We start from the raw sequence: 143,622 nt of genomic DNA, 5'->3' as shown, positions 1-143,622 counted from the left end.
AAGTGACAGTAAATTTGGCTGTCACCACAACAGGTAATTGGTATGCTGTACACCCTGGGGAATAGGAAAGTGGTGGGTGACAAAATTGCACTACTGTGCATAATTGTGGACTGGAGCGGAGCACATTGCTGGAGAGCTGCAGTGGGTCTGAAAACAGCCCGCTCCTTCCCCTCTCCTCCAGCCTTCTTCTAGTCCTCCTGTTATTTTGGAGGTGCTTCAGGATTCTCCTAACCCCTCATCAAAGCTCTGCCTAAGAAGTGCCTTTCACATCATATCCTTCACAGTATAAAAATGAAAAGGCTCCTAAACCATGTGCTAACAGGGGCAATTATTTCCTTGGTGCATAGTGGTAATTATTAATGACTTAAACCCACTCAGCACTTTGGATAAGCTGAGCACGGGGTATGAATTTCTGTTCCTTTCTGCAGCAGGTATGAACTCTTTCCCACTGCATCCGCTAGTTTTATTCAGCAGAGTTATTCACATGCTGTGGCAGAGTGAAAAATCAATGAGGGCTTTCTTTTCCCTTGCTTCTGGAGATTTGTTTTTCAGTGCAGGTTAAAGTTATCTTCCCCCAAAAGCACCACACACTGCTATTGGCTGGCTCAGCCATTACTGAAAGCAGCAGATGTCAGAAAGTTTGCCTCGGTTTTAATCCTTTAGATTTTAAAGTTTTGTCAAAGGCATTCAGTGTAATAAATTACTGCAATTTAGTATAATAAATAGGAGCCTGTTTTGTATATTTCTTGAACGTGCAATGCCACATCTCATCTCCCTCTCCTTTTAGTGTACAAAAATTGTTTTATTGAGTGGGAGGTAGCAAAAGATTATCTAAAATCTAACTTTACCTGCCAGTCTCTTCCTTTATGAAGGTCAAGTTTATTCTTGCGAGGTGTTGTGCTGACTCCAGTAATGTTTATTTGCCTGGGCAAAAAGCACCCAGTTCAGTAAGGGTGATCAGGACTGCATCCCTGGCTTGCTGCCTCTTTGGCTACTTGTTTTTCCACTGAGGATGAAGCTTCTGGGTGTTTGAAGGACGTGTTGCAGGTTCAGGAGCTAGACATTTAATCATTACCCTTTCTTAATTTTTCCATCGTCCTGTGCAAAGCAATAGCACTTATTTTCACTTGGCGTATGGAAAAAAATGAAGGACCACCCAAGGCTTGCCATTACAGACCTTTTTGCATCTGCTGCACTAAGAGGAATGGATTTCAACTTTAGGCAGTACTTTTTTTTCACACTCTTTACAAAATGATAATGAGTAATTAAGTGCAATGGCTCTAAAGGCAAAAAGCATGCAGCTACTGTATACTCGATGCTGTTTACACTCAGTAGGGTAATGCGGGCTGTTTCACTGAATGGGCGAAAGTTGGCTGAAAAGCAGCATCCTCTTGTACAAAATCAAGAATTATTGGCCTTCATGATCACTTTTGTTGCTTCCCACTGTGGGCTTCTTTCCCCAGTGCTGCTGAGCTCACATACTTGGGACTACCTGCTCCCTGGCAGTGCTGTGTGCCCGCAGGAGAGAGCCTAAGCAAGACCCCCAGCCCCACTCTCCTTTCACACTAGCAGCCTGCTTTCCAGAGCCAAAGAAAAAAGTGAGGCTTTTTCTGTTTCTTACCCAAAATCCTGCTACAATGAAGGAGCTGCACTGCCTTCTTTATAACGTGTAGGCAGGGCTGGACTGCTCTCTGGGCTTAGACCTGGACCTGGAGATGAAGACAGTGCATTCTCCACCCCATGGACGGTCTCTGGCCCCAGGTGCATCCCCCAGAGCTCTGCCCTGATCTGCAGGCTACCAGATGAGCCAGCACCCAGTGCTGCTCAGTTGGCACAACTGCCCAGGACAAGAGCACATTTAAGCAACGGCCTGTTCCTTTTTGTTTCCATCATGCTGAGTACATTCTCCTCCTGCCCTTGGTGGAGGTACTGCCTGGTCCTCATCAGTGCCAAGACTTCCTCCGTCCTGTAAATCCTCTGTTGCTGAAGATGCCTTGACAAGTTTTCTTGTCGTCTGAAAACAGCTATTCCTGTACCCATGATGCCAGATGTTACCGCAGCTTTGGGAGCCCCTCTCACTTAGCTAGCTCCTACCTGCACCAAAGCCTGCCTCTGGCTGGGCATCTCTGTAAGTTCCCATTCTGTGACACTTTTGGTCACAACCATCGCTGCCCTGAAACTTTCAGCACAGAGTGCTGTCAAGCAGGAAGAGGACACATAAATTTTTCTTGGGTCCAGAAACATCTTGGGCAGATTCAGTAATGCCAGCTTGCAATGCCAGTAATGCCAGTAAAACCAGCATTTCTCTCCCTGAGACAGCTGCAGTATGTCATGTCAGTGCCACCTCCACTGCCCTGCTCTGCAGAGGAGCATCCCTACTAAATTCTAGAGTGGTTCAAAAGCCTATAAAGACATTAATTTCAGTGAAATCCTATAGGACTTCCCTATACATATAATTTCTGGTGTGTTTGAAATGTCTCAGTATGGCCCCCAAACTTGAGGATAGATAACAGTGAAATGTGTGGTAGCTTTATTTTTTGGTGGCTTTAATCACTACTTTAAATATATTGAGCAGAATATAAGGATGATTCATGTAAGCAAGTACAGTCCTCTGAATCTGAGAATACATTTGCCTCACTACACATCGTAGTTGGGTTTCCTTTAATGACAGTGAAGCTTTGGTGGAAAAGGTCAGCGAATAACTGCACAGCTCAGAAAATTCACACATCGTAATCCCAGTCCTTCAGCTTCCCTCTTCCTCATGCTGTGCACTGTTCATCCCCAGGCAGGAGCACGTTACAGCTCTCCACCTCCTGTTCTCTTCCTGGTGTTCTCAAATAAGAGCACAATAGCCTCCCTCTTGCTCAATTGATCTTGGCTCCTATGATGCTGAGCATGTCATGTTTTGTCAGAGTGTTTATAGTTATTGACATTCATTTTATTAGAAAGAAACCTTTGAAACAAAATCAAAGCATTGGTTGTGCAAGAAGCAGTAAAGTAATTTTGGACAGCATGGTGGTTTTGTCTGCAGCCGCCACCTCTTTCCAGCTGTGAAAGCCCAGATGGATGCTGCAGACTCTCAAAGGAGCAGTCAGTGAGGAGGTGGGAGAGATGAAGGAATAAACCTCTGCATCATAAAACACGAGATGGGGAATGTTTCTCTTCCATTATGTGGATTGACTGTCATCTCAGTTCATGAGGCCACAGTGCAGGTGCTTGGCTTTTTACTTGGAAAGGTGAGGAACTATAAGAAGAGTGAGAGCACAGGTGACAGTGCTCTGCTGCAAGGGTGGCCTGCAGGCATGACAAGTGAGAAGGGCATTTCCTACCCCTCTCAGAATTCGATCCTGAGTCTCACCTTATTCAAGATGAGGCAGGGGTTTAAATAATGACAGTGTAGTTTTCTTTTTTTTTTTTTTACGAGAAAATAAGAGTATATTTCTACTTGTCACAGATGTGAAGAAAAGCTAGAAAATACAACTTGAATGTTGCCCTAAAGGTCAAAAAATGAGACAGCAACTAAAAAGACCCCAAGCTTTATTTTAATCTCCTGATAATTTTTCTAGCTAATTATATTATTCTGCTAGGTCCTGCAATTTTTAAACATCTGGGATCAGCAGTGCTCATTTGCACCATCCCCCTCCTTTGAGCTTTGCTCAGGGGTCAGCTCCTGCAAAGATGCTCACATCAGAGTGGAAAGCAAGGCAACTTGGTTCACATGCAGCCTCTGGCTCTGCTCGCACCTCTGGGGGCACCAGGTGAGGAGAGATGTGGCAAGAAGGATGGTACAGAAGGGGTCTTGGCTCCCTGGCTTCCTCTCTTCAGCTGCCACAGGAATAGCACCTTGAAGCAGTTCCGATGCTGTGTCTTTTCACAGTGCGAAGGTGCTGTGGTTCCTGCCAGCATCCTCAGAGGCATTTCTGCCTGGTTTTCTTCTGAGTTCCTATGGTTGATCGCTGACAGACAAGTATTTCAGGGGCTGCTGGGCTGCACTTCACACCAGGGTCTCACCACACACCTTGGACTATACTGTCAGATGTGGTGGACTGTAGAAATGGATAAACGATGACATAGTTGAGAGCACCCTTAATTCAGGGCCATTTGTTCTTTCTCCTGCCTGCAAAAGTAAGAGAAAGGGCTGAACAATGGCAAAAAATGGTTGGAAACACCCTGAAAATGAGGGAAATAATATTCAATAGAGGTGAGACCACCTGCTGTATCTATTAAAAGTGTTCTGTCCCAGAAGTGTCCCACAGAAGGCCATACCCCAGAACTTGAAACTGCTTACCTGGAGAGGAGTGCCAGAATGGTCTGGTCTCAAATGAACTCTTGTCGACCACCTCCAGGTGAACCTGGTGCTCTTCTCAGAAATGAACAATCTCTTCTCTGCAACACAGTAAACATTAATAGGAGTTTCTTGGTCATACCATTCATTAAGTATTATTGTTTTAAAAGCAGAGCTTGCCAGCTTCTGCCACTGAGCACTACACACCCAGGAGCAGACTTGGTCCCAGCACAGGCTTTCAAAGTGGATCTTCGCAACAGGTCATTTTTTGACTCTAAGTCATACAGTGGCTAAGCCAAGCAAATTCCCTGGGGTAACTATTAATTGGTTTTGTTTAATTTCACATTTTGGTGCAACAGGAGCTGGTTGCTGGACTGAGTACTGACCAAGGAAGTCCTGGCTGTGCAGTGTGGACCTCTGTTTTATTCTTCTGTAATAAAGTAGAACCTAGCCCAGATCCCCCTCCCAGAGGGGGGAGGGGGGACTTGTACACATTTCCCCCTCCCAGAATAATGGGATTCACTTTAAAGTCATTAAAGTTGCAAAGGTGAATTCTATCTCCTTGTAAATTCCCATGCCTCAGTAGATGCTCAGGTTTCCCTCACACTAGGGAGGTCTAGCAATTAATTGCCTTAGCTTGCAAGCGGAGAGTCAGACTGCTACCTTGTCACCAGGCATGGCTTGTCTGTAAGGCTGCAGCCTTCCTAGGGGTCTGCATGATTCCTCAGTCTGGATGGACTGTGCACAGCATGCACCGCTCCAGATCCAGTGCTAGGGGGCACTGACCCTCCTCCCACTGAAGCCAGTGCCATTTTTGTGCCTATATAGATACCACGTTTATATCCAGATCCGTTTAGCCTTGTCTTCTGCTCCCTGCTTGAGAGGAGTGTATGCGTATATGTGCATATATACATAGGTGTATGTATGCGTTTAAACTTGCCGGGTCTGTCCAGACCCCAAGGCTGGACAGCTCTAGCCCTGTTGACTTCTCACCCAATAGGTGACACCATGAAAAGCCATGATGTACTTGGGCAACCTGGACTCTCAGTAGACTATAATCTCTCCCCTGGCCCTGAAAATCTATCTATGGCAAATTTGAACTGTGTAGGCCAAACTCAGGCACGCCACAGAGCTCATGAGTGTGTGTATGCAGTCCTACATGTACAGCAACTGCATGCTGTGGGGCAATACCAAGCCACAACACTTTAAAACAAGGAATACACCTTTCTCTTACACTGATTATCATTAAGATTTTACATTTGCTCTTGTTTCCTTTTTTCCCTAAGTCTAAAAATAAGCCATGGAGACTAACACACAGCTTCTGGGCCCCATTTTGGCCCTTTCCACTATGCCTAAGGGTTTGTCTGCACTTGGTTATTCATTGAAATAGCAACTCTGGATAATGATACTGGCTTTCCACATATATATATATATATATATATATATATATATAAAGCAACAGAACAAAAAGCATTACACAGGCTTTGCTTGGCTACACAAAACAGATCAAGAGGAGCCAGTTATCCATACCATTTGCCTAAAAGTTTCTTCCCATTTTCACTCATAACATGAGCGCCCTGCTGCAATGGAAAGCTCCAGACAGAAACATTTTTCCTATCACTTCAGCAGCTCTCATTTCTGGGTGGCAGCAGGTAAACTGTAGTGCAACACAAGGGGATATTTTCCTTTTGTGGTTCTTTTCAGATTACAGGATAGTATTTCAGTATTTTCACTCCAGTACACCTCCTTTTTTGCCTAACCACCTAATTACAATTTCCTTCTTATTACTGGCAGGCATGAACTAGCAACCTGCAAGAAAATATGGCCAGTCTCAAGTCGTTTGCAACTTGAGAGATGATCCAGGTTTTTGGAGACAAATAATGGGTCTGTGATTAATCCCTGTGATTTAAATAAACCAAAATTACACCTGCAGATGAGAACCTTGTTAAGAACTAGGGTGCTTGAGACAAGGATCTATATTTTGCAGTGTGGGTTCCATTTTGACATTTTAAATATTCTTACACTGGCTTATCTGAGTGAGAAAATAAGTCCCTTGGACAAGTAAAACAATACAGATAATTTGGTTTAGCTTTTTACAAGATGAGTTGCCCATGTGTGTTCTCTGTTTCCTTGGATACTAGAGATTTCATGCCACAGTTCAGCCACACATACATTTTCTATTCCATTACAGCACCTGGAATATGAATGAAAAATCCTCAGAAATTGCTAAGACATGAACAAGACTGCAGGTGTAACCTCAGGCAGGAACCTCCTAGACAGGGTCAGACAGAAGTGGACAGGGAAAGCAGAAAGTTCATCATCTGCATAGGCTTCTCAGTGGTGCTCTCTCTTGCTTTTCCAAGCAAGTAAGACTTGCATGGGAATATTCTCTTTCCTTCACCATTCTGAAGCTCCAGTTGGTTTTGCTTTTGGCATTTTGCTTTTGACTGACAGCTCAAAATATATTGAATTAACCATGTGCATAGTTTGGACTAAAGGCCAGTCCAGTGCATTTTCAAACCAGTTTTCATAAGCCCTTGCACAATCATAATTGTGTGATAAAAATCAGAAGCTCCATCCTCAAAGCTACACTTAGGTGTGCAGATTGATTTACTAATCTTACGAACCAGTTTACAGACAAATTCACTCTTTCCATTCACTTGTGTGATTATTCAGTCTCTGAATATTTGCCTAGTATTTTCTAAGTCTTTTGCAAGTCACAAACATTTTCGGAAAAATGGACAGATTACTGACTAATTCCAAGTTAGTTGATAATAATAACAAAGCTAGTTTAAACAGTCTTATGAAATTTCACCAGATAACCTTTAATGAGACTTGTTTAGTCTGGATGCAAGGGCAGGGAAGACCTAGAAAAACCTGGTGAGTACTTTCCAAAAAGTTCTTCCATCTTTAAGTGGTGGTTTCTTTGTGTTCAGTAAACCTAGATGGTCTTTTCCCACAAATTTGTTGAGTTATTTTGAAAACCCAAACAACTTTTATAATTTACAATGTCTTGCAGCAAGGAGTGATACAAGTTAATTGTGTGTTCTGTGAAGAGCCACCTCCTTGTGCTCATCTGGAACCTACCTATGTTTATTTCAGTCAATGTCCCTGAGGTTTTGTGTTGGAATAGCCCATTAAAAATTATCAACTCCTTCAAGACACTCAAGATTTTACAGACCCTTGAGTTCTGCTCCTTTCCAGATTGAAGTGTCTTAAATTGTTTGAATTTTTATCATAGGAAAGCTGTTCTCTAGCTTCACAAATCTTGCCATTCTTCTCTGTAACTTCTCGATTCTTTGACTTTTTCTCAGCTGTTTCAAACCAAATGCAGTATCCAAGATGCAGGTATAGCATAGATATACATAGAGTGGCATAATGGCATTCCCTGTTTAGTCCTTTACCCTTTTCTGAACAACTCGGATCTTCCTTCACTTTTCTGACCACTGCTGAGAACTGAGGTGATGTTTTCGTTGGATGCACCTCACCTTCTACAAGCCCTTTCCTTTTTCTGTTGACAAAAAAGAGGAGACAGTTCCTAATTTGAGTGGTCCCTTCAGTCTCTAAATTAATGTGATGAATTAGGTATTTAAACCTTGTCTGAGAGAAACTGTGAAGAGAATTTTAGGCAGAATATAGCAGAATGACATTATTTTCTTTCAAATCCTGGCAAGGCACAGAGTATTTTGTGCTTAATGCTTTTATTTTCTTTTCCAACTGCTAGTTCAGATGCACAAAGCTTTCTCTCACCTCTTTGCATTTCCATCTTCCTTCAGAGGGAGGGGACACGTGTGAGCTGTGGTGTCCCAAGGCTCTGCACTGGTCACTGAATGGGGAAAGCAAAAAGTCATTACAGGTGACACAGGATTTCACTAAAGTGCCAAGGTATATCTTACCTCCTTTTTCACATCAGTGATGGTTGACGCTTGGTGTCAACGTTTTCACTGAGAGTCCACCACTGACACCTGCATGTCCCTTAAGCCATGTGAGGATTTCACTGACACTGGAGGATACTCCCTGGGATGAAATCTGACAGATTTGGAGCCACTTTGCAATGGCAACATCTGCCTAATGGGGGCAAAGGTGAGCATGAATCAAGCTATCGTAGCAAAAGGCCCTGGTAAAGCTTCCTAGCTGGATTCCCAGATGTGTTCTTGACCACAATGTAGGAAGGTCAGGTTGGATGGGGCTCTGAGCAACCTGATCTAGTTAGAGATGTCCCTGCTCTTGCAGGGGGTTGGACTAGATGACCTGTAAAGGTCCCTTCCAATCCAAAGCATTCTATGATTCTATGACTCTATGATTCTATAAGGTGGGCTGGGAGGGACCTACCACCCACTAGGGCAGATCTCTTGTTTCCAAAAGGCATCAAGCCTTGGAACAGCTCGCGGGGTAGTAATATCCTAGAAAATGCATTAGAAATCACTTTGTAGCTAGGGTTGCAAACTTTATTTTTATCGGTTACACCACAGAAGTCCTAACAAGGATGATGGCCCCTGCTGCATTAGAAGAATGCAGGCTTGCGGTTGGAGAGGGTTCCTGCATTGGGAAGCCTGTTTAAAGGCAGGATCATTAAGTGCAATTCCCTCCCAGGAGAGTGGCTTGCTTCATGACTAACGCTCAGCACAGTTAAGTGGCACAGCCAGAGTTCTTGGCAAAGCAACATATGGTGTTTTCAAGCATTGTAGATGTTTCATTGCATATGTTTCCCACTCTGTTACCTCGTGACACTTCAGGGCACCTCTTTGCTCTATTTATCATTGCTGCGCTAGTCCTTTTTAGCTTTGTTTTCAAATGTTGAATATTTACAGTATTGATACTAGAAGTTCATAATACAAAGATAGATATACCTGTGTATGCACCATTTTGGGGGTTTCTTGTAATTGAGACTCGAAACTACGCAAAGGCTTTTCGATGCCAGACTCTGCCACTACTTTCCATCATATTGTGCGTGCTACTCATGAGTCAGGGACTCTTTGTGCAAAGAACTGAGGCCTTGGTTTTATGCCAGCTAGAAACTCAATACACTTTTTGACTGCTTGGCATGTCCTTTGGAACAACAGTGTTTTCATTTGCACAAGTAGCCTTTACATAAATAAGCTTGGTTCAGAGGCAGGCAGAAAGATACATACACACACAGAGCAATAAAGCCCAGCCACACCAGAGGGGCTTACCAGTCAGTACAGTGCATTAATCCAGGGAATCACATTTGCCCTCTCTGGAAAAGCCATTGTGGTACTTTCTCCAGAGTCTAATGAGCCTGTCCCAGAACAATCCTTGTGACTCATCAGTTTCCATTTGCACGAACCTGGTGTTAAAAGAAATGAGAGGCAGATAACCCGTTTACGTTCACAGGACTGATGCTAGAGTGAAATGCAATGCTTCAGAGAGGGTCTACAGGGGGGCAAACTGCACTAACCTGGACTGCTGAGAATGGAGGTGGACTCACCAAAGAAGCCAGGTGGCTGTAACCGTTCTCTTACCAAATCTGTGTCCATTTACTTCTTGAGTATACACTGAGGAACAAGGAAGGAGGGTTTTTTGCTGGGGTTGTCTTGAATCTACTAAACTTTCCATCCTCTGAACAGTTAAGAGAACAGCTTGTCATATAAACCAAACAGAAGTCTATCATAGCGGTACTAATGTTAATAGGCATGCTGCCCTGGGGAAAATGAGGACCTTTGTTTTTTCAAAGTATGTGGCCAAATCATTGAAAAATGATTCATGCACAGTAAGAAATCTGGCATGAAAAATGTAAATACATGTAGGGGTCCACTCTCTGCTGTAAGCCGGCTGCTCCACCCTGGTTCAGCAGTGTCACCCGGCTCACAGCAGCAGCGTGGCATCTCATGTGCAGAGAGCCCTGGCACCACCTTTGCCTTGCCATTCTTGCTCCCTGCAGAGACCATTTCACAGGGAAGGGCCAGAACTGAGGCACCCTTTCGCCCCAGAAATCTTCAAGCTGCTGAAATTGTCCCAGGATGGCCCTGCTACCAGCCATAATGCACAGATACCCTGAGTCTGATCTACATTTCAGTGTGGTGAGACCTATCCCATAGTGAGCAGAAAACAAAATTGGCTCAGCATAACTTTGATCCCTGAGTTTTGCAGTGTGTATCCTGGACATCAAACCTTAAGGCTTTCTTGGGAGAACACAGAAAACCCAGGAGCCTCATGACCTTGGGAAATTCAGGACAGTGACTATCTAAGTCCCAACTGCCATGGCATGTGAGGAGCTGGGGTTCCTCTGTAACCTCTGTAGGTGTCTGGCTGGCCATCACCCCAACCCCGGACAAGTGCAGGTGGTTTTCAGCCCCTCTTCTGATGACTTTTAAATCCCTCAGGACAAAATAAAGCAAGCAAACACTCACATTCAAGCTAAACTAAAAAAACCCCAAAAAACTACATGTTGTAATGGGTCACCCAAGTCGTATATTGACTTCTACAAATGGATCCACTTCCAAGGGAGAAGAGCTGAAGAGTAAATCATAGCCAACTAAATCAAATGAAATCAAATGCAGTAAGATAGTGCTATCGCTGGCTCAAAGTCAAACTGACCTGTAACTTTTGACTGTTCAAAAAAAACCATGCAGGCCTGTTTCATTCACACTGCTGCCCTCTTTCCAACAACCACTTTTGTTGAATTTTCAAATATAGAAAAGGCATAATCTAGATTGCTTAGTCACTGCAGTATGTGTTTTTGAAGTTTATGGTTTTTTCCTTGATTTATGTCCAAGTTTGCAATGATTTGTGGGTTTAAAAAAAATCTCTATGTCTTAATTTGAGTTTGATGTGGACTGTATCAGGTCCCCGCAGAAGACATAAAAGCTAGATAATTTATTTTACTTTAAGCTGATATGAACAAGTCCAGTAACTTGCTTGTGTTCCCTGATACTTGACCAAAGTTCATTTTCTGCTCGGGCAACACTTTATGTCAACCACTTGCTTCACTCACCAGATAAGCTTGGCAAACGATGTGATATGATCAAAGCAAGGTAAATTGGGCAATGGTGCTTGTTGATGCACATTCTGTCTGATAGACATGTGTTTGTACTTGTGCAAAGCTCATTTTCTGCAAAGCTGAACTTCGTAGCCTAATGGTACTTCATTTTCCCACCTCAGAGGCACAAGACTTTCTTCTTTCCTGCCTTTTATATGTGTAAATAAGGAATGCATATGTGATGGAAACAAAACCAGGAATCAGGTCAAGAGCATCTTCACTTGGACAAAATGGTGACCCCTGTTTTGGCTTCAGAGTAGGAAACTTAGAGTAGCAGGTCTGCAGGGAGCACACCAGCAGTCCAGCTTACTCTGGAGCCTATTTCTGGGAAGGATTAGCTGCATGTGTGCCCGTCTTAAACCATAAATGCGTCTATGGTTTACTAAATACCAGATGTTGGAATAACACCCTGTAATAATAATAATAATAATAATAATAATAATAATAATAATAACAACAATAACAACAACAACAACAATTCCACATAATGATAGTAATGCCACATAAATAACAGATGTTGGAAAAAATCAGTACAAAACTGGCTCCCCATGAAAAAGGAACTGACACTGACAGAATGTGTAATATATATTTGCACACGCATACTCACCCCATGCTGGCTTTGCCTGGCAGATCTGCTTAAACACACTCAACACAAGTTTTTTTACTGTCAAAGTCAACAGCTCTGTGGTGCACAGTTTACTGCAAGACCCTTCTTGTGAGTCTCCTAAATCACTTTATTTTTTTGCCAGGTAAGACCATCAGCCTTCCAATGTGGCCCAAGCCATGCTCAGCAACTTCTACACTGTTTTAGAAAAAGTCTTCTTCTGGATGGAAACGTAGGAGAACACATACTTAAAACTAAATACTAAATACACGCTCAAGATTTTCTCCTGTAGCAAGTCTTCATGGTTTCCCCATTAGATGAGGAAGTTTCTTTTGTTGGAAAATCAGTTTTTCATTCCTTCCTTTTTCTATACAAAATAAATAAATCTAGTGATGACTAAATATGTAGCCACCTGGGTAGGCCCCTGAAATGTTCTTTATGGAGCTGTAAGCCTCTTCAGAACATGTACAGGCTGGACTGCAGGGCAGTACCTACCAACTTGCTCTCACGGGAACCATCTGTGGGTCTCTCGGAGGTAAGCTGTACGCTGCCAGACCTCTGCCGGCCACGTAGTCGAAACCTCTGGGCACAGCGAACAGGCAGCAAGCATTTACAGCTTTACTGCCAGGAAATTTCAGAACTGATAACTTCTTTCTACCTCTGTGACTTTTTCCCCCAGTGGACAGTAATTTCCCAGTATTTACACTGGAAAGGGTATTAAAGGTATATGGGAAACACAACCTGTACATCTTCTTTTTTAAGTTGTAAGTTGGTCACCCTTCATTATCAAAGAGACATTTCACCACAGTCTGGAGCTGCACAGGCAGCTGTAACAGGTGAGAATGGGTCTGTAGCACTGTAGGCTTGGCTGGGTGTCATTTCAAAGGTACACCATGAAAATGCCTTTCTAAAGAGATCTCAACATTCAGCCCTTAGAAATGTCCCAAGACTAAAGTCCCAATGCATTTATACTCTTAGCAATTGCAAATTAATTGGCAAGTATTTTCAGATTCATTTTAACGTGTCTTCCCATTAAGAACATGACAGAACAGTAAGTTGCTTTGCATTTAGGTCCAGGTATCCGAAGGAAAACTTCATTTATTTTTATGTTGTCTTCTCTTATTCTAAGAAATGGGATATCTACAGACTTTTTGTGAAGAAGAAAGTGAAATTTTCTAATGAGAAAAAGTAATTCGCAAAATCAGGAAAGAAATTACCATAACAATATACATTTGCATTTGCAAATATCTTTTCTTTCAAATTGCTTTACAAGTCCTGGCTTTTGCTCAGCCTTATTCTTTGTATGAGCATGTCTAAAGCTCATGCACATATTTCCAATAAGGTCCCATGAATTTATTTGCACAGGTGATGCAAAATCACAGGCATCTTTACTCGGCACTGAAATCACACCTGTATAGAGGGAAGCCTGCTATGAAAAGAAGGGGAACAATAATAATAATAATAAAGTCAAAGTAATGTTTCTCAAACATTTTCCATCTATTACTTGTGTCTAAGTATCTGTTGCAGTAAAGCCATGAAATGACCATCACTAAGTCCACAGGGTGTTGGATCAGGCCCTGCTGATATGTTCTCCTGCACCACAAAGTCTGAGGCAGCACTTGAATAGCCCTGGCTCTTTTATTTTGTCTTATTGACACTGCATCTGCCTACATAATCATCAGCTCTCTTTATGGCTGCAGTCTATCCATTCCCCAGCTAACATTAAACTAGCTCTAAACTAACCAGAGAGCAATTAATTAGTGTAACACCTCAGGCTTCAGCAGCTTAGTCTTTAAATAGGATTTCTGGCAGATCTGTGCTTGCCTGAGACACATCGTGCTGCAGCTGCACTGCTGTAGGTAGCAGAGCCCTTAATTGTATGGTTGCTAGCTGGTTGCTACCCGACCAACTGTGCAGAAGTCGACAGGAGCACACCAGCCAAAAAAGGTGTTGATTAAATCAGAGTTAGCCCACTGCATGCAGGAAAAGCTGGGAGACCAGAGAAGTGCAATATAGACCAAAAGTTAAAACTCTGACTTTGGCTGGTCAAGCTGGAGGAAGATACTCAGCACATTTGCAGCTTCCTAGGTCAGTAGAAAAATTGAGCTGAAGTAAATCATTATATGTCTGCCATGAACTGCACTCAACCCAAGGAAACAAAAGTAATCCATATTAAACTAATGCCCTCTTTTATTTGCCATAAATAATTTATATTTTACTTAGGAAAGTTAGGTTTGGCCTCTAACTTTTTGCCCTGCTGGCACTCAGGCTCTGAGCTTAAAGAGGCAGCCTGGGCTGTTTTATGTAGCAGTGGACAGACCCTCTGTGTAGAAGTTCCCTTGGTACAGAAAATCACCTCTTCTTCCCAAGTCTTTTCAGAAATTGAATTGTTTCTTGATTTAACTTCTTTTCTTGTTCTTTCTGAGAAACAAGGCAGGAAACCTGCCCTGTCTTTTTCTTTTCTTCCAGATGTTTGAAAAAGCTTAGTAGTTTTTACAAATTCACATTTTCGTAGTTCCTTTGGAAATGCTGAAAGTTGCACAGGAACAAGAGAAACAAGAATTCTTGTTGCTTCCATTACGACTGTTTGAAATGCATCAGACCTTTTGTTACTGTGGTGGTGCAACAAGTCACTTGTTAGACGGTTAGCCAAGCCCTCGCAGAAAGTACAAGTGAAAAAGTCTTTGCTGTTTGGAATGAAGTCCAAAAGAGAAATTACTTTTTTTCAAAATCTTCTCCCACAGAAGCACTGGTGAAAGAAACATTCTTCAAAGTGCAAAGGGTTTCTTCTGAGAAGATTTGCTCTTTTTAAAATTTCAGAGCTCCAGCTTCCCTTGGGAAAATTGTCATTTTTGCAGATTAACTAACTCTTTGGTAAAGGACCTGCATACTTCATCTACAGACTCAATCCAACCCTTGTTGAAATTGTGGGGTTTACTACTAACATTAGAAGACATGAAGGATCCAGGCACCTGGGCTGGAGTCGGGTGAGAACAGCCTGAATGTCTCCCTAGGTTTCCCATGGGCAGGCCTCGGACAGGCCCTTGTGCCCTTTTCAGCCCTAACTTTTAGGTTATTTCATGTTTCATCTAAGTTATGAAGGCTGAAAATGGGTATTCACTTGGCCAATATCTGTGTCTTGTCTCCCTTGAGAAATTTTACCATACAGATGTTTGCTGGTCTACAAGCCCAAGCCAGAAAAAGTATCCTCTTCCTAGCAAGACTTGCAGTGTAGACCAGCTCTAACAAATAGGCACCCCATCTTTGCTAGCGTCTCTGCTCACTGCTGCAGGGCAGACAAAAGCAAGAAGAAGTGCATGGAGCTAAAACTACTGGCATTTGTCTTTGTCCTTGTTTGCCCAGCCAAAGAGATCTGACAACACCTCATCAGCAAAAATCCTCTGAACAATCACAGATAATTTGAATGGGGCCTAATTTAAAGAATTCCTATTATAACTACACATTTGACTATTTTTATTATTTTGTGCCCACAAAATGAAGTATTGGAAGTATATGAGGGCATTGACAAGTTTATGCATTTGGAGGACAGTATTTCCCAGAAGACTAACAAAGCTTAAAAGGCACCAGATGGTAAAATAAAAGCTAAATCTTTTTCTGTTAAAGAGATCAATAAGCTAAATTTAAAAGATGCCATTCATAGCAGAAGTTACATGATGCAGAGGACAACAATGGAGTTCTTTTCTGCAAACATCTGTTAGACGCATTGGCTTGTAAGGGGATACCTGGCAAGCATGTGCACTTAGTATGTCTGCAGTCCGTTCATCAGCTTTGGCAGCTATTTTGGGCCTTGCAGGGGGGCAGCCATGTGTCTCCAGGTGGTCACCATCCCCAGAACAGGTTCCCACCACAACCCCAACACTGCAGCCCTTCAGCAGCCTCCAGGGGCAACTTCTAGACTTGTCCCGGTGTGAGCTTCCAGGCAACGGTGGGCACTCTGCTGCATGGTGGTCATTCCCCCGTGAGCTTTGGCTGTGTTTTACCAACAGCCTCTCCCTTTCTTATTTCCCTCTCAGCTAGCCCCTCAGAAGCTCATTCATTACCACTAAGGGATTTGCCACATGCAAGAGCAGAGGGCAAGTCTTGTCTTCTCCTGTGAACTGCCTCATGTGACCCTAATATCATTGTCCTGCTGGGACATCTTCTGCTGTTGACTCATTAAATGCCTTTAACGTTTTAGTGTATATTTAAATTTATTTCAGTGTGGTTTTAAACTGCAACAGTAAAAAAAAATAAAAACTAGAAAACAGAGGGCTATATATTTATATAGGTAATTTGACCTGCTGCTCAAGCATTGTGATATTTGATGTAGTTTAGAGCAGACATTATAGTGCCACATCAATTTTGTCTAGATACCATGCAAGAACAATTAAGTTTGCTAATATTCTTCTTTAAGAGAAGTTTCTGGAAGACATTTAATATATTGACAAAAGCCAAGAAAATGATAATGTCCTCAAGACTAATGAAACAGACACCTTGGACAGCAGAATTTAAAGTTGCTCTTCCTGATTCACATCGTATTAGTCCAGGTGTTATATTCTTTTATACAGGCAGAACTTTAAAATGTATTTAGAAATCAAACTTTCGACAATATCAGCAAGAGTTAGAGGCCTGTACATCTCTGGATTGTGCATAAAACTTTCATAACGTGAAAATGCAATCTATTGGTCCAACTCAACATTAGATTATTTGATTAATTTCTGTATCAATATTAGATTACTTCTTATTTTTATTTTCCAAAAGAGAGCTAAGATTTTTTTCAGCTTTAATTTTTTATGTTAATCTTCATGTTGGATTGTATTTTATTAAAAAACATAAATACCATTATGCTCTGGTCTGCTATATACAGATAACAGCAGTTAAGCCCGCTAATTCCATATGCACCAAAAGTGTTTACTGTCTGGTTTATGGCTATGTCATTAATATTTTTGGAGTGCAGTGTTCTGGAGCAGTTCTGCAAGCAATGCATAAAATCTGTAATACTGATTCATCTCTGGCTTTTAGACAACTGGCTTTTGCTCAGTCATTTCAAATGAAAATGTAACATTAACTGCTTTAAACCAGCTTTTCAATTATATCCACTACAAGTACTGGTGCAAATGTAGGGAAATTTATCAGTATTGCTATTACTAGTCTTTATAATCAGGGGAACATCTACTTTAGTTTAAATGGGGAGCACTTGGCTTTGGAACAAAAGAGCCTAAGTTGGTTGTACCCTCTGCAGTGCAGGTTTGGGCAGAAATGACATCTATCATTTAGCCCCAGATTAACATAGCCTTTCAAAACATTTGTGCATGACAATATGCCCAAACTCACTTAAAAACTCTATTTCTGTACTTGATAAGGATATTATTTTTTTAAGAAAAAGAATTTTGATCCTCATACACTCTTAGCATGGCATGGCATATTTGAGACTCAGTGAGTGTTGTCTCTATTTTGCAAGTAAACAGTGAATACTTCTTTTTCAAGTAAAGTCCAAAATTTTACTTCCCAATAGCTCTTAGTCACTATAATAAAAGGTATTTGAATTTAATTATGTCTTACTTTCAGTAGCAGGCCAGTTCTGTAAAATAATGTAACACACTGAAATGTATATGAGTATAACGCATACATAGGTTTGTAAAGACAGACGTTACTTCTGTTGTGTAGGTGCATGCACAGATACTGTGGGGAAGGGCACATTCTAAAACTCTAGATAAATACTGAGAGTTTGGTGCAAACACTTGACAAAACGGGCAGTTTAACAGTCTGTCCGTTTTTTGAGTGCTTTGTGCCTACTTTTACAATCCGGTAGAGGAAATATGTCTGAATATTCAGGACATCCATCTCTGGGCACCCAGCTGTCACGTTGCCGCACCAGCTGCGTGCAGGGTTGCCCCAAGCCAGGACAGCATGGGGGAACTGCATAGACAGTGTTCATGCCTCCTAGTCAATACTCAGCGGATGGCATACACGTGTGCAGATGGTCAGAATGAAAATGTCCTCAGGACAGGACTATGAGAGAAAATGGTATTTACTGAGAGAAAACAGGTAGGTTTGATACTTTTTTGTGAGCTCTGACAGCAGCTTCCATCTCAGGTGCTTCCCACAGAAAGCTTTCCACACATGAGGAGGAATGCTTGAACCACTCTGTGCTGCGAGTGTCATGTAAGGCAGCTACAACATAGGTCTGGGGTTTGGCCATTCAGTACAATTTTGTATCATCACATTTACTTGCGGACACTGTCTTTTATGCAACATCTTTTTGGTCAGCTGGAGGCTAACTCAGAAGAAGTGCGTATTGAGAAGTATGGCCTGATTCATTTAACAAGCACACTAAAGCACACTGTGACTGAAACCTTCAAAATTTTGGTGTTATGAATAAAAAGCATTTGGAAGAACTTGATGTTTGTGTTTTGGATTAATATTAATTCCTGTGCATTAAGTCTCAGGAATTGCACTGGGGTTACACAAGCATTTGTAGATTCCCGTGCCGCTGTTCTTTCCTCTAATTGCTGATCGTGACCCAAGCAGTTATCTTTCTTTTTCTCCCCTTGCCCCTCTGGGATCCTTATAGAGAGGATTTCAATCTTTCTGGCACACCAGACATAGCAATATAAGGAAAGCACCTTCATATGGTACAATAAAGAGAGATAAGATAAAGCTGTTAGATAAGGAATGATAGCCAAGCTTATTTTCAAGAGTGTTTAAAACCAGAACATATATATGTATCAGTGGGTTCCCACAAGAATGTGCCTTGAGGCTAGCAATCAGTGCTGGGATGGGGATTGTGTAACATATTCCTCAGTACCTTGGAATCTGAGCCCACAAATATTTGTTTTATGGGGGACCTACTCAACCATGTCAAGTTATCTATGCATGTACCCGGTTATGGGATTTGGCACTTGGACTAGGATTTAATTCTGATGGAGACGGCATGTGACATGACACAGCAGACAGGCACAGGCTCAGTCTGAATGGATGTCTCCATGGCCATCAAGCAGCTCTTATTTCCCGCAGGTGGTCCAGCAGCAGTGGCAGGGCACTGTCAGCATCTGCTGCTTCATCCTCCCAAGTAAAATCTCATCTGATAAAAGCAAAGCTATGTAAAAGCTCTATGAAATGAAAGGGTTAAAATACATTTTGGCCACTTCTTATTTGGATATTTCTGAGACTAAGTTGTGACATGACACTTAGAGCCAGATTTGAAAGGCCCAGCATTTCCTTTTGACTTCATGGCTGTGGACACACCACTGCGCCTGCCCCTTTACCCTTGAAGGAACTGCATTAGTGCAAACATGATAGGAGCAATTGTGACGTGAAAAATAACCTGGCAGTCAGATGCTCACATCACACTGATTGCACCCAAAAAGAGACTAAGGGCAGGATGGAAAGGAGAACCGCAGATGCTGGTCTGTAGGTAAACCATGCTCCCCACAGGGGTGACTCATCAAGCCAGATCCCCATCAAACTCAGCTGTTTCCAGGTATGTGGGCTCCTACGCTTCCAAACAAGCTTCTCCCCGAGCTGTGTGCCCTGAGCCCGCAGCTGGGGAATGGAAGAGACACGATGTCAGCTCTTTGCCACCTGGGACATTTGCCCGAGGCAGGAGTAACCCAGACTGTCTTCCCCAGCAAATTTTTATGTGCACTACAGGGACTTTATCCCCTCCTACAGTACATAAGAGTTTTGACTGGGCAGGGCCAGCTCGATTGGCAGATCCCCTACTGCTGACTAACCAGGTGGCCTTTGCTAAATGTGCATCCCAATGTTTGAATGTCCCACCACCCATTGCTCTCTGTAGTCTTTAACAGCCCGTTGTATTGTTCAGTTTTCCCAGAGGCTGGTGCATGATAGGGGATGTGATATACCCACTCAGTGCCATGCTCTTTGGCCCAGGTGTCTATAAGCTTGTTTTGGGAATGAGTTCCATTGTCTGACTCAATTCTCTCTGGGGTGCCATGTTGCCATAAGACTTGCTTTTCAAGGCCCAGGACAGTGTTCCAGGCAGTGGCATGGGGCACAGGATATGTTTCCAGCCATCCGGTGGTTGCTTCCACCATTGTAAGCACATGGCGCTTGCCTTGGCGGGTTTGTGGGAGTGTGATATAATCGATCTGCCAGGCCTCCCCATATTTATATTTCAGCCATCACCCTCCATACCACAGAGGCTTTAACCGCTTGGCTTGTTTGACTGCAGCGCATATTTCACACTAATGGATAACCTGTGCAATAGTGTCCACGGTCAAGTCCACTCCTCGATTACGAGCCCATCTATATGTTGCCTCTCTTCCTTGATGGCCTGAGGTGTCATGGGCCCACCGAACTATAAATAATTCACCCTTATGTTGCCAGTCCAGATCCACCTGAGCCACTTCAATTTTAGCAGCCTGATCCACGTGCTGGTTGTTTGATGTTCTTCTGTGGCCCAGCTCTTGGGTATGTGAGCATCTATGTGACGTACTTTTACAACCAGGTTCTCTACCTGGGCAGCAATATCTTGCCATATAGGTCATGTGCACCTGACTTCATCTGGATCTTTGGATAACTGCTCATTGTTCAGGTCATCATAAATCACCTCCAACCCGACTAGCTCAGTCGGTAGAGCATGAGACTCTTAATCTCAGGGTCGTGGGTCTCACGTTAGACGCCAAAAAGAACTGTTGTGGTTTAACCCTAGCCAGCAACTCAGCACCACACAGCCGCTTGCTCACTCTCCCTCGCCGGCGGGGAGAGAATCGGAAGAGTAAAAGTGAGAAAAATCATGGGTTGAGATAAAGACAGTTTAATAATTGAAATAAAATCATGTTAATAATAATAATAATAATAATAATATACAAAGCAAGTGATGTGTGATGCAGTTGCTCACCACCCACCAACTGACACCCAGCCCGTCCCCGAGCAGCGATCGCTGTCCCCTGGCCAACTCCCCCCAGTTTCTATACTGAGCATGACACCATATGGTATGGAACAGCCCTTTGGCCAGTTTGGGTCAGCTGTCCTGGCTGTGCCCCCTCCCAGCTTCTTCTGCACCTGGCAGAGCATGGGAAGCTGGAAAGTCCTTGACTAGGGTAAGCACTACTTAGCAACAACTAAAACATCAGTGTGTTATCAACATTATTCTCTAACTAAATATCAACTAAATCCAAAACACAGCACTATACCAGCACTATACCACTTTAGGAAGAAAATTAACTTTATCCCAGCCAAAACCAGGACAATTGGGAAAATCCTTCTGGGTTATTTTAGCTGGCTTCAGGAGAAGACACAAAGTGACCTTAATGCATGGCAAGATCTAATGCCACAGGCACAAAAGTGGGGTGTTAGAAGGATTGCTTTTGTTTTGAAGAGGTACTGAAATGCTAGTATGTATATGCTGATGTGTTAATAGATGCCTCCAACACAAAGATCATGTTAAAGCCATGCATCTCTCTGCAACAGAGTTCTCCAAGTGGGGAACTTTTCAAATCACCTTACATCAGCATTGTCAGAGAGTCAGTGTGCCTAATCACATGCTCATTTGCCACATGAGTTATCCCTGGGTCCTAGCAAACGGTGCACTCATTTGAGTGCTCAGTGTATTGCTGTGACAGAAAAACACCAGCAGACAAACAAACAAAACCCCAAAAAGGTCAGCAGAGGTCTAGTCGAAAAAAAGGACAATCCCTCTTATGCATAGCAGGGATCAGGCAACTCATAGTACCCTGTCATAAACATTAATTATCCTCAGCGCTACATGATACAATTGGGATACTAAAGGTTCTCAATACGGTGGCACACCCTGATAGTGTAATCTGACTTGCAGGAATGGTCAGGATCCAGATTTGCTCTCCCTAAAAGAAAACGTAATTCATGGGAATAGCTCTTGACAGATGTCAGAAGGGGAAGGATGGAAGAGAGAGAGCATATCAGCCCTACTGGAGTTCTCCAATAAAACAAAAAAATTACACTGGGCCGGGGGAGGGGGGAGAAGGTGAACGTAGCTTGGAAATGGAGAAAATTGTCTGAGAATTTCTGTCAAAGCATATAACAGTTTGCTTAATGGTGTGGATTTGCGGTTAAATTGTTTCCAAGGAGAATGTTGAGCTTGAGAGATGTTTTCCAGCTTCATCATGTACCAATCTAGAATATACTACCAAATGGACTATTGTATACTCAGGGGTTTAATACCTCTCTTAAAATAGATTCAGCTAATTATCTGTAAAGGGTGACAATCTGTATTTTGTTTTTCTTGGGTAGTAACTACCATTTGTTTATTTATAGGGCACTGACAGTGTGTGTTCATGGCTTTACAGACATGTGCCTTTTGACAAGAGAAAAGCCCTGGAGTCCTACAGCTCATTGTGGGTTCCCTGTCCTGTGGGTGTTGAAGTGACCACTCAGCCAGAAGGCAAGGAGGAGAGTGGTAGGGGCAAAAGTGGCTTTAAGCAATCTTTTATGCTGTCTCAGCTCTGGGGATTACCCACCTGAGTGGAGTTCGGAAGTGTCCTGTGAATATTTATGTGGTAAGTGGATGGTGCCTGTGACTAGTACCCATAGGAAACACAGGAAAAAGTGGAAAGCTGTGCATGTTATCAGCAGTACTACAGAACAGCCGACATCATCACACACCTGCTTGGCAGCTGGCTTTGTGAGCATACTCACCAGCATTTAAACCACTTGTAATGTCACTTTGACCTTTAGATTTGGTCCATGCTCATACACAGCTAAAACCATCTGATTATCCTGGGCTGTCTGCAGATGAATTATCCTGCAAATTCCCCTACTAACAGTCCTACCTGTTCGTATTATTCTGGAACTATGCAATATACTGCGCATATATTTTGCTGTTCTGCCAACAGGCAGGGACTAATCAAAAGTGCTCTGCTTTCATTTTCTACTTCGAAAGGGACAAAAATCTGATATCCTAAGAAATGCAATAAACATATTTTTCCCCAACCTGACAGAGAGCTCTGTAACATATAGCCAGGCCTCTCACCTTCCTCACACCTCTCATCTTTCAAAAGTATGTATGGCAGGCTGTTTCTTCTCACAGGTGTAATCAGCAGCATTACCCTTAATTACACACTTCACTAAGGGAAAAAGCACATTTTATGGCTTCCTGCATTTCCTTATCAATTGCCTGAAGCATGGCTCACTCTGGTACAAGAGCTTGTTTGTGAGGGGAAAGCAAGAATACCTCATTTCCTCTGTTGTGCCCCACAATGTTGTTTTTTTCAGCCAAACATATTTCTGTGGACTATCTAACTAAGGATTGCTGTGACCTGCAGGTTTGCAGTCCATGTTACCTGCCAAGAATAGGATACTATACACACACGGTGCATATGTTTGCACGTTTTTTTCCTAAATCGTATATTTTACAGGTGTGGCTAACAGCAGGACAAGTACAAATGCAGATGTGACTATTTATTTGATCTTGTGTGCTGCAAAGTGAACAATTAACCAAATGCTGACATGCAATTCTCAACACTGTCATTCCTATGGTGCGTGGCAATGCTACAGCGCTATCCACACAAGCTCCCCAAGCACTACACACTGGAGTGCATACTCCAGTGTGGGAACGGGTGGTGCCTTTGTGACTTGCTTCAGGTCCCCCGAGCAGCTGTGCTGGAAGCAGGAGCGACATCCTCTGAATCCCTGTCACCGTTCCAGACCCACTGCATCGCCATGCCTCCACTGTGAGCTAGTCCGCTCCAGCCATCTCCAGCCCCTTGCATATTTGATATCACATTATGCATGTAAAAAAATTCTGCACCTACATGCAAGTGACTGTGTTTCATACATCTTGATAGCCCATTCATTTCCACTGAAAATGACAGCTTGATATTTTGCTGTTCTGCCAACAAGCAGGGACTAATCAAAAGTGCTCTGCTTTCATTTTCTACTTTGAAAGGGACAAAAATCTGATATCCTAAGAAAAGCAAAAAATGCAAATAGGAAAGAATAAAAAATACAAGAACATAATCTAATTACTGATCCCAGTTTGACCCTGGGATACTTACTGATTATAGCATTTTCAACCCCTGTTAGCACAACACTTGCCTGACATTGAAGGTTTCCGACAGAAGAGTACTACTAATGTTCCTCAGACTCATTTTCACTTTTGGCTCATTTCAAACCTTTTCTAATTTCTATCTACTGTGTACAGAAATCAATAATGGCCATGCTGATCCTTCTAAGGGAGTTATGCAGTAATAGCAATCCGATAAAAAAGAATATTTTTATTCAGGTATTTTTCAGGTTCCCATCACAGCCTCAGCTTCCTGGAGCTATGCTGGGAACCACAAGACTGGTGTCATGGAGGGCCAAAAGGTATAGCTACAGGCAGTTTTGTAGGAATGGTATGCAGGCTACCAGATCAGTCCCTGCGTATGTAATTGGTAGTCTCTCCTTGCCCTGTTGTCTCATCTGTTTCTGCTTCTGAAGTTTTTCCACTGGGGCTCTTCTGTCTCTAAGTATTGTTTTAAAATCCAGGAAAAGGAAAAATTAAGACAATAGTGTAAAAGAAGGGCTTTACAGCCTCCTGAGCTCTGCTTTCTCTCACTCTGCTTGTGAATGGTGCTTCTGTAGTATTTGTGGTTGAGACCTGACTGCAAGAAGTCCTAAAACCTGAAGGCAGTGTTGCAAGCCTGAAAAACCTGTCCAAAACCTTAGCAAAAAGCATCAAGTTAAACACAACTGGTGTTTGTGTCAACTTGTTCACACAGCAACATTTCTACTGACTTCACCGGGGCCTGTTCGGTCAGGACAGAACCACGAGTACTTATCCCAGCATCACACAACTTGAGACTGTATACTGCACATGAGAGATACCATGGAAGATCAAGGGAACAGGACAATGTATCAAGGGTCTTCACCATATCCTTTCCTCTAAAATAGTACCAAGATCCTACCTTACACCGACAAAAATTTACTGCATCTTTTGCAGTACCCAAACACTTATTTGACCTACTATTGGCACAGACAGGTATATTCTTGCACAGATATGGTCATGTTTTACAGTAAACTGTTCTGAGGCCAGGTGTGAAATTAGAGGCGATGTTTAATATGGTCTGGAAGGTGTTTCTCTTTGATAAATGGGTATTGGTCAAAGAATACTCAGTGAATGTGAAGAAAACCTGCTAGCCAACTGCTAGTTTTTTCATTGCAAGAGTAGATCTGTGAAACCCACAATGTTTAACTCAGTGCTACTGAAATCTGGAATAATCTGTGAAACTGGGGTAGGTGTATGGTGGCCATGAAAATAGTAATTGTCACCATTTCAAGTTTATTTTTGAATCTGAATTTGGACAATATGACTTTTTTGCTGTAAATGGACTTTTTTGTTTATGTTTTCTCTTTTTAAACTACAAAGACTTGCTTCCATGTTAACTAGCAGTGAGTGTATCTTGCATCTTTCAGCCATATATCCAGAATAATGGAGGCAAAAATTGTGACTGTGATTGACATACGTGTGTTGCTGTACTGGTTTGTGCAGTTACAGTCCCAAGTCACACACATGGTCAGTTAGATGCTTAAACATAAGGACTTACAGGAACTACAAATAAAAAATGTAGAAGTACAACATTTGAAAATGTAGCTTTTTAATTCTGATTAAAAATTTAATTATATTTACTAATTTAATCACTTAACTCTCACAGCTACCATAGCGAGCTGTAGGGACTAGAACTGAGAAAAATAAAAGTAATCACAAAAATTTAGAGCTTTAATGTGCCCATTATGAAATCAGTGGCAAAACTCTTAAACACTTCCAGTTGTAGCAATGCCAGACCATGCACTTGAGACAGACCAAATGATTCTCTTTACTTGTGTATGGCAGTTTTGCTTTTGTGCACGAATATCCTTGCACTTCCTCCTAGTACAGGTCAGCTTTGCGAGCCACCCATTTTCCTCATGAACCCCTCTCTTTTCTGCAGGGTACACTTCCCTAGAGAACCTTCTCACCTATATTGGTAATGCATTCTCATTTATCTGCCTCTGACTTATCTGAGGTTTCTGGAGTGCTGCTGAGAGCGGCTTGAGTTAGTAGACTCTTGGCCTTTATGTGACAGGAGGAAGAAAACCTCCTGACAGCCTGAAGTAGGCAGCCAGTTTTTTGCAGAAGCCACAAAAAAGGCCAATGAAAGGGAAGGCATAAGAAAGTTCATCAAACTAGACTGCATGAATAATCAGTCACAGAAAAGTACCATCGGAGCTGATAAATTAAAAACTCACGATGAAAAAGAAGTGGCAGAGACAGCTGCTGAGTAAGGTCTTGAAGCCCCAGCCTAACTGACGCTGTCAGCAGTGTGACCTATGCAGTGTGCTAGTTTCGAACACAAGCAGCTGCTAAGGTTGTTGATTGAATATACAAATGTGTACCAGGGAGAGCATCCAACTTTTTGCTGTGTTGAGGTTTGGCCAAGCCTAAAATTTTCTGTAATTTTGCCAGAGCACATTTCTGTCCTCTGCTTGCCAGATCTAAGAAGGATGGTATTTTGGAAGACTGGGACTTGAACTTAGGACTATCACCTTCATCACATTCAGAATGATTTTAAGAAAACCTTTGAGGCTTAAGTAACAGAGTAGGACGCATTTCTGTTTTACTGGCACACCTACGATCTTCTCTTATTTTTTTATTTCAAGTACAGTTGTGGGAAACATTTCCTTTTTCCTTTTATAACAGGAAAGGGAAATGAACAAGGAGAGAATTACAGAAGAGCCAAGAATGGGAGATGATGTGAAAATACATGAGGAAATTCTAGAGAATGGAAAAAAAAGAAGCAAAGAACTGGAGGAAAAAAGGAAGGAATAGGACGAATTATTAATAGATCAGATTCAGTTGTCGATTACACAGTTATAGATCAGAAGAGAGTGAAGAACACTAAAATGATGTGCTCCTGTTCATTTGGGACTCTTGGATTTGTCACGTGGACTTGTTCAGGTTTTTTCATTTCCCTTTTGGTCTTCAACTTCACTTTTAGTGTGAAATCTAGACTTCAGTCAGGGTTCAAATAAATGTTTACTTTCTGGAAGGATATAAGCTGTGTTTTACAGAAAGAAAAGGAAAGGGTAGTTTAGATGAGCAGATATTTCTGTGGACATTATGAATACAGCTTTTTTTATTCCTACCATCTACATTCTCCTACAAACATTTACTAAAACTAAGCTACTGACTGCAGGCCTCCTACTATATCTTGTGCTTTTAGTTTCTTTAGAGATGCCTTCTACACAGAACAAAATGTGAAAGCTGAGCTACCGTTCCTTGCCATCATGCTACCATGCAAAGTCCCTTCTACCTAAAGCACAGCTTTATGCAAAAATAAGTTAGGGTGAGTGGAATAGGCACTAACCTGGGGAACAGAAAAGAGATCTTTTGCACTGCCACTGTCTAGTCTGGAGCTCCTTGACTTCTGGGGCAAGTTAGGCACCAGCAGGACAAGGTAGCAGGGGACACTGACAGTGAGCTGAGGCTGCAGAGCAACAAACATTCATGTGTCCAGGCTGTCAGGTCTGCTAGCACTCCCGGACAGGTCTCACAGGGAGAAGTGACGACCACTCTCTGTCCTCATCAAATGAAGGGGAGCTGATGGTGCCAGTGTGGGGCGGATTAGATCATCCTGTAAAGAGGGACAGAGACAGCCAAAGGGCTGAGTGCAGGCTATGTTACCTATAGACAGTAAAAGCTTGCTGTTGGTTTCTAGAAAGAAAAAATACAAAAGCTATGCCCTTAGTAGCTATCCGGTGCTTCTCAGATGACACCTGGTGGCCAAAAACTACAGAGATGAAAGCAGCCTGCCTTCACAGTGCAGAACTGTACCACCCCTGCTCACATCTGCACTACTGCGCTTACTGCTGGTGTACCTATCAGGTGCCCTCCCTACTCTGCTTATCCCCCCAGAGAGTGCATTATTACAGCACCCCAGAATAAGCACGTATCATCCATGTACCTCTAATAGCTTTTTTTTTGCACCTGCTTAAATTTTTTTTCATATTCTGGCTGATGCCGAGTTGGTTTAATTCTGACCTGTGAGTCTGAGGCTAGACTAGAGTGGAGACATTGTTTTCAGAAATAAAAATACAAGGAAAGCCCATGTTGTTTAGCAGCAACTGGGTGCTTTTATAGTCTAGGATACCTTGACAATTTTATGAATGCCTTCACAAGTGCATAGTTGTACCCATAGGGTTAAAGGCTTTGATTTTTTCTGATCATTAATTTACTCTTTTAAACTACTAACAGTTTGCTTCTCTAACACTGGCTGTCTTTTCTGCTTGATACTTTACAACTGCCCTAATGTATTGTTGAGGACCCAGAGATAAGGAACCAATTAAAAAAAACCACTCTGAGTTCCCTGGAGAGAAAGACCTACTTAGAGAAGTCTCTTCCGGGGATCCGCATCCAGTGAGTGGATGCTTATGCCTCCTGGTAAGATTCCTCAGGGATCTCAGTTTCCTGAGATCCTGAAAGGCAGTTTCCTCAGGGATCTCATGGATGGGAATACAACGTTACTGTGCAGTCCTTTTTCTCTGTTTGGCTTGAAGGATTTCAGTAAAATGGGAGACACTGCTGAGCCAATACTGTGACAGATAATGCCTCTTCCATAAAGATAAGTGGCTGTGATCAACTCTTTGATTGCTGGCATTGCATCTTCCTGGTTAGCAGGTTTTTTTCTGTTATTTGGGCTTTACTGTTCTATGTATACCCAGTTCCTTTGAATTTTAACAGCTTTATCTTTTCTTGGTGTACTTCTGTGCTTTATTTTTGTGCAAAATCTTGAAAGCTTTTATGAAGCAAAACACACAGAGAAGTCAGGGATTTGCTAACTTCAAACACCAAACTAAGCTGAGAGAGTGTGGGGGAAATAAAGATGTAATTACGCTATGTAATTATCTAGATCATTTCTTCTGGATCTAGATCACCTGTTTCCAAAAAGTACACACAGGCCACCCAAGAGTTGTGGCATTGTATTTGGTCTGGCAGGGATGGAGTTAACATTCCCCCACTGTGGTCCACATAGAGCTGTGCTTGGTGTTTGTAGCTAGAAGGTGTTCATACCACTCCAGCGTTTGGGCTACTGCTGATCAGTGCTCACACAGCACAAGGGCTGTCTCTCCAACACCCACCCCAAAGGCCAGTGGGCTGGGGGTGGGCAAGAGGTTGGGAGGGGACACAGCTGGGACAGCTGACCCCAGCTGACCAAAGGGATATTACATACCATATGACGTCATGCTCAGCAATAAAAGCTAAGAGAATGGGGGGGGGGGGGGGGGAGGGCAGCATTCGTTATTAAGATGTTTGTCGTCTAAAGCAAGCGCTACGTGTACTGGGGCCCTGCTTCCCAGGAAGTGGCTGGACATCGCCTGTTGATGAGAAGTAGATAATAAACCCTTTTGCTTTCCTTTGCTTCCGAGAGTAGCCTTTGCTTTTATTCATTAAACTGCCTTTATCTTGACCCATGAGTTTTTCATCTTGTTCTCTCCCCTGTCCAGCTGAGGAGGGGAGTGATAGAGCAGCTTGGTGGGCACCTGGTGGCCAGCCAAGGCCAACCCACCACAGGGCTCATCTAGCCTGGCTTAGATGAGTCCTGCTCCACAGACAGAATGAAGTAATGTCCTGCCCTAGCTGAAAGCCAGGGTTCATCTTTATACCATAATCAATCACAACTTGATGCCTGACCCTCACGGTACTTAGAGCCAGAACTAGCCAAGCCTAGCTCTGCTCCAATACCTGAAATACCTCTGCACATGGTTTCCAGGGCATCTTTGTAAAGTCCTCAGGATTCTGAGTAACTCATGAGTAAAGTGTGTGGCAAACAATAATATAGATTGACCATCCAGAAATTGGTGAACTACTGAACAGTATCTGAATTACATTACAACCAGAGCCACGTTGTTAAAATGCTTGCTGAAAGCAGGTGCTTGCTGTGGAGCAATCCCTGACCAGTTACCAGTTTGCTGATCCTAATAACAGAAACCTTGGAAGGGCTGACAGTTACCAAAGGAAAGCAAATACAAACCTTCTAGAAGACACACTTTTTTCTCTTTCATCCAATAGTGAAGGACAAGACAAAGAAGACTTTGAAAGACTGCTGTGGAGAGGACACTTTTACAAGCCATTTCAGGTAGCAATCTGTGAGAACAATCCTCCTTAATTTATGCTGATGACTATTTTCAGGTTTTGAAATGTTCTCCTTTACTTGTTAATTCCTATTCAGCAAATACAAAGAAATCAAATGTAAGCGCAGTCATAAAATATGAAGAGGAAAAATATATCAGGAAAGTGCTCCTAAAAACATCAATTAGGCAATAAAATGTCTTCAGCTTAGGCCATTTGGTTAGCATCTGTGAACGCTTTTGTGTTCTGCAGCTGGGAAAACACCAGTTTGTACAATCTCTTTAGCTAGCAAAGCCACTGCATGAATAGATTATTTCTGTTCTGCAGAAATGTTAATTGGCAACTCATTAAAAGTTTGGTTGGTATATGTGAGTAAAAACCAAGATCTCGAGAGTCCCAAAAATGTATTGAATAATGTGAAACTTTATTTTCTGTCAGGATAATGAGGATATGTTCTGGTCTTCCTGAAGGAAGCAATCGAAGCAAAACCTTAAATCCTGACATAAATGGAACCGGAGCCAGTGACAAGCATGCTCCATGCGTTGAGAAAGGGAAAAAAAGTGTTAAATCATATATGCAAGACAGTTAATCACAGTCAAATTACAACCATACATGGCTCTTCCCAATTAACACCAGCCACCGAGAGAAGAGCGGGACGCAGTGCTACCCTACAGCAAGCACCACCTGCCATGCATCTGACGGATCGCCATACACACACAGGATTCCTGAACAGCCCACGGGCCAGGCCACCGCTGTCCACCGGCTCTTCAGCACGTCGCTCCGCCGGGACAGCTGCTTGTGACACCCAGACTACGGCCCCAGCTCTGCAAGCCACCTCAGGGGACCTGAACAGCACCGCAGAACAGCTTGGGGCCTACGTGAGGCCGTGGTCTTCTCCAAACGCTCGCCACCTCGAGCGCACGCCCGCAGGCTTTCCGCGGCTGCAGGCACTGCGGACGGCACCGTCCCTCTCCAAGAGGGCGGCCCGCCGCACACACGCACCGTTTGGCTCGGACAACAGGGGGCAGCCCCCCTGCGCATAAACCCCGCCTTGTTGCTGTCGAAATCCCGGGATTTCGGGAGGCTCAAACCGCCGACAGGCCGGGCGCGGCGCGGGCCGCCCCTCAGGGCCGCCGGCGGGGCGGGGCGGCCGCCGGGGCCGGCGCCAGCATGGCTGCTCTGGCGACGGCCGTGGCTGCGGCGGCCGCCGCGCAGCAACAGGTAAAGGCCGCGCCGCGGCGCGGGGCCGCTGCCTCCCCCGCCGGCCTTCCCGCCGGCTGCGGGCCGCCCCTCTGTGCGGGCCGCCCCTCTGTGCGGGCCCGCCGGCAGGCGGCCTCTGAGGAGTTCCAGCTTGGTACGAGGTGTAGGCATAAACGCTAAAAAGAGACGTGTAGGAAGCAGCGCGGGTTTGCTGGGCTGGCCTCAAAATGGTAGCTTCATAACCTGAACAGGCGGTTTCATAATCTGCATTCCTAGCAGTGGTTATGTTAAGGATGTTCAGGGTTGCTATGAATAAGAGTTGGCAATTTGCAAGGGATATTAAGCGGATTTCAGAAGTTAAGCTAGTGCTTTTCTTGAACGGGATGAAATGGGGGTAATCTGCCTGGCATAGGTTACGTGCTTATAGTCAGGTAGGTAGTTACTGGCTGCCGTGAGAGGCAAGGCAGTTGCCTTGATTTCGTATTGCAGTGTGGTGAGCAGCCTCTGTTAAAGTAATTTGATGTTGCAGTCTTTCCATTTTTCTGTTAAAGAATGCATTTTTGTATACAGTCGTCAGCTTGCCATCACTCATCACTCCAGTTTTATATACCTGTGTGATTTAAAATTAGTTGAATTGCGCCAGCATAAAACTGAAGTAATGCTGTTACTCTGCACTGTGGTGTTGTCTACTTAAAGATAACCAATGAGCATTTAAAAAATAAATACTCTTTTTGAATAATACTTGATTTTGTTATGTACAGAATGACAGCTGTTCCAGTACTGCAGGTGCTGGTCGACAATTTCAGAACTGGAAGATGAAAGCTGACCAAGCTAAGAAAGTTGACTTCATAAGAACTGCAGAAAAGCTAAAAACTCAGTAAGTTAAACACTTCATCATAAGTATATTTTCACGCTGTTCTGGAGGTAACGTAACTCAAGGTTCAAGGTAAGAATTTATGGTAATGAAACCTTTAGGCTAAGATTTCCTTTTCAGGAGCTCAGGCAGATTATTGTCGTTGTTACAGTAGTTCAGGATAGGCTCATGAGCTCCAAAAAGCCCTGTTCTAGTTACCATTTGGACTCTGGTCAGTCGCTGCACTAGATCCCCAAAAAAGAAAGTGCGTGTGGCATAATTGACTTAATTTTCCTACTCAGCTGTGCTTACCCTTCTAAGGACCTAAAGCCCTTATGACATACTAGCAAAAGGGGAATTGCAGCAGCATTACAACAGCTTCCTCAGACAAGATTGAAAGCACTTCATCTAGAATATCTAGACCACTGCTTTGGAAAATGGGGGTTCCCATTTGGAACAGGGCGTTCTGTGCTCAGGCACAGAAGTGATTTAAATCTGTCTCCCCACATCTTGAGCAAGTGCTGAAACAAGTACCCTGGCAGGCTGAAAGACCAGGGAGGTTTCTTCTTGCATGGATGAGCTTTATGAAGAAGAGCTGACATAGCCACCCGGCTGAAGGATAGATTTGTAGTTGTGAATCCTGAATGAACAGTGACACTTAAGTCTCACAGCGGTGTTTTACGCTGTCTGACTGAATCAGCTCCTCCTTGGTTATTCTGGATCCTGGGTTATGGCTCAGAAATTGACTGCTGGGCAATGTAGACGTTCCCAAGCAGCTTCAAACAAGACATGCTGTTTAACTATGGCACATTGTCCTTCTGTAGTTGTTGTGCTCTGAAGGCTTCTAGTGCACTATGTGGGGAGATTTGGTACTTGGGTCTGGTCTGTGAATTCCAGTGGACAGCAAAGCATTTAAACTGTGAACCATAAACTGCACCGAATAGGGATTTGAACCATATAGCAGCAATAGGGTTCAGGAAGGCCAAGGCGCAGCTGGAGCTGAACTTGGCAAGGGATGCAAAGAATAACAAGAAAGGCTTCTACACAGGTATATCAACCAGAAAAGGAAAGTTAAAGAAAGCGTACCTCCACTGATGAACAAGAATGGTGACCTAGTATCAACAGACAAGGAGAAGGCTGTGGTACTCAACAACTTTTTTGCTTCAGTCTTCTCTGGCAGCTGGTCTCCTCACCCCTCCCAAGTCAATGGACAACATGTTGGGGACCAGGTCGGTAAAGCCTTTCCCACTGTAAGGGAAGATCAGGTTCGTGACCATGTATAAGTCTATGGGACCTGAGAAGATGCATCCCAGAGTCCTGAGGGAATTGGTTGATGTAGCTGCCAAGCCACTCTCCATGATATTTGAAAAGTCGTGGCAGTCAGGTGAAGTCCCGAGTGACTGGAAGAAGGGAAACATTGTGCCCCTCTTTAAAAAGCGTAGAAAGGATGACCCTGGGAACTACCAACCTGTCAGCCTCCCCCCTGTGCCTGGGAAAATAATGGAACAGATCCTCCTAGAAGCTATGCTAGAGCACATGAAGGACAGGGAGGTAATTGGAGACAGCCAGCATGGCTTCACCAAGGACAAGTCCTGCCTGACCAACCTAGTGGCTTTCTGCGATGGAGTTACCACATCAGTGGACAAAGGAAAAGCAATGGATGTCGTCTATCTGGACTTCTGTAAAGCCTTTAACACGGTCCCCCACAACATCCTTCTCTCTAAATTGGAGAAATATGGATTTGATGGGTGGGCTGTTCAGTAGATAAGGAATTGGTTGGATGGTCACAGCCAGAAGGTGGCGGTCAATGACTCAATGTCCAGATGGAGATCAGTGATGAGTGGTGTCCCTCAGGGGTCTGTACTGGGACCGGTGCTGTTCAATATTTTCATCAATGACATTGACAGTGAGATCGAGTGCTCCCTCAGCAAGTTTGCAGATGACACCAAGCTGAGTGGTGCAGTTGACATGCCAGAAGGACAGGATGTCATCCAGAGGGACCTGGACAAGCTGGAGAAGTGGGCCTGTGTGAACCTCATGAGGTTCAACAAGGCCAAGTGCAGGGTCCTGCACCTGGGTCGGGGCAATCCTCGGGTTTCAATAAAGGCTGGGGGGTGATGTGATCGAGAGCAGCCCTGCGGAAAAGGACTTGGGGGTACTGATGGATGAAAAGCTGGACGTGAGCTGACAATGTGCGCTGGCAGCCCAGAAGGCCAACTGTATCCTGGGCTGCATCAAAACAAGCGTGGCCAGCAGGTCAAGGGAGGTGATTCTGCCCCTCTACTCTGCTCTGGTGAGACCCCACCTGGAGTACTGCGTCCAGCTCTGGAGTCCTCAGTACAAGAAAGACATGGACCTGTTGGAGCGGGTCCAGAGGAGGGCCACGAAAATGATCCAAGGGCTGGAGCACGTCTCCTACAAGGACAGGCTGAGAGAGTTGGGGTTGTTCAGCCTGGAGAAGAGAAGACTGCAGAGAGACCTTCTAGCAGCCTTCCAGTACTTAAAGGGGGTCTATAGGAAAGATGGGGACAGACTTATTAGCAAAGCCTGTTGTGACAGGATGAGGAGTAATGGTTTTAGACTAAGGGAGGGCAGATTTAGACTGGATTTAAGAAGGAAATTTTTTACAATGAGGGTGGTGAGGCACTGGAGCAGGTTTCCCAGAGAGGTAGCAGAGGCCCCATCCTGGAAACATTCAAGGTCAGGTTGGATGGGGCTCTGAGCAACCTGATCTAGTTAGAGATGTCCCTGCTCTTGCAGGGGGGTTGGACTAGATGACCTGTAAAGGTCCCTTCCAATCCAAAGCATTCTATGATTCTATGAATAGTCTGCTGAAGAACCAGGCTGCCACTGAGAGAGCTGCTTGGGCTGTCGGTAGTGTTGCTTAATGTTGGGAATCCTACCAGATGTCTCTGTACTATGTGGCACCACTGTCCTGCTGTTCTGATCTCTAATGTGGTGGCACCAAACTTCACAGATGTGCTCAGGACTGCAGTATCTGCAGTCCTTTTGCATGTGCTGTTCTGTAGGTCAAACCCTAGTATACTGCCTGGTTGTAGTAAGGCAAAGCACATCCCGCTCTGAGTTGTACTCTAAAGCTTCTGACCTTAGTAAGAAAGCAAAAGTTACCTGTAACTCTCTGTACTATACATAAAGCGTAGTCAGTAAGTAAGGTAGCAGCTTTAATATCTTAAGTTATTTAGATGCTAATGAACTTGAATTTGCATCTTCAGTTGCAGTAGTACTATTACTAGTGTTAAGGTCGAGGGAATGTACTTATTTTGTCTGTGCTGGGGCTCCATCTATGTGTGCAACTGCAATAATACAGCCTGTCTCTGTCCCTGCACTTTCCAGTGAAAATTCTTGTAAGGCTCCCCAATAGTGAGCACAGATAAAAATTCAGGCCATTTCAATGTGTGAACCACTGCCTGTCAGTGAGGTAATTTCCTTGTTAACTTCTTTCTCCTGTTCAAGTTCTTGGGTTACTTTGGTGTGTAGTCTCATAACTGCAGGAAGATTTTCCTTGAAAACAGATGTAGGAACAAACCAATTATTTGTATAAAATCTAAGACAGTCCTGTTGACACTCTCAGCTGGATACTAACCTTGGAAAGTCTTGGGGCTTTGCTAAGTATTTGTGTCTTAGTGTGGCAACCTTTTTTTCCAGGCTTGCAAATCTAGAAAAAGACAAAAATGGACATCTTTACAATAGGAAGAGTGATTTCAAGGTAGAATACAGCCTACTAGAGGAACTGGAACATAGCATGACTGTCAGCAGGAAAACTGAAAGTAAGTGGGCTTTTATTTGGGTTTTTTGTTTGCCCTTTTTTTCTTTTTTTACTCTACTGTTGTTTGTTTAAATGGCTTAATAATCAGTAGTAGAGAGAGATTAGTTCAGGTGGAAGGTAGATGCTGATAAAAGTGTGGTATTTCACAATGTATACTGCTTATAAAGAAGACTTCCATAATTCACTTGCAAAATTTGGAAGCATAAACATTTTGTGCCTTCTGTGTTATTAACTTGGTTTTTTTCATATTGAATGTAGCAGATACCACCCACAACTTCAGTGGAAAGTTACTGTTTTAGAAACTTGGAATCAATTTTGTGTGTGTGTATGCAAAATCTAATGTAGTCTAGCTAAGGTAGAATAAATACATATTTACCACAACCTAAGTTTTCACACACTGATTGCTGCCTTTAAATATACTTTTAAACAGTTCTGTGTTTGCATTTTTTTCAAATTCATGGATAATGAATTTTAATAGTCTAAATAGTGCTGTGAGATGGTGCACAGTATCTGTCCTACAATATCTGTTCTACTTATGGACTAACTAAATACTTCAGGAAAAAAAGTAACTCCCTGGTCACAGTACCTAGATTCTTTAAAAGTAATCAAATAAATCATGCTATGTCTTCTGATATAGAAGATCAAAACAAAATAAGTTGAAGAAGGGAAAGGACACGTAGAGACAACTGAAAATACACTTACCTTACAAATTTGTATGTGTTTTAATGTGCATCTTTTAATTAAGGAAACTAATCATATCCTTTACATTTTGCAGTCCTTAAGAAATGTAATCAATATTTCTGAGGAGTGACTAAGCTAAAAGTTCAGAAAATTTTCCAGGGGTAAGAAGGGAGCATGGAAGTATGGATGGAGATACTGTTGTGAGAGAATAAAGAGGACAAAGATGAGAGGTGTAAGGCACTACATGTGAGATGTGAAGGCATGTTAGAGTGTGATTCTTTTAGGGTGTGTACTAGAACCCCCAAACTTCCCATTTACTATGTTCAGGTCTTTCAGTATGAACTATGTGCTTTCACACTTTCTGTGGTCTCAGCAGGAACTAGTAGGGTCATGTCTTAGCTACACTTTGTTACATTTAGGTCTTGGACTCTGTTACCCTTCCTTAAACCAAATCTTTTAGGATAGAAAATACAGCTCCTTAGTACCTGAGTTGTATCCAGAACTTTATCCTCATCAGTATTTTATTTATGGACTCACGAGGAGCCAAGTGGTAACAAAGCAAATAAGTGCATGCATGCTTGGAGTACACGAAAACATTGATTCTACTTTAGTTAACACAGCAAATAAATAAATCTCGTTGAAGTAGTACATTCACATATGCTTTCCAAGTTTATTTTCTCTTCATTGCTGAGTGTTCTGAGGCCTAGGTCAGAGTCTCCCACAAAATTCTAGAGCAGGTGTCATCTGCATAGGCAATATTCTCCAAACTCCACTTACCTGATAAAAGGTTTGCGGGGGAAAAAAAACAAACCTGATTTAATTTAGATATGACTACCCTGTTGACCCCTTTAGAAATAGGAGCTACTAGTTTTAAAATCTGTTGATGCTGTGTTGGCAGATGCATGGCCTGTGCAGTCAGCTACATGCAGTTACAGTCATGTTAAAATGCTTAGTATTATGGCAGTTTCTTATGATCAAACAGAATTTATGTCCCTGCTTAGATGAAATCCCCAGTTTATTTGGGACACTTAATTGCTCGTTTCTTATTGAATTTAATGCACAATGGAACTGTTAGAACTATCAGCACCTTATTTTGTTTAACAGAAGCTAAAATCCTGCAGCATCTATCAAAAATACAAAATAATGTGAAGAGACTTCAGCAACAATTGAAAGATGTGAAGCCTACACCAGAATGTAAGTTGTGATGACAGATTTAAAAACATTCTCCTCTAAAGACAGGTTTCTTGCATAGTCGGGCTTGTGATTCTCCCGCAGACTTGGGATACTCCTCCTCCAGTCTATCTGCTTTTCCAGGAATCTGGGAAGGGAAGAATGCAGAAGTGTAAGAAATAGTGAAAGATTGTGCAGTTCTGTGTAGAAACAGAGAAACTTACTCTGTCTTAGAAGTGGTGTGGGTTTGTTTCTTCAGGCTGTTGAAAGCCAGGTATTTTCTCTATGTAACTCTTTGCCTTATGTAAAATAAAGTTAGTATTCTAGTGCTGCTCACATATAGCTCCCTTTCATCTGGTAAGAGGTCACAGAGTAGGGTCTACAGGGAACCCATTTCAAGCCATCCACATGGCTTGAAGTGTAGGTTGGAATATTCTGTGGAAAATGCTGAAGCAACTTGTTCAGTTTGGATGTTTTGAAACTTTTGGGAAATAGGCACTGAAAGAACCATTCTCCTGTGGTAACATTACTGCCTTGTGTGGAGCTCAGGCTGAAGCCCTCGTACTAGCTGAGGGCTTTCTGATGCTAGATAAGATGCATCTCATTTCATTTATTCAATGTCTAATCTATAAAAAATGCATTATCTTCTTAAGCTGTCAGCAAAGATACCAAGAACTAACAAGGCGTGAAAGCTGAACTAAGAGTTCTAGATTATATAACTGTACCAATTTAGTTTACTGTTTTTTAAAGCCAGGTTAGTTAAACTATGTGTTCATAGAGATGTTGTGCTCATTTAAAACAGATTATAAAACTTTTTCCTACCATTGCAAAATAGATCTTCTCTAGACAGCTGTCTTACTGTCTTTCTCCATATCAGGAGTACAGCATGCTGACAGTACAGGATAAAGTCTTACTTTGATGTTTCTTTGTCAGCTTTGTTAAAGTAGTGACCTGTAGGTTAAATAGGATTGCTATGGACTGGTATAAACCAAAGATTTGAGTGTGCTTCTTAAGTTGCTAACTGCATTGTTATAAAAAAACAGAAGTGGAAACTCTTTAGGATAAGGCTGTCATTCGGTGAATCAGTTGAAGGTTACTTAGAATGAGACTTGTTTAATCGAAATAAACACTTATACTGGGATTTGCATCCAGTTAGCTAAATCACTGTAAATCACACCTTTTGAGTAAATGAGAAGCTGTTTGAGGTGGAAATGCATGCTTTTTTGTACACTGAAATAAAAATGTCCTGGAAGTCTCTGCAAGTGCCTACATTTCTGGATAGTGCTGAATTAACTGGTAAATACTGTAGACTTCTTAAGTGATATGCTCTTTTCTTCTTTTCCTTTTTTAGTTGTTGACAAGCTCAAGGAAATGATGGAAGAAGTTGAAAATGCAGTCAATGCTTTTAAAGAGGAACAGAGGCAAATGTGTGTTTATAAATGCTTCAGCTACAAGAAAAAGTGCTTTCATAAGACACAATGGAAACTTTGCATTAATCAAGTACACTATTCTTTTGATTTACTCTTTTGCTAGTGATTCCTGTGGTATGTAAATCAAAAGTCAAGCTATCAACGTTAGAATCTTGATAAACAGCCTTTTAGATTTGCAGTGATTTAGATTTGCAGTGATCCAATTTAACAATGATTTGCCTATGAAAAGGCTTTTCAGACAAAGGCTGCAGAAGAGGTTAGATTGTGGGGTTTTTGTTGTTGCTGTTGTTTTGTTTTTTAAGTGGGTGGGGTTTTTTTTCCCCTTTCTCTCTATTGGTGTCAGGAGGGGATTGAGTTAGTTGTCTGAGTGCCATGAATGTGTGCTTTCACTAAAAGGGTAACTTAATTCTCATTGTGTAGTGCTTTATTATGGGATCATTACAACCATGCTGTCATCTGTGTTACCATTTCAGTTCTTAATCTTTGAAGAATAGCTTTTGTGTGGCATTGAACAATTCCAAAATTCATTTTCGGTGAATGAACAATGAATACTGGATTTTTTTTCTTACATTGCAGTTTTGTTCTCTTTTCAGATATGAACAGCTTTTGAAGGAGGAAAAAACTACCATTAATGAGCTCAGTGTCTTTGAGAGAAAAGTGGAACTGTGGGCGTTAGGCAGCTCAACATCAGAAAAAGTTTTGAAATTACCATCAGCCAGGGTCTCAGTTGATAAAACACTGGAAAATCATCTACCTGAAGAAGTACTAGAGTTTGAAAGATTTCTTCAGCGAACAGGAGGGCGGCAAGGCGGCTGGGATGATTACGATCATCAAAATTTTCTGAAAGTGTGGACAAAACACAAAGGAAGGCTGTCTTACATAGATGAAGCCCTTGAGTATCTCTGTGGAAGAACAAAAGAAGATATTGAAAAGCATGACAAATGGTATCAAGAATTTCTAATTTTACATGAAAGAAAGAAAGAGGTAAAATAACCCTTCTAGGGCTTTTGTAGCTTTAAGAAAAAGTGCTTATTTTTAAAATGTATGCATTTCTTATTTTTATATTTGCCTCTGGTGGTAGTGCTAGGTGGATTTCTGTTACAGTTGATGGTATATAACCAAAGTCTTTAGCATCCTCAACTTGCCAAAAATATTTGTCTTAAAGAATTACCAATAAGCATAGACCTAACAACACACTGAAGTGGGCTGTGTATTGCCAAACTATATTATAAATGCTTTGGATGGCAGTGGTCCAGCAAGTTAGATGCCAATTCCGGAGCAGTAAGTGATCCTATCTGAAATTGCAGTTCTTATTACATCTGTCCCTAAGAGTATCTGTCCCACTGTGTAAGCACTATACCTCTGCTATACCAACATAGAGAATTATAATTCCTTCAGGAACTATTCGAGTAATAAAAGATACACTGACATAAAAATTGAATTATAAAACAGTAGTTGGAATGGTTAATTTGAAGAAAAAAAAAAAAAAGACCTGAAATACATTTGTATCAAAAAAAAGCATATTACACCAACATTCATAACTACTCCAAGGTAATATGAATGCCATAACTTAAATAATTTTAGCAGGCACGTATTAAACCTGCCTGTGTGACCCATAAAATAGAAAAAAAAATTGTGACAAAGCAGACATAGGTGCTTTTTTGCCTTAAGTTTTGCCTTTAGTAGACTTTTAATTCCTATCTGCAGTTTGTATCCTTGAAGCATATGATTTCATCAGACTGAATCAATGGGAATGTGTAAAATTTTCATGAAAACCTTTTTTTTTTTTTCCTGCTGTTCTCTTGCAGTCAATTAAGAAGTGGAAGGAAAAGCAGCAGCAAGAAAAAGAAGGAAACTTGAAGGAGAAAGAGAAATCAGAAAAAATGCTCAAGGAAGAATGGCTACAGCATGAAGAAGCTCAGAAGCAAAAAGCAGAAGAAGAAAGAAAAAGACAAAAAGCAGCAATTGAAGCATGGAAGAAACAGAAAGCAATAGCATTTGCAATGGAACAAGCATCACAAGTAAAACTAGAAAAAGAGAAGGAGAAAAAGCACCAAAAAGAACACCAGCGCCAATGCCACATGAAGTTACTGTTGGAGAGGTATACCTTGCAGAAGAAAGAAAAGGAGGAACTTGAAAAGCTTGAAAAGGAGAAGAGAGAGGAAGCTGAAAAGGAGGAAAGGAAGAGAATTGCTGCAGAAGAAATTACTAAGTTTCAAGAGCGTGTGCGTAATTACATCTCCACTTATGCATGTTGTTCTAAATTCACCTACTTCCTCATATAGTATCATCTGTTAAACACTTTTAAAAATCCTTAATACCCAAGTTTCATTCATTTAAGTCTATTTTTGATTCACTATGAATAACAGCATCTGTTACATACAAGAAACAGTATGAAACTTTGTTCTAGACAAAGATGTTGATTTTCCTCAGTGTCTAAGTTCTACAGGATTATTTAAGCCCATATTTCTTTCTGCATATAGAAGTGGTTTTACTTACTTCAGTGTGAGAATGTTTGGGAAAAAAAGCTTAGGCTGTGTTGCTCTCCACGATACAGAAAACGTCAAAAGACCTGATTGTTGTATGCAGGTATGAAGTAAACAGAGATGTTGAAGATCCTGCAGGTTTCAGTAGCTGTAAGATCAAGTTAGATGCCATCTCAGTGTAAATCTGATTACTGGAGAACTGATATTATTGTCAGCATTCACACTAGAGTTTCATTTTTTTGTTTTAGAGATTAACCTACTACAATCCATTTTTTTTTCAATACTGTGTAACTATCATTTGTTTGTGCAGGACAAGCTGTAGCAAGTAGCTACCTAGTATAACTTTATTCTGTACTATGACAAAATAATTTCAAAACAAAAAAAATTACCTGTGAAAAGGCTGCATATATAGTTTGATACAATTTGTTTTACTTCCAAAGAGAAGTTTGCTTCTCCGTTTGTTTTATGTTTCAGGATCTACATAAACTGGAGCTAAGGATTCTGCAAAAACAAGCTAAAGAAGTAGAGAAACGAGAAAAAGAAAAACGGTTGGCAAAGTTAAGAGAGAAGGTAACTTACCTTTTTTTTTTTTTAATTTGAGGTGTGTGCAGCTTGGTTGTTTAAACAACCTTTTCCTCATCGTTCTAAAAAGCAATTACTTTTACTTATCTAAATGGTTGATAAAGGAAAAGAATTTAAACAGTGAGTCATGCTCGCTATCAGGAGACAAAAATGCAGCAGGCATAGCTGTTCTTGTGTTTGAAAAAAAGAGGGAAAAAAAGGTGCAAGAGAGACTTTGTTTATGTCCCAGCAATATTTGTTCTGGGTAGAGCCTATAGCTCATGCAAATGAGCTGCAATATGGGTGGTATTTTTTATTTTTGAAATGGTTTTCTACCATTCGTTTACTAAGTAGGCTGGCTTCCAGAAGAGTTCTGGGGACATTGTGTGGGCTCTTAAGAGCTTAACCTTTCAAATTACTGAAATTTAATGAGAGCAAGCAGTTGTTGCCCCTCTTACTGACATCACGTTTCTGCCGATTCCTGTGACAGTGTGGAGGGGAAAGTCTCTTTCTGGCTAGCCAGCTGTGTTTCAGTTACTCTGCACGTATTCATATGATGAAGACCTAATGAGTGCATGTAACTCGTTCTGTGATCAGTGAAAAAGACCAATTTTTTGTTTGTTTGTTTGTTTCACTCGGAGGTCGAGACGCACCTAACCAGAGACTGGTCCAGGTTGTACAAACCTACCAAGGGCTGGGAGGAGCGCATAAAAGGCGTCGCACCAACAGCTTCAGAACCGCTTCTACGTATTCCTCGTAGGTAAGGAGAAGAACGAGGGACGCGTAGCATGACGAAAATACAGCTGCATATGAGCTCTTCGTGCTTATTTGCCTTGTTTTTAGAGCCGTCCCAGCCTGGAGACAAGGGTTGTAGATGAGCACCTGCCCGTCCCTGTCGCACGATGATGACTTCCTTGCCTGTGAAGCGGCCAGCAGTCCTGGGGAGTGGTCACAAAAGTTGCTTGACACAATGACGTATTGTCATTTGTACGTCTTTTGTACGTCCTTTGTACGTCTCGAGGGTCGGATTTGAAACGTCAGCTGCCGGCCTGGCAGGCTTTGCGTGACGGCGTATATTGCCGTTTGCCTCACAGCCGCGCTTCCCGCCTGCCGGCCGCCGCCCGCAGGGAAACTCCGCGCGGCCACCGGCGCGGCCGCCGGGGCGGGGCCCCGTCGGCGGTGACGTCACCGCGGAGGGGGCGGGGCGGCCGCCGCCGCGAGTGACGCAGACCGTGCGCGCCGGGCGCGGGCGGCGGCAAGATGGCGGCGGCGGCGGCGCCGTGCTCGGGGGAGGCGGAGCGGCTGGACTTCCTGCGGGAGCGGCACGTGCGCTTCTTCCAGCGCTGCCTCCAGATCCTGCCCGAGCGCTACTCCTCCCTGGAGACCAGCAGGTAGCGGGACGGGCTCCTCCGCCGCGCCCGGGCCGCCCGCAGCGGCGGCGGCGCCGCGCCCGGGCGGCGGCCGCCGCCGTGCCGGCCTTCGGGGCCGCCGGGCCCCGCCGCCCTCGGGATGGCGGTCGGGGTCTTGGCGCGCCCTCGTCGCCCTCGGGCCGGGGCCGCGCCGTGGGAAGGCGGGACAGAGCCCCCCTCCCCCCACCCCTCCCCCCGCCCGCCTCAGGGAGGCGGCGGCGGCTCGTCCCTCGCCGGCGGGCAGTCGCGTAGACGGGAAACCCCTCCTGGAGGGCTGCCCGCCCGGCCCGGCCTGCCGCGGCTGCGGGCGGGCTGCAGCACCGCGCCGGCAGCCTGAACGGCCGGGCGGCGCAGTGCCGGCAGGAGAGCGCTCCCTGTGAATCTGCCCGCCGGCAGACGGCTGCCAGAAAACACGAGTTGGTGCAGGGGTTCAGTCCGTGCTCGCCTAAACTCCCCCACGTCCGCCGGGGAAGACTTGTTGATCCTTTTAATCTGTTTTCAGCCCCGTGCTTCGCTCTTTTAATCCACCCCGGAAGCCGATTTTAAAATAAATGGCTTAAGCCTTTCGTAGTTCCAAGTCAGCATGCAGAAGACTCTTGTTTATGTAACAGAAATAATTTAAATCTTCATTAGCTAGTATAAGAGTTAAAATACTAGTGAAGTATGCTCCTCGCTTTGAATTAGAGGGACACTTCTCCCTGGAATGGCTTCAGAATGCATTTATGTCACATTCTGAAAGTCTTCACGTAAGGTAGACGGTTACATCTGAGGCACAAGAGGATCGATGATTTGATTGTCAAGCTGCACTTGATAAAAACTTGGCGACAGGTGGAGGGTTCGATCTCTTACTCAACCAATGAAATCATCAGATGCCTTTCACTTGGTAATCTCCTGCAAGTCGTGCTGTGAAGAATGCTCAATGGCTTTGATCGAGTCTTCCTGCTAAATCAAGCTTTATTTCAGCTGGGAGTACAAACACCTGGCAAAAACATGTTAGGATGGATAGTGCCGAACTGTGTGTGGAGTAACACATAACTTTATATTTGAAAAGAAAGTTAGAAATTCTGATTTCAGAGATGTAAGTCTTATTCATTAAAAATTAGACGATGTTTCAGTGTACTTTGTCAGTTATTTTAAATGACAGCAAGGGGAGGTCTAGGCATGCTATACTTTTTCTAGGCATTAAAGTTACAGTAACGTGCAGGTGTATTAGAATCATAACACAAAGGGCTAACCTTAGCCACACTGACATATGGAGAAAGGCTAAAGAAATGGGGTTTGTTCAGCCTAGAGGAGGGAGGATCTGGTAGCAGTCTTCCATTACCGAGGAAGTAGTTAGAGAAAAAAATGGAGACATACCCTTCACGAGGGAGCATGGAGACGGGGCAGGAGGCTATGGGAATGAGTTGCTTCAGGGAAAATTGTCTGGATGTAGGAATAATGTTCTTCACCATTAGAGCAGTTAACCACAAATAGGTTGACCAGTGAAGTGCTGGAATCTTGGCTTGTCAGGGTCCTGGGCCATCTCATCTAAGGCCCTGCTTTCCGCAGAAGGTGGGACCAGTGATCTCCAGAGGCCCTTGGCAACCTAGGCATTTCTGTTCTGTGATTTATGCTGCCAAGCTGTCGCAGTTTGCCACTGAGCTAAAACACAGGCTCTGGTTTACATGGGGCCTTCCCCAGTCTTACTGAATAATGCTAATAATAATGCTAATTGTTTTGAGAACTCTTGAGAAATTAATGAGTTGTTGACCACACCATTTAATGTGTGGTCATAGTAACCACAATACATTAAATAACCAGTGCCCAGTGCATTGTACATAATGGCTGTGCAACACTGAAAAAAACACTGTTTTCTGAAAATTGGAACTGTCAATTTGAAAATATTTCAGGATGCCTTAATTTTTTGGGTAATGAGCACAGTCTAAGCCTTCAAGTAGGATAAAAATCACGGTCATCTAAATTCATGCATTTTTTGAAGTTGTGAAGCTTTTCCTCAACCAGAGGTTTTTCAGTTCTCTTACACTGATTTTTAGATCAGTGTTCTGCAGGTGTACATACACATCTGTTAACAAATTCTGAGCAGGAGATTGAACCATGAATACATCTTCCCCAGTTTGACCTTGAGGATACTAAGTTTGCCTTTTTGACAAGTTCAAGGTCACTGAGTTCAGCAGGCCTTCTGAGCTGGTACTGCTGCAGAAAGAAATGCTGTTACCCTTTTATTCTTACCTCCCTTGTTCCTGCATTTGTGTGGTTCCATGGTGAATTAGATGGATAAATTAAACTAAATTAGAGACACTTGTAAAAAAAAAAAAAATCATTTGTCAGTGAGTTGGTTTGGTTCACTGCACTGCAGCAGAAACAACTGCATTTGTTGTAACCAGGCGGGGTGGTAGAGGATTAAATTTTCCACACAGTGCTGGTCCATTCTAACTTAAAGCTGTAGTTTGTCAAATGCTAAGGGAGTAGGTACAACGATAAAGAAATTTGACTTCACGTTCTTTACTCAACTTACTGTCTCAGAAACTTCATTATTATTTTTGTCTGTAATTATTGCGTGCAGCATCACCACAGTAGTTTTTAAGTAATCTGGTTGCTAGTGTTTCATACATGATCAGTTAGTACTGTGAGGTTTTGCAGGAGAACGCAGCTCTCCTAGTCTCTGAAGTCTTTCAAATCGTGGTGCTTCATGGTGCTCTTTGTAGCACGCTTACTCAGTTTCTCAAATCGGTCACTTCAAATGCTTCCTGAATTCTGCTGAGAAACTGTAGTCTTTGTCCATGCCTGAAGATGAAAAGCTCTAAATCTGTCATCAGAAATCTCTTTACTCGCTTGTCTTGGAGGGGAACTTAAGACAAATGATACCTGTTCTGTAAGCTCTCGGTAGATCAATTAACAAATAAATTTCAGCTGTCAAGCTTTGATGCTTGACTTCCTAAATTAATACACATGCAGTAACTAAAGTGGTAGAAGGCATGAAGAAAAGATACAGCGAAAGTGATGCCAGACTTGGGGGTTGTCGTACAAAGGGCTGCCCTCTGTGGAAATAGCTGTGTGTAAACTTTTTACACTTCATGCTATATGTCAGCTAAGGTGCTGCTAAGAGTTGTCTTTGTTAGTCTTAGAACATGTGTCTGTTAATTTTCTGTGAGGCAGGATAGCATATGGAATAAGGGTGCAGTATCTAGATGGCTCTATCAGGACCTGTCTATGTCCAGTGGTGCCAGATGTTCTTACCTATCATATGTGAATTCCAACACAGTGTACGGGCTGTTCCTTAGTCATGCTGGTACTATTAACACAGAGAATCAGCTCTAAATGAGTAAACTGACACCTAACTATATGTAAAACCACTTTTTACATTCATTTATCTGATATATGTATTTTTAAGTATAGATGAGATTTATTGTCTGTCTTGTATGTATAGCCTTGTGGTTTTGGACCTAGTTTGCAGCAGTTTCTAGTGCTGAAGTTGGCACGTTGTTTGTGCCTCACTGGAAGTAGCTTAGCTGGGTAACATAGTGTGAAAATGTCTTTAAATACTTTCAGTAAAAGGTTGTCAAACTTAGTGTTTGTGAAAATTGGGAAATCTATGCAAGGTTTCAAATAAATAATTTACTGTAGCTGAACAATAAATTTCTTGATTTTTTAATAAAAGTAGTGGCTTTGCTTGAAATAGAGGGTTATTATCCAGAGTCAGATTTTGGGTTACACAAACCTGATTGATCAATGGCAAAAGTTTATATAAGCCTTGAAGTGTTAATTTTGTACTTTGAAAGACAATTTTTTAGTCATCAGATGGCTTAAAATACACTCCTGTTCCACGTAGGAATATCTTTGTGTGCAACACACTATTTTGGCTTTCTGTACTCAAAAACTTTTTTTGTAATTATAATAGTAAAGAGACATATTTTAAAATCCAATGATTACAGAGTAAGTTTACACTTTCTGCCATGAATACTTGGAGTAATGGAGCTGTACTCTAGTCCGTGGTTTGGTTTTTTGGGTTTTTTTTTGTTGTTGTTTGGTTGGTTTTTTTGCAAGGACCTTAGAGTTGCATGGAGGGATTTTTTGAAGAGGGAGTGTTAGTGTTCAATATCCAAGCAGATTATAGATTAAAACCTTTTGTTTGTAAGAGTGGTATGAAAAGCAATGCAAAAGCTGAGGGTCAAAGTAAAAGATAGTGTAAAATCAAGTAACCTCAGCTTAACAAGTCACCATTATTCAACTGAGTTGTGGCCACCACTTTTGCTATGTAATCCTAAATGATAACAGTTTTGAAGCAGAAGTTGTTGACTTAAATTCTGCTTGCAGATGGCCACATGATGTCTATAGCAGCCGGTCAGCCCATTGGTAGGAATGTCACCCTTTGAGGTTGTGCCATTTTACTGAGATCAGCATCTCCTGCATCATCATTTGGCTGCTGCATTTTAATTAAAAGAATTCTTTTGGAGGTGAGTTTTGGGCTGACTCACATCACCATTTTTACTTTGGTCTTACTGTTTGTGGTTCTGATGCAGAACCACGTGGCTGTCGAGGCTTCTGTCCACATCTGTCTCCTCATCTTCAGAGGTGCCTACTAGTGATGGCCAAGGTGGCTCAGCAGCTTGTGAGGTAACTGTAAATTATAACTTAGTCTCCTGAGGACAGCTGGCATTAACTTTTGGTTTTCCTTAGCATGCTAAACTACTGTCTGCCTGTGTAGCAGCTGTTTCACAATCTTATCTGGTGAAAGGAGAGCAAGAATTTCTAGGAGAACAGGCAGATGCAAGTGTGGGTAGCAAAATATACATCCAGCTAATTTTAATCTGAGTCAGAACTTCCACGGTACCATTACATGAACATTTTCTCTCATAGCAAGCTATCTCAAGTTCCTAAACCAGTGCTGTTGCTTTGGTCCTCTGTCAGGGAAAGTAATGCAGCTCTTTGAGGGGCTATGCTGTAAGCTAGGTGACTGCAATGGTTTGAGGTAAAAAGAAAACCCTCAACCAGTATGGTAGCACATGTTTATGGAAGGAAACAAGCTGTGGGCAAGAAAGACATTTAGCATGCTAGCTACTGTACTCCTGTATTGGATACTTGGATGTGACATGCTTAATTTTAGGTGTTTGATTAAGTTAGTCATCTAGGCTGCTTTATACCAAAGGACAAGAAATGAGTACCTCTAGATGGTAATTCATCCCATGTGCCTATTTATACATTGATTGCTTACAAAGGAAGCCTTTCTGTTTGACACCTAACTTCTAAGCATCTGAAATTGGGTTTGGGACACAGAGAGAGACAGCTTACTGCAGTTCAGGGTTACCTTGCACTTACGGCATATTTAGGGGATTGTTCATGTAAGAATTCATCACAGAGAACTAGTGCTCCATATGTTAAAAACCTAGTTTACTTTTTAGTGTTTTTTTCAGGTAAGCAGGCCCTTAGGTTAATGTCTGAATAGGCATGTCATTACTATATAAAAGGAGGCGTGGCTTATATGAAAAGCCTTGTTGAGACAGAGAAATGTTTATAATACAAAGAGCATAATTTTGTCCAGTAGATAAATTTCATGCTTTCTGAGGTAGGCTCTATATGTTGCACCACTGTCAAAGGCTGAGAATTCATAGATATTTCTGTTTCTGCAACCGTTTGTTAATTTTCCCATGATATTTATGGTGGCAAGTGTAAGTCTTATCTTTTTCTTTTAGGTTGACAATTGCATTTTTCGCACTCTCTGGTCTGGATATGTTGGATTCCTTAGATGTGGTGAACAAAGATGATATAATAGAATGGATTTATTCCCTGCAGGTCCTTCCCACAGAAGACAGTGAGTGAGTTTTTAGTTTTTTTATTGATATTAACATCTTTACTTTTGCTTTTCACCTGGGGAATAGTGGATGGCTCTTGGTTTTTGTAAAATACAAGGTTGACCTTCCTGAAGTGCTGTCCTCATAATTTCAGATAGCAATGTCAAGCAAATCCTAGAAATAGATCCCTCTAAAGTAATAAAGCTAGAAAAAGTGATTAGTTTGGCTTTTTTATGTATACAAGGTGAAGCTATGACATTAATTTGAAGATGACAGTATAGAGTAGTAATGACGTTGCACCTTTAAGCATCTCAGAGGAATGTTTCACCTGGTTCTAAAAGAAATGCATATGTTCTAGAAGTATTACAAGTCTAATAGTGATTATATTGACTTCCACTAATTGTAGCTATGCCAGGAGCTCTGAGCACAGGTGTGGTTATTTTGAACAGCTTTTGGAAAATGGGAGGTGTAAGGTTAAGAAGCAAAAGGGATAAATGCAGTTCCTGCTTTAACATGAAAAATCTGTTCCTTAGATCTGTGAAGGTTAAATTTACCTAAGGTTTTTAGAAGGAGTGATGCTGTTGCTGCGTCCCAGCTGTCCTCAGATTGGAAGGTGCATAGCAGATCCAAGCCCGGGCAGGGAGCACACAGGAAGTGTCCCTTTTCCGTGACTTGACAGAAGTCAGGGAGGTGCTGTCTGTGGGCTAGGTGGTATTGGCAATTTTTTCTGTGGCAGCACAGGTGAATGGCTAATAGCAGTAGAGGGGGTGGAAGGGAGGGAGATGTGGGCGAGGCACTGCTGCTTTATGACAGGAGGTGCTGGCATGTTAAGTGCTGGTGTGGGAATAGCTCCAGGCTGGTCTCTAGAGAAGAGGGAATTCCAGGTGCCCATCTGTAAAATCATGAACATGTACTTTGTATGTTGGATGGCTGTAGAAAGAAAATCGTGTGTTTCCTTATAATATCTAACCTAATTATATACTACAAATTAGGTCTCCTCCCTAAAAGCAGTTTTATGAAATAAAAGCATTTTAATGAAGTAAGCATATGGAAGTCAAGATTGATGATGCTTGATTTTTACAGTAATAAAAAGATCCCTTTTCTTATTCTGGAGACTTACCAACCATCAGATCCACCCCAGGTGCTAGTTCTAATAGGTTTGTTTTTTTCTTGTGTTGTATTCCAGGATTGATTATAGAAAATTAGGGGTTTGGATCACATAATTATTCCCACAATGCTTTTAATCATGAGAAGGTTCCTGTCCCTTAGCATTAAAAAATTTTTCCAGGGTGTACATGCTTTGTTTTTAGGCATTGCTCACTTTCTGATCTTTATCCCAGTCTTCAGGAGTGTATTCTGAAAGAACAGTGAAGTTTGCAAGAGAGATTAGAATGGGCATTTTTTGTTTTTGTCTTTGATAGTATGCAGTAATTCATGGGGAGGGGGAACACGGACACGGCTCTACCTAGCCAATGTTTGGAATAGTCCCATTGTCAAGGGCCTCCTAGGGAGAGCAGTATAAATCTCAGCATGCAGATGTGGAGGCTAACAGTCCAGGGCACAGCTGAGATGTCCTCCTCCTTTTTCTAGCTATCATCCCATCATAAAACTACAGGAGAGTAGTTTTGGGGAGGGCATCTTTCGCAGTGCATTCTGTGCTTTTAAGTAATAAATCTCTCCTTTTCATGAGCAGAACAAACGTCCCTCCAATCCTGTATTTTCATATCCCATTGTAAAAACTCTGTTCTTCTTATGCTCTTATGCTTTCGGTAATAACACTAGTGTTATCTGGTCACTTGACCCCTAAAACTTCAGCATTATTTTTATTCCATTTTTACTTCATCTAATGGACAATAGATGATGCAAAATGTGAATGATACCAACAGCAGCAAGTTGGATATTGGATGACTAAATGTGCAGAAGGGAATGTATACCTTCCTGCAATGTCGACTTTCAATAAAATGTTTTGACTTTCTGGTTTTTAATCCTGGGTGTGTGCAACATTTGTTGCTGGCAGCCTCCCAGCAGTAGAGCTCTGACTCCCTCTTTTGGCCTGTTTGAAGAAGTAACTAAACTCTGGTTAGCTGCAGCAGTAAAGTTTTTAGTTTCAGAATGCTTGTGCATCTCCAGTTAAAGAGAACGGTTGCTAGCTTGATACATCAGAATCCTTCTAGGTAAAAAAAAAATAAAAAATTACACTTAGCTTTTAAAGAAACATTCTATTGCAGCATTTTTTTACATGCATGCTGATAAATCTTGCTTTCTGTGGAAAACTGATTTTTAAACATTTAAATTACAACACTGTTTTACGATGTAGTTTCTGGAATGATGAATTCCAGTAATCTTGCCTTCAGTAACTGTATTGTACGTGATAAGTCTTCATTAATTTTGGCTCTGGGACTGAAAAGCTATTTAAAACTTAAATTTTAAGTTGGAATATATTTTTACAGAATCGTGGGGTTTGTTTTTGATCGCATCACTGGTTGAATTCCTAAAATGAGGAACAAGATAATTCCTGTAATTCTTATCAGAAAAATACATTTCCCTGCTGTTCATGTTTGTCCCTCCAAAGGTCCCATATCCATAGCACTTCAGTGGATTTTTATTTAAAGCACTTTTTTAAGGTGGCAAATTCAAATTATTTTGAGAACTACTGCTACCTTACAGGCATTTTTCCAATGGATGGGAGACAGAACAGTTGATGCTCTGCAAACTTAATATCTGTTTATTTTTATCAGTGGCTATTATAGTAGGTGTACTGGCCGGGATAGAGTTCATTTTTTCCATAGTAGCCCGTATGCTGCTGTGGTTTGGGTTTATGACTAAAACAGTGATGGTAACACACCAGAGTTTGAGCTGTTGCTGAGCAGTGCCTGCACAGCGTCAAGGCTGTCTCTTTTTCCCCCTCTGCACCCCTTCTCCCCCCACAGATACAGCCAGGGGACACAGCCAGGACAGCCTACCCCAAGCGACCCCAGGGATACTCCGTACCACCTGACAGCATGTGCAGCAGTAAAAGCTCGGGGAAAGGAGGAGAAAGGGGGTGATGTTTGTGGTTCTGGCATCTGTCATCCTGAGTAACCCTTAGGCGTGCTGCGGCCCTGCTTTCTGGGAAGTGGCTGAACACCTGCCTGGCCGATGGGAAGTAGTGAATGAATTCCTCCTTTGCTTTGCTTGTCCCCACAGCTTTTGCTTCACCTGTCAAACTGTCTCTGTCTCAATCTGTGAGTCTCTCCTCTTCTCTCTGTTTTTCTCACCTTCCCACCAGAGGGGGAAATGAATGGGTGGCTGTGTGGGTGCTTAGCTGCTGGTCGGGGTCAACCCACCACAGCAGGGCATTACAGAACCTGGTAGAAAATCAGAATTCGGTGTTTTAGAGTACTTCTTAGATAGAGTCTTACAATATCCTGTGATAGTTTTAGGTACCATGTTTGTATTTACTGGTGTGTGATATGTCAATGGCTACTGGAAGCTTCAATTCAGAGGTTTGTAGACTTTGAAATTTTTATGTGAAACTAAAGCTCATAAATGAAAAGTGGCGAGATCTTGATCTTGCTGAGTAAGAAAGCAAATATATACTCTGTGAGCCTAATTAAAATGCACTAGAGGAAGCTAAAGATTAAGGTCTGTCAGGATAGACTGAATTCTTCTCTGGGTTTATTATAACTGTGATTCAAACAAATAATGTCCTTTAGGTACCATAATTTCAGCTCAAGTGTTTTAGGGACTGACTCAATATCAGTTCTAATTAGGAGGGAATGGCACGTCACACACGCGAGCTGACCTGACCCTTACACAGAAACGTACCATTCTTAGCAAACTGCTTCATCTCATTGCTGTCTTCTGCTTTTTTAAAGGGCCCCTGTCTTCTATAACTCCTGCAAAATAGTTTGGCTTTACATTCCATAGATTTTGGACACTGTTACTTTTTCTTCACTTTTAGTAAGTGCTCTGCTTAGGTGCATGGCTAATACATGTTTTTGTTTTGTTTGTGTGTTCACTGCAGGAAGACCTCACTGTGTTTCCTTTTAGAAAGAAGTTGAAATCTTGAAAAATCTTATTTTTTTTTCATTTTGGTGAGGGTGGTGCTCTTTTACAAGCCTTATCAGAAATGATATGTATTTAGAGTAAGACATACTTCTTAAAGTGTTAGTGAAATTGGAAGAGGGTTGACAAAAGACCCTATTTCAACTATTTGGCATGTCAGAGCTTTACGGTTTTTCTGCTCATAAAGCAGCTCCTAGACAGAATTTCAAATTTATTTTAACTACCTTAAAGTACAGCTCTTAGCAATGTGAGAAAGACATATCCCGCTTTCTTGCAGGTCACATTTAAAAACAGTTCAGCACTTGTGAAAGAGAGTGAATCCAGAGCTCTGTACTCAAGTAATCTAGTTGCAGACAGACAGTGGAGGCACACTCCTTGGCCGTACTCACCCACCATCCTCCCCCATAGCAACACTGACACTTGTTTGACCCTGCTTAAGAGCTGGTTTAGCTCGTTGAAGTGGCAGAAAAGTATGCACTTATTTATCTAACAGAAGGTTAGCTTTGTGTTGCATTGGTGAACTGTGTTGGCTGGGAGTGCAGGTGCCAGCTCTGTAAGGGAGAGGGAGAAGTACAGGGAGCTGTACTTTTTGACAGCTGGATGCTTCGTTGGCTTTGCTGAAGTAAGAAATGGCACCAAAAGGAGAGCTGAGACATACTTCATTTGTGGGTCTGAACCCCCAGGACCCATGTGTAGCAGGCTGAAAACCATTATACTACATCAGGGACCTAAAACTTTCCTCTGTCAAAGTCTAAATTTAGATTTGTAATAATGCTTATTTCTTCTTCACTTGTGTGACCGTACTGAAAAAAACAGATAAAATGTCATTGGCTGGTTTTGAGATCATTGTTACATGTGAGCTTTCTGATCATGAGTTTCTTGAGCAGAAATATTAATTTTCTTCCAACATAACCTTCTTTAACAGTTACATTTGAAGTATTTATCTGGATGTATAATGGACTTCCATTTTAGAGAATCCAACTTTGCATTTTATGACATATTGTAATGCTTTGATTTGTAAGAATAATTATTTTTTAGCCCCAGTTCAGTAAGAATTGCTTATGTTTACTTTTATCTGGATGTACTGACTATGTCAGCTTATGTTAAAGCTGTGATTTTTTTTTTTTTACATATTAAGATGTTAATGACGTAGGTAAGCTTGGTTCTGTACTTCGCAAAATGAGAAAAGCCTTGGAACCAGAGGAGTGCATAGGTAACTTGAATAGGAAGAAGTAGTGGTAAAAGTTATCAATCTTCCCATGCAAGACAAATAATAAAAGAGAAATAACAAAAATATCCTGTCTGTAACAAAAGAGCTCCCAGGATAAGCCGCCTGTGCTCATCACTTGGGGCTCTGTTACTTGTCCTAAGGACTTTCTGGCCTATGCACATGTAAGTAACATGGTTTTCTTCACAGGAAAGTTCAGCTCTTCATTTAAGTGTGGAGTCTTTTGGTTTGGGAAGAGTGTCAGTTTTCTTCAGTTCTGTTGTCAAATGTGAAAAGTTTTTGCACGTGTGTTTCGTTCAGCTTGCAATAGTCATGCAGCGATTGGTGAAACGTTTATTCCTTTTTGCTCTGTCTTAAGATCTTTCAGAAAGTGGTTAAATATGCTTAATTCTGAAAGTGAACACTAGGTGGTACCATTTCATAACTGCAATTACACTTGATGCTTCAGTTGCCTGTACTGGCGCTGAACTGGTCACTGCACCAATTTTTTACAAGGGACATAAACTATGATAATATCCTTTTAGTTAGGGTATGTTTAATTTCCGATTCTAGTTCTGATTCTGACAGGCTGTTTGTGGTTCAGGAAAGTAGGCAAGAACTTTATTAGCACTACTAAGCTATTACATAAGATAAGAAGCGCAAGTACTTTTCAATAAAACAGTAGAACCAATTTCACAGAAGGTGAGGTGCATAAACTGAAAGCCAGTGGTTTTTCCCTAATTCCCCTTTGGTTCCCATTTGGTTTTGAACTTGAATGTTCGCAGGAAGCTAAAAAAACAGTTGAGACATGACGCCAATGTGCCAGAGTCATCTGGTTAGAAATGAGCTGGTTTTACTTCCTGTTTTAACACTTCCTTTATCAGCTCAGCATTCTATTTTTTAATTCAAGAATTGTAACTAGAAATTTAGCAATTCACTTGTAATGCTGAAGGTCTAGGAAGCATCTATTGCATGCACATTAATGACAAAATCTTTTTGTTTGGAGGAGGGGATAAAATTCCCTTTAAAGATTATGCAGTAGTAAGGGCATTGCAGAGCCATGCTGTTCTTCTGTTTCTCCTAGGAGCCAGTGTGTAAAGTCTAGGATGGGAGATCAGAAGTCACTGACATAAAGAGTCAAAATAGGTTTTAAATCAATGGTAGCAATACAGTTTAAAATCCAGCATTTTAAAATTACCAATGCTGGTTTTTGGTTGGTAGCAGTTTAGTAGTACAAGAAAAGTTTTAAAATATTACACAAAAATCAAACAGCTAAAGGGAATAATAGATCCTGATTTCATTAATGTACTTTATTTTTAATCTCTCTTTTTCATAGTACCTTGCAAGTCAGAAGCCAATCAAAGTGACCACTAACAGCACACTGCACTTGGGTTTCATACTGCCATTTCTACCTTGATAATGAATTATAAGCTACAGTCTAGAAGGCTGATAATAGGGATCACTCTTTCTGGGATGAATCCTTCCATCTAGCAACTAGCAGCTGATTTCCGTTTGACTTCAGAGCTGTCCTAATTGTAGCACATTTTAATTTGCAGCAGGCCAGAACAGCTGTGTGGTAGTAGGCTAGCAACTGTTTTCTGGATGAAGGGTTTCCACATTAGTGCCATTTCAAACTGATTTTTGTACTTTACTTAAGCACTTAAGACACAGATTCATTTTTACTGAAAATGGGACAAGGTAATGGAGATTTTTCCACAATGTCACCTAGGAAATCTGGTATTTAAGAAGTAGGAATTCTAGTTCTCCTGTTACTGATTCATTCACATCATGTCATTTTTCAAATTGTGATGCTTTTTGGGCAGTGTCCTTCAGGACCTTAGATTAGTCCTTAAGACTAATATTTATTGTGCTTTCCAGAACCTGTCGCAACATGAAATGCAAGTCTGACTCCAGGAGCTAACAGACAAATGTTCTCTGCTGAGGAGATTTAGATTATAACAAAACATAACAGTTATGCATTTTTTTGTCTACAAATACAGATACTCCTTCTGTTTTCTGTTTGTGGGTATGACTATAGCATACCAGTTTTTAGCATAGGCTGAAATGATCTTCATTACACCTGTAGAATAATTTAAAAGTACTTTCGATTGGAAGGTGGAGGAAGTGGAGAATTGCAGGTGGTGTTTTTCTGTTAAATATTAGTTCACTCCATGTAAATTAGATCCAAAGACTTGTCTGGTAGAGAAACTTGCATACTTCAGCCACGTTGAAGTACTTAGACTGATAAAAGCTTCTTGTTTAAATGTTGTGTACATGAAGAATATATTTAAAATTAGAAGCTAATACACTGATAAATGACACCAGAACTGGTAGACCACATTGCATAGTGATGTTTTTAGGACTTTCAGCTTTATAACTATTCTTGTTTGGTTAGTCTGGTGCAGTTTTCCCTAATCTCCAAGAGGATTTTTAGATTAAAGGCTGAAGAGCTGGGAAAAAAAAAAAGAAAGGGAGAAAATTTAAGAACACACAAGTGCTGTTGACCTACGGCACTCATTAGGCTTTTCCTTTTAGAGGCTGAGGAGTAAAGTAATTGAGTTTTTGCCAACTCATTAGGCTTTTACTTTCAGAGGCTGCGGAGTAAAGTAATTGAGTTTTTGCCATGCAGAAGCAGATTTGAGCCCTGCAAACCTGTACTTAGCTCTAGACAGTGTGTGGTGCACACTTTTGTATGCTGCATCCTCAGGTACTGTGACACATTTAAAACGAATTACACTGAATCACTAACGGAAATGTTTGATACCTACAATGTTCTTATACCTGTGTTTTGGGTGAGAGAAAAATGGCTCCAATTAAAAATTTGCCTTTCACATTGTTTTAACTATTTCATTCTGACAGTATTTGAGTTAGATTGGTGCTAGCTTAAAACTGCAAACAGTTTGTTTGTCCTTGTACATGTTGCAAAGTATCTTAAAACAATTCTGCTTGGGAACAGACGGTATTACCAGGCAGGAATCCAGAGAGGAAAAAAAAATCTGTTAACTCTGGGCACTTTTCCAGGGGCGCAATCTTCTTTTTTTTTCCTTTTTATTTTTTTTTTCTTTCTTTCTTTCTTTTTTTGTGAGCATGGAAGACAGTTCTGTGCGGATAAGAACACTGTATTTCCACCAAATCAAAAAGATCGGTTGCTTTGTCATTACAGCAGGATCAAGTTTGCTTGTGGTTTTCTTTGTTTGTTTTTTTTTTTTTTTTTTATTAATCAGTGATAACAAACTGAGGTTGGGAACGTACTGAAAGACAGATGCAAACTCTAGTAATACTGTGAATAGTGTTGAACTAACAGGTCTTGATCTTGACTAGAGAATTATGGCTTATAATGAGTGTTTCAGCAAAGCAAGTTAGTTGAGTCTTTATTTTTTTATCTTTTCCAGGATCAAACTTGAATCGCTGTGGGTTCAGAGGCTCTTCATATTTAGGGATGCCATTCAATCCCTCCAAGGTCAGTTAAGTGTGTGTGTGTGAAATATTTTCAATTAGGCAATAAATGATCTTGTGTCTTTTTTTATAATATTAACTGTATAATTGCACAATATCTGGAAGGCAGGGATTTTTGCACTGTTAATACACTGAAATGTTTGCAGAGCTTTTGAGAAACATGCATAAGAAACATACTGAAATGGTACTGCTTGACTTTCCAGGGCAGTGAAAAATTGACATACAAATTGTGACTTGTCTCAGTGCACTCTCCCCCTTCTCTGATCTGTTACTGAAGTAGGGAAACTCCTCTAACTCAAGAACTATCGCCTGGCAGAGAAGGGCAGAATAACTCCGTATTAAGTGGTGCAGCACATACTGTTCTTCGCTATTCCTCTTCCTGTGATGAAACATATGTATTTGTTTGCAGCTGGTATCCACTCAAACATAGGCAAGGCTCTGCTCATCCCAGTTTATTGTGACCGTAAGAGAGGATGCTTTGAAGCCCATGGAACTGAGGTTCAAGACAGTTAAATCTGTATACGAAAAGAAAGTGCCTTTAATACAAGAGAGAAAGGAGGTTAGCAGAGGTTGCTAAATATGGCACAGAAGGTCTGGTACAGTTGGAAGAGGAAAGGGGAGACTAGTGTGCACGAAGGACTGTGAAAGAGGTACGGTAGTTCTGTGTTTGAAGAGTCAAATCTCACTGAAGAGTGGATGAAAAATGTGGAAGAGCACTAAATTATCACAAAGTATTTGATTTTTGTAGTGGACAGATAGCAAGATTTTAAATATAAATGAATGAATGAATCTTGGGATCTGAAATTGAAAGCAAGGATGGACATCTGATATGCTAATGACTGTAGTTGAGTGTAAAAAATGCTTGAACTAACTTTAGTATGAAGGTAGTATAGCAGCCTGTTTTGGCCTTATTTTTATTTACTCTTAACAGTATAACTTTATGCTTCTGAATAACTTGTGGGAATGTTAATCTACATTGGAGTAATAACTACATATGCCTCTTTGCATAGCAAGCCAGCCAGGTACTCACAGCAGTACTATTCAGAGGTTGCACTTTCTAACAAGGGTAAAATAATTGTGAAGAGAGTTTTTTACATCTCTACATTGGGTGCTACAGCAGCATGTGACGGGCAAGGTAATTTGTCTCTTGGTTTGCTTTGGTATTTATCCTGTTTTACACTACAGATGGTGTCTGCAGTGAGCTCGGACTGCAGTAGCAAGATGAATTCATCATCTGTTTTAATTGGAATTAAGCTCAGTGGCAATCCAACCACCCACTGAGCTTGAAGGAAGAAAGAAAAACTTCTGCTTAAAACCTAAAAGAATTTGGGATCTGAAGCGGTGACTTACTGATATACTTTGTTAAAAATAAAATTTAAAGACAAAATAGTAGACAATAATTTCAGTATGGTCGTATAAGAAAAAGGCTGGTTTTATTCAGAAGGAAGATGGCTGTCTTTGATAAGTGACCTAAAGAAGCTGAGGTTGTCATGCTATTATTGTGGCATAACAGCATTATAAAATGAATAAAGATATAATTTTACCAAACTGAGATAATAAAAAGGTACCAGTCGTGTTTCCTCAAAGGTTTGGGTCAGTGCCATGTGGTGTAGTACATTAAATCAATGCATGCTTTTGGGAACCTTTTTCAAATCCTCCCCGGTGTATAAAGCTTCAAGAGTGAGTTCTGGATATAGTTGTGAGGTCTTGTAAAGGCCCCTGAAGACAGAAAGTCCATAAGATCAGCAAAGTGTCATTACCCCTTCCCAGCACTTTCTGGTGTTTTAATTTAACTCTCAACTTCCAATAGTACATGCTTCATACCTAAATGTTCTCTTTTCAGGAAATGTGTTGCGGCCCATCGGTGTCTCATTATGTGTTAGCCAGTCTGCAGAAGGAACAAAGGGGTGGAATCATGTAACCTATGGAAATTAGCTATAAGGTCTCTAGAAAACTGTTTGCAGCTGGATGTGCTTTTCATTTAAGTATTGCAATACTTTTTTAATTGCATCTGCATTAGAGGGATAAGATCTGCTTGATTTATTGGCATACAAAGGTTTAAAGTATTTCCAGCACTGTTGCCCTAAAATGTTGTGAAATAACTCAGAAAAAGAAAGCCTTGCAAATCCACTGTGATGACTTTGAATTATGTTTAAGGTCTTGTCATTTTTCTTTATTCATCATTTAAAAATATTCTATTAAATCTATGTCTTGAAAAATAATTTTTGAAAAAGCCTGTAAGCATTTTGGATATGCATTGACAGTCACTATTTATTACATGCCACTACAGTGATTTCATTCTTGAACTCTGAGAAAGTGCCATACTGGAGGTAGCCAAATCTCTTCTGTTGCTAGGGAGCCTTCAAAATAATAGGGAAAAAGCAAGGGATATGTTAGAATTTCCAACTTTACTAAATGTTAGCAGGATAGCTCATTTGGTTTTGGTTTGGGGTTTGGTTTTTTTAGCCATTACCTTTTCAGTGTTTGATGGTAGTGTCTATGCAGCTCTTTGGGACTGTAGCAAAAGTGAAGCAAAACCATATCCACTTGACCAACTCACCACATGCAGCCTTAACAAGCCTTACAAGTCTTAACTGTAAATGAAGGCTGAGCGCCGCTTCTATCACTGCATTTAAACATGAATAATTTAAAATTAGATAACAATTATTTTCTGAAATAGCTCTAGGTTCTGCAGTCTCTCTGATTTGGTGTTACTGGAGTTTAAACTAGCTTTTTAATTTAGGGGTGAACAGTGTCTTTAGAGTTTCAGGTAGGCCTATGTCTTTTCAATCTCATTGAAGTGTTACAAATTGGTTTTAGGGGCTAGATTGAAAGCCAATACCTGGAACTTTTATGCAAGATTGCGGTAAAGAATATATGCTTTTACTTGGGGGGAAAAAAAGTTCTGTTTTGTGTTTGTGACATGACATTGTATTTTCTCAAGGCTGAAAGGATCCATGTTTGTCACACTGATGCCAGGTGTGACATGGAAGTTTTTTGAAAGTGGGACTTTGCCTGTGTAGGAGTATGTTTAGTAGCATTCTTTATTAGTGTTTGGAGAGATCTTGCCCGTGCTTTTGCAGCAGAGAGAGTTTCTTAGCCCTCTCTGCAGTGGTCAGCAGGAATTGTTGTTGCCATGAGTTATGTTTAGACAGCTGTTCTGGATAATGTGGTAGGGAACATTACCACATCACTGAACCAGATTTAAATGTTTGAAAGCTTCCCCTCACCTTGCATCTTTAAGTCTTAATTCTTTTAAGGAAGGCTCAGACTGTGGAGACCATGATGGTAATAATGCCCATAGAGCAGAACTGTTTTACTCAGTTGCTGAGATCCAGGTTAATCTGTTTCCTGTGTGACCTACAAACTGCAATTATCACAAAAGGTGAAGTGTATAGAGAAAACAGGACCTGGCTCTATCCCTATTGTTGTCTTCTCAGAGTGTCTGCACCAGTGTATGAGTTCAGATCAGTAGAGAGCACTTTATAAGAGCAGTTTAATGTGCTTGCTCCAAAAGAGCAAGGCACACAAAATGGGCTCCTTTTAAATGAAACTGAACCAGAAGGTGTGCTCTGAATGAACTTCTCCATTAGTGGGCCGTTAGTCCGTGGAGCCAGACTGCAGCTGGCACAAACTGTGAAATGTGTGTAGTGTGGGCACCAGTACCGCAGCCCCGACTGTTCTGCCCTCCAGGCCCACTGCTGTTGCATTACTCCTTCAGGTAGACATAACCTTACTGGATTAAGTGTATTTCTTCTGGTTGTATAGTTAAGTGTTTAACAATCCATCCACAGTTTAACAGCTTTCTTGTTGCTAGTTTTTGAGATGTAACTTCTGCCATTCTTAAAATAACTTCATTCTGTTTATCTCTGTGTCCCTGGCCCATGAAGCTCACAGTTTGAGGTGGTGGCAGTAGTTGTTGTTTTTGTGCTTAGGTTGACAGTTTGCTTAGCTGCTTCTGTTGCTTTAGTCTGCAGTGTCTATGAGGCAAAAATAGTTATATTTCACTAAAAGTAGGCTTTGTTCATAATACAGAACGTAAAAAGGAACTTCTTTTTACCAAGCCTGAAGATGCCAATTAAAAATCAAGTGCTTTGACTACAGTGTCTTTGATAAATTTGGGACAAATTTCTACACAATGTCTGAATTACTTTGTCCTTCATAGTAGAGGCAGTCTAGCAACACTTCCTCCCAGCCATGCAAATTTTAGAGGTATTAGCAATTATCTCATGAAACCTGTGAGACTTTCTGTAATCTGTTGCATTTGGAGAAGCCATTCCAGTCCTACTTTGTGATACCAAATTGTCATAAGGCCAGTTTCTACAAATTTTATGAATTCTCAATTTTATGCAAAAAAGTATTGTTTTCTTGGGTGGTGTTCTTTTTTTGTCTGAAATGTCCAATTATTCTTATTGGTGTCCCCTCAAAGACATCCTGTTACTTGGACTCAGGTGTCTTGTTGCATTAGTGTGTGAAGTATGTATTGGTGTGTATAGGTACAACATAAAATTTGATAAGTAGTATCACAACGAGCTTGAAATGATTACATGGAACCTAGAAGATAAAGTGAATTCCAGTACACTTAAAATTTGAACAATTATGCTTAGCATACAGAATATACTATTCTTCTATTATTCTTCTGGCGAATAAGTATATCTGTTTTATTTATTTTTTTTTTAAACACATGTGGCAAACAAAGATCTGTTAGGCTCTCAAAAGCTTCCAAAATCCTACAGTAATTACACGTATGAAACATCGTGTTGGCCTCTGTGAGTATGCCTTGTAGTAATTCCTGTGTGATCTCATATTTGATTCTGATCCTTCTGTCTTTTATTTAATTTTATTGAAATATTGGCCGTATTTGTTGGGATTTTTGGCCCTAAAGCAAGTGCTCTCAAAACACTGGCTGCATACCCAGTATGTTGGACCCTCTGTCACTTCCACTGACTTTTTTAGTAATTACATATCAAGATATCTAGCAGTATACCAATTTACTGTATAAAGAATTTAATTACTTGCCACATGATAATCCTGTGATAAGAGAAAACGATTAGCAGTAAAGGTAGTTGTTTAACCTACGAGCAGCTGTTCTTGAATGCTGAGACCATCTCCCAGATTCCCCACACAATGATGTTTCAAAATCGTGTATCCTAACAGTCTTTTCTGCATCACCTGTACCTAAATATTTGTTTGATGTTCAAGGACAAAAGCAGATGGTGGTACTAATTTAGCTGTGAACTTTATGATTGTATGTACAGGCAGCAGACACTACTGTTTGCTTTATATGCATTATACAAGTATAGTTTGTGCTCTTTATTAAAACTACCAGACCTGCAAAATTTTATACTGCTCTGGTGTTGCTGAAACCCTGTCTTTGGAAAAGCAGCGTGCTACCACTACATGTTGAAATGTTTGCATAGAAAAGGAAGTACAGATAGAATTTGTACATTGTCCAGGTACTGTAGTGATTGATACAATTTGTTTGGGGAGGATGGTATTATATAGTTTCATGAGCATACAGTATATGTGCTTATAACACTTTGCTTGCAGCCTGTTTTTACTGCAGCGAGTAATAGTGTAATAGAAATACTAGAATACAGAATTGACTAAAAAATAAGGGCCCAGTTATTTAAACATGTTTGTAGGCTACCAAAGCTTTACCAGCAATATGGAATTAGCATGTGTATAGAAAAATACAATTAAAAAAAATAAATCCTGTGAAGCAGGAATTTCAGTTACTTTATGTAGACACTGTGTGAAAAATTGTCACTTGAAGGAGAATGTTGTTTGAAAACTATAGATGCCTTAGAAAATTTCCTGAATATCCAAGCATGTTTGTAGTCGTTAGAACATTTGGGTGGAGTTTTCATAAATGTGGTTTTAAAAAGCAAGTCTGAATATCCTTAGAGTAAACCTTCCTTGCTTAGTGAATGTAGTCTTCCTCTGGAAATAATATTTTCAAATGTAAAGCTGAACTCTTTCACTATATCTATTACTGTTCAGTTATTCCTGATGTCAGTATTGATTTGGAGATGAACTACCCATAAAAGTGTGTAAACAGCAGTGGTGAACAGTTAACATTGATTCGCAGGCTCCGGCATTTTCAGTGTATTTGTGTGAAATGAGCAGAGGCATCTTCTGAACTTCCCCTGCTCTCGGTTATCCCAAGTAGGAAGAAATTAAGTGTTCCTTTCATTCCAGTTCAATTTCAATTGTATAGATGTTTGCAAACTTAGTTTTCTTCATAGTTGCTGACAGGAACCGCTGGGACATTTTGTAAGCAGTTGGTCCTAATATCGGAGAACCTTTCCAGATATTTTTCATCAACTAGAGTGTGTCTTGTATTTAATTTGACAAAATATATGAGAAGCTTTAGCTACAGAGCTGGGACATTGAGAATCCTTTTAGGGCAAGAACGGGTTCAAATTTGTCTTTTTAGAATAGAGACTTGCTTTGCTTAAAAGTAAATTAATCAATTACATTAAACTGAATACTTCTCTGTGTCAGGGCAAATCTGTATCACCCTATATGTCTGGATTTTTGGAGCAGAATTTTACATTTGAAATAAGATGATGCATCACAAGGGTTAAGCTGCTTATAATAAAATTTTTAAGGGGAAGGTATTCTGAAGAGATTTTTGGTTCCGTTAGATTTAAAATCCCTAAAATTGGTATGATAGGCTAAGTTGTTCTTTCTGGGATTAGAGCCTGTCATCCACTCAAGTTAGAAAAACATAAAACATGTTTCATGACTGCAGTAGCTTTTTCTAAGCTGTTTGGGGGCACAGCTGTTCGCCGTCTGTGGGGTGCCCCATGGGGAAGTCTGTCTGGGGCTCATGCACCTCTCCTAGGAGGAAAGGCTGAGAGCTGGGACTGTTCAGCCTGGAGCAGAGAAGGCTCAGGGGGATCTCATCAGTGTATATAAATACCTGCAGGGAGGGTGCAAAGAGAACAGAGCCAGGGTCTTTTCAGTGGTGCCCAGTGACAGGACCAGAGGCGATGGGCACAGACTGAAACACAGGAAGTTTGCTCTGAACCTCAGGAAACACTTTGTCACTGTGAGGGTGACCGAGCACTGGTGCAGGTTGCCCAGGGAGGTGGTGGAGTCTCCATCCTTGGAGGTACTCAAGAACCTTCTGGACATGGTCCTGGGCAGCCGGCTCTAGGTGACGCTGCTTTAGCAGGGTGTTGGACCAGATGACATTCAGAGGTCCCTGCCAGCCTCCACCACTCTGTGACTGTGTGTGTGATGGGGGATGTGCAAGGCAGGAGACAGTGATGGGGCGCTGGCAGCTCAGGGGCAGGAGTGGGAGCTGTGGAGGTTTGTGCCCCTTCTCAACAGAGAATCCCGGGCTGGAAATGAGGGAGGGAGGTGCAGCTCTTGCACTCACTCCCTTGTTCCCCTTCTCTGTTGCATAACTAGAGCTTTCTCAGAGCTGCTGCAGCCACTTTCACCTTGTTTTCTGCCTCCCTTTCCCAACTGTGTTTGATTCCCTAGTGTGAGAACAGTCCCTTGCTGTCTAGTGGGTAGTAAGTATTTTTCTCCCAGTTTCTTATTAGAAGCAAAGCTCTTTGGGTTTGAAAATAAGTGTGACTTGCCTGAAAAATACCAATTACACATAACATAATCTTAAATTTGGGTTTATACTGCTTTTTACATGCGTTTTTGGGATGAATTGCAAAATAAAAATGGCGACTGACTAGGCAATAATGCTGGTAAACTGTGATTTAAAAACTTGCTTGTCTCTGCTACTCAGTATTGAAATAGCTTTTATCCTGTTTAAAATAGCTGTCTTCCAGTTGCTCCAAATTGAACCATCCCAAGTATCCAAAGTCATCTTGTTACATGTGGTTTCTGTTTTCATTAAGTGGTACAGTCCAGGATATGCCTATAAAATATCAGAAGGAAAAATAATAATTTTAGCACACTGTGTCAATCCCCCATTATTGTGATTTGTATTGTGTGACTAGTCAGCATTTTACTCTCATTTTAGCTTCTCAGTTGACATTATTTGCTATGTAAATACTTTGTTTAAGCTCTGATTATTGTTTTAGAATAGAGATGGAAGTAGATGAGAGGCTAATTTGGTAATGCTTCGATTGACAGAGAGATTACTGATAATCCCTCACACTGCTTTCTACTTCTAGATCATTAGATTGTAAAACCTTTGTTGAAGGGACCTCCAGAGGTTTGGCTGTTTAACAGTACTTACCCAGCTGCCAGGAAGCTAATGCCCAGTGGTGTGTCAGGATAAACTTAGGTACAGTTGAGCACATACCATCTTTTTGCTTAACTCTTGCGTAAATATGACTCTTGGCAAAGCTTTTTTCCAAAGTTTCCTACTGACCAACTGTTTACAAGAGTAGCAGAGCTGTGCAGTAGCTTAGTTTGATTAGAAAAGCTGAGTGGGATGCCTTCAGTTTAACCATAATGAGTGAAGGGAAAAGAACTTTGTTTACCTCTTAATTTATTTTTTTTTTAATGAATGCTTGACTGTTATGTTATGATGTTTCAATTCTCTCTCCCCCCCCCCCCCCCCCCCCTTTTTTTCCAGGGTCCAGGTATATCTCATCCCTACGATAGTGGGCACATAGCAATGACTTACACAGGTCTGTCATGTCTGGTTATTCTTGGAGATGATTTAAGTCGAGTAAATAAAGATGCCATACTGGCAGGACTGAGAGCTCTCCAGCTGGAGGATGGAAGGTAAAAGATATTTTATATTCTGCAACTCTCTGGAAGATTAATAGAAAACCCAGATGTGGAATGAAACATAAGAAACATATTTTTTATGGAAGTAGCTATATAATCTTTTCTTTGTATTAGAAAATACTTTGGTGGGTAATCAGTATCAGTTGTAGAACACAGGAACAAACAGCACTTCGTGTATAGATTTGCTTTCGTACTGAAGAATAATGGTATTTGCTTACAACTGTAGATACTTATTGCTGGAAAGTTAATGGATTGGCTTATGTCTTGAGGGTAGTAGTTTTTCTGCTCTGTCCTTCCGATAACTGAAGTTTTCTGTGTTTATATTCTCCGTTTTTTGCAGGGCCCTGGAACACTACTGTGATGATGTTTGCTCTGCTTTGTAGGAGGCTGAGCTTTATTTAGTTTTGAGATATTCAAAATATCAATATACAGGATGAATTAGCCTATATATTACTTGTAATCAGAGTATAATATTACTAAACTTCATTGTGAGATCTGCGCTTTTGGATGTGTTTTTTAATAGATGGTATATACCCCTTGATTTACTTCTGTTGGTGGGGTTTTTTGTTTGTTTGTTTTTTAATGCAGGCTGAAGCTGGTAGCTAATGAAAACTTCTGCCAGTGCACATGATCTGTCTATGTTGTTAAATTTTACTGAATGTCATTTTTGAAAGAGTACTTTAAGAAATGCAGAATTATACAAATGTTGTTCCTGAAGGAATTATCTTTCACTTCACAATGAAATTGCTGTCACCCTATATGAGTTAAGAAAGCTTTTGTTTTGGTTAAATGGCTGTGTATCGCCTAGACATCTTCTGTAATAAAAACTTTTCTTTAACACAACTATAAAAATGCAGTGTTGCATGTGTTTTTAGAAAGAAGAAACAAACACAAAACTCCAGAATGTTCAGAATGTAAGTCATGAATATGAACTATATGATACACAGTTTTCTGTTATTTATAACAGCAGACTGACCTTAATGGGCCAAGTCCTAATGTATGTGACTGACCTTAATGGGCCAAGTCCTAATGTATGCATACAGATACATATACATGTATTTGTTGATCTGCTATAGTTTGCAGTTTCTTCAAGCATGTGGAGGTGCCTGTACCTTTGCTCCTGTTGTAGGTCAGACCATTTTTGTTTTTAAAGTATATCCAAAAGGAAGGAGTTGCTCCCAGCCCACTAGCATCTTGAAGTGGTTACTTGTCATCTTGCCTGATTACAGTAATAAGCTACATGCAGTTAACCTCTTCTACATGTTTGTATCGCGTGTGGTTTTAATGTACAGACTGATAACTCTTATACTTGATCCTGTGTTTTATATTGCCTGCTGAAGAATGCCAGCTAGCCCCTACAGGGAAAGGAGAGTGCTTTGCACTGGTATAGAATTGTTGCTTTGGCAGGAGTTGACTTCTAGTCTGACAGACATTTTCATACTTACAAAAACTGCTTTTACTGCCCCAAAGGGGGAGGATGTGCAAAGGCCAGAACTTGAGCTAACATCTTGTCCAGATGGAAACAGCAAGTGAGCTCGGTGAGGGAGAGAGACATTTTTCTGGTGTTACCCTATGTGCTGGCTTTGGCTGGGATAGAGTTAACTTTCTTCATAGAAGCTAGTATGAGGCTATGTTTTGGATTTGTGCTGGAAACAGCGTTGATAACACAGGGATGTTTCAGTTATTGCTGAGCAGTGCTTACACAGAGCCAAGGCCTTTTCTGCTTCTCACCCCACCCCACCAGCGAGCAGGCTGGGGGTGCACAAGGAGCTGGGAGGGGACACAGCTGGGACAGCTGACCCCAGCTGACCAAAGGGCTGTTCCATACCATGTGACGTCATGCTCAGCCTATAAAGCTGGGGAAGAAGGAGGAATGGGGGGACGTTCGGAGTGATGGCGTTTGTCCTCCCAAGTAGCCGTTAGGCGTGATGGAGCCCTGCTTTCCTGGAGATGGCTGAACATCTGCCCGCCGATGGGAAGGAGTGAATGAATTCCTTGTTTTGCTTTGCATGCGTGTGCAGCTTTTGCTTTCCCTATTAAACTGTCTTTATCTCAACCCACGAGTTTTCTCACTTTTACCCTTCTGATTCTCTCCCTCATCCCACTGGGGGGGAGTGAGCGAGCGGCTACATGGGGCTTAGTTGCTGGCTGGGGTTAAACCACAGTGCTGGCACATGTTAAGAAGTGTCCTGGTTTCCCAAAGTGTCCTCTGCCTTATCCAGAGAGCAATGGAGTTAGTTCATCCCTATCTGAGCTGCAGAGAGCAGGGCCTGGCACCGCTGGGGTTAGGAGAGATTAAAGTCTCTCCCAGTAAATGTTGGAGGCTTTTCTATGCCAGAAGATAATGAGGTACATACTTGAATTGCAGGGTCAAAGAGGGAGTGTCACAGTGGTGATAGTCATGCTTAAAAGACTGTCTTTAAAGTCAGAAGTACCTTTTATTTGTCTTTTTTTTGGAAGAGAGGACTTATCAAAATATTCTGTTGTTCTGGCTTCTTGCAAATGGTTAAGTCATCGAAATATACTAACTAGCTCTTTGAACCAAATGAAGGCTTGTCAGGCAGCAAATCACAGCATCCATCTTTATTTTAAGGGTCTGTGAGAGAGCACAGGATGGTACCTAGATAACCCAGATACAACAACTTTAAAATGTTTGTAGAGTTTGGCAAGATTGTAGCCATAAGAAATCAAAAACTGGATTAAAGGTAATTTTCAGCATTTGTATTGTAAATGGTAGTAATAACAATTACATTTATACACACATGGGAAACTGATCCTGAAGTTGCAGTCAGGAAAGAAAGCCTTGTGAGCTATTAAGATTTCTAGGAAGGCAAAGAATTCTGCCCAAAACAGTAAATGTTAAAATGGTAACTCATACATCAGTATATACTGTGATAAGTGAAAGACTGTAAACATTAATGTCTTTGAATAAATAAAGACCAGCGTAATTACATTGCTGGAAATAAAGTCACCCAGACCCCTAAATGTTAATAGGTCTATTCATTTTGCTTGGCTTAGTTAGAATCACATCTTCTAAAAAAAAAAAAATCTAGCTTAGCTTTGGGTTGTATTCATGTGAATACTGTAAGTAGAAATAACTAATTTTTAAAGGAAAAATTACACAATTCCTTGAACTGCTTTTCATATTTTCTGATAGACTGTACAGTGTATAATGACAGAAACATTTCTTTCAGTTTCTGTGCAGTGCTGGAAGGAAGTGAGAATGATATGAGGTTTGTGTACTGTGCTTCCTGCATCTGCTACATGCTTGATAATTGGTCAGGCATGGATATGAAAAAAGCGATAGACTACATTAGAAGAAGTATGGTGAGTATTCGCAAAATGTTATTTCTTACTACATTTTAAAGTTACTAGCTTTATTTCTTAACTATGACTAAAAATCTCTCCATCCAAATTGAAATATTATGGTAATTTCTTCTCTGTTCCTACTTTAGTGAGTTGAAAATGAAAAAGTACATTGTTTTTTTGCATTTGTATTTTCCTTGTAATTGTGTACTAGAAAGATAATTTTATTTGATTTGTTTGTTCACTGCAAATTAAACCTGATCTTTTTTCTTTAAAACTCAATTTAAAATTGAAAGCAAGTTTTTGAAAACTGAGCCCTGATGTTCCTATAACTTAGGAAAAGTGCATAAATAAAGCACTGCATCAGTAAAATTCACACATTTCAGTGAGCTGTAGTCCTGCTTTTTAAATGCTATACAGAATCAAAGGAAAAACTAATTATTTACATCAGTTCAAGCTTAATAAGTGTTTCCATTCATGCACCTCATTATTTATTTATTAGATATTTGGAATGAAGGAAAATATTAGTATATACACATTTTTTCCTGTGTCTGTGCAAGCTGCCTTCATATTTGGTTGCAGCAAGAGTTTTCAGGGTTTTTTTCATGATGGTTTCATTAGTTTAATTGAGTTTCATTTTCCAAGATTAAAATAAATGTTTTTCAAAGAAGCTGAGTAAACTTAAAAACTGAAGTTCCGAATGTGGGTAAAACATACATAGCAAACTCTTCCGGTCCACAAAAAAGAGGCAAATTTATGATTACATACAACTTCTGTTGTAAGCCAGTACGTTTTAGTAGTTGCTGCCAGCAGTGAGATTGTAAAATTTAAGTGAGAAACAAGTCTAAAAAAGACTTAATCTCCTGTTTCAGACCAAATTGGGGTAGGGTTTTTTTTTTGTTTATTTTTTAAGGAGGTAGTTAGATGCATAAGCATTTCTTACTGCACATCACAAGAAGCTTTCTGGCACACTGCCATAGGAACATAATTTTCTTCGTATGTTCTTTTTCAGAAACTTTAAATTCAATCTAATTCATACACTGTGCATTCATGACTTTAGCCTGCATACTGGAATTGAGAGTATGAATAAAACTTTATACTATCACATCTACATTGCTTTTAATGGCTTTTAATATATTTCTGCTCTGTTTACTCCCGCCAACACCCCTCAGCAGGACAGGGGAGAGAATAGGAAGAGCAAAAGCAAGAAAACTCGTGGATTGAGGTAAAGACAGTTAGCTAAGTGAAGACAAGAGGAAAAATAACAGTGATGCAAAGGCCATCAGTCACTTACCACTTCCCACAAGCAGACCGATGCCCAGGCAGTCTCCAAGCATCAGCCACCTTGCAAGACAACTCCCTCTTCCCCACCCGTTCTTCTTCTGCTACCCCAGTTTTATTGCTGAGCATGAGGTTACAACATACGGAATATCCCTTTGGCCAGTTGAGTTCAGCTGTCCTGGCTGTGTCCCCTCCCCACTTCATCCCCATGCTGAGCCTACTCTCTGGAGGGTGGTGAAGTGGAAAAAAAGAGAAAGCCTTGATGCTGTGCTTGGTGCTGATAGTCCATCTGACAGCTGTCCCCTAGAGCCTATGTCTCCCCCACTTCTGGCAGGTCAGCCTACGAGCCCCTGAGATTCATGGTCCCACTCCAGTTGCTGGTACTCAGACCACCTGTCTTACCCACCAGCTATTTGGGCCTAAAGTTTGCTAGCATTCACATAGCACACACTCAGAATAGCTAGTGCATGTCCACAGAAGATAGTTAAAAATAGGATTTAATGAGTCTTGGACCGACCAAGGTGACCAAGGGCAGGACACTGTCATACAGGCATGTGGACCAGCAGTCTGCTCACACTCTACTGGCACCTTTTATCCCTTTCTCCCCTCTTGTTTTCTCTTGCTTGTTCTTCCCCAGTCTGCTTTGATCTTTCCCTTTCTCACCATTGGTCCTTTCCCTAGCCATCCCGTAATAAGTTGTGCACAGCCCTGCATTCCCCAGAAAACACCCCATAACAAGTTTTACACAATCCCAGAATTTTCTTCCCCTGTACCCCAGTACTAAGTGAAAGCCGACTTTAGTTAGCATGGGTTTCCAGGGTGAGAATACCCCTGCTGAATCCTCTCAGTGGGTTTCACCCAGGGACAGTGATTTATCTGTTCTCCTTTTACAGTCTGAGGGAGCAGCCAAGTTAGGATACTCGCTTTTCACTGATTAGATCAGGAGGGCTCTTCCTTTTCTGATCCTTGCTGGACCTTTGTGTTTACTGAGATTAGCCTTTAATCAGATAGCTTAGCAGAGATACAATAGGAGAATCAAGTATTAAGAAAGAATAGAGAACAAAACCAAAGAGCAAATTCCTCATTGTGTTGTTCTATACATCTCATTGACTGTTTTGTACACTTGAGTACAGTTTCGGTCCCAAAGGATATGGTGGAACTAGGAAGGGTACAAAGAAAGTTGAGTTGAATTGTCAGCAGTATAAACCAGCTTGTGTAAAAGGAGCATTTAATATACTAAGACTTTTCATTCTAGAAATGAGATTATTAAGTGGAGCATGACAGAGGTATGTAAAGTAATAAGTAGCACTGAAAAGATGAAGTGAGCAGGGAGCAATTATTTCTTTCTAAAACAAGAACTAGAGAGCATTATATGAGGCCATTGGTAGAGTAGGCAAGCGGAGATTTTTTGCAAGTTTGGAGCTTTGAAATGGCACTGGAGATTTACTGTCTACAGTGACCTTGAACCAAATTATAGTTTGCTTCTAGAGCCTTAGCATCAATCCTTGTACCTGCAAATTCCAATTGTTATGTTCTTACTGGGAAAATTGACACCACTTAAAAAAATTGAAGCCTGAACAGAACAAGACCTTTTGGAAGGGCTTGTAGTAATACTTCAGTTGACCAGTGAAGTAAAATTGGAGTCTGGGCATGGTTGAAGTCCAGAAGACACTGTGGCTTATCATGAAGACTGTGTCTTTTCCTGGCTAGCTCAGAGAGTAACTTAAAGAGATCCTATAGGCAGTGTTCTGTAGGCAGCAGTCATCTTAGCGTGTGCTAATGCGTAACAAGAGATGCTATATTTTTGTCCAGGTTTACTGTGAATTGGTAGACTGACTGTACACTGTGTTCAGAAGGACTTTTTTAAAAGTGTTGGTATACTGTTAATTCACTGCAGAGTTGGTATGCGCATGTGCACTAGTTCTGTCTGGGTTTTCTGGGTGTGCAGTATTTGGTCAGACCAGTATTTCAGTGTACTAACTCAGTTGCAAAGTGTCTGCCACTTCTAGGCAAATACACAAAATCTTTGCATCCTGCTTGGTCATGTCGAAAAGTTGAAGATGTGTCTGAAGAAGTCTCAAACATTCAGGGAGTAGCCCTTTGTGAAAATCATTTCACAGTGGTGGTTGTTCCTTCCTCTCATTCATCTCTTTCCACAACCCTCCTTGAGATGCATTCCAATTCAATTACCTATCACATGAACCAAATATTTCTTAAAGTGTATTTCGTAAATAAATACAGTGAGTGTGAAATGTGGTGTCCAAGAATGTTAGCTTGATTTTTTCCTGTTAAGATTTTGTAGATGCTGCTAAAAATAACCTCTGTATATTATAATTCAAAGTAAATTCTATTTGAGATTGTTTCATTTGTTATTCCTTGTGTAACTAACTATACAGTGAATATTGCTATACACTTTCTTGCAAATGCTGATTCCTGTTTTGCTACAATGTTACCTTGTTCTGGTACTTCCATTAATTATAAAACAAAAGAGATTGCATTGCGCAGTAGTAAACTGCTGTGACAGAAAGGTATGGTTTTGTTTCGCTATAATATGTCATCATTTGCACATAGATGAAGCAAGTGATAGTTCCGAAACTTTTTTTCAGTTATTCAAATTGGCATACATGTGAAGTGCAACTAATCTGGATGGAGAGTAACATGACTGGTTAAACACAGTAATCTTCGTAATAAGCTTCTGGGTTTTTTAGCTTATTCTTCGGAATTAATTCTCTTTAGTGATGCAGTATAAGAATTGTGACAGATATAATTCAATACAGCTGAAGGAGGGAGGGGATTTGTGTAGTTAGGCATGTCAAGAACAGCAGAAGATTGTAACATGAAACAATGGTATTGCTTTATTCAGAAAAATAACTGTTAAAAAGAATTGAATATTCATAGTGAATGGATAGCCCTCGTGTTATCACTTGGCTAAAAAGTGTTTATACAATACTGATCACAAAAATAATTCTGGATCACTTTTATTGTCAGTAAAATAGTCAGGTTCCAATCACACAATTTTTATCACCATAGGTTGATTTTTGGCTTTCACATTCAAAAGTCAGATATATCACTAATCAAAAAAACAACAGACACTAAGATGCTGAAATTTTGAATTACTTCCACAGGCTCTAAAATACTGCTTTTTGCAACATTGCTTGGTTTACCACAAATTTGTTTTTAAGTAGAGATATTGCAAGCAGCTTTAAGTATAGCATCTGCTTCTTGTAGTATAGTAGAATCCTCTTGAAATGCAAGTATATAAGTCTGTTGATATAATTAAGCTGGTTGTGCAACTTTTAGACTGTGAAGCAAAGATTGTACCCAACTAGATTTACACACTTCCTGAGGACAGAATTTAATTATGCAGTTTTCATGTTGCAGTAAACTAGAGCCTCTTTTGCATATAATTTCCTGGGTCTTTTCAGAAGGACAAAGAAACAAAAATATTTCCCTAGATCTTTAATGCACACAAGTCCCCAAACAGCAGCTGCTGTCTGTAAATAAATAGACACTAGACAGCCAAAGGTCAACTATTGTCTATTAAAATTTCAAGCTAATTGTACAGCCCAACATAGTACACTGTCTGGGATGGACACTTAACAGCTTTTGTCCAGAGCTAATTACTTTGTCATACATAAAGCAAACCACCTCCTCTTACAATTACTGTTTGTAGAGTTAATTAGCTTTGCCAGCATAGCTTTGCTAATCAGCTTGCCTTTGCTTAGCAATTAGTGGGTCTGTGGAACAGCACATTTGCATTGCATTCTCAAAAGGCAGTACAAAGAGTTTACACTGTGTGTTTTAACATTCAGATGTTCATAGGGATTACTTAAAATTGACTGGTTCAAACTTTAGAAGGTCAAGTTGCAGCTTGAAGTGTATGTATCAGATGTTAGTCTTTTTAGTTGCTTCAACTTACAGCAACAACTCAAAAACCAAGGAATATAGTTTTAATGTAGCTTCTGTGTCTGCTTCTGTTTCCTCTTTTCTTCTCAATGTCAGCTTTAAAAACAGATCTACAAAATAATTCTTAGGTCACTCCTAAAGACATGCTAGCTCCTGTAGCCATTCTTTGGTTAGGACTATGGGAGTCATTAGTGGTTTGTCCTGCCACTGGTAAATGTTTTGGAGAAAACATGAGAAATTCACAGTCAGCACCTGGGGGCGGTGGGGGGGGTGGTGTGTGTGTGAAGTTAAAATTGCTTTGTAAGTGCTGGTCAGGTATTGCACCAATCATTAATTGAGCAGTTAATATAGATGTAGGACCTGTGTAATTTAACTTCAAAAGTTAAACTTCGTTTTTGTTCCTGCTAAACAATTTGGTATTTGTCCAGTGATAATTTGTTAAGTATTCTATGAACTCTTGTAAAATAAACATTCTCCATTTTATGAATAACTTACTATAATCTCTTGTTTCTTATGATGCAAAATGATTTAATGAATTTTTAGGGGAGAAAGATTGTTATTCCTATGTATACAATATCATCTGCTCCTAGATTGCTCATAACAGACCTGTACTATAACATTCTTGGTGCTTTGTTCATCAGGCTCAATTTTCTCCTTTTCCTTTCACTTAACAAAGTGATTTTTCAGCATTGTTAAGGTATTTTTTAACAGTAATATTTTATAGGGCAGATTAAGTTCAGTCCAATAGTATGCTCTATTATGTTGTCACTTCTGGTTCCGCCCCCCCTTCATTTTTTTAAAGCCTGATGTTCTTGCTCCTTACTAAAGCATTTCTTGTGCTTGAGTTTTGTACACACAATAGTACCTTGCATTTTGCCTTTTTGTATGTTAACCAGCTTTTGGGTTAGAGACAGATTTAATTTATCCATTTAACTTTGTTTGGAGTTACATATCCATTCTCTCTTTTTATAAAGATTTTTTTTTTCTTTAATAGTTATTTGCATCACATGCTTTCCCTTTTTGGCAAAGACATGTTTACCCATTTTCAGACTTTTAACGTATGTCACAACTAAAATGACCTCCATGAAGGTCATAAAAGCTGCCTGCATTGAAACAAGGCTGATTTGTTAACTGTTTTGTGCCAAGAGCTTTTTGAGGCGTAGGTTCAGAATTTAATCAAGTTAAATGGTGGTTATGGTCTGATGATAATTTTGCTAGTAAACTGAGAAATTGCAATGTCTGTGAAAGTGATGTGGTTCTAAAGTAACTGGTTTGTGGGGTTTTTTCTTCAGTCTTACGATAACGGCCTGGCACAAGGAGCTGGACTGGAATCTCATGGTAAGAATGTTAAAATGTTCTATGCCTATTTTTAAGACTAGGATTGAAAATGCTGTAAGAGGTGCAGGGTATGTCATGCCTGTCCTCCTTTTCTGATTGTAAGGAAGCGAGATGAGGAGGAGCAAATCCAAAACATGCCTCAGAATATCATCTGTCTTCTTCCCTTAGTTCCAGCTTAATAGCAGACCAGATGGGCCCTTATATATCAACTCCATTAATCTTACCTCATGAATGTTTTGTTGAAAGGTGTTGGTGGTAGTTCTTGTCTCTTGCTGACAGAACAAACTTTTTCCACATGTACCATTGCTAATCTGTGGATTTATCTGCAAGAGATTTTATGCAATGCACGTGATAATTTCCAATTTCAGCAGCTATTAGCAAAACCTAGAAATATTTCCTCTGATAGATTACAGCATCCATTGGGGGCTCAAATCTTGAAGCAGCAGTTAATTTTTGAAACGGTTGGTAGTTGTGATAGGAATTCCCAAGGGACTGATATTTTTAAGCAAAATGTTTTTCTGTGCCATGAAGTACTGTTCTGCTCATGACAGAGAACTTGTTGACTTTCATGTGACTAATACTGTACCAATCAAATGTTTACTAGCTTTGTCCTTAGTATTGAGCTTTGATAGTTTTCCATCCTTTTTCTTCCTGCAGGATGGATAAAGTTGAAAAACTTGAATTAATACCCTTACATATTTACAAAATTAGTTAACTAATTTACTGTAGAATGCTAGTGATAACAGATAGCATTACTTCAGCATTACTCGTGCTGCATTTCAGCATCAGAATGAAAATAACCTTAGAGTTCTTGGGGTCTTCTAGCACCAGGATAGCGAAAGGAACTTTGGGCCCCAAGTCTTGTATCAACAGCTTGCTCACAGTCTTTCCTAGGCTGTAATTTTATCGTACCAGGTAACAGACTCAGAATGAGTTTTGATGGGCTTTAAAAAGTGATGGCCATGATACACAGAAAAAGAACATGAGTTTCTCTTCTAATTCCAAATTTTACTTGCAGTTTCCTTGACAAAAAAAATTATTTCGTGTAATTTGTTTTTATTGCAACCATGAGAATCCAGCAGTCTTTTCATAGTATTAACCATGCCCTTTTTTTTTTTTTTTTCCTTAATTTTTTTTTTCTTTTGGCTTTCTGCTCATCAGACACTTCTGTCTGTTTATATCCTCTGGGGGATTGTGTCTGAGACTGCCTTTGGCATCTATGCTTCAGTCTGATTGCTGGCATCCCAGTGGCTTTCTTTTTTAAGTTACATATGAAGAAATATTTTCTGTTGCATTGCAATCTACATATTTCTGGACTGCTGTGTAATGTAAAATGTGCAGTATTGAGAGGCAATCCAGCTTTAAGAAAATGGATTCAGGTTTATTTGTACAAGAGTTGGGTTGGGTTTTTTTCCCTTTGACATACAGCTGAACTAAAGTGTTTTTATTTATTTGGCTTTTAGACTTAAAATTAACACCTTCATACTTTTAAAAATCCATTGATTTAATTGTTGCTACCCTAGTTAAAGTTCTGACTGAGATCATACATGCTTCGGTGAAAAACTAGGTATCAAAACATTGCAAAAACAACTCTCTCATCACAGGTGGCTCTACATTTTGTGGTATTGCATCGCTGTGTTTGATGGGTAAACTGGAGGAAGTTTTTTCAGAAAAAGAACTGAACAGAATAAGAAGGTGGTGTATAATGAGACAACAGAATGGCTACCATGGACGACCCAACAAACCTGTAGACACTTGCTATTCCTTTTGGGTGGGAGCAACATTGAAGGTAGCGTACAGAACAGCTACAGGATAGTTACTGACTTGTTTTAATTTCTTTAAGCATCGTGTCTTTTCTCTGCTTGGAAGAGTTACATATTTGGCACAAGTGCATGAATATGCACAGATCACTATAAAGGTCTTTCATCTTGCAAAACTGCAGGATATGGAGGTTTACCAGATTAGTGCTATCTCTGCTATCCCTGCTTATCTCATAAATAGGCCTTCTATTTTAGTATTAAAAATACACTAAGATTTAGTATATCACTGTAATGGTCTACTTTCTTTTCAGCTCTTGAACATATTCCAATATACAAATTTTGAGAAAAACAGAAATTACATCCTGTCAACTCAAGATCGCCTTGTTGGTGGATTTGCCAAGTGGCCAGATAGCCATCCAGGTAAATTTACTTTTCAAAATTATGGTGAGTGTGTTCTAAGCTAGAAATACATTCCAGCAGGCAGACATGTGAGAGGTGTAAAGGAAGTTTTTTTCCTCAGTCTTCTTCAAAAAATGGGAAAAAAACTTGAAATATAATGAGATTTTCATAATTTGAAGGGAAAGATGGGGAGTATAGTTTTTCCTTGTTCGGCCACAGAGTAAGTGAGCTATTGTTGTTTAGACTATCACTGAAAGAGTATCACTGTCTATTTTAGAGCTGGACAAGCTTTTCTGTATGTATTTAACTGTTCTAGTTAAAGGGAATATTGTGCAGTGGGCATCTTTGTAAATGGCCTGAGTAAAATATTTCAGAACATTGGTTTCCTTAAAGGAATCCTTTAAGCTTATTCAGAAGTCATTGATGTATTTAAAAAGTCAAAGTTTACATAGTTACATATGATCTATAGATTGTCGTTACACATAGCAATTATATATAGTATATCTGAAAGTTAATTATTATCTTTTTGGAAGTGTATAATTTGAAGTAGTGAAAAATTTGAAAAGATGCTAAGATCTTTTAATTTGAAATAATTTCAAAAGATGCTAGAATTCAACAAAGGTATTGCAAACTTGTGAAAACAAACCTTGTGCCAGTAGTGTTGCCCAGTGGCATTTTCTACAGGAAAGATAAATAGCCTGTAAACTGACCAAATAATATAAAAATTTAGTCATTAGAAAAGATGAGTCTGCTCCAGAATCTGTGCCCCGATATTTTGTCCTTTCATCATTTCATTTTGAACAACAGTTCAGAATTTTTCAAGGTGGACCCACACTGAAAACACAGTGCTTGTGATAGATGTGCTCTCCCCACTCCCCTGAAAACCAGCTTATGATTCCTGAGGATTTAGCTGTATTTAGTCTGCATTATATAGATCAGTCAGTATCACTTGGAGGAAATATTTCTCTTTATCTTGATGAACCATTTACTTAGTGAGCTAGGAATTTAAAAAGCTGTTTAAAACCCCAGTCATGTGCAAAGTTCCTTAACCTGTCTTTTAGCATAGTGGTGATTTTTTGAGATAAGATTTGAGAAAGGCAAGACTAATAATAAAGCTGTTTTGCTTTGATTTGCGTGATGTTCCAGCCTGAACACGGCTGTTTCCTATAAAGCAAGCTTTTGCTGTCTCTTTTGTTTTCTTGTGATAGGTGGGCGTATTGCAGCATTCTTTCCTCAGGCAGATAGTGGCCTTAGTCTATGTTCATGTTTTGAAGGAAAGAGTAAAAAGTTAATGCAGTTCTAATGTGAAGAATGACTATAAACGCAGCATTGCAAAGATTGTTTCTGCGGAACTGTGATTTCATTGTCGTACATACACAGCTTAGCTTCCTACAAGCTCAGTCTAGTATCTGAAAGGCAAGCTGTCTTTTGATCGTTTTATGTCTCCACAATAAAGATTTCACACTTTACTAACATGAAGCATCTGTGCAGCTCAGTTGTTCTCAAAAGCCTACTGTTGGTTAAATGTACACAGTCCTCTTGGCTTCAGCGTAAATGCAAAATGTGAAGGTAACAAGAGTGGTATGGGTCATCTTGCAAATGAGTTAATAGTTCGTTCTGTTGAGGTTGAATATGGACAGAAATTATTCATCCTCCTTGAAGCATTTAGCATTTGTAGAGCTGATAACAGTGGCCTCAATTTGGTTTTGTTGCAAAACTCAGATGTGACAGAACATTCCAGGGAAAGTTTGCAAAGTAAGAATATGCCATTTTTTCAAAGGTGCTTTCTAAGATAGAATCAGAATTTGAACTTCTGTAGTTCCTACTTTATAAAAGCTCAGTTTAAATTTGGATAGTCAACCTGTCTTTGCTGTGCAACAATGTTTTTAGGAAGAAGACTAGAAGAAATTGCAGAAAATAGTCAACTGCTTGTGATAATCTACATATTACATGGACTTCCAAAGTTGCAAGTAGTAACTTTTCAGAACTGATGATTCAGGGACATATTATTCTCTAGTCCTGATGTTCCCATGCTAACAGACATCAATACATTGTTGGTTCTGGAGACGAGTAGCATTATTTAACACTTTTTCTTGATTTAAAATAGTGTTTGGGACAGTGTGCTTATTGAGCAGTGAGCTTAGGAAACTTTATTGCCTTTGAAAATAAATCTAAAAAGTCAAAAGACTCTTAAATGCTAGTAATCCTGTGAAAACATGAGCATAACAAAGTGAATCAGGACATTACTGTTGTTTTGTTTATAGTGATCTACAGGTTGTCAAACACAGGAACGGCTTTTATCTGAAAAATCTTCTGAATATCATTGTAGTAGTAGTAGTATTACTATTTTATAAAGCAGGCACGGACACTGGCTTAGTAGGGAGATTCATACTTCAAAACAGAACTGAACACCTACTGTATTTGTTCTGTTCTTTGTTTACAAGTAACTGGATACATATTTTTTTTTTCCAAGTCTTTCATGTTAAGCAGTTAGATCTGCTACCTTGTGTTAATACTAGTTGTTACACTAATGTGGTTTAGTGGATTTTATTTTCTTCCCAGCAGCCTGAACAGTGCTGGGGTTTGCATTTGTGACCAAAACAGTGTGGATAACACACTGACGTTTTAGCTGTTGTGGAGCAATGCTTACACAGAGTCCAGGCCTTTTATTTCTCACACTGCCCTGCTAGTGAGCAGACTGGGGGTGTGCAAGAAGTTGGGAGGGGGCACAGCCGGGACAGCTGACCCCGCTGACCACAGGGGTACCCTGTGCCACATGGCATTGTGCTCAGCAATTAAAGCTGGGGAAAGAAGGAGGAAGCGGGGGACGATTGGAGTTACAGTGTTTGCCTTCCCAGCTAACCATTATGTGTGATGGAGCCCTGCTTTCCGGGAAGTGGCTGAACACCTGCCTGCTGATGGGATGTAGTGAATGAATTCCTTATTTTGCTTTGCTTGCGCCCATGGCTTTTGCTTTACCTATTAAACTGTCGTTATCTCGACCTACAAGTTTTCTCACTTTTACCCTTCCTTTTCTCTTCCTCCACTGGGGATGGAGGTGGGAAAGTAAGCGAGCAGCTGTGCAGTGCTGAGCTGCCTACCAGGGTTAATCCACAACATTTTGCTAGAACACATACCGAAGCCATTTGGGTTTTTTTCAGACTTGTGCATAAGTCATGACTAGATTTAAATAAACTTTTCATTTAACTTAGATGTACTGCTGCATGCCCCAGGAGGTTGGGCCGCAACTCTGATGCATCTTGCTTGTTATCTTTAAATGATAAGCAGTGTAAAAGAATTGGAAGCACATGTGAATTACAGGTTATGCAAGAGAAAGATCAAAAGATTTAATATTAAAGAGTGAGAGGATGAAAATGACTGTGCACAATTACTACGGGTAAAACACTAAAGTGAGATTTGCTCCTGTAGAAGTATAAATACACCTTACTTTGTTATGTTTTTAAGACAGCAGCCAAGCAGTTGCAAGGTTGCATGCTGTGTTCCATATTTGTGAGTTACTTATGAAACAAAATGTTTGGACCTATGTTTTTTGACCTTGAAAAACTTGGTGTATTTCATAGCTTGAAACAAAGGAGTATACAGGCTGCATATACATGTTTTGGCTAGAACTAACTCGAGTATTAAGTTAGCACGGATTTGCGTAACTGTTGAACTTTGTGGTTAAACCCACCAAATAACCAAATACAGGTAATTAGGTTTGTATATCGTTTTTAGTGCGTGTCAGTGCAGCTGTCCACAGGGGTTAATATACTGTATTGCCTGAAGTTGAGGTCTCCTTGCCTGACATACTTTCTGCAAGGTCAGTGGGGGCTGTATCTGCTGAGCATGCTTTTGTCTGCATGTTAATGCTGATAAGCAGAAGCCTTCTTTCAGAGTCTCTCTATCCAGATACCTTCTTATAATATCATTTAAGTCAGATATGAATTTACCAACACCTCCAAAAGATTACTTTACTAAGTGTTGAGAATTTGCAAGGGACACATTAAGTTCACATCCTCTTTCCATCTTTACCCTGTGATTTCATGGGCAGGTAATCCAATCTAATGGCTTGCTGCTGCCCAGAGGAGGCAGGCTCACATCTCTTCCTCCCAGCTTCCCCAAGTACAGCTGCACATCCATTCTCCTTTTTGCACTAGCTTTGGTGTGTATCAAAACCTTCCGCAAAGCAGTTTAATTCACTAAAATGTCAGAAAACTGTCCATTTTCTCCTGCTTGGGTTAATTTTCTTCCATGTTTTTTCAGTTGGTTTAGGTCACAGAGGGTGTTCAGCAAGCTGTAGTGCTGATATAAGGTAGGCAGCAGGAGCAGCGTAGGATGGGAATAAGAGCATCCCTTTTTGGTGGCAGTCATCTGTTATGGCTGATCAAGGCACCTCATGAATTCCTATCCTTAGGGTATTCTCTCAGGAAGGGGGGAAGCGAGGTAAAGTAATGACTTCTTTCACACTTCTAAACCTTGCTGTTTGGCAGCTATTGGCACTAATTTGGGTGTTTCAGTAGTCAGCTGTTCATCAAGTAATCAGCCAAAAAAATCTTTCATGTTTGGGGAAAAAAATTTGCTTTGTGGACAGAAATTACTTCCAGCTCCTCAAATTTTTTGCTGTTTGGCCTGAGCACTCGGAAGAAATAACATAGTAGGCAAGAATCGTTATAAAACAAAACTAGACTCTAGTTTTAGAGATTGCAGACTGTCAGTTCACACTGGTGGCTATGGGCAGAAATTGATTTCTTCTGTCAAAACTCAAGTTTAAAATGTAGCACCCGTTTGTTTTCCTTCACTGTAATTATTCAGGGGTGTTGGGATGCAGGAAGACTTGGCTGTTACAGCCTGACATAATTTTATTTTTCCTTTTCTGTTCTTCTTTCAGATGCTTTACATGCCTACTTTGGGATCTGTGGTTTGTCATTAATTGGAGAGTCTGGTATTTGCAAAGTTCATCCCGCCCTGAATGTAAGCACAAGAACCTCAGAGCGCCTTCACCACCTTCATCAGATCTGGAAAACAAGGACTCTAAACAGTGTTCGGACGACACACACCTCTCTACATGACTGATTTAGACTTGAATTTAGTTCTGGTAGCATAATTGTAGCCCAAGGTTAAAAGCCATGTATAACCAATGTGCTCTTTTCAGTGCTGGAGTCATACAATCAGATCTGTGTTGCTGGCATCACTTCGATAGAGAATTGCCTTCAGCAGGTTATTCTGCATTGTGAAAAAATATTTTGATTATATAGAAGTTTGTCACCGCAGACTGTAAATGGCTCTTCAAATGGCTTTACTTCTGAGAAATCCCTTGAGGCATTTAAACTTCATTTTTATTTTATTTTTTTAAATTTGTGCATACTGTGTCAAAATATATAATAGCAAAGTATTTTCAAAATCTGTTTACATATCATACAGTATAGCACAGAACCTTGGAGTTCTTTATGATCTTAATGTTTGACATATTTTTGGGTAGAGAATCTCCCATATTAAGTCTCAGTTAAAAGTTACCTTTTATTGTCTACTTTCAGATTCCATAAAGTTTGTTAAAAAAAAAAAATCAAGTAAATACAAATAAAATTATTTTATTCAATATACTGGACTTTTAAAACTGTTTTGCTTTACTAAATGGATTTCATAATTCTTCTGAGTAGCTTCTACACAGATGCAGTGGATCATTAGCCAGACAAAGAGTTTTCATCTGAAATATTCTCTTCGTGTGAAATTCAGTGGGAGTGTGGTGTATTGATGTATGTCAATAAGAGATATTCCATGCAGTCTTTTGGAAGAGTAGCTGCGTGCAAGAGTAGCATTAGAACCTGTTTCCGAAGTCAAGCCTTTGCAGTACATTAAAATTGTACAGCTGCACTCTGATTATTTTTTTAATACATATTTTCCTTTTAGTGTGAAATAATTCTGAGTTTCTTAACCATTCTGTGTAAAGAATGAAACACTGGGCTTTAAAGTAAGTGGTAGTGGTTTACTGTTAGAGAGATGATGAACATTCTCCACTTATTTAGTAGTAGTGCCTTACTTCCTATGCTTGAAATGCTGCTCAGAATCAAAGCAAGTAACTTTGCAGCTGTTGCATTTGTAGCAGGTCAGTTTGTGCGTTTCAGGCATACGGTAGACACCAGTATGTCTTTCTACTTGCCAGTCATTAAGGCACGTTCTTTTCCCTAAAGGACTTTCTAAAGGACAGATAACTGAAGATCTCTCAAGCCAGATGAAGTGCACCATTTGCCACTGCTGAGCCCAAAGAGACAGGATATAGACCCTTTCAGTCAGCAAAAAGAGTTTCAGGAATAACTATGGTTCTGACTTTGCAATGCAGTGCAAGTGAAAAGGGTAGAGAGTTGTAGCCCTGTCACACATGTTGGAGCGATCCAGTGGGCATCTTCAGGCTACCAGTGTCCAAACCTGTAGCAGCCTTCCTACTTAGAGAAATTGTTTTTATTTCTATAAGCAGATTAATTTCCATGGCAGCATTGGGAACATCACCAGTGGTGGTGGTCTGCTTGGAAAAGCAGAGAAGGAGCATGGGGCAGGGCTTGGAAGTAAGACATGTGATACAGGCATGTCCAGTAGTCACTTTCCTTGTAGGAGGAGAGGCTACATAGCTGGAAAAACTGTAAGAAGTCTGGAGCAGTGGAAGCAAGAGGACTGTAGGGCTGGTATTGGGGAGGGGGAATGAGGCCCTTCAGTAGGACTGGTGCAGAGTAAGAGAATATTAAAACTTGGAGATATGGAGGGTGGAGGCAAGAGAAAAATAGGGAAGGGAATGTGGAGTAAGAGAGGAACCAAAACGGTGGAAAGGATTTGAGCTGCCTAGGATGAGTGCATAGATTAGGGGACAAGAGCGAGAGGGAGCTACTGACTCAAGCAATGTAAGGGAGTGAAGTGAAGAAGATAGAGCTTGGGAATTGGTTTTATTCCCCACATCCTGAGATGACCTGAAATTCAGCTGCAAATAAAATAGTAGAGATCCCTAAAAAAGAGGATCTACCATGCTGGGACTGCACTACAGCAATTCCTGTGGAAGTCCATTCTCGCGGAGGCACTTAATGGGATGTTGGTCAGCAAATGCTGAGATAGCTTCCCTGAACCGAAGACTCTCATGGGGTCTACGTCGCTGAGAATCCATGAAAAAAACAAACAAAAAAACCCCTTGGGGCAAAAGTCATTGAAAATTGCACAGTATTTGCTTGTCCTTGACGTCAGATGGTGGCCACAAGTTGAGCCATGGTGGAGTGGGGTGGTTTTTTGGAACATGGTGAAGTTACAATGAAGATGAGATGTAATTGTAGCTACCCATCCCTACCCGTGCCTCTCTGCCTTGCTGGAGAACTGTCTACCAGTTTTTTAGCATTTAGTACATCCCCTGTTAGAGGAAGGAGCTTTGAATTTCAGAAGAGTTGAATAAGGTCCTCTAAGTCTCTGCTGGGAAACAACCCAAATATTGGTACTTTCTTACTTGGCTTCATGAGGAATTATGTATTTGATTATCTTGGGGCAAATCCGTACTTGCAAAATCCTAAACTATTGCTGCTGAGTTTCCCTGTCTGCGACCAGGTTCTCATCTGTGAGGGACATCAGGATAGAGAAGCAGAAGTAAGGGGACAGCAGTGAAAAATCATATTCTGTTAATAACTAGTTAATTTATCATGGCAAGTAATTCAACAGTGTTCTACTTCGAAAAGCAGCTCATATTTCTTGCTTTGTTCTCTGTATCTGTAAGCTACTTTGGGTTGTTTATACAGATTTTACATTTCACATGTCCTTGGCCCCCAGTTATTTTACACCTTCCCCCCCCAGCTAAATAACAGCATCTTTTCAGGCTGAATGTTGACAGCAGAGGTATCCTTTTCTAAAGGCTGCAGGAGGCATATTTGTTTCCCATTAACTCCCATAGTTTGTTCTGGAGCCAGTGAAATGTGTATGCCATCACCCCACACTGAGAATCTAATTACTTTAATTGGTTTGAAATCTTTAATCTTTTTTAAGTTGACAAAAATCTGTGCTAATAACCAACTCTGCATGCATGATTTGTTATTCTTAATGCCCCAACTGACGTCAAGCAAACAAATGGTGAACATTGAATGTTCCTGTGTAGCAGACATTTTGATTTTGACTGTGTAGTTAACACTAGATTGCATTGCCTCTCCCATTTTTGTGGTTATTGTGTCTTCTGACTAGAAAAGTGTTAAATGATAAATCAATGGACAACAGTTTCACAGTTGAGAAGCCCATAACCTAAAATCTCTTTTAAAAGAGATGTCCAAATGCAGCTAAAACATAAATGTGAGCTGTGAAGCTTAAATGTAGCTAGCAAAAGCAAACCATGCAATTACTATCCACCCGTAATAATTTTGTGTTAACCACCATTTTACATTGCTGAGGCTGAAACTAAATAAGAAATTAAATTAAATGGCTTTACCATGTGCTTGAGGATGTAAAAAATGTCTTGGCTATTGGGGCTTGCACTATGCAGAACTACACGGCCACAACCTTTTGATGTTCCAGCAGTGGTGGTGTACAACAAACCCACTCCCCAATTCTTGCTGTTTATCAAGCCTGTATTTATAAAATTAATGCCTTATGTAATCCTCAGCAGCACTCAAAGGTTGCTGATGTTGGCTTGGGCTGACAAATGTATGCCAGCTGGGTGCCCCTGTCTTGTCCAAAAGGCTCACAAACTGTCCGTGGTTCTACCTCCTCTTCCACAGAAACAGCTTTGAACTGGCTTGTTGAACAAAGAAAGTTAAATGTATCTTTTCAATAGGATCTGAGGACTGAGGTTTTAAACATCGTCATTAGGGCTTTCACAGCAACTTGTTTGGTACATAGCTGCTGGCAGATACGATAACAGCATTTTGGACGACTGTTGGTAAGTATGTTTGTATTTATGAACTTTTCATCTTGAGGAATTTTGTTCTAAGTGGAACAATCGTCAGCTGTGGAAAAAACTAAGAAGTAAATTGGGCATTGGAGAAATACCTGAACTATGTATGTTGAAGCACATATTATGTCTACCTTGCTCCATGCTCTAACGCCCTGTAACAAAGTAAAAGACAACCTAAGAGGAGCTTCTTCAGCTACATCAAATATGCTGTTCTTCCTGCAAGCCAGTATCAAAAATGAAATATCCCTTAGAAACAATAGTGTTCCCAGAAAAATACATTTCACCTTTGTAGCAAGTCCTCAGCCATTCAGTTTGGAGTTACCTTGTGTAGAGGGGAAGGAACAATGATTTCCAAAGTCGGAGCCTTTGTGGACAGCCCATCTCCTGGCATTTTGGGAGAACCCTGCGGAGGTAGAACACATGCTGTTGGGACGTGAGAAGGAAAGAGACCCCCAGGTAAGCAGATCCTGTTGCTGCAACTAGAATGTGAAACGTCTCTGAAATTTGTCAGCTGAATGAAAATATTGGTCTGTTTATGTTGGTGTTAGATCCTGTGGTTGTTCTGAAAAGCTCTTCTTTTGCTATTGCAAGTAGAGACCACTTAACAAGTTTTCCTCACTTCAGACAAGCACTGAGTGAAAGAGAAGAAAGTCTCATCATCTTTATACTAAATGATTAAATTACTCCACTGAGTGGTTATAGTATGTCATAGATTTACACTTTCAGCCCACTATTTTAAAGCTTTTGTCTTCCTGGTCTCTATTTGCCTGATTAGTTTCTGAATTTAATAGAAATTAATGAACTGTTGCTTTGGGAAGCAGGGAAAACTCTATTATTGCTCGTGAGCTGTAGCTCTCACGGGGTGGGTTTTTTTGCAAGACAGTCGGATGTTGTGGGTGAAGAACTGCCCACACAGCATCTTCTCAGGGCACAGAAAATGACAACTTCCAAAGGTTTTCAAGCTGCACCCACCAAAGACAGCAAACCCCCACGCTACTGCTTTGTTTTTGAGGTACTGGAAAAGTGCCTTGTTTGATAACTGCAGTGCAAGAGCATCCTTTAAAACATCCGTCCACTTGTAGGTACAGGCCCGGTACTTGGGAATGGGACCGGACAGAAGTGGCCATTATCACTGGGGAACAGGCAGGATCCCGAGGAAGGAAACAGTCCTGCCTCTTAATAAAAAGGGGAAGGTCATCAAGGAGGAGAAAATCTGTGAGAGAACAATCTGCAGCCTCTCATGTTGAGAATTTCAAAATGTGCACGGGAGGGGAAAAGTTTGTGGTAAGGAAAAAAGCTTTCAACTTGCTAGATTAAGTTGTTTATGTTATACTCAGAAATGAGGGAGATACGCATGTGGAAGCCTGTGTTTTGGCAGTTTTAGTCGTGTATGCATGTGAAGGTGGCTTCCATGTTAACTGGTAACAGTGACGATAACCAGGCTCTGGTACGAGGACCAGGAGCTACCCTGTGCACTGGTTAAAGCAACCACCTTGCATGCTTGCAGTCTGAGAGCACGGAGGCCTTCATGAAGCTATTTCTGCAAGAGCCATCCCTGTGTTTCCATCCAGATCTCTCCCCATGTCCCTTTTGCTACAGCACATGGGACAGAGGCTCTGCCTCACCCTGGGAGAGAGGATGCCACCTTATCCTTTTATGAGAAATCTGCAAAAGGACAATCTGATGTGAAAATGACACAATAGAAGTCAAGGCAGAACTTTCTGTTGTTCGTCACCCTTCCTGAGTGCTTGTGGGAAAGGAGTGGTGCTTATGCTGCCTAGAAAGCTAAATAGGCAGGACTGCTGTTGAAATTGCATGCTGCCTTTGGATAATTTAAAGGTTTCTCTAAGCACAGCGCTATATTTATTTCCTGTTATGCTGTCCAGGAGTCTTCATTTAGCAACCTTCTTTAATTTATGACCATGTCTTACTGAAATAGGCTCACTTCACAAAATTACATTTTAATCTTGGACCACACATTCATTCTGCTTATACCATTAAAGCCTCCTTTAACTTCAGACTCATTGTGGAGGAGCATCGCACCAAAAGGCATCTGTATAAACCTACGGCCGGGGGAGCTTTTCGCAGGGGTGCTCTTTCACGGCAGGTTAGACTAACAACTGTTGGGAACGACGCGGGGACAGCTGATCCTGCCTTGGGGCAGTTTGGTGGGCTCTTAAGGACCCTCCTGGACTATTTTTTACAGTTCTTTAGTTCTTATTCAACGTTGTAATTTTTTTAACACCACCATGCACCCCTTCCCCCTGCCTGCAAATTCTTAAATTAAGAAGTTTTGCTGGTGGGACTGTTTAATGTAGTGCTGATCTGCAAGGTACATAGATGGGAATGGGGGGGATATTTCCATAAATAGCACAAAGATACTTTAGAGGAAATCAGAAATCTTAGAAGGATTGGACATATTTGCACTCTGGTCTGTACACTCATACTTTACAGATCAGCTGTCCCCAGGCAGTGCTGACTGCCCAGCATCCTTCCGAAATAGCCTCTGAAATACGCAGCTCTCTGGTGGGGCCAAGGACAGGATTCTGCTAGAGATGTGCCTGGATGAGGCTTTCCAGCACAGCCACAGGGCTCTTCTATATTTTTGTATATGGCTCTATATATAACTGCCTGTATATGGCCAGACAGAGTGTGTCCTGCAGAGTGGTGATAACATGTGCCCTCTGTGGCTTCCCAGTTGCTATAGATAGCTTCCTGCATAGACCATGGAAACTGCTGCTACCGCCAAACTTTTCTAATGGCTCCGTGCCTTGACATTTGTTTTCAGTGTAAATAAACTCCAGCCTGAAGTAACTTCCTTCTGCAGAATGAGGAGCTGCTGGTAAGAGCGAGGACTGTGATGGTGGCCTTCGAAAGAAAAGGTGTAAGCCATGTTAGCTAAGTGAGCTTTCCTGGCCGCATGCCAAGTCCTGTCCCCTTGCCCTCTGCTGCTACAGGCTTATCCTCATTTTTATTAAACCCAGACACGAGGGAAGAGCAGAGGCACATGTCTTATCCTGCTCTGCCTGAGATGCATACCCCTCCCTGCTGAGGGGTGCTCCTGCCTTTGAGGACGAGTTGGGAACGGCGGCGATGGGTGGGAAAGCCGCTCCCCAGCCCTGTAATGGCTGCCGGTGTGCTCCTGTGCCCAGGGGCCCTCAGCACGGGACGCAGGCGGGCACTGGAGCCTGCGCTCGGCCCTGCGGGCCCCATGCACAGCAGCAGGTAGGCTCCTAGCACCTTCCTCCTGCCGCTCCTGCGTGGCCCAAACTCTGCATCTCCCTACCACCCGCCTGTAACCCCTCTGGACTCTTGCAGGCCGCCTCACCTCCCGTGACTCCAAGTCATGGTCCAGGAGCCACAGAACAGGGAGGCTTCACAGGTCCCTGCACGAAGCAAAGGCAAGCACGCTGCTTTTGGCTGCGGCAGAAACCTGAGCAAACACACAGACCGGCATTTGAGATGTTACGTAGCGTCTGATCCCCAGGGAGGGCAGTTTTTTAAGCCGAAGACTCCGCAGGCTATGAAGAGCAACAGTTCCCACGATCTCCCTTCTATAAAAGGAAATTAAAGTCTGCAGCAGCTGTTGATCTGATAGCCAGTCTGGACTGCATCCCCCTCCCATCCCCTTGCTGGCTGCCCAGACTACTCCAGCTACCCACGGATGACTTCTGCCATCAGAACAAGCTGAGCCTTCTGGTGCTTTTTGACGCTAGCCAGATTTGGAGCAAACATGAATGTTAATAAAGTCTTTTTTTTTTTTTTCCCCCCCAACTTTCAAAAATAAGTGCTCCGATGTCAGTCACGCCAGCGAAGGTCTGTACACTACAAACACTGGCAAAGGAAGATTCAGACACTTCAGAGGTGCTTTGCCTTGTGGGCTGAGACAGCTCTAGCCTACACACTTCTGCTCATCTAGTGGTGTCAGTCAGGAACAGATTATTCTTGATTGCTTTAAACTAATGGCAAAGATAAATAAATAAATCAAATCAAACCAGGCTAAAATGTCCTTTTGCCAACATAGTTTATTTCACCCACGCCAGCTCTACAGGAAAACAGTAAAAAGGTAATAAATAATGCAATATTCCTAGCTAGCAGGAGAAGGGTTTGTCTTGTCTTTAACCAGTCTGAAATGCTTGGCTGGCAAGTTATTTGGGCAGGACTCTGGGAGGAGCCACCGCTGGCAGACCAACATGCGTTTGACTTTCCTCTCCGTCACAGCAGGGCAAAGCAAGCATACCTCCATGTAGCTGCTGTGTTACAGCTGAATCAGAGGGAAATCCATTCCACTCAGGCTGCTGCACCAGGGAGCCCATTCTAAGTGTGCCGAGGAGAACTGCTGAAGTTGCCAAGAGGCCTGTAGAAGTCAAAGGAATGAAAAGAAACTTGAATGGAAAACCAGGGAGATTTCCTTTTCTAGAAACTCCAGAATAGTGCATAAGTGCTTGTCTGCCCATGATAGGGCCCAGGCTCACATCATCAGGGACCATGCTTCTGCATATCAACCATGTGATAAAAGCAACCAAGTTCATGCAGCCAGGTTTGTACTAGCTCACTCTGCAGTGCAGCACGTACGGGACAGGAACGTCTCCCAGAGCAAAGCCAAGCTCCCGGGGCTGCAGGTCTCTTACAGTACACCCTGCAGCTGGCTCTGCACCTTGTTGTGCTTGGCTTGTCCTGCATTGCAGCACACACAGGGAACCAGCCAGGACAAACTGTTGGCCCAGGTCCCCGCTGTGCTCCACACAGTAGGACCAGGAGCAGGAGCGTCGCTGTACTTCACTCTTGGCTCTTTAACACTACAAGGAACAATTTGCTTTGTTGTGGCTTCAGATAAACTCCCCTAAGTGCCATTTTTGGCCTTTTGCTCTGCACTGCACTTCCCTTTACACTCATAAGCCAAGTTTGTTGAAGCCAGTGGTTCTGTGAGGGGTCACCAGCACCTCTGTCAGTCTTCAGAGGGAAAGGAGACACAGGAACCTCCATCATCGGCGGGGTGCTGCCTGCCCGGGCTGGCTGGCAGTGCCCCCACTGCGCTGCAGCGCCGCAGGCAGGTACTCCCACAGCGGGACACCTGCCTGAGCGCTGATCCCAGCTGGGTACTGGTGTTCCCAGCAGGCCATCGGCGTAAAGGGTCTGGGGGAGCTCGGGCGCCCGAGGGAACACAGGTAAACACAGGGAACACAGTGTGAGGTGCTCGTTCTGGCGCGGCGTGAGGCCGGGAGGTGCGGCAGTCGTCTGGCTCATGCAGAGCGCAGCGGGGTCTGCACAGACCTCGCTCTGTGCAAATTCAATCCGCACGGAGCTTAATCCACTTTCAGCGAGGATTAAAGTCTGTGTTAACACACGGGTAAATGCAGGGGAAGAATTTTGTGGCAGGAACACGGGGCATGCCATTTTGAAAAAGGAAAGTTAACTCAAACCTAATCCTTGTGTAGTTAAGCTGAAAGAAAAGTGCAGGAGCCCAGCTGACGCATTTAAGCCTTGAAGGCATAAATTGGACAAGCGTTGTAGAGAGGCGTAATACTCTCTGAAGGCCAGCTGAGTCTGAAAAGCTTTTGGGTCTATGCCTCCTTCTTCAGAGCCTTCGCTGTCAGAGACATACCTCTTCTGCAAAACACACAAAATCACTAAAACATACATCGCCGCCGTCGCACGCAGATCGCAGTAGCGCTCATCTTTCCCTTATCTTTCCCTGATTTGCATGTCTCTGATTTCTTCATTAGACAAATTCTTTTAAGAAAATGAATAGAATCAGGAAATTAATAGACTCAAGCCTGCTGTGTTTTGCTCAATTAATATTTGTTAAAACTCTAGATACCCGAAATTCTCTTTATATTGTCAAACTTGATTAACTGTAGTTGTAGCAAAAAATGGCAATTACATTATCTATTCATGGTATGCATCATTACGTACTTGAGCTGATTCCTTATAAATATCTAATAACATACTCAATACATTAAATATTAATAGTAGTCTACATACTTAACCCATATTTCTTAAATGAGCTTGTTCCCAGGAGCATGTGATATTGTACTAGTATCACATGGGACCAGCTAGAAGGAAATCATACATAAAGATAATTTTTCACACAGCACGGATGCAGTTTTCACTCTGTACTTTATTTTGTGTGTATGTGCCTCACAAATACTGAATGGATGTTTACGGTATTTGGATGGATGTCTTTAAATGGAGCAAGACAAAAAGCCTAGAGGTAGGTATCTCTGGTGTCAGAAAGGTCTGAGCATACTAGAACAAAAAGTCTGGCTCCAAAATATTGTGGGTTTGAAATTCACCTTTTAATTTTACTACGTTTGCCTTTACCAGAGGACCTCCAGCCAGAAGTAAGGGAAATGAGAGTACAGGCTGAAGGTGAGACTTTCTTCTGGCCATTAGCAATGGATGATGTTGACTTAGCTGCAGAGCAGCAGCAGAAGTGCTTCAGTATCCTGTGTTGATTGTTACTCTTTGTTTGCCATGTTTAGTGTTACAGGTTTAGCAACCTTTTTGGTTTTGCCAGTATCTATTAGAACAAAGTATATAAAAATAAATAAAACCCTGCTTCAGTCTGTGGTGACAGGGAGTAAAAATTTGATTACTAAGGAAGGCTAGAGACAATGAGGAGGTAAAAATCAAATTCTCCAACAGAAAGTGAGGATGTGAATCAGCAGCTGCATCACAGAGAGAGATCTGGGGATCCCAGGGAATCACAGGCTAAATCTGAATCCTGAGTGGGATTTATTAACACAAGTATCAGGGAGAAGGTGCAGGAGTTTGTCTGCTTGAGGTGGCCTTGGCGGGACCTCAGCTGAACGTGGAACGGTGTTGTGGTTTAGCCCCAGTCGGCAATTAAGTACCCCACAGCCGCTCGCTCACCCTCCCCCCGGTGGGATGGGGGAGAGAATTGGAAGAGCAAAAGTAAGAAAACTCGTGGGTTGAGATAAGAACAGTTTAATAATTAGAACAAAGAAACAAAAAAAGAAAAATAAATTGTAATGAGAAGGAAAACAACAAGAGAGCAAGAGAGGAAAAAAACCCAAGGGAAAAAAACCCAAAGTGATACAACCGCTCACCACCTGCCGACCGATGCCCAGCCAGGCCCCGAGCAGCGATCGCTGCCCCCTGGCCAACTCCCCCCAGTTTCTATACTGGGCATGATGTCATGTGGTATGGAATAGCCCTTTGGCCAGTTTGGGTCAACCATCCTGGCTGTGCCCCCTCCCAGCTTCTTGTGCGCCTGGCAGAGCAGGGGAAGCTGAAAAGTCCTTGACTAGGGTAAACACCGCTTAGCAACAGCCAAAACACCAGTGTGTTATCAACATTATTCTCATACTAAAATCCAAAACACAGCACTATACCAGCTACTAGGAAGAAAATTAACTTTATCCCAGCCGAAACCAGGACAAATAGACACAGAAGCAGATGGTTCCCTGACTACTTGCCAAGAGACTCCAGATAGTTGTGCTCCTTTTTCTTCCCCAGAGCAGCACAGGTGGGAATGGTTAAAAAAAATCCCCTTGTGGTGCCTAAAAGAACTAGTGGGGATGGGTGTTATTGCAGGGAGAGGTTTAGGTCTGTGTGCAGGTACTGTGAGCTTTGAAATACAGTTTGGTGTCATTTGTCGGGCTTGTAAAACCTTTCCAGGCATCAGAAGGTCTCATCTATTTAATGGCAATTTCTTTTTCTGCTACTGACAGCTCCAATTTACATCACTCCCTGTGGAAGGAAGCAGTTTATATAAAATTCATAAACTATTTACACGAATTCTCTTCAGAGAATTGCTCAAGTTGGATGCAGGCCTCTGAACACTGCTAAGAGAATAAAAGCAGGTCACAATCCTTACCAGAGGCATGCGTGGATATGTGTTTAAGTGGTGGTTTTTTTCATTATTTCAAATGTACAATTTAACATGGAAGTAGTTCATGCTGAATACCAGCACAGTTTTCCACCACCTTTAACATCATCTTTCTTGCATCTCTATTGCTCTGGCATTGCAATTGTCAGTGACCTTGGAGTCCTCTGAGATGGAAGTACATCTACACAGATCCATTTCCCCCATGCATACTGTAAAATGGTGCTCCTTCTCTCCTCCATAGTGAATTATTTGTGTTAGCCCTTCCCGTATTGCCCCCTGCAACTGGTCTCAAACACTCTTCCAGTAGATTTCCTCAGGTAATGATGGCCAACAACTTAAAGCGTGGTGTACCTGTGCGCAGTGGGTGAAGACCCCGCTCAGGATGCTAGATGGCTGCCAAGGGTGCATGCTTGAGTGGATTCCCTGTATAATGAAAATAGGAAAACACCTTACCGTCCTCGGGGAGCAGAAAGAAAAGAGCATCTGAGCAGGCTCCACTGCTCAGATTTAGTTCAGAAGTAGAAACTAAGATGGAGAAGGACATCAACCAGAAAATCGAGAGCTGTCACTGCTGTCCTGGAAGAATCAACATAATTCACAGGTCAGGAAACACAAATTTCCTTTATATTTTAATTTCTATACCAATGTGCCAAGACAGAGCCCTGTGTTGCATTACATTTCAGGATTGCAATACAGGGCCAGATTTTCCACTGGTATAAAATTATACGTATTAGTTTATATCAGTGGATAATCTAGCCCGGGAGCCTTGCTTTTTTGGAGACCTACTTGAAGTTAAAGTGATACAAAGCAAATTAAATTCTTCTACTGATTTATTTTAACATAATATGGCATGCTCTGAGACTGATAATTTCAGGACAACTGAAGGTTTGAATTCATTTTCAGACACCCTGGTTCCACAGAAAGGAACTGACCTGAGAGACAAAACAAAAGGAGGAAAAGTGTGAAAAGCAAATTCATATCTGCGATTTATGTGGAACAGGTGAGGAGCTCCCAGCTATTTCTGACATACAGCCTACCTCAGTAAAGGTTGTGTAAAACACAGCGACCGGTTACCAAGAGGGGTGAAAGTCCCTAGGCCACCAGCTGCAACACGAAGCTTCTCCATCTGTCTCCAGCCTTCCAAGTGCACATTCCCCTGTCAGCCTGCAGCCACTCAAGACAAAGGCTAGCACAAACTTTCTTCCATCTGAGGGGAGGTAAACAGGATCGCTCAGAATGGCTACAGGAATCGATATATGCTGCAGAGAATAGTCCCAAATTCCTAGCTAGTCTGGATCATGGAGACAGCTCGTGTTAATGGTACTGAACCGTCCACAAGGCTCTGCCCAGCCTCACAGGACTCTGCAGAAATACATGCTTCTGCAGGGCTGATGGCAGAGAGCGCTGTCATACAGGGGCCAGGATCATCCCAGCAAGAGCTGCTTGGGAGGATGCCATTGCCGAAGCTGTGAAATCAATGCAAAAGTGGTTTGTGGCATCCTCCTGCTTGCCTATCACTGGCAGCCACCCAAACCTGGAGTGCCAACAGAGCTAACGCTGAAACAAAAGTGCTCCAAGAAAAGAGCATGAAAGAACCATCAGCTTCTTCCATCTTCTCACGTATCCTTCTTGCCCTGGCTGACTTCATGACTTGAGCTACGTTTACATCTCTACATACACGGAGCACTCTCATGAGAACCACAGCACTCCCATGCTCTGGCGGACAGCACAACTCAGCTGTGACTGGGGTGTTGATCAGTTTATGGAAGCAGGACATGAGGAGGTGAAGGGAGGGGAACCAGGAATCATCCTTTCTGTCCAAAGTCCTTGAATTTCAGCCCAGGCTGGCCATAACCTACACCATGTAACAGAAAGTGAGGGGGAAGAGAAAAAAACAAATCACACTGGTGCCGCAAAAAATCATGAGACAGCAGCCATAAATTTAGAGCACATAGTTCAAAATACTGCTATGATTCATGGCCAAAGAACGCAAGACAAAAGTGCCGCTTCAGAGCAGGCGCACGGCCTGTGCACCAGGGGACTCACAGGCTTTGGGAGATGGTTGTTGGGAGTCGTTTAACATGAACATAACAAAGCTGCAATGAGATTCAGGTGCAGACGTGCCTCCAGCTGAAAGGGTTCCGGAGCAGTAAACCACTGCATGTCGTCTTCTTGCACTGCGGAGCAGAAAGGGTTGTAAATTCCTTGGCTTTTCACACAGCCTGTCATTGCTGAGCAGTAAGGCCAAAGGTATGTTTGCTGCCTGGCGCTGGTTATCATTTGGAGATTCACACTGATATTGTGGTATGACCTTCCTTGACTCCTGAGTGGGATTTATTAACACAAGTATCAGGGAGAAGGTGCAGGAGTTTGTCGGCTTGAGGTGGCCTTGGTGGGACCTCAGCTGAACGCGGAACAGACACAGAAGCAGATGGTTCCCTGACCACTTGCCAAGAGACTCCAGATAGTTGTGCTCCTTTTTCTTCCCCAGAGCAGCACAGGTGGGAATGGTTAAAAAACTGCCGCTGTTGCGGAGGCCACCACCAGCACAGTGTCCTGCAGTTGACTACTGGACTTCGGCAGCTTGGGAGAAGCGAGGCACTCCTTCAGGCTGTCCCTTGTCCCAGCCTTGGCTAGCCCTGCTGACAGCACTCAACACTGACCCAAAGAAATTACAGTAGTGAAGATTTCCTACGTGAGTGCCATTTGGTGAGCTGGAATTAGATCAGAGAAGCAAAATATCTCACATGGAGTTAAATTATGTATTGAGGACCTCTCAGCTGCATGGGTGATGACAGCTGCCTGTCCCCTGTGCCGCTGCCCATTGTTTATTCCTGGGCTGTTTGCACAAAAGCAGTATGTGGAACACTGAAAGCCTGTCTATATCCCAATAACGAGCTATTTGATTAATGAGTCATCTGATATATATAACTGTGCAGTATCTAATAACAGAAAAGTCTGGTAGCTATTCATGAGTCCCGTTTCCTGAGAAAGAAAGGGTTTATTGTTTCAGTGAGTAACCTGTAGAGAGAATCTGGGATAACATTACTGCCGTATCAGTACGCTTAGGAAATAACATTACTACCATATCAGTATGCTTAGGAAATGCAGCCTCTGAGGGGATACGTTATACTGTTATAAAACACCCTTTGGTATGTTTTCACTACACAGGGGTGATGCGCTCCATGGGCTACTTGATAGCTACAGCGTAAGGGTGGCTTGTCCCCTTCCACCTCACAGTTTGGGAGAGAGCTGGTGAGAGAGCAGTGGACTGGTCACTCACCTTGCCCCTCTCCCCCAGGTCTTGGGGACGGCTAGGACCTTTGGGATTGGGGCAGTCTGAGACCAGAGGAGGAAGAAACGAGCCAGCTGCTGGCTGAAGCGACGTGTGGTGCCTCCACAAGAAGCAGGCTATTGCAGCAGCGTGGAATGGAGACAGGCATGGAGCAGGGGTGCGACGTCTGCAATGTCTCAACACCATTCCCCTGCTGCCCATGGGGCTCCCTTGCCCACCATCTGGGTGGAGTTTTGCAGTGCCTCTCCTGGTAGCTGGCCCTCCTGCCTGGCGTCAACATTTCAGCGGGCCCTGAGGGGTGCCTTCCTCAAGCAGCACAGGGTACTTGAGTTGCTGGGACCAGTTTTTCTGCCACAGTTGTATACAGGCATGTTGTACCCATCTCGAGTGGCAGCATCAGGCCTGGGATGCAGAAAAATAGATGATAGAAGTTTTCTTCCTATTAGAGTTACCCCACAGGTATGCCACCAGCCAAGTGCAAACACACGAGACAGATCATACACGCAATTATGTACATTACATTAGTAGGTGCTCTTCTCTGCAGATGTGTTTAGACACAATTTTTCATCTAAACAAAAGCTGGGAACTTATGAAAACCAGGTGGAGCCTGGGAACAAAGGCATCATGCTGTACCTCAGCATGCATCCCACTTCAAGCTGCGCTTTCAAGTCTCTTTGAAAAGAGGCATGCCCACCTTGGGCGCTGCCCTGGGCAGACCTGGCTGCGGCATCGGCCCCCCGCCACGGGCTCAGCGAAGACCGAGGGTGATTTTTATACGGCAACACTCTGACTTGGCGAGACCTCAGTAGGCATAACCTCGCCAGCTTTAACCCAGGTCTTGCGGCCACAGCATCTGAGCGGAGATGGTGCTTCTGGGCACCTGGACGTGCCCTGACAGTCCGCCCGCGCTGCCGCTGTGTGAGGGGTTTTCACGGGCACCCGCGGTCCCGTGACCGTCCTCCACGGGAGGAAGCGGAGGCGAGGAGAGCATCCCTGGCACCACGCCGGCTCCTCCCCGGAGGGCACCGGGGGAGGCCGGGCTGCACGGCGGGGGGCGGAAGGCGCGGCGGGGCGGTGCCCTCCCGCGGCACGGCCGCCCCGCGTGGAGCGTGGGGCCATGGCGGCGGCCGCGGACGGCAGCCGCTTCGGCTACATCTTGGACCTGCTGAAGCGGGACAAGGTAGGGGCGGCGCGGCCGTGGACCCGCCCGTGCGGGGACCCCGGGACTGCCGGCGGGGGTCCCCGGGGGCGGCGTGTCGGTGGGGGTGCGGTGGGGCATCCCCGGGACACCCGCGCGGGGCCGGGGAGGCAGCCGCGCCGGGACCGGCGTGCCGCTGGGGATGCGCCTGGAGGGGGGAGTCGGTTGCCTCCTGCAGTTTTTTTTGGGGGGGGGAACTTGACGCGTCTTCGGAGCTGATGTACTTTGGAGGCTCGCCTAGTATTTGCCGCACGCTTCCGAGCCTGCTGGATGCAAAAGTTAAAAAATAAAATGCCAAGTGTCACTCAGCCCGGCGCAGTTACGTGTCTGGCCCTTTTGCAGCCTTCTGCTCAGCGTGCGACAGTTTGTCCTTCTGCTGGTCTGTGGATGTGGTGCGATAGGGCGGGCTGCGCCCACGGCAGCCTCTGCCCACGGCAGCCTGCGCCCACGGCAGCCTGCGCCCACGGCAGCCGGTTACCGGGGGCTCTTCCTGTTATCCTTAGCTGGATCGGCTGTGGGCAATGCTGGAGTGACAAGTGTCGCCCCCAGGAAATGATTCAGAGTTTGCAAATGTTTTGAGGGAAACTAGCATGTGCGCTTCGTAGAAGAAGGAGGGGGGAAATCCAACTTCTTGTATTTGTGAGCTGCTGATACATACAGAAAACAGGGAGCGCTCCTGCCCTCCCCCCCCAAGACTCTGCTGCCGTGGGTTTTAAAAAAAAAATGAAGTAGTCGCGGTATTTTTAAACTTTTAAGTGTGGCAAACAATGGTGTTACTGGAAAGACTCTTTGTTCCGAACGGATCCTGAAGACCTTCCAGCTCATCTCCAGAGGCTGCCTTCACACCCCGTTTTTTGTGCCCACCCTTCTCCGCCCCCGCCCCCGCCACTCCCTTCCCCCCACTCCCCCACTCCCCCTTCTAAATGTCGTGGATGAGCCTTCAGAGCAGGGGAGAGAGGGGTCTCCTCGGTCATTTTTCTGCTTCTTCTTGCCCGTCAGTAACCATGCCTGGGGCTCCAAAGGAAAATTCAGATGGCCAAATCTTGTTCCTGTCCATTTCATGCAATACACAAAATCATAAAGGGTTTCAGGCAAGAAACTCCTTTTGCCTGTGATTTGCCTGTAAGGGGGTGCTACATCTGCCCCTTCTCTCACAGACAGTCTGTGCTGGTAGCTTGAATCAGACGCCCTCTGCAAGAGCATATGGTTCGGTAGACAGCCGAGTTAGCACATTAGTGTGAAATATGCATGTTTATTACAAACAGTGCTGTTCTTTATACATAGAGTATCACATTGCCAAGTCCCATCCTCAGAGACACTTGATGTACCTGGAGAAAAGAGGAGGAGTAGCAGTTGTATGACCTTCACAGACTTTCCATAGCAGCGGTCACTGCTTGAGGCTCTCCAACTGCCAGCTCTGAGACCTCTCGCTCTTCCCTTTGCATTTCTTTACCTCCAGATTAGATTACCTCCTTTTAGATTACAGCCCCTCTGTAATTTATTGATGTTATCCAGGAGCTGGGAGGTATTCTGCTGGGATAATTAAGCTGCTTTCTCAGGTGACATAAATCATGCCAGCAAGAGGACTCTTCTGCTTAGTAAACTGTATTTGCTTAGGGGCAGGGTATTACTGCTTAGAGGTCCCAGCTATCCAGTTTTCCCTTTCCCGGTCTCCCACATCAATAAAGCTTTTGCAACAAAGCCTGAGAGCATTAACATGCTCTGAATTAACTGCTAAGCATCTGGCTTTCACTGAACAAAGAACTATTAGAGAAAGAGGACGTAATAGCAATACTTTACACTCGCACACTCACCTCTTCACTGCATAGGGTCCCAACAGGTACGATACACCAGCTCGTAGACCCTGGCACATACCTCTTTCAGCACTCCTGCTGTTTTTCCACTCAGCTTGCAGTCTCTGTCAGGCCTCTCAAACAGGGCAAATCGTTATATATTGCTTTTCCCTGGGGGAATGTCACGTCAAAAACCTGTTATCTCTTTTAATGATTTGTACTAATTATTCCCCTGTGACTCTGTTTCACACACACAACTTGCACGTTGTACCTGCAACAGAAAGATGCATGTAACACTTTTAGCCCCAATAAGACAGTCCTTGTGTAATCCATATATCCACAACATCTGTTTAGGTTCACTACAATACTCTCTGAGATATTCTGGGCCTCCGAAGCACCTGTCACAAACATCACAGTAGCATCTGAGCACTCCAAAATACCCCTGTGAGACAGATTAACAATTAACTGCATTTTGTAGCAGAGGCACTGAAGCAGAAGGAGATTGTATGACCTTCTTTCAGGACTCTGAAATCCCAGTTCAAATCACAGCAAGGACGGACACTCAACTGTCTTAGAATGACATAATATTCCAGAAATGGTTTCAGGCTTCTTTTTTTCCTCTCTCTTCTTCACTGTAAGTTTCCTTTTGCAATAGTCAAACACATGAATATCCCTACAATGATTGACCCTCACTCCGTTCAAAATTGTTTTACTTGCATAGACCTATGTTTTCTTAATTGGAATGCATCTGCTTCTCTTGTAGTATCAACTTAAAGGAATTTTTAGAAAATTCTATAAAGAAATATGTGTGTCTGGTAGGGTAACTGATACCAGTACTTGTCATCCATTTTGTAGAACCATTTTCAAGCATTTTCCTGTAAGCAGAATAAAATAAATAAACCCGATATAAACCAATGTGAGTTTCAGAGAGAGGCTAGCAACACTGACACTGTCATTGTGCACTAGCTGTTGATTTTGTTGAAAGAAGGATCTTGGCATGCTCAATTTTTTAATCAAACCCCTCACCCTCTCTCGTTTTTCCCTCACTTGCTTGCTTTCCTTTACCATCTATTCCTACCCTCCGCATGGTTTGCAGAAACTGACAGTTCATGATTCATAGGGAACAGCTTTAAAAACATTTCTCCAGAAAAAGCATTTAGAGAAACAGATACTACCTAAAAACAAGCCCTACAACCCATATGATGTCAACATGAGAAATTTATAAAAATAATTTCAAGAGCCTTTCAAATTCTGCATGCTCTCCACCTGGACCCTGCAGGTGACACTGATTTCTGTCTCTCTCTTCTGTCCGGTTTCATACAGTGACCAATGTACAATTCTCTTGTGGTGGCTTTTCAGCTTTTTTCCAGGTGAGAGTAAGGGATAGAGCTACATAGGGGTACAAAACCAAATCGCGTGAGGAACTGGAAAGAGGAAATACAGCAAAGTTTACTAGCAGCTGTGGGGGCTGGGCGGGTTGCTCTGGGCTGCCTGACTCAGCTGAACTGGAGTTCTGCTCCTCATCTTTCAGAAGATAAAGCTTTACATATTTCTTGCTTATGTGTAGGAAAGTGCTTGTTTGGGGTTTGGGTCCCTATGCAGAGAATAGCCCTTTAACAGCAGTTTTCTTCTGTTTACAGAGTATCCAGAAGTGTGCCAGATGATGTCTATGTTGTGAGGGGTATTTGTGCAAAAAGGTGACTTGGGTTAGAAGAGTATGTGAAGATAACTTGGAGTTCAGTTTCAGGCAACAGCTTAAGTTAGATACTGCAGAGGAGTCTGAGTTTGAAATCTAGCAGCTAAGAGGAGTTAAAATCCAATTTGCCTGTGTTCACAGCTTCTAATCAGAGTTCCTTAGCTGGGTTAGTCAGCCTGTGTGACAAAGGTGTGTTTCCACAGCTTAGACGCGTCCTCATCGCTTCAGCTGTGGGTTCCCTGAAGAGCCTACAAGAGCATGGGATGTGACGTGGCACCGGCGAGCAGCCAGCCTTGCGCTCAGTGACCGGGGTAGCTACAATCAGAAGCAAAGGAGAGAAGGCAGCGGGACAGAACAGCAATTCCCCATGTGCTACCTGTGTATTGTTCATATTTTTTGTGCCGTATCTTTATGGTGTCAGAAACTGAGTCTGTGGCTGGGCTTCCTGTAAATTTGGTTTAATTTTTTAAAATGTAAATATTTTATATTCCAAATCCTTTTAAAAATAACAATTACATTTCATTCGTGCTAAACAGTAATAATTTGTTTACAGGTATGATTCTCTCCTAGTTCAGAGCTGGAGGGTATTTTGGTTTGAATGTCATGTATTTTGGGGAAGCTTTTTCATGATAATTCTTTCATTTGCTTGGCAAGTGATTACAATGTGTGGAGGGAAACAGCAGAGTCCTCTGTGTGGACTGTTGTCTGTAGCTGCTCCTTGGACCCCCTGCAACTGCTGCTTTCCAGGTATCCTGGGTGTGAAGCAGAGTACTATACACGTGGCAGTAAGTGAAAAAGTAAAGATATACTGAGCCAACTTAAAGCACTTTGAGTTGTGCTAGCTACAAATCCTACCCGAAGCTGATTGCAGTCCCAATATTCTGGCAGTTAGGTGATCATAGTTTTATTGGCTCAGTGCTCTGTGCATAGCAGTGGCTTGTGTGGCCTTCCAAACTTGTTAGGTCCAGCTGACGAGGTTATGGGATCTGTCAGGAAACCCATCTGACCATGAGGGTTATGGGCCTGTAGCACATCTCTGCAGAGCAGATAAATAACCAAAATCAAAGGATTAGGGCTTGATATTTTTATTTTATGACAAGAAATCCTCAAGTCATCGTTATTTTCATTTTGAAACACCCAAGGTCTATAGGCCCTTGCTGGCTGTTCAGGGTGACACAACTGAAGGGTCAAGAAGACAAAGATGAGCCTGTACTCCTGAGCCAAAACAGGCACATTTCTCTCAGGCAGCATAAATTCCTGCCTTATTGCTGAGCGAATGATATATCTTTCAGCCTGCATGACTGAGAAAATCCTGGGGAAAACAGTCATCTTCATGGTTCAACTTTTCGGGGCTAAGTAGAGAAGCAAATCACATCACTGACAATTTACAGACAGTGAGATGCAGGCTAAAACCCCACTGCATCCATCCTGGCAGAAAAGACTTCCATTGCACAGGCAGAAAAGTGTCTCCCTGGTAGCTCGGTCCCCAAGACAGTCACGTTAGCTCAAGAACAAATCGCACTCTTCATCCTGCTATCTCCACTGTGGACACGTTGGCTCTGCTCTGATGCAAGCAAGCCCAGTGCAAGGCAGGTAGCAGCAGTTCAGTCAGGAGCGCAGACCAGCAGGGAACTGGCCTAGGCTTGAGCCGCAGTTGCAAAAGCAGCACAAAAAGTCTTGGAAAGCTTTGGTCTGAGGACCTGACTACTGAAGGTAGGGGAGGTGTTGCCAGAAGCTCCCAAGCGCTTTGGGGCATGCTGTGTTGCTTCACGCAGTAGGATCCCAATTGGACTGTATAACAAGTGTAGGATTTTTATGGCTTGTTGAAAGCCAGTGCTGCATCCTTTTTTGAGTTGTACTGATAGTTAATGCAAATGATCACTTGGGAGACTGCTGTGTAGCACTAATTAAATTAACAAGCACATCTAACCTGAGGTAGGAGGGAAAATAGGATGGCACCCCCCCACCCCCTGCCTCCAGTTTCTGTCTTGTGCTGCTGTCTTGGGAATGGAAGGCATGCCAGCAACACCCCGACAGACCCCAGCTGCGGAGGGGGCAGGAGCGAATTACGAAGGATGTGTTGAACTATCTTGACACTTTCCAGGTATTACTTGATGTACAAGGAGTCCCTCGTTAGCAGAACAGGTGTCCAATCGATGCACACATGTGGCTGGAAACAAAGCAGAAGGGTCGATCTGACTTCTGTGGCCACGCTGGTCTTATATACAGGTCCCTTCTGCAGAGGCTAAGGACAGGAGTATCTTCTGACAGTGGTTTGTGCTCTTAGCTTTTTAATGCGAAAGTGATTCCCAACTGTTGGGGTTTTTTTCCTTCCACTACCTTAAAGCTAATGCGGATTTTGGCACTGCAAATGCCTTCATCCTAGGCTGAGGATGGATCAAAGGCTAGTAAAAAGGTGTGAGTGCAGAAGGGGGAGTTTGACCCTTTGGAGGCCTTCAAGAACCTTTTCATCCATGTAACATATTAATGTGGTGCAGGAGGAGGTGGAAATTAAAATCCTGCTCTAAAGTACCCTGAAGCCAGAGCAAACAGGCATACAAACAAGCTAATACCTTAATGATCTGTTAAGGAATTGAACAAAGAGTCACTCACAAGTCCTGGCCATAACAGTAGTTGGCACTGTGGTGCATCTGAAGGCTGTGGGAGGACAGGAGGAAAATGCGTGCTCCAGGTTTGCCCACGCTAGCAACACCCACCTCTGCTGGCACCTACTCCTCTGGCATGAAGTGCAGAATGGTTTGCCTTGCTGTGCCACCAAAGACAAAATTTCTTCATCCTGTTTCAAAGGCAGCAGCAGAGCCAAAGGGGCTTTTTTCAGGTCTCCAGCTGATAGTTTATTTGGCCTCAAATCAACCACATCCAGTGTCAGAGATGGGTAGCGTGCTAATGTAGAGAAGGGCTTAGTAAGAGCTACATCCTTTAAAGCCTGTCTGTAACATCAGGAAATTTGGCGATATTAGAGGTGGTTAAGGGATAACGTAGTTGTTCAGATGCTTGCAAATCATTACGGAAAACATAGCTGGAAGGCTGACAACTCATGTCCTTACCAACCCGTTCTCCTCCCCTGCTCAGTTAAGTGACATGTTTCAGGTTGAATATACATACTGTGCATTACTGGCATTATCGGAATCATTTAAAGCACAGTACTCTGTATTTTTATGAGGGCGGTTTCTAAAGTAAATGTGAAATAACATCTTCACATACGTTCTCTAGAAAGTTCTTAGTTGTAGTACTGGACATGCAAAAACATCACCTCTGTCTTCCTGATTTCCGAGTGAAATTTTCCATTCAAATTTCATGTCCAGGCCAGTGAAGCCCAGATGTAAATAATGACCAAAACCCAAATGAGACATTTCAAGCACGTTTGTTTTATTGACTCATATGAAGCGTAATTCTGAGAGGGAAAAGGAACTTCTTGTCCTGATGTTAGTCTTTTAAATAGGCAGGCAGGTCAAATTTAGGGTTTGTCAGACTGACAGCATTTCATCATTCACATGGTCCAGGCTCCATCTGTTTTAATGAACTAAACCTTCTTCTGTTGTGTAATGTAAGGACGCTGCATGCTTTCACTCCGAGTTTCCTAACAAGTGATTTTTCTCCCTTAGCCTAACGCTACGTTAACTACAGACAGTATTGCGTCTGCAACGGTTGCGCCTGCACCCTTGCCAAAACCTGAAGAAGCTGCAGATTTAAAAGCATTGTTCGTTTGTGCTGGCTGGTGGCGACAAGCGTATTTGCTGCGCTTTTTCCGATGGAAACGCGCCGTCAGGGGCGGCTGGGAGGCGCAGAGCAGGGTGACCGCTTCCCCGCCTCTCCCTCACCCCAGCCGCCGCGGCAGCCGCCCCGTGCGTGCCGGCTGCGCCCGCCGCCTGCCGCGGTGCCGCTCGCGTTCCCGTGCCCAGCGGGTCGGGACGCTCCTCTCTCCAGGGCGGACGCACACCTGTGTGACACCTCGGTCGCCAGGAGAGGTTATTAATGGCGGCTTTGGGCGGGAAAGTACTCAGTACTCCCCGCCGCTGGGATGGGCGGCATTTCCGGTGCCGCCTGGCGAAGGAAAAGGCCCCAAGTTCAATAAAGCCCATTTCCCTTCGCACCGGCGAGGCCGGGGTCCGCGGCAGTGGGGCGGGGCCGGCGGCGGTGGGCCGCGGGCGGTGGGGCGGTAGCGGCGGCGGCGGCGGCGGCGGCGGCGGCGGGGCGGCCGCGGCGGTCCCGGCGCCGCGCTGCCCCCTGCCGGCCCCGCCGCCCCCGCGGGCGTGGCCGCCCCCGCGCCGCGCCGCCGGTGCCCGGTGCCGCGCCCGCTCGCCATTGTGCGCTGGGCGCCGGCGCTGGCCCCGCCCGGCGGACGGCACCCCCGGCCCCCGCCTCTCGGCCGGACGCCGCCCCGCCGGGCTGGCAGCCGCTGCGGCGGAGCAGGCGTGGGGATGGAGGGCGATCGGCTGGAGAGCCCGGTGAGCGCGGGGGGAAGCCGGGGGACGCGGCCGCCGGGTCCGCCGGGTCGGCCGGGTCGGCCGGGTCGGGGTCTGTCGTCCCCTCCGCTGTTGCGGCTTGCGCTGCGGGGGGGTGGTGGGTCGGGGGTGGGAGCGGCAGCGGCGGCAGGCCCGCGGCGCGGGGGCGGCGGGCAGGGCTGGCACGGAGGTCTTCGGACGGGGTGGGTGCGCGCAGGGGGAAGGCTGCCGGCGGCACAGAAGCGAAATCGGCCTCATGTCGCGGCGGGCTGAACGGTGAAAAGCCAGGCGGGGACGAGCGGGCGCCGGGCGGCCGGTGTCTGCGCTCGCCACTTGATGCTTCGCTGGGGTTTCGCTTGCCGTTGGCTTTCCCAGCAGATACTCCGGCCTCGGAGCGCCGTGCCAGATGGCTGTGGGGTCATTAAATTACCGAAGAGCTGCACGGATCCACGGGCTGCGCTTTGTGCAGTAAATAAATAAATAAACAATGTCCCTGACTCGAACCCTTGGCCTCATGAAGTCAAGGCGCTTTCAGTCCTTACATGTGAATTACACGGCAGGGAAGCCTGGTGTTTGACCAGTCTGACACTTAATTTCTTCTCCCCCCCCCCCCCCCCCCCCCCTTTCTTGAAAAGCGAGCGAGCAAGCCGAGTTAAACGTATGGATTCCTATTGTTAAGAAGTATGGTTGCTTTCATTTCATTAGGTCCTTAAGTGGAACTGGGACTACTCCCCTCCTCTCCTTTCCTCCTCTGCAATGCAGACATGACCTAAAGACGAACCGAGTTTGCCTGGTGGCAGTGTTCGTTCCCGTTGAAATGAGTGTTGTCAGTGCTTCACACATGTTAATTGAGATTGGTTTGCAGTATTAACCAGAGGAGTGCCTCAAACCAGCTAAACTGTGCACAACGGTTATTCTACAGAGCTGGGGTTTGGTGACATACAGCTGTGCAGTAAGTCTTCCTGGCTCATGTTTTCTGCGCTTACACTTGTTTTTCCCTTTTTCTGCCATGAAGGTTCCCATTAAGGGTATTGAAAGAGAGCTCATCTGCCCAGCATGCAAGGAATTATTTACCCATCCACTGATCCTTCCTTGCCAGCACAATGTCTGTCACAAATGTGTGAAAGAAATACTCTTTGCATTTGAAGACTCTTTTGCTGATGGAGGCTCTGAATCCTCAAATCAGAGTAGCCCTCGAATTAAAATCTCTTCTTCTAGCATGGACAGAATTGACAGGATTAGTCGATCAGGTATGTATCAGAATTTTCGCATGTTTTCCTAATTTTATGTATTCTACTGACTTGAGCTGAATGGTATCTGCATTGGTAAAATGTCTTCCCAGTACTCCTGACGCAGTTAAAGAGATGACTTAGGGATTGTGCAAGTCTTGTTCATTCTGTGGCAAGAACAATGGGAACGTTTTTAAGGATAATACACTTTATTTCATATATAATGGATTTGTCTTTGTGGCATCCTGTAAATCTTTGTAACCATTGTGTTTGTTTATTCCTGTATTTCAGTTAACATCGAGATGCAATGGCATCATGTTCAGTAGCGTCAAGATGCAGATTTCAGCAATTTTATTGCCTGTCAGTAGTACTGTTGAGGTGGTTCTCTCAGGTTTCGGCCAGCGTAAATTCAGTAGTTCCAACTTCCTTCTGAGCTTCTGCAGACTTTGCAAATCATAGTTCTGTCCTATCCATTTCATTATGCTTACAATAAATCATTTTCCATAGATGATGATCACTGCACGGTTGCAGAACTGGAGGACAGATGACTGTAAGAAGACCGCGCTAACAGTCTCTTCCAGTGTGGTCTGCTCGAAGCTTTGAGGAGCACTTAGCTGTAGGATTCCTCATGCTCTTTGTGATATCACACTAGAAAGATTCTTACAGCTGTCTGTAATCCGCGGATGAATTGATCTGCTTTTACACAGATACATCGAAAGTACTTTGTGCACGTTACACTTCTTGAAAGAAACCTCATCGTGGCTTTTAGGCTTCCTTCTGACATAATTATCCACTTTAAAACCACAGTCTGCAGGGCTCTGGAAGAGTCACCCACAAGACAAACCCGAAAACTGTACCTTGCATTTCATATGTTACTAACATTCATCTTCCCCTTCCCTGGTTTCAGAGTTCAAATGTTTTATTTCAGCTGCTTCTTTTAAACAACTCCTGAGCCGTTGAGACTGGTACTCTTTCAAATCAGTTTGGTAAGCGAATGCTGCATTTGCTGTAGCTTGGCAGGTTGAGGCTTACATAATTTGAGGGAATCCCCAAACCAAATGGCTAGTAATCTTCATTACAGTCCTGTTTTCTGGATATGGGGTGCACAGTCCCATAGTCACTGTTTAGCTCTACATACATACACTTCAGCTGCTTTCTGTGCCCTCTCTAACTGCAGTGTTACGTGAAGTTTGAATGAAGGGAGCCCACTGGTGACTGCCCTCTCCCAAATCCAAGTCATTCCCTTTTTTCCTCAGCAAGCAATGTTCTGGCATGGCATTGTATGCATGGACTGAAGCAGTCACCGGTTTCTGCTGCAGCTGTCCACTTTATGTTTTTACAACACAACGTGGACGTCGGAGTGCCAGGTCGGGTGCATGGGGAGTGGTGGGCGCACAGCGGGCGACCCCCCTGTGGGAACTGTGGCTTGCGAAGGGTGGGAGTATTGGACAGGCTGCGTGTGGGGAGCAGCCCCCTCAGCATGCCTTCGGCAGTGTAAGCGAGGAGGTAAAATCCTCTATCTCCCATCAAAAGCTGCCCTCCAGCTTGCTCTCTGTCGGGCAGCAGAAACAGCGCTCTAGCATGATGCAGCCCGCACACGGTGCTGTGGCACAGTCCACCCAGTGCACGGAGGCGGAAGAGCTCCCTTGGGAACCTGACGTTTAATTACTACTAGATTTGCAGAGTTCAGTTTGCAGTGCTGCCATAGTTGTTGGCTGCCTTTCTTGCAAGGCTTAGCGTTACTGCTTCCTTGTGCCCTTAATGACAGGGCAAGAAGGACCCGTTCTTGGTACTCCTGCCCCCCCCCCCAGAGATATATGCGCACAAGTTGTTGCAGGGGTTGTAATCTTTAAATCCACAGTAGTCTGCCACCATCCCAGCAAACTAATGGGAAGTTGTGTGTGTTATCTCCTCATCTGAGCTGCTAGTAGAGGGAGATGAGTGCTTTCCTAAAGACTTCATACCTGTTTGATGAGTAGCAAGATAGCGTTGAGACTTGGAAATAATGGGCTTCCTCCCCTTCCCCCCAAAGAGTGTTGGGCAGATGCATGTCACAGGAAAATTACAATCTCAGACAGTTCAAATTTGCAAAATGAAAAGCATATGGAAATGGGAGCTTTAAAGAATACATTTGGATATTCAGGTTATACTGTCTCTGCTTATAATGTTACAGGCGTTACAGCTGCATTGCTATGTGGGGTGTGAGATTTGCTCTCAGATGCTTGGTATCAGTAATGTTCAGCCAGCTTGCAACTTACATTTGTACAATTCTCGTCTTGCATCTGAAGTACCCATACTGCGCATTGCCTTGCTTAATTAGTTTTGTGATCCTTAGGGGAATTTGTAATAAAACAGCTCCATAAGAGAGAAAATGTACAAGAAAACATCCAAACTGTGGCCTCAGATGTATAACAAAAAACCACTAGAATTTCTGGTAGGCTTGTGCAGGGCATGTCACTGTCAAGACATTATTATCATATTTGCAAATGTATACACCTTCCTCCTGCTGTGGGTTTTTTCTTTTTTTTTCACTTAAGGAATCCCTGCTATCTCCATGAGGAGTATCATCTATTTAAAATGATTTTGGCATTTAAATTCTTGAGATGCCAGAAGGAACTGGTCCACGTTCTGTATTTGTTGTGCACACACAGCTTGCATTTAGAAATACAATTTATCGTGAGGTAAAAAGGCTGGAACTGGTAGAACTCTTATTTTTCAGTTGAAACAGAGTGCGTGTGCTTCTTAAAATCTAATGTGTTCATTTAAAAAAACTCCACTGTTTATGTTGTGTATAAAATAATTTTTGATTTAAAAAATTGTTGCATATAAAACGAAAATAAAGGATATTTCTTATTGCTAATCCATTTTCTGTGATGTTAGCATAATTACAATGTTGGTGTAATTAAAGCATGTAATGTGGTTATGTTGACACTTGTGCAGCACTGATGGATGATGCAGAAACTGAATGTTTGAAATATCTCTCCCTGCACCCCCTCCAATCTCTTCTTTCTCCCTTTTTCTGTTCTGCTTAAATACTACAGTTGTTTTATGTGCTCAGAAGTTAAACATTCTTGCCTTTCAGCCCTGCAGTAGTTTAACAGCCACAGGAGAGAAAAGAGTTGATGCTTTTCATTTGAACCATTGTAAACCAATGGTATATCTCATTTTTTTGATTTCTAAACAGCTTTCTGTTCATTGTTCGCAGCCTCACAGAGGAGGTCTTTTGGGTGGAGAGGTAGAAATGCTTCCCTTCTTGTATTGGCTAGAGATAGTCTAGCATTTAGATCTCAAGTTAAATATTATTGGTTAGCATATAGCTTTTTGTCAGTGGTCAAGTCCACAAAATGGCTTTTGCAGTGAGCAAAGGTACAGCAAATGACTTCTATAAGGAAAGCTTTTCATTCTGTTTAACACTGACTTAAAGGTCAACTGGACTGGAATTCAGTTAAGGGTTGGATTATATTTTTTTTCTTATGTGTATGCATGACTGAACATACATTGATGGGTGCAAAAATGCACGTTCTCTCTTCCCTTTAAAACAAAAACACAACAGTCACCCCTCCACCCCCTCATTTCTTAATTTTCAAGAGTTTATGTGCTCAAATTTCAGTAAAACTGCTGTCTTACTGGTAATGAAGTGTAATTAGATTGATCTTTGTAACATTTAGAGGTCATGGTTGGCCATCACTTTTAAATGGAAGGTAATACCGATTCTTCATTGTATCTGAGCCTGCTTAATGTGATATTAATAGCAGATAGCAGATTGAAATTTACACCATGTTAATCTGAGTAGGTAGTTCTGGTTCTGGCAATTCAGCATGGCACGTGAATATATGAGGAGAACTACATATTTTAAATGGATACGATTGTAATGTTTGGTGTGCTTAGTGACACAGGCATGTGGGAGGATAGCCAGCGCCTCTTTGTTTTAAGTACATCTAATTTCCAAAACTGAGCTAGTCTGAGCATCTCAGCCACTGTGGGGGCTTGTTAACATAAATATTTCTTTTTTTGATGTGATGCTCTGAAAAACCCCAAGGCTCCATCCGTGTTGCCATAATACTGGCAGGCACATGAGCAATCCATAGAAATATTATGTCCTTCAAGAAAGACATGAACTGAGCTAAACACAAATCTGAATTTCACACTCGGTGGAGGACAAAGCAGCTAATGGGAAGGGGAAGTTTAAATTGCCTCAGCTGAAGACTGAAAGTGCCATAAAACAAACATATCGTAGGACACTGTCAGAGCTCTCGGAAAGCTGTCCTTATGTGCTCTTTTTGCAGAAAGCACCTTTGATTTGGGGAAGATTAAAGTATCTGCAAATTACATTTTTCAGCTACTGACCTCTCTCAGGTTTTTTATTCTTTTCTTTCTTCCTAAGAATCTGTCCAAAAGCATTAACGGGGGGGGGGGGGGCGGGGGCTGGCAATATACATTTATATTTTTTAAAAAACTTTTATGAGAATCCAGTTGACTTTTAAAATCTTTATTTTTTTAAACTCTCACACATTTAACTTCCATGTCTTCCATAACCATAGAATTCTGGTGATACTCTTTACTTGGAAAACACAATTTTATCTTCAAGATGTCTTATCTCTTTGCAAACCATCAGCTGCAGGTTGGGCTTTTCAACATTTCAAGTGTTGGTACCTCTCCTTGGGAAGAGGGTATTTAAACATTGTCTTTAAAAGACATACTTAAGATTGCTCTTTGACTTGAGCCTTTGCAGTCTGTATCCTAATATTTGTGAGCTTGGAGTCTGAGCATGAGTATATGTTGCGCTAATTTTTTAGTTATTGATTTAGCTATTAATTGCAAGTGGAGCAGTCTGTTTACAAATCACAGTGGAAAATTTCTTGTGATGATTCCTAATACTTCACAAAATACATACTTGTTTGTTGTAAACCAGATTGACAAAGTGTAAAAGAGAGTATGGGAAGAATCTAAGTTTCTCTGAGCCGCACATCTAATATGACTACAAAATCCATGGGGTTTGCTGCTCTGTTTTTTTGCGTTTTTTTTTTTTTTTTAATAGAAGCAGAATTCGGTTTTAGCAAACTGAACACAAGATAGGTAGGAAAGATGGTGCTCCGAGTAATTTATCTCTTCATCAATGCTTTCTTTTTAAAATACAAGTGTAGAAATCCTATAAGGAGAAGGCAGACTAATTCTTACTGCACATTAATATTTTAACACTCGCTAGGCAAAAAGAGAATGTTTCCGTAACTTCAGGTACTGAAGTGGCAGAGCACGCCAAGAAGCTTAGCAAGTAAATTTCCAGGGTTTAAAACAGTGGAGAAAAACAACCCTAGGCTCTTAGAGTGCTGTCAGTGAAAAGGGATGAGACATCTGAAGGTGCTCAGGACTTCCTCGATACCGGCTTGCTTTCCGTAAGCAGAGTGTCACCAGACTTCGCAGAGCATGGCTCGTGATGACAGTCTCATTTCGGTCCACCACGGGCAGAATGAAAGGCCTCCATTGGGATGCAGCTGAACTCACCTTTGAGTTAAACAAACACCCCTTCCACATTGGAGCCGCTTGGGCCAGACTTCAAAAGCATGCTACTGGATATGAATTTCAGATTGTATTTTTAAACTTGACCACTGCACCGTATTTTTTTTCTTGTTACCTTGCTTTGTCATTGCTTGCTCTCTGCTCTAGCGTACTGCTTGTAGGCAGTCCCTGTACATACGACACTGTGTCATTATTTTCTTAGGTTTAGCAAATGTAAGTACTCTGGATCCCTTTCTGTAGCTGTTGACTGCATGGCACTGCATGCAAAATCATCTTTTTGTTTAGGCCATTGTAGAAGTCTGTGTAGAAGATCTCTCTGTGTTCCTGTGTGCAGTGCTAGCTTGGAGCATACATTGGAAATACAGTTTGTGTTTCACTGCTCTTGCTGTGCATTGCATGTGTGTGTTGCTGTGTATGCCAAGTTACAGGTACTGCAGGACGTGCAGTTTGGGTAATTAATTCACTTCAAGTAAGTACTAAAAAAAAAAAAAAAAAAAAAAAAAAAAGAAAAAAAGCCCCTGTGCTTCCCTTAGCCAGAGAGTTGTATACCGGTGCCCTGTGTCACCCCTACTGTTCTGTAAATGCAGTGTAGTTGTTCTGCTCAGAACATACAGAAAGGCATGAGACCAGCTGAGTTTGAGACTGCCAGTTTGTACACACTTACTTACGCTCTAGTTGTGGCTTCTTAGCTGACGGTCATGTGTAACTACCATGGACCACATTTCAAAGATTTTTAAAGGAACTAGTTCCTTATAGGAGTGTTGGTTTGGTTTTTTTAAAGATACTGCAAAGGGCATGATAGAAGGGAGGTTTTGGATTGTTGGGTGAAGCAGGCGCAGGAGAGGGGCACAAGGCAAGTGTCTTTTGGATAGCATCAAAGGACACTTCAAAAAGAAATGAAGCATCAACATTTCTGATGGGAACATACTGACTAAATACAGATGAGCACAAATTTCCCTTTCTGAAGAAGAACCAATTTCAACACTGAGAATTCAGCTTTAAGTCATACCTCCATTTACAAATCTGTTAGTTATACCAACGTGCAGTCCTCTCAAAGGGATCTTAAACCCACGCTCCAGCTACAGAGGATGTTTTTTTGTTTCTTTGTAAGGGGAAGCTGAGAGGATACATGTTAAGCCTAAACACCTGCTTCAGAAATATGTAAAGGACTGCTTTTTGATAGTTGTGTGCTGTGGGTTCATGAGGGAGACATGGGGATGCACTCCCTGTTTGATAGCCTCAAGAACATTACCAGGTTAAATAGCTTTTGGGTCTGTGTGAGCCATCCCCTTGAACGGGCTCCAAAGGCTCCTTAGGCTCGTGGCTTTACTTGAGCCTTTGATCACTTTCTTTTGGAGAGGAGGGGAAATTTGTGCATAGCTGTTTGGTAGGAGTGCAGCTTCTCTGTTGTCCCCTTTTGAAATGAAAAGAGAGAGACATACCCTGTGTAACCGTGCAGATCTGTGGTTCCCCAATTCAGGGTAGAGGAATCTCTCAGGCATAAGCATCTCAGCATCCCCTTTGGTGTGCGGGGCTTACTTAGCAGCCCTCCTTTATTAAGGCCATGTAGCAAGGGCCAAGTCAGCCTCTGCAAATATTGACTAAATAGTTTGGCTGAGATTTCATACTGGTAATATCTAGTTCTCTTGTTTTCTTCTTTATTTTTTTATGATGCCTCTTGGGATGAGCCAGATAAGTTTGACTCAGATAAAGCAAACTTCAGGGAGCTTGAAGTTGGCCATATTTGTCTGGGAATACCTAGTCTCACTCTGTGAATAAGCATCTTTCACTTGATTACGTTAGGAAGCTGTTGCTCTCTCTGTGGGCAGCTACTTAGCCTAAAACCAACTAGTTTCCGGAAGGTTTTGTGTTTAGTATTTTGAAAGGCTGTAGCTTGAGTGCATCCAAAACTACATGAAGAAGATAGGATTGGAACAGCTAAATTAATCTTAATAAAGAATTAAGTTTTAGAGTAGTAGTTTACAATGTCCCCTGGACTCAGACATGACACTACCTTGTCATGGCAAATGTATTCTCTTTGGCTTGGCAGACTGCACATGGATTGGTATTGTACTGGTTTGGACGATGTGCTACCATAGTTTGGAATTGGTTCATAAATTCCTGTGCTTCTCCCTTTAAAATCTAAACCTCTTCTGTTTATGCTCCTCCTAAATCAGGATTTGGTGTCTACACAGGCAGAAAACGCAATTCACTGACTCCTAGATCAAGTCTATTTCCTTGTCCGGGTTGCCAGCGGGATATTGATCTTGGAGAACGTGGCATCAATGGCTTATTTCGCAACTTCACATTGGAAACCATTGTGGAAAGATACAGACAGGCAGCCAGGGCAGCCATTGCTATCATGTGTGATTTCTGCAAACCTCCACCTCAAGAGTCCACGAAGAGCTGCATGGACTGCAGCGCAAGCTATTGCAATGAATGTTTCAAAATACACCATCCTTGGGGAACTGTGAAAGCCCAGCATGAGTATGTAGGACCAACCACCAACTTCAGACCTAAGGTAAGTCTATCTTGTCTTACAGATTGCATATAGCTTCAGATATCTCTGTGCAGCAGTAGTTGCTTTTTAGGACCATTGTTGCTTTATTGACTATTGCTGTTATTTATTGAGTGAATCATAAGCTTTTGTTCTTGTTGATGCTGAAGTGGTTGTTGTTGAAGAGGACATTGAGAACTTATTTGAAGGGTACCCTAAAAATAAGGATTTTTTACTTTGGGGAATGGATTGTGTTATTTGTGATTTGGGTCTTTTTTTCTTTTTTCAGTAAGACTTAATGATCTTGCACATCTAGAATGGCAGTGCTTTTCTTTAAAAGTCGGGTCAAGGAGGATGCCAGTGTGTGGTAAACATCAAACAACCAACACAACCTCCCCCCACCCCTGTCCCCTTAAGGCAGGTTCCATTTGGATGTTTTGTGCCTGAACTTGATCCATCACAAAGCATCTTCTCTCTCTCCTCCTTCCTTGCATCTAGCAATAGCAAAGGGTGGAGTTCAGGTCTCCGTTGTTACTACACCCTGTTATTTTTTTAGTTATAGCATAAGAGAAAAATGTGATGGCAAGTTCTGCTTTACACACTGCTGCTGCTGCTGCTGCTGCTGGATTCAGACAAAAGGAGTGATTGCAAAGTGTGGTTACCTTTGTTTCTCCTGCTAAGCATGGTGCAGAACATGGCAGTGCCTTACTGAATTTCAGTTACACGATGGGAGGAACTGTCACAGCTGCCATCTCTCTAACCAAGGACCACAATAGGTCTTAATGTCCCAGCACTTGCTGCGTGCCTGTGGCCGGTGACCTCGCTGGAGGTCCTGCAGATATCGGAAATGCTGATGTTCAAGGAGTCTTGATTAATTTTGATTAAATTAAGTACATTGGATTAATGTGCAGTGCATAAGAAGCTCTTGTCTGGTGGTGTACCTTCTTTCTGAGGCTGGAAAAATTTGAGCCTCAAAAGTTAGCAAGCTGGCAGATAGTGAACATCCAGAAGTCCACTTAGTGCCATTTTTCTTGAGTCTAATACATTTATTCCAGTTAAGAACAAGCATGTGCTTGATGTGCTTGAAATGCGCTAGCGCACAGCTATCCTTGTGAAATGTCCCTTTATTGGATAAACGAGTAAGGTAAAAGATTGCATGCTGTCTTCCAGCTCTTGATCTAAAATGCTGTACAGCTCCTTAAAAACTTTTGTTTCTACGGTATCTAAACCCTCACTGCTGCAACGTTGCTACCTAAAAATACCAAAGGCATCTTGTGATCCTTGTGTACTCTTAAAGGTACCATATGTTGTTATACTACATGCAGACTGAATTTGGGTTTAAAGTCAGTAGCTGAATTCTGTTGAAGCAGAACAAAAAGGGAGAGAAGTGGTTTAGATCATTCTGACCTTGATGTATCAAGTGTGTGTGTGTGTGTGTGTGTGATTTAGCTTTTTTAAATTATATGTGAAGACAGATGTATTGTTTAAAAAAAGAAAAAACAAAAGAGAAAAAACATAGTACAGTTAAATCAACTATAGGTACATCTACTTTGTAGAAAAACTTCCCAACAACAGTAAACTGATCTTTACTGTGCTCTTATAAAGACTTTTTTGAGGACTGTTTGAGCTTAATATGAAGGAAGAAAAGTGCATTTTTCATTGCAGTGTTAAGACCTGAACTGAATGCATGGAGCATTTGCTGGTCTTCTAAACAACGTTCCCAGTCATCACTTCAATTTACAACCAGACTGGAGAGCACTTTGTAACGTGTGTGGTGGGGATGGGAGAAGCACATACTGGGCTGATTGTTCTTGAATTTTGAGAGAACTAGACAAGGTAACCTGCTGACCTCATCTGTCTCTAGCTTGCAGGCTGTAATTCTTGCTTATACGAGGAGATGAATAAAAAATACTTGGTTTCTCTTAGGTGTGACAATGCACTGCTGTGGAAAAATTATTTCCACAGACTAACAGCATGACTGCAGTTTTTGGAGGTGTCTGTCTGCTCTGCTGATTTTCCTGAAAGTTTCTTCTTTCTTTGTTTTTTTTTCTTTTAAAGATCCAGCAGCCAATGACAACAGGATAGCTTATCGCATATTCTGCTTATGCAGAATATGACAGTCTTACGTACTAAGGCGCTAGTGAGACATGACTTTTGCCTTTTCACCATAGCCTAAGATAACATTTGGGGCCTGAGAGTTGGTTTCGGAGATGGTCTGCAATTTTAGCTTAGTGTATCCATATTTATGCTACTCACAATTTTTTATTTTTGTGCCCTTTCCTGTCCTTGTGTGTGTGTGCATGTGTGTGTGTTAAAAGATGATACTTTTAAAGCTTGACTGTTGGCACTGCTGTCTTGTTCTTCTCCTTGACATGAAACTGAAAAGCTTTCTCAAGAGCTGCTCTTTGGTAACATGGAGCAGATGGACCCAAATATTGTCTTTCAGTGCTCTGGAATGAGCCAAAGGATTTTTGGTTTTTTTTTACCACCACCACCACCCCCCTCTCCCCCCCCGCCTTTTAGATGGTTTTATCTGTTGCTTGAGCTTGGAGTTGAGCAGCACTTTCTTTTCCTCTTCGAGCAGTTATTTCAACATGTTCAGTTTTTGAAAGATGATTTTTAGTGAGCACTGGCTTTTTCGCAATGCTGTTTAAGCTGATACTGGAATTAGCGCTCAGCATGAACAACTTGTAATTGGAGTCAGACAGAAAAATTGAAACACTGCAGCCTTTTGTCTTGAAACTGACTGTGACTGGTGGTGGCGGCTGCATTTCATTTGTTGCTCCAAGAGCAATGGCTGTGTGGCTGATCCGAGTCTAGCTGAGACTGAAATCATTACAGCGTTATGTCAACTCTTGCTTTAAGAAACAGTTCATAGCCATTTCAAGAGAGAGCTGAGATGCTGGCGTGGGCACGGTTAAATTTAACAGGGTGGGTGTGTTATGTATTGCATTTACAGCTCGGAACCAGGAGCGTAGGGAGCTTGAGGCACGCAAACAACTTCAGGGATTAGCAGAACGGTTGACTGCAGTATGGAGGCTACTTGGTGTGTACACAGATGTTGCTACAGGTTTACTCACTGTAAACCTTGTGAAACTGTGTGTTCATCTGCTGGCTTTCACTGGCAAGGACAAATATAAAAGGTGGAAAATAAACTGAGTATAAAAAATCCACTGACGGAATCGGACGCTGCTGTGGGAGGATTGGGTGTTTTGATGGTTTGTTGTGCACCTCAGTTTTTGGAAGTACACCCGCTTTCTCTCCGCTCTCTTTTTTTTCAGATTTTGATGTGTCCAGAACATGAAATGGAGAGGGTAAACATGTACTGTGAAATCTGCAGAAGGCCTGTTTGTCATCTTTGTAAACTGGGTGGATGTCATGCAAACCATAGAGTAACAACCATGAGCACTGCCTACAAAACCCTGAAGGTAAAAGTCAATATTGTTGGAGCTGGCCTTAAGAAGGGGAGGAGTACTGAGCGTCTGGTGTAAGGGCAAACTCCCTCTGGCAGGATGCCAGGATGTGTGTGTAGAGGACACTGAACTAGTCATGAGGCATGCTATTGTGCAACATCTGTTAATGTATATATTAGTATGACATAGCGCATGTCTGAGAAACTAAACTATATTTTCTGAGTCTTGAAACATAACCCCTTAAAAGTGCTCCCCCCTTATTTTAGCCAACTGTACAGCAGTACTGACCAATGCAGAAGGTTCAAGCAGTTAATACTTCACAATCTAGCTTTTACTCCTGGATGTTCAGATAAGTGTTCTCGTGGCTTGGGTTAGCTGATACTTTAGAAGCGCTCCTGCAAAATTTGCATCTGAAGTATCTGTTGGGGCCTTATATATTTATGAATAGCTGTGAATTCCCTAAGCACAGTACAACAGGGAAGACTTGCAAACATTGCTTTGTTACTAAAAATTGATTGCTGCTACCTCCTCTTCTTCCTTTTCTTCCTCTCTTGCTCACAGGGAAAAAAAAAAAAAGACCAGACCAGCCTGCCTTGTGCTCTTTGGCCTCCCTGCCTGTTTGCAAGGCTTTTCCTGTACAGCTGTTAACTCTTGCAACTAAGGACGTGCAGAGACACTCATAATTTAGTGCTTTGAACCACTCATTTTTCTAGCAAATCTTACTACAAACGAGTTGATAACTAACAGGGCTTTTCTGTAAGTTTTAGTAACATCCTGAAGCCTCATGCTCCTAACCTAAGAGAGGGTGACCCCTGTGGCTGGGGAGGAATGAGCCAGCTGAGGCTGTTACCTCTTGTCCTTAGCGGCCGTGCCCCCCGTCCTGCTCACAGCAGTGGCGAGATGTCCCTGTGCAGTCATTGCAGGTCACCCAGCAGTTCTCCATGGGGTTGCTGTTCGTAACTGGTGGCAGGCTGTTGTCCTTGTAACGAGATAAACCGAGCACTAGCTGGATGACCTGCCTGTGCTGGTTGTCAGTTTGGGCAGGATAGTCTTATCCTGCCAACTGTCTGTTTTATTTTAACAGGAGAAGCTTTCAAAAGATATTGAGTACCTCATCAGTAAGGAGAGCCAGGTGAAAGCTCACATCACACAGCTGGATCTGCTGCTGAAAGAAACAGAGGTAAGAGTGGCTTGTGGCTTGTCTGGGGATGGCCCTTGCAGGGACACAGCAGGGACTTGAACTTTTTTCAGTGAAGCGTTTCAAATCCTTTTGTTTTTTTCAGTTAGCCAGTAAAACAATTTCTGTACAGCTTGTTAGTCCTGAATCACACACAGTAGGACCTAGTCCTTACAGTGTGGGAAATTTGGGCAATATACAGAGGGAATTTAAGTTTTGGGTGCTGCTTTAAATTTAATTGGAATAAAGCTTATTTGATACCTTAACGAAAGAGAGGTGGGTTAGACTTACAGCTCTTGTATATTAATGGTGCTGCACAATTTACACTGTCTGTTTACCTTGAGGATGTTGCAGTGAAGTCAGAATTAAGGGCAAAATCTCCCCGCAGAAGAGTGAGAGCCGGGGGCATGCTCCCGTACAAGCTGAAAAACACGATGACAGAAATTGCAGGAGCTCCTGGCCCTGCCTGTATCTTGATGCGGTCTGTCTCCGTGCTTTGTAGTTCCTTTTGTCCAGGGCACTAGTCAGAGGTGGCACTAGGGTTCTGAGAGCATGTGTGAGAAACTGGGCTGGAACCCCAGTTCAGGGTGATCGGGGAAGATGGAAGAGCACCTAGCACTTGGGCAGGAAGACTGTAGAGACTGACCTGCTTCTATAGTACTTCTCCACGAGCTGTTTGGACAAATGCCCTGCATAACTCAAGATGTAATCAGAGAAATACTTAAGCTAGTAAATGCTTACTAGCTTGGGCGCAGCGTTGATTGTATTTTTAGTGCTGAAGAGCATCACAAAGCTCATTAGTCTTGTCTGTCAAACGGATGACTAGATTGCTATGATATCTTCAACAACCTTAAGTATGTTTCTGTACACAGTTCACAGTGCTGTTCAAGTCTAAAATGTCTTTTGTTCCCTCCTAGTGCAACAGTGAAAGAGCTAAAGAAGAAGCATCTCACAGTTTTGAGAAATTATCTCACGTCCTGGAAGAGAAGAAAGCTGCAGCTCTTAGGGCAATTGAAACTTCTAAGAATTTAAGGCTGGAAAAATTGCAAGCGCAAGCAGAAGAATATCAAGGGCTCCTGGAAAATAATGGTCTTGTAGGATATGCTCAAGAAGTGCTTAAAGAAACTGATCCATCTTGTTTTGTTCAAACAGCAAAACAACTTCATGTCAGGTATCTTGATTGTCTTCTGTTTGAGGTACAGGTACTGTTCCAGGATGTCTGGTCAGTCATATTCTTTTGACACCTGCTGGCAGAGTACTGAATGCAGTACCTTGTATTGCAGAGGCTCAGAGATGGTCCCAGCACCGTTCAGTAGGAATTAGTACATTACAGTGTGCGTGTTGTGGTTTAGCCCCAGTCGGCAATTAAGTACCCCACAGCCGCTCGCTCACCCTCCCCCCCGGTGGGATGGGGGAGAGAATCGGAAGAGCAAAAGTAAGAAAACTCATGGGTTGAATAAGAACAGTTTAATAATTGGAACAACAACAACAAAATAATAATTTGTAATGAGAAGGAAAACAACAAGAGAGCAAGAGAGGAACAAAACCCAAGGGAAAAAAAAACAAGTGATGCAACCGCTCACCACCCGCTGACTGATGCCCAGCCAGTCCCTGAGCAGCGATCGCTGCCCCCTGGCCAACTCCCCCCAGTTTCTATACTGGGCATGACATCATATGGTATGGAACAGCCCTTTGGCCAGTTTGGGTCAACCATCTTGGCTGTGCCCCCTCCCAGCTTCTTGTGCGCCTGGCAGAGCAGGGGAAGCTGAAAAGTCCTTGACTAGGGTAAACACCGCTTAGCAACAGCCAAAACACCAGTGTGTTATCAACATTATTCTCATCCTAAATCCAAAACACAGCATTATACCAGCTACTAGGAAGAAAGTTAACTCCATCCCAGCCAAAACCAGGACAGTGCGTTAGAAAACGGCACACAGGAGGGGCTCTGTCCTGCGACAACGCCTAGCCTTGTTCAGTAGGCTCACTGGCTGCTCATTCAGCTCACTGGCACATGCAGCTCAGAGATTGTATCGGGTATGTGCAAGTTAATCTCACAGGTCTCTTCTGGCTTTGAACTCTTTGATCTTAATAGTTGTTCTCCATTAGCGCTTCACACCTATTTTGTTCTTTGAACATAATGTCCCAAATTGTTAAAATGTTCTACCTACTGAACGATTACCTGTTATCTTTACATTGATGTAGAAAAGGACTTTAAATTGTACATTTGAATTCTGTCTAGAGAGACAGAAATTCCTGGGAAACATCAGTAAGTACATGAAACCAGAATTTATTTTAAAGCAAAACCTACCATTTTTACTTTAAGGAATGCACACATGTGAATTCCCTCTTCTCTCTTCTGCCATTTCTCTCCTTCTGTGCTTTCAGAATCCAAAAAGCTACTGAATCTCTGAAGAGCTTCAGGCCAGCAGCTGAAACTACTTTTGAAGACTTTGTGGTAGACATAGCCAAGCAAGAAGAGATCCTTGGTGACTTGTCCTTCCATTCCAATGGTAAATTGCAAGAGCATAAGGTCTTTCTGGAGTTATGGCTTTAAGGGCTTCTCTGGAAAGAGGCAAAAATTAGTCAGGGCTGCAGCTGCAGAACCCAGTATTGTGACTTTCATTGTCCCTTCTGTCTCCATGATCCACAAGGCATTACCTGGCAGCAATGCTAGCTTCAGCTTTGACAAAGAAGCTAAGATGCCATTGCATTCCGTACCAGTTAACATTGGCTTCCAAAATATTGTAGTTAAGTAATACTAGGTCTTCCTAGAAGCTTTTTGTTGCATGACAGAAAAGAACAGGGTTTTACATGTTTTTTAGCTGCCAGCAAAAATAAATAATACAACTTTCAAAGTAAAAACAGAAAGTAAGGGATTTATTTAAGTGCATGAACAGAGCCATCCTCATCTGCACTCTTTAACTGAGTGAGTCAGATTCCGCCCCCCCGCCCTGAGACATTGTGCTACAGCCAGTCGACAAAGGGCTTGTATGGTTAATTATAAAACAACATGTATCTAAATTTGTGTTTCTTTTCTCCTGAATCTCTGGCATTCCAGGTCTAGAAATACCAGAAATCAATGAAGAGCAGAGCAGAATGTACAACAAAGCTCTGATCAGTTGGGAAAGCCCTGGGAAGACAGACTTAGCTGATACCTATGTTCTTGAGTATCATAAGCTTAATAGAGAAGAGGAGAGTGCGACATGGCAGGAGATTGAAGTTTGCAGCCAGAGCAAAGTAATATCTGATCTTGATGACGACAGCAGCTATGCCTTTAGAGTTCGGGGGTATAAAGGGTCCATCTGTAGCCCTTGGAGCCGAGAAGTTATTTTGCGTACGCCTCCAGCTCCAGGTATTGGGTTTTCTTCTGTCCATAAGGTGCTGAATCTGTGTCTGTCGGTGTTAAGAGCTGAGGGTGGTTTCCAGTAGCTCCCAGACTTCTACTGTACTGTTACTGGTGGCATAAATGTTTAGAAGCACTGTTAACAAACAGGTTAAGTAGTTGTATACCGGTACTGTGTTAGCTTGCATGGCATTCCTGGTAGCCTTTAAAAGTGAGAAATTCTAATGCCAGTGTGACTTAAAATGTAGTTTATAAGTACAGAAGGCCAAATACTTAACTAAGAGGAAATTTTTTTGGATACTGTTTTTCAGTTTTCAGTTTTCTTTTTGATGACAAATGTGGGTACAACAGTGAACATCTCCTGCTGAACCCAAGAAGAACCTCTGTGGAAAGTAGGGCTGGATTTCCTCTACTGCTGGGATCTGAGCGCATGCAGGTCGGATGCTACACAACCCTGGATTACATCATCGGTGACACTGGGATTGCCAAAGGGAAACACTTCTGGGCTTTTCATGTGGAATCCTATTCATACCTGGTGAAAGTGGGAGTTGTTTCTAGCAACAAGATACAGAAATTGTTCCATAATACCCATGATGTGACCAGCCCAAGGTAAATTGCAGACTCTTGCTTAATAAATGTTTTATATAAGGAGATAGCTTTTTAAAAAATAAATTCAGAGCGAGTCTGGTCTCAGTTAGTAGAAAAGGTGAACCTAACCAGCGGAAATGGCTTGAAGGATATGGTGTAAGCAGGTGGTCCTGTTCATCCTTTAATATTAGTAGAAAGATGTTCTAATTATCCAGAGTCCTATTTTCTTTCTTTTTGGGAAAGAAATCGGGTTCCTATACATGTCAAGATATGTCAGTTAAAGCAAGAAGGTTAAAAAAAAAAAGCACCAGTTGCAAGATTGAAGCAATGCTTAATTGTCAATAGTAAGACTCTGCCTTAATTCCCTTAGCATACTAGGTTTGGCAGCCATTCAGAAGTACAACGTTCACTGTGCGTATCTGTGTATCTTTGCTATAGCTTGCGTCACGGTAGATTCCAAGTCACTGGCTTATCCCAGGCTATATGCTTGCATATGGTACTGGAGTGCTACTGAGCACAAGCCAAAGTACAGTGGACAAACCAGCAAAAAGATTTCCAGCTCTCAGTTACAGTTGTAGTGAGCCTGGATGTGTCTAGGAATTGCAGGTTGGGAGGCTCTCTGCTGGGCACCCTTTAACATTTTCAGGAATCTAACAAATGTATTGGCTTCCTCCTGTATAACAAAGTGTAAAAATGCCAATTTCTTGAGCTGCTTAAAGTCAGATGGAGCCTTTTTGCAAAGTGAGAAATTAGATCCTGATTTCCTGATTTCTTTTTCCTTATCCACACAAATATCTGGAAAACTTTAGCTGACACACATCCGACCTCCCCCCAAACACCCCAAAACCGCAAACCTAGCTAGGGATTGTCTGCACAGAAGGATGTGTGCTTCTCTGGTCTGTCTTCATCTGGGGGCAGAAGTAGGAGGAAAAGTGTGTAGACTGAACAAATCTGGCTACAAACTTGCCCCAGTAACCAGCTGGGAAACAGGGGTTCAGGGAAGCCTCCAGGCAGAGCACTTTAAAAAAAAAAAAAAACCAAAACTTAAACCACTACTTTTTGCGTTGTGAATTTTAAAGACAATGTAATACAGCAGCGTCATGGAAAACTCATAGGACAACAGCAATGTTAAATGTTTTTACTGGTGTCATTTAACATTATGTAAATAAAGTTAAACATATCTTGTCTGTAATGATTAGTCATATTTGCTAAATTACTTCTCAAGTTAACTAATTTACTATACCTGTAAGTTCATTAATGATTGCCTAGCACGAGTACATTTAGATACATCCGCTCCTTAGTAAAGCCTTCTGTGGTCTCATCCTCATTAGTGTTTAGCTGTTATTAATTGTTTGAAGGGGCCCAAGTGAGTGTTCTCCACCTACTAAATGCATTTTCCCTCCTGGCTTAGGTATATTTTTACCCCACAAGGTTTTGCGGGTGATCACGTGGCGTTACCTCTCTTAGAAAAATGTTTTCTCCAGTTCACATCACTGATGCCAGTTCAGAGTTTGACAAAAGCAAATGGTTGTTTTTCTGTTCTAGATACGAACAAGACAGTGGTCATGACAGTGGGAGTGAAGATGCCTTCTTTGACTCATCACAGCCTTTCACACTGGTCACTTTAGGCATGAAGAAGTTCTTTATCCCCACGACACCTGCTGCCCCCAAGGATCCAGCGAGCAGAATCCTTCCCCTGCCGTCATGCTTGGGCATCTGCCTCGACTGTGACAAAGGCAAGGTGGGGTTTTATGACGCAGGCTGCATGAAATGTCTTTATGAGTGCGAGGTGGACTGCTCTGGCATAATGTACCCAGCATTTGCCTTAATGGGTGGTGCGGCAGTTCATCTTGAGGAAGCTGTCACAGCAAAGTACGGGGAGTACCACGACGACATCTAGTGCAGTAATCTCTTCCCATTGCTGTTCTGAGATGGAAGATGAAAGCAGAAGAAGTCTACCTTAGTTTTCAGTCCTGATTAATTACATTCTACCTATGTGTTGCTCACAAGCCTCTGGGCCATGCTTTTTTTAACAAACGGTCCAGACACTTCCCACACCAGTGGGAAATGTTCTTCCAGGAACTCTCCTGCCTTTCTTGTGATCTGTGCAATGCTGTTCTCCACAGACTTTCTTCCCAGGGGGAAGCAGGGAAGAAGTTTGACTAGCAACCAAAATTACTCTTCAGGGGTAGAAATCTGCCTTTTATGTAACTTGAATCCTTACATAGTCAGTTTTGCATTTAATGAAATCAAAGCTGACAGCGACTGCCATTCTCCTTTTAAGAAATCTGCCTGAATGCCTCTGAGGGGTCAAATGCTTTCCAGTTAACCCCCAAGCACCAGGGCTTGGGCCTTTCAGCATGAAATAACATTTGAAAAAATACAATATAAAGCAGGGAGAGATCAGAACTGCAGCTGGACGTTTAGGTTGTATTGGGAAAGAGGAGGGTAAACTAGAATCTGATTGCATGTCGTATATTTAATGTGACTGTAAGCAAAAACTCTGACAGCTGGTATCACATAGTTGGTGGCATAATGGTAAGTTTCTTTACTCTTCCAGGCTTTTGCTATAGGCTGTATAAAACATATAAAGTGCAATTCGACCTTAAACATCAGACATTAGTGTCCAAAATCAGAAGTGTTTGCATGTGTGAGTAATAGTACCTGGTATTTAGGCAAAAGCAAATGAGTTATTGACATGAGTAATAATACGTGAACTTTACAAAAAAATCAGGTATTTCTTTTAATACTTGTTTCTATAAGTTAATATTTTGATCTTGTAGCAGCTTGGTTTTTTAGTAAGAATGTTAAAAATGCACTGATTAAGTTTTGAGACCCAATTTCTGCCTTAAAGGATGTCTCCCTTCAAATTCCTGTTCCACTCACGTTAAAAACTGTATCACATAGTAGTTTGTCATAGAATTGGTTGGAAGGGACCTTTAAAGATCATCTAGTCCAACCCCACTGCCATGGGCAGGGACATCTTCCACTAGATCAGGTTGCTGAAAGCCCCGTCCAACCTGGCCTTGAACACTTCCAGTGATGAGGCATCCACAACTTCTCTGGGCAACCTGTTCCAGGGTCTCACCATGCTCATTGTTAGAAATTTCTTCCTTATATCTAATCTAAATCTACCCTCTTTCGGTACAAAACTGTTGCCCCTTGTTCTGGCACTACAGGCCCTGGTAAAAAGTCTCTCTACGTCTTTCATTTAAGCCCTCTTTATATACTGAAAGGCCGCAGTGAAGTCTCCCTGGAGCCTTCTCTTCTCCAGGCTGAGCAACCCTGACTCTCACAGCCTTTCTTGACAGGAGAGGTGTTCCAGCCCTCTGACCATTTCTGTGGCCTCCTCTGGACCTGCTCTGAGCTGGGTGCAGTACTCCAGGTGGGGTCTTGGGAGAGCAGAGTGGGAGAATCACCTCCTTGCCCTGCTGGCCACCTTTCTTTCTATGCAGACCAGGATACAGTTGGCTTTCTGGGTTGCAAGTGCACATTGCTGGTTCATGTCCAGTTTTTCATCCACCAGGATCTCCAAGTCCTCTGCAGGGCTGCTCTCAATCCCTCGGTCTGTATTGGTACTGGGGATTGCCCGGACCCAGGTGCAGGACCTTGCACTTGGCCTTGGTGAGCCTCATGAGATTCACATGGGGCCACTCCTCAAGCCTGTCAAGGTCCCTCTGGATGGAATCCCTTCCCTCTAGTGAATGAGCTGCTCAGCTTGGTGTCATCTGCAAACTTGCTGAGGCTGCACTCAGTCCCACTATGTTGTTAATGAAGATACTAAATAATATTGATGCAGGTACAGGCCCTTGGGGGACACCACTCGTTACTGGTTTCCACTTGGACATTGAACCATTGACTATAACTCTTTGGACGTGGCTATCCAGCCAGTTCCTTATCCGTTGAACAGTCCATCCATCAAACCCGTATCTCCTCAGTTCAGAGGTAAGAATGTTGTAGGGGATCGTATCAAAGGCCTTACAGAAGTCCAGGTATATGACATCTGTAGCTCTTCCCTTGTCTGCCGATGCAGTCACTCCATCACAGAAGGCCACTAGATGAGTCAGGCACTATTTGCCCTTGGTGAACCCATGCTGGCTGTCTCTCATCACCTCCCTGTCTTCCATATGTTTCGACATATCTTCCAGGAGGATCTGTTACATGATCTTACTGGGCACGGAGGTGAACTGCATCTTTTTATAGAAATCTACGTAAAAAAACATTTGGGTACTTGCACTGTTAACTTGTGTTGTGGAAAAATAAGGATCTGAAGTGAAGGATGTTTCTAATACATACTTGGTGCTTTCTAATTTGGGGATATGCTTTCTAATTTGGGGATAGTGTTGCATCTTGATGAATGTGCGTGAAGTATGCTTACTAAGTACATGTATACAACTGTAGAGCTATGAAATGGGACCTGAAAATCACAATACACTTAAATGAATGTAGGTCATAATGCAAAACCTTTGTGTGCTTTGCTGTCTGAACTGTCACACTGATCTGACCTGGAGTCCACCCCTCCCAGTGTCCTCGCTCCTAAGCCTCTGTCCAGTGGCCACTGTCACAAGAAATGGGCAGAAATGGTAACTGGCAGAAATGTCATCTGTGCCGAGGTGAGCGTGACAGCCCTTTCAGGGCTAGAAAGGCCCAGCAAGGGCAGCCTCTTGTCTGGGTCTCACCTGCAAATGCTTCTGCCTTAGTAAGGCTGTGTGGAAGTATGTTGCACAGCTTCATTGTGTGCTTGTGTGAGAAACACTTTGATGTTTGTGGGTATCTTCTGGAACTTTCTCCTGCAGGAGAAATGGCAAATTGTCTCTCGCTAGTTATCCTTTAGGTCATTTATTTTTGTAATAGATGGTTATCATAGACTTTCTTTCGCATTATGCCCTCCCCTTCATGTTTTCTCTCGCTGGATGGAAGCCATTCCGTACTGGTGAGCATCCTGCTGCCCCTCTTTCTCCTCTCACCTTTTGAGGCTGACTGAAGGAGCCCTCCTTACAGACACTCTGTTGCTGTGAAGGATGACAAAATTCTGACTTTTCTTTTTTTCCATAGTCCTAAAACCATATTTGCCTTTTTGGTCAACACCGAATATTAAGCTGACATTTACAAAGTTTATTCCACACAGTCCTGATGGTTAGTTGTAAACAAGCTGTGCACATACAGGGTTTCCCCACCTTGTGTGTTGTTTTGCATTTGTTAACGTTGCGTTTCATCTGCTCGTTTACCTAGTCACTTAGTCCTGAGGCCCTCCTGCAGGTCTTCAGTCACTTCCAGAATTGAATGTTCCTGAGTAGCTTCATAACACAAACGTGATTATTTTTTTTGTTTGCTTGCTTTTCCATATCTTGGAGCAAGACGCAGCAGATCTCTTTCTGCTGTTAAAATTTAGTGTTCCTTCACTTTTTTTTTTTTCCCCCTCAGTCATTTATTAAACCATGATTAGCTAGTCAAGCACTGAAAACTTTTACATGTTAGTAGATGACTCACGTTCTTGTATGTGTGAGCCCAGTAGTCAAACAGACCCAGGAGACAGGATTCTCTCTTTAGTAGCTGTGACTTCTCCCATTGTATCATCACCATTTTTCCATTCATCTACAAAATCTAGAATCGACTTAAAGCTATAGATTATAGGGTTAAACTTTCTGGGTTGTTGTTCCCAGACCAAATCTCCTTCCACAGACAAATGTATCATTTTTGATTCCTCTGTTTCAGAAACTGGTCTAAATTACAGGTTTTATGTCACGGTTAGCACTCCACAGCTCCACATGTGAATTCTTTATAACCATCTGAACCAATATCACCAGGCTTTGGCCTTTTGTTACTTTATGGAAATATTAATAAACTGAACACTCTATCTTAGATAAGACAGTCCCTCAGACTCAATTATTTAAAAAAAAAATTTAAATTTTACTAGTTTGAGAATATAGAAGTAAGAAATTCAAAAGTTAGGGTTTTTTTTCTATTATAGCTTTATCTTACATTTGTTTAAGATGTGCTCTGCTATGCAATTACTCTACTGGACAGAGACTGATGCTACTTTAAACATTTATCTACCTTTTGATATGTCTGTATTTATCTCATTCTGAGTTTAAAAATTGATTTGGCTTTTGGTGTTACTTGAATACTTAGGATGCATTCATTACAGTACTCTATGGTGCTTACTCCAGCTTATTAAATAAACACACTGTCAGAGACACTGACAACACAGTGTCAGATTTTTTCCACTACAATGGAAGTGTCACCTTTCAGAAATACAGTTCAGCAGTACTTGCCTATCCAGATACTTATTTTTCCAGAACAAGTTTCTTCCTACGAAACAGCACTTTACAATGTAGACTAAGCTAAGAATGGTGTGGTCTTGTGTGGATCTTTGTGCAATATAGCTGTTTGGTGACTACTGTGTGATTTGCGAAGCTCCATGCAGGTGTGAATCATGTAGACACTTTTTAGATATCTAAAGCTTTAACAAAAAGGCCTTGTTTAAAAATATTCTGAAATGTAAATGTGATGTCTTCTTTTTTTTAATAAAAGCTGAAAATGCAGTAGCTTGGTCATTCACATTATTACATCCCAGCTCTGAAGTAGCCAGGTTGAAATATTTCTTACAATAGATCACAACAGATGACTTGCGGGGAGGAAGCACCGCATTTAGTTCTCAAGTCTGCCCATATACCAGTACCCCTAATTTTAGGAGGACTAAAGAGTCTAGTTTGGACTAACTGCCACATCAGGCTTTTACAGCCTCTTAAGGCTGATGTTAGGAACTTGGCTGCCTGAGGCTCCCTCTCCAGGCAGGGGAGGAAAATATGTGTCCAGAAGGAGCTTGGCTCTTGGGCATTTTCAAGGGAACCTACCCATTCCCTAATGGAGGAAGCAGATGGTGCTTAGCTCTCCAACCTGAGCAGCCCAGTCAAGAGACCTAAGTTAGGTTGGATGGACCTGCCTTGCTCTGCAATTCTGAAAATCGGTGCCACAGCTTAACTCTGCAGCTCTTTGAAAAGTCAGTGTTTACATTTGTCAACACTGCTGCTTTCAGGATGTTTTAAGTTCCGGCTTCTGGTGGTTGCTGCCTTCAGACCTGCTGTGTGTGCACCGGCGAGTGCTGGAGGCTGTGTTCACAGTGAATGTCCTGTGAGCTGTGCTGGTGCAGTTAAAGCAGCCACGCAGTCAATGTGTGTATCTGTGTACTTTAGGAGAGAAGGGCTGGTACTCCTGGGAAAGCACGAATTTTGCAACTAAGTGTAGTATTCTGCTGAATTTTCTCAACTTTCTGATTTGACTGCCATCCTCAAGTATGTCATTCAAAGGTATAAACGACAGATTTGCTCATTGCTTGAAGCCAAGTAAAACCGACACTATAGAGGCAGAAGGGTGGCTGAGGAAGCACTTGCAAAGAGCTCGGGCTGAAGAATATTCTTGGCGCCACGTCAGCAAATGAATGCAGAACTGACTGGCACTTCCCGAGATGCTTGCCATCAAGGGAGGACTGAGATGGTGCGTGGTCTTTGGCTCAGCTCCTATTCAGTAACAACATTCTGAGAGCTTATTCTGAGGTTCAGAAAAACAAACTCTGCATCTGTGTGAGAGAGAACTTGAGTTTGCACTGGAGTCTCAAATTAGAAAGAAACGGCTTTGACTTGGCCTGAAGGATATTTCTAGCTCCTTGGCAAAATAATAACGCTTTTTGTGTATTTATTGCCCAACTATAAACATTGCACTGGGAAAATCCAACTTAGCATGAAAGGATCTATTTGTTTTAGCTAGCATGCCTGGTTTGACAGGCTTAGTCCTTGTTCTTAACCCTTTTATTTCTCCTGCCTCCTCTCTCCCATAGGACATTTGTAAGGGAGAAATGGGAGGCTCAAAAACTATCAAAAAATGTTTCTCTCAAAAATTGATCTTTTCCTGCCTGTTTATTAAATCCTGCCTCTCTTTTGCTCCATCACACCCACATCAGCGCAGCTTTGGTGCAATTACTGGATTTCCTGCTCTTCTGTCAGACCTGGAAACAACAGCAGCAGTATCTTCTGGTCCTCCATGCAAAGTAACTGATGTAGGAAGGAGGGGAAAAAAAAAAAACAGAGCTATCCTTAAACCTTTTAGGAAGAGATGGAGAGAAAACGCCCTAGGTAGACAGAAAACTTTCACCTTGGGAAAAAAAAATAGTTTCAGAGGAGAGGAAAAATGACTATTTTCTTCCTCAGGGTGGTGATTCTGCATGGGTGGTTGTGGTTTAGCCCCAGCCGGGAATTAAGCACCACGCAGCCGCTCGCTCACTCCCCCCTGGTGGGATGGGGGAGAGAATCGGAAGAGCAAAAGTAAGAAAACTCGAGGGTTGAGATAAAGACAGTTTAATAGGGAAAGCAAAAGCCGCGCACGCAAGCAAAGCAAAGCAACGAATTCCTTCACTCCTTCCCATGGGCAGGCAGGTGTTCAGCCATCTCCAGGAAAGCAGGGCTCCATTACGCCTAACAGTTACATGGGAAGACAAATGCCATCGCTCCAAATGTCCCCCCCTTCCTTCTTCTTCCCCAGCTTTATATGCTGAGCATGACGTCATGTGGTATGGAATAGCCCTTTGGTCAGTTTGGATCAGCTGTCCTGGCTGCGTCCCCTCCCAGCTGCTTCTGCACCTGGCAGAGCATGGGAAGCCGAAAAGTCCTTGACTAGTGCAGCAACAACTAAAACATCTCTGTATTATCAACACTGTTTTCAGCACAAATCCAAAACATAGCCCCATACCAGCCACTATAAAGAAAATTAACTCTATCTCAGCTGAAACCAGGACAGTATCCACCCCTTATTCCATACCATTTACGTCATGCTCAGGTCTCACACTATCCAATACATTCTCATTACCCACTGTCACCCTTCCCATCCTTTGATATAATACACACATATCATTCCCTTAGTCTATGGACCACCCCTGTGAAATGTCTGTTAAATGTCCACAAAATGTCCACTGAGTTCATATAGTCCGTGACTTCGGGCTTCATCTCATGGTTGTTACTCAGGACAGGAGAGGTGGTGTGTTTCTTGGAGTTATTGGGCACCAAAGCCAGCTCAGGTCAGGTCACTGCTGCACTTGCACTGCTTCTTGTAAGGCTTCTCCATCGGTTCAGGTTGGTTCTGGCTGTAGTAATTCGTATAACATGCAACTCAAATCATGGGTTACAACAATTTAAAGGTATATCCATTACAATCTCCACCCCTGGTCCCTTTGGGCCAGGTTATAGGGTTTAACATTGCAATGAACTCCTCCCCTTGCTCCTAGCCTGGCCAGCAACAAGGGGTTTCTGATATAGTGATTCCCACAACATGCAACTCAAATCCCGGGATACAACAATTTAAAGGTATTTCCATTGCAATCTCCACCTTTGGTCCCTTTGGACCAGACCATCAGGTTTAACATTGCAATGAAGTCCTCCCCTTGCCCCTGCTCCAGCTTGGACTTATCCACAGAATGTAGTACCTTCTAAACTTGCTCCAACATGGCCTCATGCACAGCCACTGATGCTTCAAGGTGTACCTGCTGCAGCATGGACTTTATCCACAGCCACAGATGTTTCGAGGTGCACCTTATCCAATGTGGACTTACCCTTGGGCCACAATCCCTTCAGAGGTATACCTGCTGTGGCACAGACATAAACATGGCCACAGACGTTTCAAGATATACCTGCTCTGGCATGGGCTTATCCATGGGCACAGACGCTTCGGGGTGTCCTGCTCCCACGTGGATTCATCCACAGGTCACAGTCCCTTTGACTCGAGTTCACACCGGAGTTCCAGCCTGTCCAGTACAGCAGCACAGAAACAGCAGCGATGTCCTGGAGCCAGGCAGGCAGAGGAGGTTCCCACCGGTGCTGCTAAACATGTACAACCCACAGCACAAGTTGGCACGTTGTCCAGAAATGGCTGTTTCTGGGGTTGGTAACCCACTGTGACCTGGTGGACTACAATGGGGAAGTTCAGTGGATTCCTCCCACTTTCTTCCTATATGGCATAATGTGCAAATGACTTTGTTTCTGCCTGAGCTTAAGTAAAAAGATTATATTTGGTCTCTGTCTGTGTCAGCTGAATTAAAAGATGTCCATCTCCAACAAAAAAACCTGTTGTCTGAATTGTTATACAGATCCTTTCTTAAAAAGAGAACTGCAGTATAACTTTCAAGAGTAGAATTTACATTAATGCAATTTAAATGGGGCGTCATACTTAGTTATGTAGCATGTCACAAAAACACCATAACTAAACCAGTGGAATGAAAAAATTTCCTCTAAGAAATAATTTCATAAGTATTCCTTCAAAACCAAGTTAAGTGATGAATGAACATTAAAAATTAAGAATTCACTTGAGAAGTAATTTCATAAGAGAATTGCAGGGATCTGAACTAACTACTTGGCTATGGAAAACAAGCAGCACTTCATTTCATTCATCACTGAACCTACCTATATATAGATATGTGGGTATATGCCTTTATATTTGTGTGTACATGCATGTCTCCCTTTTTCTGGAAAGTTATTTGGCTACTCATGAAATTGTTAGGAAGGTCAGAAAACACTGTGACTCATTCAAATAATACTGACAATTGTTCTTAGAGCCATCTTATTCAGGATTTTGCACATTGCTGGGCCAAGTGTGTTCACTGCATCCAGGTATTTAGACTCTGCGAGGTAACAGAGGATGGTCCTTCCCTATGCAGCTGGGGGTGTACAGGGCGAAGGGGCTGTTTACCGGGAGGCAGAAGGACCTGGGGTGGTGCTGGTGGTGCATCTCCTGTACGTGTGAACGCTAAGCCAGAAGAAGATGTGAAGGTGTGACAGTGTACCTCGGTAGAGCTGAAGGGATGATTTTTCCTCAGCTTTTCCTCACTGAACCTGGAGACAGCACAGACACTTGTCACCTCCCTCCCTGCTGTTTCTTGGGACTTACAAGAAGACTCTGGAGTTGGGAATGATGTTGGGGGGCCCCTTTCGAGCCCGATTCCTGCATCTCTGCCCTGGCAGAAGCAGTCTGTGGCCACATCCACAGGACCCCCACACGGGGTCTGGACCCCCCCCCGCGTCTGCCTGTGGGGAAGAAGCCTTCTCCGCTGACCACCCGGGAGCTAACTGGCAAAGGAAGATGGTTTTGCATAGTCACTCCGGACTTCAGCTGGATTTGTCACTTCTTCCCTTATTTAGAAGATGCTATGTATCAGGCACCCCCTTATATTTCAGGGTATTTATGCAGGTGTGAATTCATTCATGCTGGTTTTATTAAAACATTTTCCTGCCTCACAGGGGAACAAGTAAAGATTTACACAAAGTAAATCTAGCTCAAAATGTTAATTGATTTTTTAAAAAATGACAATAGAGTCCATTTCAGAGAACTATTGAGACAGAAAAATAAGGATGAAGAAGGATAAGACTGGGACTTGTCATGAGAAAAAAAATCATGTGTAATACCAGGTTTGTACTATTTTAATGTTATTTCAGAGCACTTTGTTTCTTCCAGCCATAAAAAATTATGAAAAATGCATTTTCAAGACACTAGTGAGGAAAGGATGTAGTGGTAAAATTTCTCTCCAGAAATCCTATTTCTTCTCGAAATACCTTAATTCACTTGCTAATTCACAATTGTTTTTTAACTTTATGCAGCTAGTATTTTGTCAGGCTCCAGGGAGGCAGGCTGGCATCATTCTGAGCCCCATCCAGCTCCCTGTGCACCAGTCAGCACCTGGCAGTCACGGCACCCAACCTGGTGCATTACTGCTGTAATCAGAGGGCAATAACATGGCATGCAGATTCATGGTGTAAATGCATTCAAGAGTATTTAAACATGAGTTTATCTTCCAGTGCTCCTTTTTTAACTTGCCATGAGAGCAGCCAGTACAACAGGACACATGGGCTTGGGGGGCCTTTCCTCAGGGCCCTGCCATCATTTTTTATTGGGTCCCAGGTGCTGGTTTTGGAGCTGAGTGAGCAGATCCGAGTGTGTGAGTAGGCTTCACTCTCATTGACTCTCTAGTGTCTTCCCCTTTATTTAGTTTCTCCTTCTCCTCAGATTCTCCTGTCTAGCTAGTTGCTGGATTTCTGGTGTTAATGCAAGCAGAAGGGTTTTTTTAGAGAAGCAGTGCAAAGAACATACCCTTGGAGTCCACATCATCACTGGTACAGTTATTATAGATGTCGTGGTTTAGCCCCAGCCAGCAACTAAGCCCCACACAGCCGCTCGCTCACTCCCCCCCGGTGGGATGGGGGAGAGAATCAGAAGGGTAAAAGTGAGAAAACTCGTGGGTTGAGATAAAGACAGTTTAATAGGGAAAGCAAAAGCCGCGCACACAAGCAAAGCAAAACAAGGAATTCCTTCACTCCTTCCCATGGGCAGGCAGGTGTTCAGCCATCTCCAGGAAAGCAGGGCTCCATCATGCCTAATGGTTACTTGGGAGGACAAACACCATCACCCTGAATGACCCCCCCTTCCTTCTCCTTCCCCAGCTTTATATACTGAGCATGACGTCATGTGGTATGGAATAGCCCTTTGGTCAGTTTGGATCAACTATCCTGGCTGTGTCCCCTCCCAGCTTCTTCTGCACCTGGCAGAGCATGGGAAGCTGAAAAGTCCTTGACTAGTGCAGCAACAACTAAAACATCTCTGTATTATCAACACTGTTTTCAGCACAAGTCCAAAACATAGCCCCATACCAGCCACTATAAAGAAAATTAACTCTATCTCAGCTGAAACCAGGAGATGGTAAGGAGATGGTAAGGAGAAAATACTAATATTCACTTGTTTACAGTATTGACATACTGCCTGGTTTAGTATTTTATTATTTATAATGATTAAAAAAAAAGACTTACACCAAGTTTATGAGCTTGATTTTTTTTAACTTTAAGGAAGACCTATCACTACTATTTTTAAAAGGGTAGTCCATATTGTTTAAGAAATACTAATTTCTTAACTGTGATTTTGTGGTTCTGGTCCAACCATTAACCATACCTGTTTTCAAAGAGAGGGCAACAGCAACCAGCATTAGCACCAACTATCCGCTGGAGCTTCTGCTGCAGTGTTGTGCCCCCCCAACTCACCCCCTGGTCACCTTTGGCGAGATCTTACCTCACAGGACCTCTAGCCCCAGGTTCATCCCAATAAGGCCAGTTGCATGTGTTGGTGAGACTGAAACACATAGCAGAGCAGCAAGGAAGAAATGATGAAATATTTTTAAGAACGTATAATCAAAGCATATTGGCTGATAAGTAGAAACTAAAATAGTGAGGAGAGATGGGGTATGTGGTTTCACAGCAGCCATTGGCAGTATTTCCTGGGAGACAGGCTGAGCCTGCTTTGTTCAGCTCATGTATAGTCAGTGTGTGCTTTGCTTTATACAATCTGCAGTCTCACAAATACCCATTTACTTCTCAAGGGAGAGGCGCAAGATTTAAGGTTGCATGAAGTGCTCTTTGACATGGGACCAACCCAGGCTTTAATGTATTTTCCAGTGCTGCTGGTAGCATTGAGCTGTCCCCCACAGAACATTTAAGAAATGCAAAGGCACAAGAGCTGGCTGCTTTGAAGTAAATATGGGAAATTTTTCTTCTCCTTTGAAATGCAAACCTGATGGCAAGCCACTGCTCCAGTGGCTGCTGTTCCCTTTGATATGGCACATACAATGCAAATGAATGCTAGAAAGTGACAATCAAAAAGCTTTGAGAAGCAAAGGACCAGAGAAAACATACTCTTATTTTCCACATTTTATGCTAAGCAATACTCAACCTGTTGAAATAGAGTTCAACAAGTAGGTCTGCAGAGACCAACTTGTTGGAAATTAAGTTCATAGAATCATAGAATAGTTCAGGTTGGAAGGGACCTTTACAAGTCATCTAGTCCAACCCCCCTGCCACGAGCAGGGACATCTTCAAAGAGATCAGGTTGCTCAGAGCCCCATCCAACCTGACCTTGAACACTTCCAGGGATGGGGCATCTACCACCTCTCTGGGCAACCTGTTCCAGGGTTTCACCACCCTCATTGTAAAAAACTTATTCCTTATATCTAGTCTGAATCTACCCTCTTTCAGTTTAAAACCATTATCCCTTGTCCTGTTGCAACAGGGCCTGCTAAAAAGTTTGTCCCCGTCTCTCTTATAAGCCCCCTTTAAGTACTGAAAGGCTGCTATAAGGTCTACCCGGAGCCTTCTCTTCTCCAGGCTGAACAACCCCAACTCTCCCAGCCTTTCTTCATAGGAGAGGTGTTCCATCCCTCTGATCATTTTCGTGGCCCTCCTCTGGACCCGCTCCAACAGGTCCATGTCTTTCCTGTGATGAGGACTCCAGAGCTGGACGCAGTGGGGTCTCACCAGAGCAGAGTAGAGGGGCAGAATCACCTCCCTCGACCTGCTGGCCACGCTTCTTTTGATGCAGCCCAGGATACAGTTGGCCTTCTGGGCTGCAAGTGCACATTGCCAGCTCATGTCCAGCTTTTCGTCCATCAGTACCCCCAAGTCCTTCTCTGCAGGGCTGCTCTCAATCCCTTCATCCCCCAGCCTGTACTGATACCAGGCGTTGCCGTGACCCAGGTGCAGGACCGTGCACTTGGCCTTGTTGAACCTCATGAGGTTCACACAGGCCCACTTCTCCAGCTTGTCCAGGTCCCTCTAGATGACATCCCATCCCTCAGGTGTGTGAATTGCACCACTCAGCTTGGTGTCATCTGCAAACCTGCTGAGCATACACTCGATCCCACTGTTTATGTCATTGATGAAGATATCAAACAGCACTGGTCCCAATACAGGCCCCTGAGGGACACCACTTGTCACCAGTCTCCATCAGGACGTTGAGCTGTTGACCACTACCCTGTGGATGCAACCATCCAACCAATTCCTCATTCACTGAACAGTCCACCCATCAAATCCATATCTCTCCAATTTAGAGAGAAGGATGTTGTGGGGGACCGTGTCAAAGGCCTTACAGAAGTCCAGATAGATGACATCTGTAGCTCCTCCCTTGTCCACTGACGTAGTCACTCCATCATAGAAGACCGCTAGGTTGGTCAGGCAAGACTTGCCCTTAGAGGAGCCATGCTGGCTGTCTTGAATCACCTCCCTGTCCTCCATGTGCCTTAACATAGCTTCTGGGAGGATCTGTTCCATGATCTTCCCAGGCACAGGGGGGAGGCTGACAGGTTGGTAGTTCCCAGGGTCATCCTTTCTACCCTTTTTAAAAATGGGTGCAATGTTTCCCTTCTTCCAGTCACCAGGGACTTCACTTGACTGCCATGACTTTTCAAATATCATGGAGAGTGGCTTGGCAACTACGTCAGCCAACTCCCTCAGGACTCGGGGATACATCTTCTCAGGTCCCATAGACTTATTTATGCTCAGGTTCCTCAGGTGGTCTCAAACCTGATCTTCCCTTACAGTGGGAGGTACCTTGCTTCCCCAGTCCCTGTCTTGAGCTCCATCTACTCCAGAGGTATAGGAAGAGTGGTTGCCAGTGAAGACTGAGGCAAAAAAGTTGTTGAGTACCTCAGCCTTCTCCTTGTCTGTTGTTACCAGTTTGCCAGTCTTGCTCATCGGGGCTGGAGGGGGTATGCTTTCTCTGACCTTCCTTTTCTGGCTGACATACCTGTAGAAGCCCTTCTTATTCTTTGCATCCCTTGCCAAGTTCAGCTCCAGCTGTGCCTTGGCCTTCCTGACCCCATCCCTACACAAGCAGGCAGCGTCCCTATACTCTTCCCAGGATACCTGTCCCTGCTTCCACTGCCTGTGCAGTTCCCTCTTGCTCTTTAGTTTGACCAGCCTGTCTCAACTCAGCCATGCCGATCTCTTGCCTTCCTTTCCTGATTTCTTACACCTGGGGATCAAGAGCTCTTGTGCTCTATGGAAAGCGTCCTTAAAGATCTGCCAGCTCTGTTCTGCTCCCTTGTCCCTGAGGGCACTTTCCCAGGGGGTCCTTGAAGAGCTGGAAGTTTGCTTTCCTAAATTTCAGGGTCCTGACTTCACTCTTCGCCTGACCCATATCCCTCAGGACTGTGAACTCCACCAGTGCATGATCACTACAGCCTAGGCTGCCTCCAATCTTGATGTCACAGATTAGTTCACTTGTGTTGGTGACCAACAGGTCCAGTATCGCATCCCCTCGGGTAGGGGTGTCTATTACCTGGGTTACAAAGTTATCCTCAATGCATTCCAGGAGTCTCCTGCATTGCCTATAGCTCGCCATGGTACTTTTCCAGCAGATGTTGGGGTGGTTAAAAGCCTGGAACTCCCCAGTGCGACTCGGTGGAAGATTATACTGTGTTTCATTGTTGAGATCAATATTGCTCACATTTGCAATGTGTTTGTAATGAGAGATTTAGGTTTGGCTTTGCCAACTTCTACACAGATTGTTGAGAAATCTGCTGGAAATTCTTCAGTTGCCATTCGAGTGAACTGTGATTTAAGAAGAATGTTCTTTATCGATATGAAAAAGATTTCTTAGCCACTAGTTGACATTTGTTCCTGTTGTGGATTTAGCAAAATGTGAATTTTTTACACTTGGTTAACTCTTTTTGAAATGATACAAACCTTTTTTTTTTCCCCTGTGGTTGCATCACTTGCTGATGATACCAAAAGGAAAAGCAAGTTCTATTGAGAAAACAAAAATGCAACTTTTGTCTTTTTTTAATAAAATCTAATATTGTTTTAAAATTAGAAAAAGTCTAAGAAGTGACCACAATATCCTACGGGTTGCATCTTCCTGAACTGAGACATTGCTAAGAAAGTAGATGTCTGATCCAGGCATAATTATTTCTCCTTTTCAATGCAGACAGGATTTTAACCCTGTTCTTTAACCCAACATAGCTATTGTTATGATCTGGATTTATCCATTTTACAAAGAATGCTTAGGTTTCATTCACACCTGTTTACATCATGTGTGAATAAGCCAAAACATCTTGAGCCCAAATTGGTTGAAGTTATGAAGTGGGCTTTGTTCTAAGGCTTGCTGAAGCAAATAAGAAATCAGAGGAAAGCAGCTTTAAGTCAAAATACTGGAAAAGAAAAAAAGGATGAGATCATAAATTTTGCAGAAAATTTAGGAAGTGTAATAACCTTGCCATACAGGAGCCTGCCAATTTTTATTTCTCTCTTCCACAATTGAGTTACTGACCAGAGCATTTTTATCTCTCTGCCCTATCCCTTCTTACAGTAGGTTTAGTGTAAATGCTTGCAAAATATTGTATATGTTGACATAAATAGTGGCAGAAATATTTAACAGATAATTAATGTTAGGTTGTTTTGTTAAACAGCTGGGGCTTTCTATCTTATCAAAGTGATAAGACCACAATGTTGCAAGTTATCAAACTATTGGTTGAAGAGGAAGGAAAACCCTGTTCTACACAAGCTCTGATTTGATCCTTGGGTAATTATCATTTGACACAGTTAACATTAACAGGCTTCAGATTCTTTAAGTTTTGTGCTAAGTTTTGCGCATTTAATTAGTAAAACCTATTGCTGGGTTCAAAAAAAGAGAGATAAAATATGTGTTGAGCCTCAATCCAAAAAGATAATATAATCTTTCTCATTTTGAAACATAGCTAATCCCCTCCAGGAAAGCTCAGCTTCACTATATTTAAGAAAGTGCACTCCACTGACAAAACATTGACTGATAATTTGCTTTTGCTTTTGCAAAACATCTTCCATATAACAAGGTTGTCAAAGACAAAGCCAAGCAAATGGAACAAAACCAGCTTTGAGAAGGTTAATTTAAATCCATCTTGCTTGCATTAGCTTCAAGACCTCATCGCAGCATTTCAGTAACTTCATAAATTCCAGAACAGGCCCTGAAAGAAGCCAAGAACAACACATTTCCTTCAACTCCAAATTAGCTTTCTGCTGGAGGGATGCAAGCGTCTGCCCACATGGACATCAC

General features: G+C 42.5%; 3 protein-coding genes and 1 long non-coding RNA gene across 8 annotated transcripts; 3 read left to right on the top strand and 1 right to left on the bottom strand.

Annotated features, from left to right (window-relative positions):
- Window positions 1–31,060: 31,060 nt before the first annotated feature.
- Window positions 31,061–43,118, top strand: CCDC112 (coiled-coil domain containing 112). 2 transcript variants are annotated; one of them, XM_072860369.1, is made up of 10 exons: window positions 31,061–31,201; window positions 31,942–32,057; window positions 35,700–35,821; window positions 37,606–37,695; window positions 39,023–39,098; window positions 39,695–40,085; window positions 40,910–41,326; window positions 42,062–42,157; window positions 42,790–42,908; window positions 42,992–43,118. In XM_072860369.1, exons 1-10 carry the CDS (start codon window positions 31,151–31,153, stop codon window positions 43,020–43,022), a joined length of 1,509 nt encoding a protein of 502 aa, XP_072716470.1. In that variant the 5' UTR covers window positions 31,061–31,150; the 3' UTR covers window positions 43,023–43,118. The 2 variants fall into 2 exon arrangements, with proteins under 2 accessions (XP_072716470.1, XP_072716471.1); XM_072860370.1 differs by having other exon boundaries at window positions 31,142–31,334.
- LOC140651188 (uncharacterized) lies at window positions 36,667–42,974 on the bottom strand. Its single transcript, XR_012042292.1, has 4 exons — window positions 42,837–42,974; window positions 41,601–41,735; window positions 39,856–40,003; window positions 36,667–37,819 (listed from the first exon to the last, which is right to left on the bottom strand). It is a non-coding gene; the product is annotated as an uncharacterized lncRNA (long non-coding RNA).
- Window positions 43,119–43,407: 289 nt separating the features above from the next.
- PGGT1B (protein geranylgeranyltransferase type I subunit beta) lies at window positions 43,408–84,327 on the top strand. The gene is given in 10 exon segments (XM_072860371.1): window positions 43,408–43,539; window positions 49,251–49,369; window positions 57,996–58,063; window positions 66,614–66,765; window positions 69,966–70,098; window positions 76,557–76,602; window positions 78,207–78,391; window positions 78,674–78,782; window positions 83,650–83,781; window positions 83,784–84,327. Coding segments are annotated over 10 exon segments (1,122 nt in total). The 5' UTR covers window position 43,408; the 3' UTR covers window positions 83,831–84,327.
- A 15,571-nt stretch (window positions 84,328–99,898) lies between these two features.
- TRIM36 (tripartite motif containing 36) lies at window positions 99,899–132,238 on the top strand. Of its 4 annotated transcripts, none has more exons than XM_072860366.1 (10): window positions 99,899–99,996; window positions 108,985–109,219; window positions 116,911–117,236; window positions 120,494–120,640; window positions 121,710–121,805; window positions 122,720–122,973; window positions 124,188–124,312; window positions 124,861–125,154; window positions 125,457–125,754; window positions 127,279–132,238. In XM_072860366.1, exons 1-10 carry the CDS (start codon window positions 99,934–99,936, stop codon window positions 127,631–127,633), a joined length of 2,193 nt encoding a protein of 730 aa, XP_072716467.1. In that variant the 5' UTR covers window positions 99,899–99,933; the 3' UTR covers window positions 127,634–132,238. The 4 variants fall into 4 exon arrangements, with proteins under 4 accessions (XP_072716467.1, XP_072716465.1, XP_072716469.1 ...); XM_072860364.1 differs by having other exon boundaries at window positions 116,893–117,236; XM_072860368.1 differs by lacking the exon at window positions 99,899–99,996 and adding an exon at window positions 107,843–107,972.
- Window positions 132,239–143,622: the final 11,384 nt, after the last annotated feature.

This window comes from Ciconia boyciana, chromosome 4, assembly GCF_034638445.1.
Source record: "Ciconia boyciana chromosome 4, ASM3463844v1, whole genome shotgun sequence".
Classification (NCBI taxonomy): Eukaryota; Metazoa; Chordata; class Aves; order Ciconiiformes; family Ciconiidae; genus Ciconia; species Ciconia boyciana.
Note: the sequence above shows the minus strand (reverse complement) of the source record. Positions and strands in the feature narration are given on the sequence as shown.

Excerpts from the sequence above, each read along its gene's own strand:
- CCDC112 (XM_072860369.1), top strand. The coding sequence starts at position 31,151 with ATGGCTGCTCTGGCGACGGCCGTGGCTGCGGCGGCCGCCGCGCAGCAA. Across the intron at positions 41,327-42,061 it reads TTACTAAGTTTCAAGAGCGT|GATCTACATAAACTGGAGCT; the intron begins GTGCGTAATTAC and ends TTTATGTTTCAG. Across the intron at positions 42,158-42,789 it reads TGGCAAAGTTAAGAGAGAAG|GTCGAGACGCACCTAACCAG; the intron begins GTAACTTACCTT and ends TTTCACTCGGAG.
- TRIM36 (XM_072860364.1), top strand. The coding sequence starts at position 99,934 with ATGGCGGCGGCCGCGGACGGCAGCCGCTTCGGCTACATCTTGGACCTG. Across the intron at positions 99,997-108,984 it reads ACCTGCTGAAGCGGGACAAG|GTTCCCATTAAGGGTATTGA; the intron begins GTAGGGGCGGCG and ends TCTGCCATGAAG. Across the intron at positions 121,806-122,719 it reads TGCTGCTGAAAGAAACAGAG|TGCAACAGTGAAAGAGCTAA; the intron begins GTAAGAGTGGCT and ends GTTCCCTCCTAG.